Here is a 144,179-nt window from a genome sequence, read left to right on the forward strand (position 1 = left end):
CTTGTGAAGTTAACTGTTATTTTTCTTCCAAATGAAGAAATTTAAAGATATTGTGAATTCTTCTGCAAGCAGGGTAAGGGAAAAGAATAACACTAATTAAGTAACATTTGACTAAATTTTTGAAATGTTACTAAATATGAAAACTGTCAGTACTCTTTGTATTTTTTCTGTATAATGGATTTTGGGGGTGGGGGGGAGTACATATCCATAAAGTGACAATAACAAATGTTATGTCCATTTTACATTACAGGCAGCTAATTAGATTTAGTCTTTTAAAACACTAAGAAAGCATGCAGGCGATATAGCCTATTTTTTACCATTATTCAGTATTAACAATGGAGAAGAGAAGGTGGCTTCTAAAGTTGGATACTTAATGCAAATTCATTCTCTTGCATAAGCTACAGAGCAATAGAACATAACACTGTCATTAAAACTGACTCATAGCATTCAACAGAAGGTGTGTTTCAAGCTTTAAAAGTGCTAAGAGAATTACTGCAGTCTAGTAAATACCTTGCAGTGGGAAAAAATGCTGTAACTGTGATTTCTTGCAAAAATCTATTCTGCAAATTGTCTTGAAAGTATTTTGCTTCTTTAAAAATCTGAGCATGCAAGCAGAGAAATAGAGTTACTCTAAACTGCTAAGTATTTTGATCAGTTGAAAAATGGATGCAAATAGACTATAAAATGCATTTAATGTCCGTGTCTGAAATTCCAGCTCAGGATGGTGACTCTTACTTTACTCAATTATCCTTTCATTGGGGATGGGAGGGATGTCTCCTAGATGTTACAAAAATCTCTCTCTAGCAGTAGGTATTAAGCTCTGTAATTTGTGGTTTGGTGAATTGCATTTGGTTTGGTTGGTGGGGGTTTTTTTGTTTGTTTTTTGGTTTTTGGAGTTTTTTTAGCTATGAATAGGTGGAAATAGGAAATGTATATCTAACGCCACAAAAGTTCCAAGTGTTAAACTTGCATTTAAATTAGTGCAGTATGTGGTCTCAGCAGCAAAAAAAAGTGGTATAATCCAAAGAAGATTACAAGCGTTATTTCAGACTTTTTGTCTGAGTAAGTAGCATATCCCACATTCTACCTGGTTTACAAAGGAAAATGGAGATTACCCTTCCAGTGTTAGAAAGGCACAAAGAGAATGTTAGTGGAAGGAAATAATATGGTGTGGTTAGAACTGTCATCTTGCTTCTTGTCTGCTTACCCGCTGGGCAGTGGCTTCTTTGGTTGGATGTGCAGGGTTTAGGGACAGGATTGGTGTGTTGCTGCTTTGTGATTACTGCCTGTGGTGGATGATGAAGTGTCTTGATATGTGCCCATTCAGTCCTAGTTGATGACCAATATTGAGGCCTGTCATCACATGTATATGCTTTTGCTTACTGTAATCAAGAGATGGCTGTTGCATCTTTTTGATTTAAAGAGTCTTTCACCTCAGTACTCCCTTGCAGTCTCCATCACTAGGTATAACTGAACTTTGGGAAGTTCTTTTTAATCCTCTAAAATATGGAATGGCCTATATTGCTGCCAGCCCCTATTTTCTTCATGTTGCTTTTTAAATTTTTTTTTATTATTATTTTTTCACTTTCACAGGAAATAAATAATAACGATTTGCTGAGAGTAGATTTTTGTGTTTGAATCTCCCAAGTTACTACTTTTTCCCTTAATGTTACAAGACTGTTTGTACAAGAAGTAACTAGATATATTAGAAACAGGAAAGGCAGCTATGCAAATAGTGAATTTTGGGTGCTGCAAGTTGGTATTTTTTTTTTTGTAAACTAAAATAAATTTCAGTTCTCATGATGAGCTCATCACTCATATCTAGAGCATCTTCTCCTAATATTATTGTTGTCCTCTTTTCTTTCATTCCAGAACTTACCTGTATGCCAGCCTTTCAGTCTTTTGTGACTCCTTGAAGCAGCTTCCCTTCCCTTCCTCCCTCACCTACCCCTCTTGCCCTTTGCAAGGGCACTGCCTTCCCTCTTTTTTCCTTTCTCCTCCCCCCAATCTCCACACTCTACAATTAAACATAGAAAACTCAAAGGATAGAGAAACACATGAAGGATGAAAATCAGGATCATGAGCTTTTCTTTTTTAATTACTGTACCTTTGGTAGGCCTGCCAACATTGTTTACTGTTTAGATGCATCTCCCTTTCTCAAGACCTGTTTTTCAGGTCCTTTTTTGAGTCGCATATCCAGACATGATTTTACTGCCGTGGGAGTCTCCCGTGCAAGAAGCTGTCAGCACACTGGAGAGCAGCACTATGGGCACATGTGAAGCATTCTGCTTGGGAGGAAGGCCACGCACCTGCCTTTTCCTGCTTGCATTTAAATATTTTTCCTCTGATATATGAACTTCTAATCTGGATAATTCTTCACTTTAAATTATAGTGACTACCTTCCAAACACTTGTCTTTCAGTTTTTTGTTTGTTTTTTTTTTTGGTTAGCTCATGCCTTTGAGAAGAAAACTTTTCTATTTAGTTAAGAAACATTTTTTTTTTTCCCAGAAGAATAATGTTGACTAGGGCTGTGGCATACTTTAATTGGGCTTTTACTTTAACTACTCAAATTTTCAACAAAAATGCTAGTTAAGCATGGTTGGCTGTATATGAATGCTTTGAGAGAGATGGTGGTGGATGGAAGTATAGGTCAAGTACTGGCTGCATTTGTGTTAAGAAATTTGGCGCATCCATATTTTCAATTATGAGATTAATTTTCATGTTATATGAGATTTAAAATATATTTTTCCATTCCCTTTAACTATTAAATGGAAACTGCTAGGCTGAAATTGCAAGGCAAGCTATTACTTGATTTTATTTTTTAAGTTATTATGGAGGCTGGCATTGAAAGGGCATTGCTCAGTATTAAAAAACAATAATTATCACTACATCCTGTTTCCAGAGATGAATCAAGTTGCCTCCTAATGTTTTAAAAGTTTTCCTGAGTCATCTGGTGAGACTTTCATTTACATCCAGACTCATTTTACCACAGCAATCCTGTTCATGGAAAGAACAAGGGCCGTAGCATGATTTCAAACATTACATCTTTATATCTTATTTTATAATAATACCTGGAGGCCTTCAACATAGCAAAAAAGTTTCCTTATCAAAGAGCTTAACATCTGATTAAAGACAAGACTCAAGCATGCATCTATCAGTTGATATAAGCAGGAGGGGAAAAGTGAACATCGTGATTACAAGTCTTTGCAATTAGGTTTCATAGTAGATGTTCTTGAGTCCTTTAAGTTTGAGAAATGGAACAGATGAGATTATTTTAGTATTTTATTATTTTAATAAAGAATTAGAGATAACAAGTTTTAGAAATGGGAAATAATTTCTCCACTGTAGCCTAAATTCATAGTGTAGAGAGGAAGGGTATACAGGGGAAAGTATTCTGTTCATTTCAGTGGTTTTCTCAAACAGTCTCTTTATGGAAATAAGTCTCTCTTGTGCTCCAAGCCCATTTGCAGGGTTCTCATTCAGCCTTGCTGTGATCCACCTCAATCCTTGGATAGTATGTACAGGGTGGCAGCCTGTCAGCCTTCATAATTGTTACTAGCTTCTCAGCTCCTTTTCATCTATCTTGAAGGTAGTTATTCTGCTCGTTTCCTGGTAGCAGAACTGGCCCCTGCCTTGTAGCATTTTAATACAAGTGTGTTTTCTAGCCAAGAGTTTGCTTGCAGCTTCCCATTTTAGAAGCACAAAGGTGGCTCACTTGTTTCTTTCTGAAAAAGATCATCTGCTTTAGCTAATGCTCTAGTTGTTTAAAATTCACAACCACTAGATTTTATGATTTCTTTTTTAAGCTGCCAAGCCCCGAACTATCCTGATTGTAGTAGTTTTATTTCATGTTGTGTGAGATGAAAGTAGATCCTTTGATCACTGAAGAGATTTTTGAGTATAAATATTCTGAAGAAGCTAAAAATCATAACAACCTGTTTTGCCTGCCACCGCCCAGTTTCTCTATAATTTTGATAGAACTTAAATTTTGTGTTTAGGTGAAGCAAAAGGTACCTAAATGAATATGAATAATTGTTGCTCCCAGCGTGTGTTTTTCTTGTATACAGATGAACTCTTCATTAGTATCCATTCATGGATGCAGTTAGCAGTAGTGGAGATAAGCATATGATCGTGTGCGAAAGATAATATTCTGGTCTTCGTTGCTTTTGCCTGACTCTATTTTCAAGTTGATTTTTCCTGCTTTTAGATGAGATCACAAAATTAGTAGTTTTCTTTCTGTATTTTTTTTTTCTCCACTAGAGAGCTGTTTACACGTTTTGCAAATTGACTGGTCACCTTATTACATCTTCTCAATATGTTTGCAGTAATTTACATAGCAGACTGAAGTTCCCCTACCTGAAGGAGTTCTAGGTGGCTCAGTGTGAGGGCATCTGTCCTAAGATCACAGGTTAATTGCTTTCTTGCTGTACTTTAACTGCAGTGGATTTCCGCTCAACACAAAATTTATTTCACAGTTTTAGTGTTCAGTTACTCTGATAGACATAATAATTAAAAAACTCTATGAAGTGCTAAAGTAAGCACATTCAAATCTTTACAGTATTATTATCTCCAGATTCTGTGAAATTAGAGCAAATGTAACAGACTTTCACACATTGAAATAGTAGCAATATCTTCAAATTCAGATGAAACTTCATGTGGAGAGATGTTTCTGTAAATTTCAATTTCTCTGGGTTTTTTGAAGGACCTTTTTTTGAGGTTAATGGAGTTAGAGATTCTTTTTTTTCTAATTAAAGGGAAAAAAAAAGGCAAACCAAAACAAAAAAACCCGAGCCAAAACCCAACACTCTTCCCAAATGCCCCTGCTGTATGCTGTTTGCCCACCATGTGATTTAATCACTTATAATGACTTTTGTGAAAGAAGAACCAAAATTGAAAATCCTTTGAGTTGTTTCTTTGAATATGTTTCCTGCATGTGTGCATGCATCCTAATGTGAATTTATTCTTCAAATGACTTGTCTTTGGCTGTTGGGACAGTTAGTAATTGAGTGGCTTCTTTTTGTCCTTTATTGAAAAATTTGATGACATTCTTTGCAAGATTAACTTTGTAAAAGATGGCTAAGTATTATTTAAATAAAATGTCTCTTACTATTTGCCTGGAAAACACATCAAGAAGAAATAATAAATATTTTTTATAGTGTAATTAAAATATAATGGCTTGTTTGCATGTATTATATTTTCTTATTAATCTAGTATTAAATTTCAGGGGGCTTCCCCTTCATATTTTTGTTTGTTCCATATCTTTGGTGTGTCTTTTTAAAGGAAAAATTTATTTATTGGTTGTTTCTTTTTTTTTTTTCTTTTTACTTCAGATAGTGAACCAGTAATCTGAATTTAATTATATGTTTTGAAGATTACAAGGAAAAGTAGTCATTGTGGTTATTTTGACCTGCATTAGAATACTCACAGAATTTAGTTTCAGCATTCATTTGCTATTTATGAACACTTTATATTCACCTTTACTTTTCTGTTCTCTTATAAGAAAGCTCCATCCCAGCGAAAGCCAGAGCAGAGAGGAACATCTGACTTTCAGAATGTGAATGGGGAGTTATTTTTAGAACAATGAAGGCAAAACTGGGCTGGTAGGAGGGAGAAAGTTTGTCAGATTAGAAGAATTTCTGCTGTTTTTTGTTAGGAGACAGTCTCTTTAAATCCCCAGTACCCTTTGTGTGTGCACGTAGGAAAGATTCGGTGGCTGATCCAGTTAGGAATGCTTCAGAGGACTTTTTTCTGAGCGGCCGGGTCTTCTGCTGCTAGCCGGGTGGTGGGGCTCGCTGGCGCAGAGGTAGTGGGTCGCTGCCATTGTGGAGAAGAGGAACCTGACAGTGCGCTGACAGCAGGCTGCCAGAGAATAGAGGGACCTGAGAGCATGATGGAAGAACTTGAGAGGTCTTTTCTTTCCTCAAATATCCTGCTGAGCTTAAACTTTAGAGCAGTTCTTCAACTGACTAGCTTTTCACTGCTTCTAACACGTTCCCTTAAAGATATTTTCCTTGTGCAGGAACTCACTCTGCTTGGGACTTTGGCAGAATGTGCTCAATTTATATAGATATATAGATAGGGTTTATTTTTTGGGTTTTTTTTGGTGTGTGAGGTAAAGTAGGAAAATTTTTATGCTCAACCCTTTTTTCTTTTTATCTTCTAAGCATGAATCTTGTAACACAATTGTGGGAATTCAGTCACAAGTGCGTGCTGATGTGTAACTCTTTGAAAATAGTGGGATTTTGGGGTAATTATTAAAGAGGAAAAAGCTATGCCAGTAATATTATTTTATAGCCTGGGGGTTTAAAGTCTATGGCAGATTGTCAAGGATAATATGTCTCTAAATAGTAAGCAACATGATAAATGAATATAGGATATTACTGGAGACTGGTGTTCTGAGAACAGAGAAGGAAAGGTTAAAATGAAAGAACCATCTTCTAAGGAGACCACTACAAATACTGTGTCAGATAAAGAATATTAGCTTCTTCTGCAGGAAGATATTGTATTATGAAATAAGACCTTTTTTTATTAAAAAAAAAACAAAACAACCCTCTTGTTCCTCCTTGCCTAAATGTATCTCTGTAAGCAGAAGTGTGCATTTACTTCGACTACAGATGTTGGGCACTTCTATTTAATAGAAGTGACTGCAGAAGTCTCAGGCTCCTTGTACTGGATGAAGCTGCCAAGGCTTTGGATTTAACAGATTGCTATTTAGTGTTACCCTCTGAACACTGGTGGTTTTAATTCCGAGCTGCTACAGGTATAGCAAAGACCGCCCGGCATCCTTAAGGACCAGCATGAGGTGGTCACACCCACAACAGACATATTTGTTAAGGTTCTTATCAGAGAGGAGGACTAAAACGGAAGAAAAATTCTTTCCTGTCCTTCTGTTATGACTCATGGGAGCTGCTTTTGTGCTCAGTGCTTTGATAATCAGTCTGCTTATTTGTCACTATGGTCTTAGAAGCATCCTTCTAAGCACCCACTCTTTTTTGAGTTGGCCACAGCTGTTAGAGAAGCTCATGAATCCTGCATTTAAGCTTTTAGAAGTGAATTTAGTTTGTATATCCAGGATGAGCTGATTTATTTTTTATTCTGCACTTGCGTACAAAAGGAAGAACACTCACAGAACAAGGTAAACCAAACCAAATCATTACTAGTGCCCTGGTTGTCAAGCTCAGTTTTCAGATATATCTAATTGGCAGCTGAATCAACCCTTTTCCTAGTTATGTACTGGCTGTGGGATGGGAATGGGAACTTTGTTCAGATTCTTCCCCCACTCCTGCACTCCTGGCCTGCTGCCTTTGAGGCCAGTTACGTGACAGTGGCTTCCCTTGATCTATACCTCATCCAGACAAGTTTGCAGGTTTCAATATATTAACAATTATTAAAAAAAAAAAAAAAATAGTGGGGGAAACAAAACAACTCCTACAAAAACAACAGTGAAGTCAAGTTCCAATTACAATATTACCAATATCACTAAAAGCTTGCTGGAGCTGAATTTAAAATCTGTGAGCTTGTGCAAGCAACCTTCCTTGTTTGCTTTTACATAATTTGTTCAAGTTTGAGAATTTTTCTAAATTTTGTATTTATTTTCACCAGCTGTTCTTTTCTTCTTTTTTTTTTTTTTTTTTAAATGAGGAGAGGAGGATAGTTTGAAGCTTAGAGTATGAACACTGGCTTGTTTATTTGGAAGCTTTTCTTGCTTGTTTTTTTTTCTCTCTTCTTCAGCTATTTTCAACTTCTACGTTGCGGGTTTCTTCATATTATGTAATCTTGATGGCTCTTCCTCCAGAACCTGGTACTATTAGAAGGTCTGCTGTCCCTCTGTAAAATGGGAAACCAAGTGGTAGCTTTTTTTCCAAATGCAGAAGTGAGTCTGGCAAAACTTCATTAGCAATGATTGTATTTTTTCTCTGCATTCAGAATATTACTACTAGCTTTCTACTTACAGCTGTTCAGATACTGAATATGTTCTTCCTAATCTGTAATTCCTCATAATACTCAATAAATCCTGAAAAACTTATCCAGCTATTTTCTTAACCCTGTCACTTTTATGTTCTGCTCGAAGACTGAATCAGGTGCTTGTAACTTTAATTAGGATTTTTTCTGGAAAATCTCAGGAAATAGAGCTACACACATAAAGGCAAGGACAAAGAGGAGGTGCTGTAGTAGTGAGACATCATGACTAATAGAGCAGTTAATGCTTCCTTTCATGTGTGTGCCTTGCACAACAGAAGTTGCGCCAGGGCTTGGACTAAGGTGTAACCATCAAAGACAGACACTTATATGAGTTCTTTACATCTGTTTACTGACTCATTGTTTTGTTAGTGAGCAGATGAAAATGTATCCAGCCTCTAGAAATTCTTAGTTGTATCCTCTTAATAAAAATAATAAATTAATGAAAATATTAAGTTCGCCTCCTGTTTTAGGAAAGCAAGAGTATATTACCTACTGGCAAGAAGCCTGTTTAAAAGCTACTGGATGACTTTGAAGTCAATTAGAAGTTTGTAGCTGACTTCAGCAGGGTGCAAATTGCACTCTTTCTGTCTTGATGTATGAAATTAACCCTACACTTGGTTTATGATGTACTCATACAGAAATCTAACTGTATATTTCTAGAACAGAGTTTTATTTCTTCAGATTTTGAGAAGACACATGTCTACCTCACATTTTTTATAATTCTCACTAAATGTCTCTACTAAGTGTTGTGGGTTTTTTTCCCCTAGCTATTGATAATAATGAAATAATGAATAGCATTTGTATTTAGGATTAAGGCTTTGGAGTGAGTGGTTAAGTTGGATGCCTTTGTGTGGTGCTCTAGTGTTCTTAATGGTCGTGAAAGGAAAAGAAATTGCAGAAGAGCTAGGGCTTTTCCCTTTTGTTTTAATTGGAATGCAAAGGATCAGACACATAGTGCTATAATAGTCTGTGTTAACTCCCAGAACGTGTATATGGGGTTTTTTGTTGTGGGTTTGTTGTTGGTGGTGGTGTTGGTTGGTTGGTTGGGGTGTTTCTGTTGTGTTTGGTTTGATTTGGTTTGGTTTTTACATATAAGCCTTACATGCTGCTGCAGCACAACTACATTTGTATTGAAATCTCACACTGTTATAGTTCTCGATTCAGTAAGACTAATTTGTGCTGTCCATTTCATGATGTTTCATCTTGCTGAATTGGCTTTATGTTTTGTAGAAGGCCACAGTAACATGGAGACCATCTCAGAGATCTGTTGATTAAATTCATAAGTTGTTGATGTGCTGTGAATCTGGCTGCCTCAGAAAGGATTATTAGGAGAATGAGTGCTGTTTCCCTACTGGGAACCTTTGAGAGGTAAAGAATGGCCTTATTTCGTTTGCTGCAAGGGTTATCATTTTAGCCAGCAAGCAGCTTATTAAAACAGACCTGTATGGTGCTTAGTGCAAAGAAGAAAGTTGTGGTTGCTATGAATAATGTTTTCCTTACTATTTCCACTGTTCAGCTTGAATGAATCCAGCCTGTCTTCACTAAGTTACAGAATAATGTAATTATTGCTATGGATAACTTTCAAGAAATTACTCTTTTAACTAAAACTTAGAGATTTTATTTTTTCCTCTGTTTTTATTATTACAGTTACTCTGCCATTCACAAGACTGTGTGCAGTTCATGGAGTTTGATTTCCTGTTATCAGATTCCCTGCAAGAATCAGTGATTTTCAAAACAATCTTAAGGCCAGTGCCTATCAAAAAGCAGGAAAAGTCCCAGAAAATTCAGCGAGTGCTGCCACTGAGCAAGTACCTTTAGCAGTTTCTTTTCAGTCTTTCAGGCACTTTTGAAGGCAAAGATCGCAAACAAGTATATACATCTTGTCTATGGGTTATATGGGTCTAGCTAGTCTGAGTTCACTAATGTTGCAGGAGGTAACTAGTTTGAATTACTGCCCTTTTTGAGGAGATGTTGCAAAAGAGCTGGGGCAAAAAGTGTTTGGGTATGAACCCATACTACTGCTGCAGGCCATTTGTCATGTTTTCATTAGATCTCCTTTGCTTTTCAAGATTAGGTTCTCATAAAGTGCTCTCAGCTGTGTTATGCACAAAGGTGGCTCCGGGACTAGTGCAGGAGAGGTGGGTCACTCAAGGGCAGATTTCTTTTGGGAGTCCCCTTGTATGTGCATCTATATTACCTTTGCTGTCAGTCATGATGCACCTTGCAGAGAATTCAAGAAGCTAGTTTTTGTGTTTCTTTGGGCCAGCTGAAGTGTATCACTGATGGAGCATGAACATTGCTAAGTGAGTTGACAGGCTCCCACCTCTAGGGAATTACAGTGAATGTGGCTCTAGGTGACCTGCATCCAGGAGCAGCAGTGTAACAAGCAGTTCAGCTTTCCTTGGCTCTTACTTTTAATGAAGTGGAAAGGCAAAACTGCATGATCGGTGGGGTGAAGAAAATGTGTAGTGCTGAATTTCAGAAAGGAGAGTTAGCTGCTTGCAAATCTAACCTTTATTCCCAATGAAAAAAATAGGATGTGTACTGAATACACTTGCAGAACTCTTAAAAATGGAAAACCAAAAATAGTGGATCAGAAGCTGCAGGATTGTATAGCTGTAAGTAGTTTAGAAATCATGAATGAGTGATGGAGGAAACTGCATCCAAATTTATTGTCGAATTTTTGTTACATTATCTCATAAGCTTCATCACTGTTTTGTCATAGATCCAAAGAGATTGTGTAGACTGTAAGGCAGAAAACAATGTATGGTAACCAGTATTAGTGGAGAAGTAAGGAATATTATCATAATGTAATTTCTAGAAAGACTTGTTAATGCATAATGTTGAGAGCTCAAGTGTCAGATTTGGTGATGTTACTGAGTAGTGCAAATATAAAACAGAATTTGTTTTCTGACTGTTCCTTTGTTTCTTGCAAGTATTTTTGCTGTTCTGAATGTGGCTGAGCTGTTTGATGTCTTGTTTACATCACAGCGTTCAGGGTTCTTCCAGGGTCTCTGTAGCTGAGTTCCCCTGGCTCAGGGGCAGCATGGGCCAGCCAGCCGTGCCTGGCACCAGCCTCTTCCAGCAGCAAGCCAAAGCAGCTCAGTATGGGCTCTGCTCTCAGGTTGGTCAATGCAACAGAGCAGTTCCTCCTGCTTTGCCAGGAGCCCATCTTCTAGTTCTTTGCTGGAAGCAGAAAGCCTGGACAAACAGCACAGAGGGTTTTGTGAGAGATGCCAAATGAGATAGGAGGAGGAAGGAAAAGGTTTCTTATACAACTCACAAGTGAAGAAAAAATTGAGCAAGTAAAATAGTAAATTAAACCACTGAAATAATCCATCAAGGAATGGGTAACTTTTTAAAAAACAAACCCAAACAAAAATCCTAACCATCCCTTTAATTTGGTAATCACTGCTTTTATAGGTATATTTTTGCTCACTGAGGTAATTCTTATCAACATTTTTGTGTGCTTCTGTTCTGTAGTAAATAACTGCATGTAAATTAGTTATTATTGAAATAGACATCCTAAGTTTGGGATTACAAGGCCTGCTGTTCTGTCAGATGTGTTCTGCGTAAGTTCTGTCCGCTCTACATACTGTGGAACTCTCTTAATCATAAATGCAGAAGCAAATTGTCTGTTACTATCGTTGGGCAATATTGGTGTGCTGTATGTATACTACTGCTGTGTTTTACTGAAATAACACAAAGTACTAATAATGTTTTTTTCTTCTTTCCCCAGGAAGCTGCTGACTGCCTAGCAATTAAGAAAGGGTGTGTGGTTGATCAAGGTGGACATTTTTTTCCAAGAGCCTTTTCACAATTGCCTTTTGCAAAATCTTTGGACGCTCCCTATTGTGCCATGTTTTGTGGCTCTCACCGTAAGAGGAATTTGTCTTGATGAAGATTCCTAACATTGGTAATGTGATGAATAAATTTGAGATCCTTGGGGTTGTAGGTGAAGGTACGTAGTATCTTAATAAAAAATGAATTAGAATTTTATTTAGATTTGACTCAGTTCTTTTGATAGTAGTAAGTTTTCCTTTGCCAAATATTGCTTGTATGGAAATCTTAAGAAACATCAATTTATTCTCTACACCTCCTTCTAATTCCATTCTCAGATGGAAGGAGAAATTTGGAAGATGAAAGAGAAGGAAGAGAAATGGGACAGTTTGGGAGAGGGAGTGTTAGATTTTTTTTTTTTAAAGTGTACTGTACTAATTTCTCTGTAGTGATAGTGAGGAGATGCAAGTTATCAAACTTCTCTCCTAGGATATTTAAAAATAAATAAGTATTTAAAAATCCATTTACTTTCAAGCATTTTTTTATAAAATTGTTTTCAGTGCACAGAAATTTAGTGCAGAAACCGTATGTGCAAGTTCTGGATAATAATACTGGGAACAATATTATTCCTATAGCCAGGAGCTGACTGAAGACTATTTTATCTTGCTGCTTTTTTCCTTCTTTGTGGTGGTTTATCTCTCTTCTTCTTTGTTTCAGGAGCCTATGGTGTTGTACTTAAATGCAGACACAAGGTAAGCAAATTGCTTGAAGTCAGAGATAAATGTTTGTATTTCAGTGAAACAATCATTTTTTTAAGAACTGAGATGTTACGGCGTATGAGATGTGGCATCTGGGGTGGACTTTTCCTTGCAGTCAGTTATGGCTCAATCTAGTAACAGTCCTCATTTTTTGGATGTTAATTATTTGTCTGAAATACATGAAGTATTACTAACATATAAGCACTTACCTGTTGCGGGGGGTGTGGGGCATGAGGGGTTCCATGTGGAATTTCTACAGCTGTTGGACAATCAAACTGCTGTAAGAAAGCACTGACTGTCATGCTTGTTGATTTTGATTTGGAAGAGGAAGAAAGGAAAAAGAGAACACTCCGTTTCAGACAAAAACTAAGTCTGGCAGCCCGTCTTCACTATTTTAACTACTGTGTAAGTTGGATATATCTGATCTTGTTGCTCATCAATGGGGAACTGTGACATGAGCTATTTGGCTGTCTTTGGAGCTGCAGTGTAGTTATGTAACAAAATAACTTCTGTGAAGCAAAACATTTCAGAATCGTAGAATGATTTTCTTTTTTGTAGTGATTCAAGGATATAAAAAAGCTTTTGTATGGAGTTCATGCCTTTTTCTAGAAGAAGTTAACTTTGTGCAGAGGACCTACATCCCTGTGATGGCTTTTAGGATGTACACGTAGGACTTTTGCACAGGACATATAGTTATATTTGCACTGGATAACCCTATTTTGCTGATTTAAAGTTATAAAAGAGAGAAAAGAAAAGAACTTGGAAAGATCCTGTCTCAGTCTGAAGCTTTGACTGGCTAGAGGAGAGTACATTGCTCAACAGAATGACTCTGGTAAACAGGATATTTTTGGATAGTTACGGAATAATAATTCAGGGTGAACAGTCTGAGGGCACCTGGGTAGTGACAATGCAGTTTATGCTAGGGAGCTCTTCTCAAATTCCATTCCTAGTAGTACTGGCAGTGCTATATATGCTGCACAGGTGTATATATATATATATATATATATATGTGTACACTAAACTGCATTTTTAAAGCAGCGTGTCTACTTTTTAAATATAAAATAATTACAGGTCAAATCTCAGAGCATCCTCTGAGGTAATGAAGCTACTGAGAAAGAATAACATGAAAACCAAGCGATTTCAATATTCCGTCTATCTTCTCCCCACTTTTCACTTTGCTGACAGCCTTTTATTTTATGTATCTGTAATTTATTACTTAGCCTCAACAAGACTCAAGAAGTTTCTTGAATTTCCTGCATTGCTGAAGTTTAAGCTCTGCATGTCTTTACTCATATCTTCATCTGCAATAGTTCAGTATTTTAAGAGTATAGGATATTGGCAGGGTGATCTGTTGTCTGAGTTCCTGTAAGAATATCTTACACTACACCAGATGACTAGCAAGGAAAGGCTTTGCTTTAGCAGAGAGAAGTGCTTCTTCCTACAGCCTCTGAGGACACTGAATCGCTTCTGAGGATCTAAATGTTTAGGTAGTCACACCCTTTTTTTTTTTCTACATTTTCAAGATTAATCAAAACAACTGTACTGAAGTTCTAAAGCAAGGTGCTTTTTATTAAAGCTTCTAGCAAGTGCATTTACTAAGATCTAGGGTTTCCAGTATTTAGAGATCTGAAAAAAAGGTGAGGTATGTTGCCCAGGGAGGTTGTGGAGTCTCCTACCCTGGAAGCATTCAAGACCTGCCTGGATGCCTTCCTGTGTAACCTTGTCTATGTGTTCCTGCTCTGGCAGGGGGATTGGACTAGATGATCTTTGGAGGTCTCTTCCAATCCCTAACATTCTGTGATTCTGTGATACTGATTTGATTCTCACTTAAAACCAGTTGCACACAACCTCTAAGAGCAGTTGTTTTCAGGGGCTATCTGTTCTACTGAAAAATAATATGTAAAGTTTAAACTTTGACATGCATCTTTTTTCCCATCCTTCCCCTGGCTGTTTGTCATTATAATTTTTTCCTTTTGTGGCTTGGTAAAATATGTTGAGAGAGACGTGTCCCTAGCTCTTTTGCAAGGTACTGCACAGATTCAGAGCAGACAGATCCTGCTTGTTGCCCAGATATGCAAGGTTTATTAAGAAAACACTTGATAATTGCTACAAGAGTTTAGTTCATGTTTGACTGTAGGTGTAATAATGTTATTTACTAGTTTCTACTTTTCGATGGATTTATTTTTTTTTTTTCTTTACTTGGCTTATTCCTTTTAAATATGGAGGAAGAGTGGCTATAAAGGAAGAAAGTTGGAGGGACAATGTGAATTGGAACTTGAAGATACAAAAAGATGCTGTCTCTCTGCTCCAGATCCAGGCAGAAAAGATCCAGATTATTGACAGAAATTTTAAGACTGTAATATTGATAATTGACTAGAATGAGTGTGATAGAACTGAAGGTGTAGAGGAACACCCTTCTAATGGCAAGGGGAAGAAAGGAAGAAAAGTGGAGAAGATTCTAATTCTGTGGCATCAAAGATGGTATAAACTAAAGTGGTAGGTTTTAGGTGAGGCCTAAAACCAGTCACTAATTAACTCCAAATGGTAACTTCTACCAAACCATGATAGCAAAGATTATGCTCTAAGAAAAGTTACTTGTAAACAAAGGAAGAATTAAAATGTATTGCAGGATGATATGTGTAGTTGTTCTCCTTGATCAGGAACTGTTTTTTAATACAACTTTCCTACTTGTATAGGAAAACAAATTCGCTTAATTCACTTTCATGAAGTCTTAACAGAATTCCCTGGACATACAAGTATATGTGGGGTTTTTTTTATTGCTTGGCTGCTGATGGACATACTTTTTTTTTTAGTATGGATGAAGAAAGTAAGAAGTTCTTCCGCATGATCTGTCTGCATGTAGCACAGTTGAATTTTGAGTGCATTGCATAGTTATTCAGCACCACATAAGAAGTTCAGAAACAGCATAAAACCAAAAGAGTATTGCAGTATTTTTAATATGTGTGATATTTACCAGGCCATCGTTGGTCATGTTCCCTTGACATATACTGCTTTTCTTTTTTGCAAAACTATCAATTAGGTCTAAGAATTTGAATGTAGAAATATTTCTTTTCTTCTTTATAAATAGTGGCAACATTCCAGGATCAATTTCTCAGCTGTTTTAAGTCAATGTATTTCCATTGTATTGGTAAAAGGGTAAATTTTGTGTAAAATGAGGAGCTGGCCCTAATTGCAACAATTTTCCAACATATAATCTGCTAGTACTTCAATAAATTTGTAGCTTTTTGCCACAGTGCATTTCATTGACATATGTATATGGATTTAAATTGGAGAGAAAGACATAAGGAACAAATACCTTGTCATTATTATATGTGTTTTTTCTTTGCTAAAGGAACATTATCAGGAAAGCTGAAGTGGCTCCTCTAGAATGACTGTGTTTACATTATAATACAGCATGTTTTCATCACAAGTCCTTTATTGCTAATTTTGGTTTGTACGTAAAGATTAGTTTATCCGTTCTTTTTCTAATGTGAAGCTAATACAAAAAATGTTGAGATAAAGCAGATCTGTCATTCTGAAAAGCATTTTTTTTTAAGTGAGAGGACTTTTTATAAGAGAATATACTGGAGTACATAGTGTTTGAAAATACTGGAAATACCTTTTATATTTGTGAACTATAATAATAGGCTGTTTTGCCATATTTACTGGATCTCGTCTGTTTTTTGAAAAAGGAAAGCTACTTGAACAGTTAAGCAATGTCAGATCACAGCTGAGGAAAAGAATCTTGCTTAAGACTTGTCAAATATTTGCCTTTTAAATAAAACCACTATCTCCTTTACTTTGCAAAGTGGGCTTGCAGCTTCATGAAGGGTTATTATTTGCTAATAGGGATTTAGGAACAAGCATTAAGAGGACTCTGACATCAAATACAAAGCTAACAGGCTATTGTAACTTAAAATTAATAAAATTATGGGAAGCCGTAGATTTCCAAAGATGGGCACACTGAAGAAAGAAGCCTAGAGGAAAAAGTTAAGATGAAAGTCAGCATGAGAAGGGAATGGATTGATATACTGTGAGATAATAAACTGTGTATATAGGGGGCAAATATTGAAAATCGTAGCTGCAAGTAGGAGGCATTTGTACAAATGAGGTGAATACATCCTTGGATGACTGAGATAAGTAGACACTGTGTCTAGGTAGGCAAGATGGTGACACTGGAACAGGGGGTCATTCATGAGAATGACGCAGAGCTCACTGCAGGGCCAGGCTGGAGAGGTAGAAGGGTACATACAAGCAGGCAGTCAAACCATAACTGTTCTTCTAATGCTGTGTGTGTCTAGGTCAAAAGCAGTGATTCTCATTTCTGCTTTAGTTCCAATCTCAAAACCATAGTGGTTTGCTTTATCGAGCCAGGCTTTTGTCAAGGATCAGTTGAATGTTTGAGAACGATATGGATTCAAGTCTGTTAATAAAAATTTAAAAAAGACACCTTATGCTGATCATTATATAAATAACCAAGTGTGGTAGCTCATGCTTTTCCACTATTAGACCTGCTTGTGTGAGGATCTGAAAGTATGCAAAAGGGAAGATACCTATATACATATATCTATATGTGTAAATTTATGGGGTTTTTTAATCTTAGCTAGGTGTGCAGGAAGGTGTGTGGTGATGCAAGTTCTCTAAAAGCACAGCAGAAGTTGATAAAATCTCCTAGACTTATTCTTTGTCTCGCTATGTACTGTGTATTATCAGAGTCCTTGAAGCCTGAGGGCATGCAGTTTAATTATTTAGAAATGTAATGCCGCTTGTTCTTGTGTGTACAACATCTACTGCCTAATATGTTTTTTCTGGTCTCTTATTTTAGATCTATGTCTAGTTTTGGTTGTTCTTTATTGTATGAGACACTTTTAGACCTTTTTCTTAGAAATAAATACCACCGAATTTCTGTACTAAAAACAAACAAAACCACTACTTTGTAGAATCATTTGACCACTTCACTGCACTGAAGAATAATGAAGAATTACCTTTTTAGTAGGCTTAATACTTTCAGGCAATTTTCTCTTAACCTAGTATTCAATTTTGTCCTGTTTGAGCTTTCAGTAATGCTCTTGCATTGTCTTCAGGTAACTTGTGTGTGTGTCTCACAATATCTGAAAGAAGTATTTACTTACCTCTTAAAGATACAGTTTACGCAGTAGAAAATACAATAGATACGTGTATGTAACAGCATCATTAGATTTCATTTGAGTACCTCAGCCTCTTCCATGGCTTTTATTACTAGATTTCCTATGGAGTAGCAGGGTCACAGTTTCCTTGGTTTTCCTTTGAAACCAATGTCTTTCTGTTCCTCTAAGTAGCCCATCTCCACTTATGCACTCTTGGCACTACTTGTTTGTGCTTGAGCTCAATCAGGAATTCCCCATTTCCCAGTGCTGACCAACCTGAGAAACTTTTCCCAGCTTAGTGCCTCTTGGAGTGGGTTGTTCCTGTGCTTTGAGGAAGTAATCTGTGAAAAACAGCCAGCCCTTTTAGGCCCCTTTTACCCTTTAGGGCTGTTTCTAAGCAGATCCTTGAACAAGGTGGAAGCTGCTCATGTGAAGATATGGGGTTATAGTTCTACTGTCCATCTTCCTTAGCTCTTTCAGGATCTTAAATTACACTGTATCACGTTGTCTTGCATCAGGAGTTGCTGATCTGTTGTAATCCCAGTACGAAGAGCGCTCACAGTCTGCAAACTGTCATTTGAAGTGCTGTTTCCTTATAGTGTTAGCTTTAATTAAGTAAAAAATGGTACAGGCAATCACAGAATGATAATCTTACATGCCTTAATGGTAATCTTACATCCCTTTAGATGCTGGGAACCTTGAGTTGTGCAGCATCAAATGGGCCTCTGATCGGGCTGCAGGGTCCTGTGCAGACCATGTCTGTACGAAAAGGTTACCCCATTTTCATGATTTGAGCTATTACAGGATTTTCTTACAATAAAACTCTATTAATCATTTATACTGTCAAACAGAAAGTATGTTTATGGGTTGTTTTGAGGGATCATTTTGAGTCAGATTAAGTTCAGCTAGCTCACTATCTTAAAAGTGACTTTGTTAGATGTAAACAAGGGATTAAGAACAGGGCAGCCACAATGTGGTACTCCCTACAGTATTCACAGTCTCTAACAGGTACAGTGCTACTGGAAAGTCATTATCACCAGAGTATTCTAGCACAGATTATGCCAACAGTGTGTGGAGTTTTTTGTGTTGTTTTGTTTTTTAATTAGCTTATCCTGTGCTTAAAGCCATGTGTCCATATGTACAATGAGCATGAGACCTGTATTGAGCTTCTGAAGAAAACAGAGTGTGCCAGTAGTAAATATTTGCAGTGGTCAGAGTTGAGAATTGTCTTGAGCGTTATGAGAGGAAAATAGAGCCATTATGCAAGCTGTAGTGCTGAAAATAATATTAACTCTTTAATAACAATTTACTGCAACTTCAGCATTAGACAATGAATAACCTTTTGAATTCCTTACAGAATTCTGGTTTGAAATATTAGGTATATAATATTTATTTCATGGGCTTCAATACTCTGCCTCCATGGCATTGCCCTGAGTGCAGCAGAGAGATGAGCTTGATTAGTGCTAATTAACTTCAGTTATCACTTTTTCTGTATATGTGTGTATAAATGATGTATGATGAACATCTATAACTTCTTGCTATGCAGGGTAGATGCTAATGTGGTATTGAAAGTTTCTAAAGCTTTCATTTTTCATTGACACATTGTGGCATTTGCCTATGCCTGAACATGAGCCTCTTCCACAGTCCTCTCAGTTATCTATGACAGGGAGAAACAGACAATTAACCTATTATTATGTTTCAAATGTAACTGATGTCATATTTATTAAACTAAGTGGAAGATTCATATATGTACTGATATTGCTCCAAACATCAGATAGTTGTGCGGAATGGAGGGTACAAATCAAGTTGCTGAGATCTCACAGGTTGAAGACAGCTGTTGGTCTCTCTTCCCCTCCCACCCTCACGGTGGGATATAGTGTTCTCTGTGTTACAGGATTGCTGCATTTTATATCTTAAAGTCTTATTCCCAAGTTTCTTCTTACTGCAGCTTGTTGGTTTTTTGTTTGTTGTTTTTTTTTGTTTGTTTTTTAAGACTTGTTTCATAAGATATCTCTTAATAAAAACCATTAAAGCACTGATTTTGAGGAAGCCATTCAACTCTAAAATGACTTACCTACTTTGATGGAAAACAAAATAGATATCTGTGTGTGGTGTTGTCCTAGAAGTCTGAGTCCTGGGATTAACTGAAGTAAATATTTCGGGTTTTTCACACTTTTAAAGCTATATAGGATGAGAGGATTTAATAAGGTAGTCCCACATATTTTTCTGATAGCTTTTGTTGCGTTATGTTCTCTTCAGTCTTCTTGCTCAGATATACTGTATTTCAAGTATTTCCTCTTTATATATATACACATTTATCTATATATTTGCTATGTTTTTCAGTCACATGCGATTATTTCTTTCAGAGGACGTGGTCAGGTTGTACAAAGCAGGCATGAAAGTAAATGCATTAAATTTAATGGTTTTCATTTTTACATTAGTCAGCCCATCTGTAGCCGTATCAATGGAACAGTGCTGCTCTGATGTCTCAGTTGTGTTGTTTCCCTTTGAGTCTTTTGTGACAACCCAGACTGCTCCATGAAAGGTCCCTTGTATGATACCCCATTCCCTTACCTCCTTCTTTGTAGTTTTCATGTTACGAAGCCTGCTCAGATGTGGGTGGTATTCAGTATTCAAAACTGGCATTCCCTCTCTCCTTTCTCCCTAAAGGCTAATTTAGAAATGGAAGGTGTAAGGGAAAGATGAGAGTGAGCTTTCAGAGGGGAGAAACTAACTTGGTGTGGAAGGGGACACTAAGATTTTTCTTTTTTCAGGTGTATTGAATTTAAAGCAGCACAGCATGAGGGCATTACTTTCAGTCCCACATATTGGGATGACAGAAATTGGCTTGGCCATGGGAAGGTTGGGTAATTGAATTTCAGGCAGCACAAAGCTGAAATACAGAGACCTGATGCTGCAGAAGATCTTCAAAACAAGAAGGAGAGGGAGAAAAACAGGTATTTACCCTTATTACTCCAGTAATGCAGGTAACTGGAGGACACAGAGGAGCCTGAGTTAAAAATAGCAAGAGTGATTCATCTTACCTTAGGAAGGGTATGTGAAATGTATTGCTGATGGTTTTCAATTTAAATTAAGTCAAAGATAAGTGATTTGTTATAGTCACACTATCTCAGATCAGTATTTCTTTTAGTGACACAGCTTCTTCCAGTTTGTCACACTAATGGCTCTAGATTAACCAGACATCTGTAGCATTTTTTCTTTTGTTTCTTAAAGAAACTGCGTGTCTTTCTGATAGTCTTTTACATAGTATGTTACTTGAATTCCTGCTGTTGGTACTGCTTTGGCTAAGTGATAGGTTACTGCTTCTGCCACAAATAACACTTTTCTTTGGAATATTGCCAGTAAATAAGCATGCTCTGTAGTAGTTGCTGTGTACTCCCATCTGCAAATGGATTATATATCATTACACTTGTATTAATACAGGAATCATATTCAGACCTGCAGCAGTGTGTTCTGTGACTGCTGCTAATGGCTCTTAATTGCAAACAGCTTGTAGTGCTCATTCTAATGTGCTGGTAAGTGAAATCTTATTTCCAAGTGTAGATGTGATGAGCACACAAAACAAGACTACCCATACAAATTATTCTTTCTTGCAAAAAGTTGAAAATGTTATGCTGAAAATTCAAGTTTAAGAGCCTGACTACAATATTTTGTAGAAGAAGCAGCAGAAATTGAATTCAATGAAGATTTGAGACCTGATGTAGGGTGTTGTGTCATTAGGAAAGTAATGATGCAGGCTAGGGAATTTGTGGTTAATGCAAATTAATATACGGGAGAAGGAACAACATATGGCTAATTATAGGACAACATCTGTAGTGGTATGAACTTGCTTGAATATTGGATTACAGTCTAGTCTGGTCATCAAATTGCAAATTACTGTGTAGCATAATTGATGCAAAGAAAATTATATTTCTAAATTTTAGGCTTAATTGTTTTCCTGTGAGGGATTCTTATGGACTTCTTAAACAGTTGTAAGACATGTGAGCAGCTCTAAGAGCACTAGATTAATCATGGATCTCTGGATACTTGCATGTATTTAAATAAAGGCTAGTAAAACAGAGCACAGTTGAGTTTTCAAGAAGGTCATTAATGTCGATTATTGAATGTACCATGGTAAAAATGAATCAGAATCATCCAGCTGACTTTCAAAAGTATTTGTAGATGCCAAGTTGATTTAAGACATTACTACATATTCAAGTGTCTTGAATATACCAATTACATTAACTTGGGGTTTTTTAATTGATTTTGTAAATTTAAAGCCTTTTCTTAAACCATAAATCCCAGAAAAAGAACACTTGACAGTGTAGGTAAAATATTGACAACAATAGTGAAAACTTTCCCAACATTTCACTTCATATGAAAGCTATAGGCTCTTGACACACATTTTTTCCATCAGTAAAGATTACTATGTTTTTAAAATAGTAAATTGTCCTTCTGAATGTCCTGGTTAAAGTAATAGAATTTTCCATGTGTACTCAGTTCTTTGTGACTCCTAACTGGTGGACTGCCCTCCTGAAAATCTAGACAGCTTTCTGTTCTTTTTGAAGAAAAATTCTTCCAATATCTAATAACTTCTCAAATATAGCAGTATTTACTTCTCATTCAAAACCTGGATAAAAATAAATGGTGAAAAAAAGGACAATAGTTGCCATTTATAACATTATACCTGTTTGAAATGTGTACAAACATGTAAAATTTCACACAAAGAACTTAAAAATTTCACTTCTACTGTATGTGGTGTTTGATCTCGGCTAAAAGCCTAACAGTCTACCCAAGCCTGTCATCAGAATAGGGTGACCAAGAAATTTTGGGCACAATGGGAGGCCAGACTGAGAACAGAGGCCATTTTGTTCAGGCTGTGTATTGCTCAGTGTTTCTTCAACTGATAGCAATTGTTACAAGTTGGCACAGAACTGGAAGCATTTTTTATGCTGTCTATCCCTTCTACATATATTACAATTCTGAAACTCTCCAGAACACATCCTTCTGTTTAGCTGTATTTAGCTGCACCTGGACAATAAAGCTTGATGAATCCGCCACTTGCTTTTGATAAAGAATAGTGCCATTTCATGCTAGCTTCTCGTGTTCTGTAGGGTATCTGTTTAAGCTTCTGGTTTAACAGGAAACCCAAAACACCCTCTGGATTTATAATACATTTGCATCTCTATTATATTATCCCTGAATTATTTTAGCTTCGATTGCTAAATTAGACCAATCTTCTTGCAACTCCCTTTTAAATCCTAATGCAACATAATGGCTTAACTTCACCAATTATGAAAAATCACCCACTTGATTTAATTTTATTTTCATTTTTCCACACGTGTAGCAAAGTGAAGATTTGTTTCTGAACAGCACGTGTAATTCTTTGTTGGAAACAGATATCAACATTGCTCTCCATTTTATAGCTGCTTTGTGCCTTAAAAACTTTGATAAAGCATCTTTGATTTCTTCTTCCATGTGAATACTAATTTATGTAGAGTACTGCAGCATAAAAAAATCAGTATGACAAAATGCAATGTAAATCTTATAAAAGGTGAATATTTGAAGGATCTTGAACTAGAATGATTGTACCCACTGATACCCATTCTTTCCTGATTTCACTGGCTCATACCCACACTCTTAGAAATATAAAGGGGTGTGTGTGCCCACTTGGGCAGTATCTGATTTGGGCAGTATCTCCAATGTGCAGGAAGAAGGACAAGGGTAACTACCTGTCAAGTCCCCACTACAACTCTGGAGGGGTTCTTGGTGGTGATGACAAACTAGTTCTTACATCATTTGTATGTATTTTGTGTTTAGAAGTTGTCTGTCACTATGGGATGGTCCTTAGCCTCAGTCTTGGTTACTTCAACTGCCATGAGTCTGTTATCTGTTTTTCCTTGTCTGAAATTTGTATTTGAAGTGTATGTCTATAACCTGTTTCCTTGATGGGTTAACAGAAGAAAGGCTGGTATATGTTGTAAGCTGCAACCTTGTGCCACCCTGTTGTTGTCTGGATGCAGGGTCTGCTTGCAAGTCAACTGTGCTGCAACCTTCTAGGCTTGGCATAATGTTTTCCCTAATTTTACTATTGGAGCACCATCCTGGGAACAGTTTTCTCTGTTGTCAGTACAAATTATTTTTGAAACCTCATTGTGCAGTTTCTTCTCGTGCTTGTACGTGCTTATGTACATACTCTCTCAATTCCTTCCCCAATATCCTGTTTCTAGTTACCCTGGTCTGTTACATACTTCTGGAGCAGAGTATCAGTTGACCATAAAAGGCCTTGAGAGAGAAAGCTTAGTTTGGGGGCTGCTCTATCTCCTAATCTTTCAGTCCAGAGTCTTTATAATATTGAGAAGAACTCCTTCCCAAATGTGTGTTATGAAGCATACTTTTACATACAGTTCTAATAACAGAAGATCACCACAGATTCCAGTGTGCTAAAAATTAAGTGCAAAGCAGTTTTTCCTGAACTTAACCTTGACTGAAGAAGGTTACCATCATTACCAGTTTTCCTTTTGGCTGTAGAGAGACTTTTTGTAAATTGTGAGATTTTCAGGTATAACAGAGGTAGGTGACATAAGTGTAATCCTGCACTGAGGTGTGGCAAGATGAAATTCTATAGGACCAAAAAACCCCATGTTTGTCTGGTTACACCTACCTTCTTTTTTGACAGTATGTGCCTTGACCAGGAGGCAAGCTATCTTCTTGAAATCAATTAACATTTTCAACAGAGATGGAGCAATGCCATGTTTATGCACAGAAATATGTTACAGGCAATGCCATCTGCAGAGTAAAGCTGACGAGCTGCTGCTTCTACAGGATCAAATTTCCTGTGATGGTTTGCGTGAAAACTTCATCTGAGCGGTGTGTTCTTTGTTCCCCTCAGAGCACCAGCTAGCGAAGAATGGGGTTAAGAAATGTATACAAGATAGTATCTGGTCGAATTGCAGCCTGCGTTCTGAACCTGTTCTAATATTTAAGTCTTCATGCTTTCCACTGCTGTAACTGCAGTAGTGCTAAGGAATCAAAACTGTTGGGAAGCAAAAGAGAATCAATAGGAACTTCGATATTGACCTTTAGGAAGGCCTAAGAGAGGCCACATAACATTTATCCCATGGAGTCTAACAGGTGAAAAGAAAAAAAAAAAAAAAAAAAGAGGAGATGGTATTTCTATTTAGAAATTGAGGGAGATCACTCTATCACTTTCTGTTCACTGTGGTTCTCAATGAAATTGATACTGTTTAATTTATATTGCAGAAGATTAGCTTCAAGTGCTTGACCAATGTCCTTTCAATTTCACATGTGTACATGTACAGAGCCATGCACAAGTGTATACACACATTTGTTTAGTCAATGAGTTACAGCAAGTGGTCTCTTCCGGTCACATTTAGAAACTGATACTAGTCCATTCCTTCTGTTGCCCATTAGCAGATTTTTATATGTACTAGTTAGCACACTCATGCTGGTCCTTTTTATTTTTATGTATATGAGGAGAACTGGACACTTATGACTCAATCTGAAATGCAAATTAAAATTATTCTTTTTTATCAAAATACTCAGCAAAAGTGTATAAGTCTTCAACAAAAATCTGAATTAAAAAATTCACAACTGAAGTCTTGTGATTTTATTTTCTCAGCTTTCACTTGTCTCTTCGTCTGAAGATCATGTTTCAGGAACTTTCTGAAAAATTACCCTCATTGCTAAAGCATCTTGTGCTTTTTCCCTAAACATGTTTGCATGAAAGAAGGCGATCATTTACCACTTGTGAGCTATTTAGGAAAAAAAAGTCTTTGTTTACTGTAGAACTAGAGCCATCAAAAATTCCCAGAATGTTTCAATGATAGAACATGCCTTCTCTGAAAATGTCTGGCTAGGAATCAAATTATGAGGGTATAGCTTATTCTGACAAAGAATAAATCTGTGGAAAGACAAAAGTAAAGGAATAATTAGGTCCAGGGAACTTTTGGCCATGTTTGTGTTGAGTTTTTTTCCCCAGTTGATTTTTAGGTTAGGGCAGCTTAACAATTAACATTTTGCAAGTCCACCTTTTATTTTTTCAAGAGGTGGTGATAGTTGACTATTCACATTATAGTAACTGAATGAAATCTTTGTGAGGAGACTGATTCTGGGTTTTTAGTGATTGTGGGGGTTGGTTGGTTTGGTTTGTTTGTTTTTGTTGTTGTTTTTTCAATGAGGATTTTAACTGGATTTAGAGTAGTTAATGACTCACTTGTTAACGTTCTTTTATATTATTCATCACACCCAGAGTTTTGGCTATCTAATCTTACCTTGTAATGTCATTGAAAAAAACAAAACAAAAAAACCTCAAAAAACTCAACCAACCAAAAAAAACCAACCAAACAAACAAAACAACAACAAATCTAGAATTGTGTTAAAATGAAACACGGCCAGATTTAGTGTGTACAAAAGAAAAATGCTAGTCAACAAACTGCTGTTAGAGCTTTTGTTTACGCTCTGTACCAGCAGACGGCTTGCTACTATATCAGTTTACAAAGGACAGAGAGCAACTTTCCTCTGAAGAAGCTTTGTTTTCATATCTGCATCTAGTTTAGACCAAGTACCACAATGAAGGCCCAAGCTTACTTGTACAGTTTTAGCTTTTGGAATTTTGCAGATTAATCCAGTTATATTAAATGTTTTTAATCTCCTTAATCAAATCTGAAGTATCAGTACTGTTATTAAATATTAATGAGAAATGTTACTAAGTAAAAGATTTGAGATCTTTACTCCACAAAGAATCTAAAAACTGTTCCAATTGTTACTTTTTTTAAAAAATCTCAGTTTAAATGAATCTCTATGGTGCTTTGGCACTGAGAGGAATATAGGTCTAGGATATCACTATATAACATACATTCTAAATCCATATTTTTCTTATGACAGCTTCTCATGTAGATCTTTGTGCTTGTACTCCAGGATCTGAAGTGTTCTTCTGGAAGCTTAATGTAAAGAAAAGAGCTACTTCTAATGGGGCCTCCTTTGCAAGATTTTAAAGCTTTAGTTAGTGATCTCAGGGAGTACCTTCAATTATACCGGAAAAGGAAATGCAAAGCTCATAGAAGAGATATTTATAGCTTCATGAATATACTCATAAGAGAATATGCATGTTATTCTCTAATGTGCAGGATGAAGAAGAAGGATGAGCTTCAGCAATTCTGGTCTTGCTGCTAGCTATGCCAGATTGTTTTGTGGGATGTGAGAATTGACGCTGCGCAGTTACATTGGCAATGGAGACGTTCTCACTTCAGTAGCACAGTTGGGAATGCTTTATTTGTGTTGCCAGCAAGTATATTACAAACACAGTCCAATGGACTGTGATGATATTAACGTAGCAATGGAACTCAAATAATACTGATGCAGAGAATGTAATATTTCTGAAGTCGCTAGTGTTGATCAGAATTTCTGAAATGTACCTTAAAAACACTTGCATGTAAGCTTATGCATGTGTGGAAAAAATAAAACAGGCAGAAGGGTTGCAAAGTCAAGTAACTTGGGTGGACTTAATCTCACCCACTGTTTTGGTGCGTAGGTCTTACATAACTAGTCCCCCTAGTTTATATAAATTGACAGAGTCTAACATCCAAAAAGCAAGTTGTACCATCTGGAAATGGTTAAAATCAGTAACCTTCTGGCCGAATCTTCTCTCCCTTCCCTGCTTTTACTAGCTGTAGGGGAGGCCTTGACAAAGCACATTAGATATGTAACTCCTAGCTCACTGAACCTAAATGAGATGCACTGTACCTTAGGAAGTAGTTGAGGTTTTCTGTTGATTTGTTGAGTCTTTTTAATCACAGAATATATTTGCTCTCAGTCTAAATTTGGTTTTGGAGATCGCTTTTTCTATTTTAGACTTGCAGAAGGGTTTCAGTTTCTTTTGCGTGCGCCAGTCTTTCTAATTAAAGTATGCTACCTTTTCCCCTCAAATACTGCCTTGCTTATATACACTGTGAGAAACTTTTTTGCCCATAATTTTCTAGACTTCTCAAATACGAAACTCATCATATAACACCATATGGATACCCCCACAGTTGTCACACAGCTGTCAGCTTCTAGTATTTGAGATGGTGTAGCTAGTAACCTGTTGCCTTCATCCCCCATGCATACCAGAACACTGTGAAATGAGATTCATCTGTGGTTTTAGTGGGTTTGCAGCTATTTCTGAATTCTCACCATTCCTCTGCTTTCAGTAAAATTGGATTCCACTTAAATTTTAGATGTTCACAGATTCATTTGCTTATTTGTTATATTGATTTTAATACTGACTTCTCAGTCTAGGTACCTTTTCCATGTTCTCTCTTCCAATCTGTTCCTAGTCTGTATTTGTCTGCTGCCTTTTTCTAATTTCTTTAGCCTATATATTACCTGGCCATCAGCTCTTCATTCTGTGTTTTTTTTTAATCCAGTGTTTGGGACAATAAACTTGGTGAGATGAAGATACTGTTTTTCTTCCCCTTTTTCCAAGAAGTATTCATTTGTCATGTTTGGGCAAACTTTCACAGTGAACTTAAATTATGCATGATTTTTTGTGTATGTGTGGTTTAAAAGCACCTGTGTGTGTGCAAGATCTAAAACTGGGATGTATTAAATAGTCTTATCTGTAGGGGAAATTTTTGTTCGAATAGGGGTTTTTTTAATCTTCCTGGAACTTGTATGATGTTTAGACTTTTTTTTCTCCTTTTTTTGAGATAAAGATAGAATATACAGATCTAGTCGTGAGTCCTTAGTATTCCAGAAACTGCTTGAAATAAGTCCACAAACCCTCTTTCTCAATCTAGCTCCAAAACTGAAATTTCATCTGTAGAAATGCTATTTTTATGAGGACTTAGCTGCCTTTTCTTCTTTGTTTGTTAGTAGTATCTGAAGCCTTCATTGGGTGCAGTTCCTTTACTTCCTCATGTATGTTGTGCTTCTCAGGTTAACTAAATCACCATGCAGCTTGTGTAGAGGCAGCCCTCCTGTTCCTCTGACCTCTGCAACAGCCATCAGTAAAACCCAGATGTGTTTGAGGTATCGATCTTGCCTCCTCTGTTTTTTAAGTGGTTTGGACTGAATTTTAAGCCTTAATGCTCTTCTATAAAGAAGAAAAAAAAAAAAATCTCTGAAAGGAATGCTTGACAGAGCAAAATGTCTGTTTACTTAAGAGACAAGAATTTCCATCTTATTGTCCAAAAAATGTACTGTTTGTGTAATCCTAGAGAAGAAAAGCTTTTATCTGCAAACCTGAATGTGGAAACTCTGAGAAAAAATGAAGGTGTCCACTGAAACCCACATCAATATTCATACTGGAAAAAATGTTTTGAAAAGATAGCTAGATTGAAAGGGAAGTAGGAAAGAGCATTGATTTATGATTCTGTAGAGTATCCATCAGGCTGGTAGGGTAAGAGTCAGAAGTGAGGAGAACTGATCAATAAAATATCAGGAAAAATTATCCTGCCTTATTATAATGCTAAAGCAACTTAAAGATTGAGAACAAGAAAATAGTATCAACTTGCATCTATAGAGCTTTCTCTGTTTCAAGATTGCCCTAGAATTTTGCTTTGATAAGAGCATAATATCAGCAAAAATCTCTCTTGATTGAGGGGAAAAAAACAAGAGAGCAAAAAGATGTCTTTTTGTAAATGCCACTAACCCATTTGGGGAAAAAAATAGTTGTTTTCTCTCCATAATACTGTTATGTAATGGAAGAAGTAGCCAGAGAACTGAGGCTAAAAATTACAGGTGGCATTTCCTGTTCAAAATTATCATCCCTTGAACAACACAAAATTATCATTAAAGACCTGGAAGAAGCAAAAGGGATGTTTGTGAGGCTTAGTGCTACTTGAGGAGAAAGGAGAAGAGATACCATATGATAGAGAGGACGTTGAATGGCAGATTCTTAGGGTTAATGTAGACATATATGAAATGTTCTACAGCCAAGCGTATCAATGAGCTGAGACCAAATTACCAAAGGTGTTGATTTACATTTGGTAACACCTTTTACCTATAGAATTGCATGGTCAAGAGAGTGTTACACTATTTTGCATGCCCAAAATAGGGGAAAAAAAGCAGATGTCAGTTTAGATATTTTTTTTTTTTAAATTGGCAACACTGAACATAAAGCTTCTCATTGTATCTTGGGCTTTCCCTCAGATGCAGGAAAGGTTATCATTACTAATGTATACTCTCTTTCAAATTAATGTATTTAAACCAAGAATAACCTCAACCATGGCTCTTGCTTCTGTTGCAGATCAGATTTGGAATGGCTGTTTGGTATGTGAATAGGTGATTAGCACTTCTGGTGGTTTAAGACCTACTCCAGAACACCGAGGAGTTGTTTCTGCCCTTTGCGCATAAAGGGGAAAGTTAAAGTTAGGGCAAACTTCACATGTAAGTCTGCAGCATGGACGTGACAGTAGCTGCTGCTGGTGTTTGGTTTTGGTTTTGTTTGGGGGTTTTTTGTTTGTTTGTTTTGGTGGGGTTTTGTTTGCCTTGCTTTTGTTATTGTTGTTTTCTTCAGCACCAAGACAGCAAATTTTTCTTTCTAGGATAATGGTAAACTGAGCAAATTAAGCTTGGTAAATCCTATTCTAGCTTGTGCTCTAAAATGAAAATTTACTTCATATTTAAAAATGGTTGAAATAGAATTAATACTGGAGCTATATGATGGATGGATGGATACAAGCACTTCAGGAAGGGTGATCTTGAAAGACAGAGAGGGATGAAGTTTCCCTTTGTGTGGAGGAGTGTGTCAAGTATATGGAGGTCTTTTCTGAGGTGGATGACAGTGTAGTTGAGACTGTGGTTCAGAATTAGAGGTAAGTCCTGTAACTGTGGCATTGTAATGGGGACTTTGTCATAGGCCACCTGATCAGGGTGAAGAAGTGGGCAAAGCCTTTAAACAGCTGACAAAGTTTCTAAATCACAGACCGTGATTTTCATGAGGGACTTTATTTTAAGTGACTCATTGCAAAACAAATGCTTTACTGTCTGGTAGTGGTTTCATGAGCTTCTGTTGCCTTGCTGGTGATTGCCTAATGTTCTGTGATTTTTTTACTGGAATTAAGATTATTGAAAGATTTATGTTGAACACTTAAATGTTAAATAACATAATTGTGCTTATTGAAGTCAAACTGTACTACGTTGTTCAGAAGAGCCATTAGCTGTGGGATATGTTTGCCAGAATTTTGTTAATTTTTTTCAGTGTATCTGTGACAAATTAAATTGTGTGGCTGTAATTATGAATCAGTGAGGGTCAGATCACAGTTTCTTTTCTGCTTCTAGATTGTTTTTGTAAAATGTAAATATCTCTAGTAGCCTATGTGATTGATTTCACTTTTTCTAGCAGAAGTTAGGCATGCTATTATCTTTAGGCCTTATAGCCTCATACTTGGACAGATGGAAATCATGAGCCAATCACAGAACATGCCATATCATATCTTAATATGCCACTTGATTTATCAGCATAAAACCCAGATGTGATGTACTAGATATTGCTGGAGCAACTCTGCCCGAGTAAGGCAGCAACATGATGCTTCTCCATGGCATGTGGTCAGTATAGACTGTTACTTGTTACTATCTCTACTCAAGTTTGATTTTTCTAAACACTTATTCTTTTGGTTGCTTAAAAAAAATGCATAAGTGAGAAAATCTTGTAATCATGTACAATGAGGCAGTAAAATTAGAGCTGAATGATGTAAGTTTCTGAAGGACATCATCTTACCTGTTTTTCAACAATCTTTTTATGTACATGTACTTTGTGTCAAATTTTCCTCGATATGCAAAAGAAAAACAAATATTTGAAACAAAATAAGGAAAAACATTTGAAGAAATGTTTTTGTCATGTGCTATTTTGAAGAACAGCATGTAGTTTGGTAGGAAATGTTTTTCTTTCCAGAGAACGATAGTTATAGTTCTAAGATCTTGATTTATGCTGAGGAGTACCTTTCTCCTCGAGTACTCCTATCATTAACATCAAGGATTTTTCTAGTAATCAACAGAGATACAGTCCTGCACTGTTTGGAAAATCGCTGTCATGTCTCGTACATTGTATAGAGACAATAGGTGTCCTCTATCCTTTATGTAAAAACAGCAGGAGTCCTCTATCCTTTAAATGAAATAAAAATAAATTATTTTAAATCAGGGAGCTCATCTAGTTTGATACTGGTGACAGGAAGTATGAGGTATTACAGTCTTGTGAGGAAACCTGGCTGGGTGTGCAGCAAAAGAGCTGTGAGAACCTGTAAACGTACTCACCTCTCATCTGTGGCTAAGTGGACTGACAGTAAATCACATGTTTTCTCCAAAAGTAATTCTCATGCATATTTTGAGGTAAAGGAAAGGATTGAGCCCTAGCATGAAGTCATTCCCGTCTCCAGGACTGGAGATATGCTTTTCCCAGGAACAAGTATCTCCTTTCTCCTCTCTATATATTTATGCATAAAGGAAACAGACGTGGATTAAGCAGTTTTTGTCTTACTCCTGTTAGGTGGTACTAGCAGGTTTGTGCACGGAGAAGAGACATATTTTGCCCCATTTTAGACACAGATAATCATGCAGTCTGAATAATCAATATGTGTACATCCTTAACTTTTACACTGTTTTCAGTTACATTAATCTATTGTTGCATGTGTAAGTGTAGAACAGTGCTTTTCCTATAGTTTTGTAACACAGAATGCTTATAATATATGTTCCCAGTAAGCAGAGGTCTTACCAATTCTAAGAGAGATTTGACTTGTGTGTTTGCAAATTTGCCATTGCCTTCAGAATGCAAAGTGAAATATTGAGGCCAGAATTTTTTAGTAGAACAAGATAATGAGATGCTTAGTAATAAATGTAGCTGAGTGAAGCAAAACTACAGCTAAGTGAACTCAAATTTTCATACTTCATTATATAAGTTAGTAGTAAATAGTAGAGATCAGAAAGGATATTCTGTATTCCATAAAGATCACAGAATATTTAGGATTATTTCCTTGATATTCATTGAAGTCTCAAAACATTGAATCAACTAGTAACAGCCTATCTATCTAGACAATACATTAATTAGATATGAGAATTTTTCATGTTAGGAGTTGGATACTGAGCTCCTGTCTAAGGAGGGTTTTCACAATCAGACTGAACATTGTTTTCAGTACCATTTTGTTTCAGAGTACAGTCTTGAAAAAAAACCTTTTGAAATGTAAAAAAGATACTTTAGAGAATGAGAATTCTCTTTTGGAGAATGACCAATTTGCCTGTTTTTGAGGAGCAGAGAACCAGATCGACTGAAGAGCTCAGATCTCCAAAAGGAATTTTAAGTAAAGGTTTAAGTAACAAAGTCTAAATTTTATCTGTAAAGAACCTTTCAGATTCCCACAGGAGCTTGAATTTTCACTGTTGATTGCCCTCATTGCTCAAGGCCCTGCTTTTCTTGTATCCATTATTCCATCCATCTTCTCAGGGCTTAGCAACGTGGTGTCTGTTTGCTTTGCACCTAGCATGGCTGATGCTTGCTTGAAACTTCGTGTTGGGCCTGTGTCATCTGAGAGCTCCAGCATCTCTCTCCTAATCCAGCAAGCATACTCTTTACCACCCTTACTATATGCCTGCAGAACTGGTCCATATATAAAATGTATTCCGTGTTTTCCAATCCTATTCTGTATTAGTTTGTGTAAATGACAAATATGTACAATGGCTGATCAAAAGCTTTGTGTGTTAGTTTGTTGCACAGGCTACATGTGCTGCTTGTCTGCAACATCATGCAGTGTGTAGGAGATTGAGTTCTTACTGCTTTCTTCCCCCAAGGTAGGATATTCTATATATGGCTGACAAATTTAAGAATTTTTTTTAAATTTTCTTAAAACTTCTATTTCTCTATAAAGTTTGGTTGAAACTCGACATCTAGTTCAAAATTATTAGTGGTGGTGGCAAACAGAGAGATAGACAAACAGAGCATTTCAGATGGATTCTTCCTTTGGAAACTAGTTTAAAACATGGTCGATGAGGATTTACTATTTTTATGTCACCTCATATAAACTATTTAGTTGGTTTAGAGCACTCAACCAAGAAGTGGGAAATGTGCACTCAGCTTCAGTTTTTGTCCTGCCTAAGGGAGCACTCTGAAACCCTACTGTTTTGTAGGTGTTCCACATCACAGGCAAGTTTCAGACTTTTTGACAAGCAGGTGCATTGTATTTCAAAATCTATGCACAGTAATCTTCAGTGTCCTTGTTTCCATTTTAGCTTTGGCTTGACTGCTTCAAGAGTAGCTGATTCCTAGAGAATGCCATTTAGGTAGGATGAAGTCCTCCAAGAAACCTGGGCAAGAATGCCCCTTCCTAAGGAGGAACAAAATGTTACTAGTGTAACTCCTCAAACCACCTATTATCTAGTCTCATTTTTGTGTTGTTTCACTTCAGGTTATTTAAATATCTGTGGTGTTTTGTTGGGTTTGTTTTGTTTTAAGATAGGGAATATGTCATATGTAAATTCTTGGTTGCTTAGTTATGACACCATTAATTAGTTTAATGAAATAATACAAGCAATAAAGCTTTTCAAATGAACATTTCTTAAATATTATAGTATTTCGAACTGTTTGAATAACTTTTTCTTCCTTACATTTGTTGCTGAGGTCTTTATGTTGATGTTCTTCATAGAGCCACTCATACTTTAAGTATTGTGAGTAGTCGCAATCCCACAGGATATTTGATAGTGTATTTTACATAAGTCTTTGCAAGACTGTGACCCAGGATCTTTTAAAACTTAATTTCCAAATAATCACATGCACTATACACATCAGGGACAGCAGCATATGGCAGGTAAGCCACATGGACTGGATTTTGTGAATGGTGCACAATTGCTGTCTGTGTGAGGCAACAGCTTTTCATTCCTACATTTCTTTCAGTGTACTTAGCCATTACTTCAAGAAAAAAAATGCAACCTTTTGATGGTTGCCAAAACATCTACATGTGAAATAGGAATGTAATGCTAATGGATAAATTTGGCTCTTCTGCAAAGCGCTTGTATGCGCGCTGTCTAAACATTGGCATGTCACAGTCAGCAGAGGCTTTTGAAGGCAATTAGTGTTCCTTTTCTGAAAAACCTTTCAGAGGCTTAATTAGCTGGAGCACCTAACAGCAGATACCAGAAGTCAAATAAGCTAAATTTACTCACACTCTTAGCCATGTTCCTTCATAGTGTTAGTAACTATTACTGTTATTACTATAGAGTTAATAAATATCACAATACTATGACTTAGTAGTAACAATACAATTAGTAAAATAGTCTTTTCAGTTTAATTTAAACTATTCTGTTTGTAAGCTTTCTGAAAAAAATATTTAGGAACTGTATTTGATGTAAAAGCTATAGACAAGCCTTTCAGAATCAATCTGAGCCTGAAACGCTTATTATCTCCTCAGTTCTGACATCCTTTTCTTTGCTATTCTGTAAATTGTTTGAGCAAATGGTAGTGCTTGGACCTTTGTAGTATCTCAGCTGAATTTATGGAATGTATCAGCCTTCCGATTAGACCAGTGTATATGAAGGGCAGGTTTCAGTAGCAGAAAGTCAGTTTGAGTTCTCTCTGAAGTAGTAGCATGTGCTCCTTCTGCTGAACTAACCTTCTTCAATGCAACGTAGATATAGTTGCGTCACTTAAATCAATACAGAACATAATGCTTCCAAGTTTTTCTGATAGATCTATGATTGATGATCAAAGGACTTAAAAAACCCCGACCAACCAAACAAAACCCACCATACAAGTTACACACAGACACTTAAACATATATATATATATATATATATATATATATATATATATATATATATATATAAACAATTTGAAGTGAAAAATCTTTGTGTTATTCAGTACTTGGTTATGGACATATCTTCAGGTATTCCAGAAAGGCTTCACTTTTTTATTGCTGTTCTCCAGTCCAGCCTTCGTATGCTATTAATAGTGGGATATTGTTGTTTTCTTTTCTTTTTTTAAAAACTGTGGTGTTTGGAAAAGGTGTATAAGCTAGATCTAGCTCATCAAGTAACCCAGGTAGCCTGCTGCCTGCCTGCTCACACACCCGTATTCTGTGACCTTAAAGCTTCTTCCCCATTGTGTTACTAAAATTCAGGTGCTGCATCATTGTATGAACAAACCTACACTAGTCATGTCACATTCGCTACATTTTGGCCATGTGCTAAATGCATTCCTGCTCACACAACAAAAGAAATGCCTTCATTTAAGAGAAAAATGTGACCTATGATGATCAGGTTTGGTGAGACTAGAGAATACTAGAGGAATGCGAAGGCAGGCAGGTGTTAAGTTATGACTGTATAGTTAGCACTGATTAACACTTTCAAATGTAATTAGGGACTCTGGTTTAGGACAGGCTTCCCTTAAGACGACAACTTTTTTTTAAGGAGGCACAGAGAATTTACTTTACTAAAATCATATTCTTTGTGGATATTTGGACTTTAAAACTCAAACTTTTGGCAACCAAAATTGCAGGTCTCATTGTAAGCCTTAGCCACATTCTAGCACAGTATTTTCATTACATCTCACAAAGATAAGTACCCACACTCATATTTTGGACAGATAAAATCTTGACTCTCAGAATAACTAGGCAACAAGAGTCACAGGAGCAACTCCTCTGAAAATTTAATGGATATCTGGTACAGATATGAATTTTTAGCATTTAACATTGTATTTTCATACTGGGGTTATTAATTGTGATGTATCTGCTACATGTGGTTCTGTATTGCATTTGGCCTGATCACTGAGGTATTTAGCAGATTTGTAATTATTTTTTTTTTTTGCATTGTAAAATTTCTCTGCCTTTTTTTTTTTTTTTTCTTTGATGCTCAGGGGAAAAGAAAAACGAGAAGACACAACAGATCTTGCTCATTTCCCTTTCTTTGCTTTTGTTTTACAGGAGACACATGAAATTGTGGCTATTAAGAAATTCAAAGACAGTGAAGGTAACCTTTCCTGCTGCATAATCTTTCATGTCAATAACTACATTGTTAATATCTCTCCAGTTAAAATAAGAAGTCTCATATATCAAGACATGATTTAAAAATTATAATGATTTATTAGCTCTGTGAATATTCAAGGCACTTGATCCTTCATAGCTGCCTAGGGACTGCATTATACACTCCAACTAGATAACTACTGTTCTTTCTTAGCGCATCTGTCTTAATACAGCTGAGAGAGTGGTGCCATATAGGCTAGTAAGATCTACAGCTTGGAGACTGGGTGCGATCAGCAAATAGCAAAAACTCCTCTTTGGTAGTGGCTTGCACAGTCTTTGGGCTTTATCACACTTCCTCTGTGGGAGGGGATCTAAATGTTCGGAGGACTTGAAGGGGCAAATGGAGGAGACTGGGAGAAGTCACTGAGAAGTTCAGTGCTACAAAGAGGAATTGAGGAGCTCTCAAGGTTCAGTGAGAGGATTTGAGGGAGCTCAGCATGGCAGGCTTTACTGTCCACAGGAAACTTGCCCTTTGCCCCCTCACAGCAGCCTCTAGGTACTCTCTCCAGTGTCGCTGAGTTTGCGGAGAGTGGGGATGAGCTCACTCCTGTAGGGTTTAGATTGGATGGCAAAGTGGGTGGCAGAAGGCAAGACATACGGAAAGCCTTGCCAGTGCTGCACACACCTATTCCTCACCCAGCAGTAATGAAACCAAAGATCTGTACAAGACAAGACTTACTCTATGATATACACTTGTTGGGTGACAGTGAATCCCAGTATCCTGGGAAAAACTGGCATTCAACCACGAGAGCATCTGTTTACCTCATGTACATCAGAAGCTCCACTGATCCCTCCTGGGCTAGCACAAACAGAAGGAGAAGCCAAGTATGAAATAGTAAGAGGAGTCATCCCTTTCTGAGGCAGAGCAGCTACAATTTGCTGTATACCAAGGCTTTAGCTGAAGGTTTGAAGGATGTGGTTCGAAGGAGCACCAGCCACTTTATTGTAGCAAACTTTTCTTTTTGGTTATTGTGATAGGATTTCTGGTGGCCACGGAGCTGTTGTTGGTTGCAAGGACTGTAATGTTCAGTCAGGCACAGATTTTTGTCTATTGTTTTATGCAATGTGAACTCTTTGCTTTGCAGCTGATTTTGCCAGGCACTTGAAGCATATATTTGATGAATCTTTTAGGTCTGCTATTCAGAAAACAGTTTTAAATCCCCATTAAAGAACGTAGGAGATAATTGTGGTGACCATCTTGACCAGGTCATGAGAGTACTTCAGAATTGCTCAACATGGCTATTAAGTACAGATCCTAGGCAACGAATCTCAGTATTAAGCTTTGAACAAGATTATTATATTAGCCTGTCTACCAAAAAATGAAAACAAAAAAATGCAGCATTGCCATTAAGTCTGGCTTTCCAAGAGTATTTCGTAATTTCAGTGTACATGATTGATGACTGCTTTTCAGAGTTGTAGCGAGTTGTTTACAAGTTTCTGGAAATATGACAGAAGTTCTTTTGATGGATTTGATTGAGCCCATTTCACATCTGTCTCGTTAATATGGTAGTTCATTAAAAATATGAATATACCGTAATTGTTTCTATTGCCATTTCTGTTTCACTGAATTTTTGCTGTTGTTTGACATATGCATGCTAAATATGCTGCAAAGAGAGTGTCTAGTTATAGATTGAAATTAGGTAATCAGGCTGATGCAAGCCAACACCGAGCACTCAGTTTTAAAATGAAATGACTTAAATTGGTCTAAATGATATATATATATATATATTTTTTTTACTCAAAACATTTGTGATGATCGTATTTTGTTTTCCTCTTCTCTCCTGCTACACTTTGATTTTTATTTTTTTTTTCTCTCTTCTGATGATGATTATATGCATTTGCATGACCTGTGTTATTTTCTGTCCCCTGAAAACCTGTTTTTTCCTTTTGCCTGCTTGGAAAAAACAATTTCACTTCCTTGTCTCTTCTTCCTCTGACTGTCTTTGTAGTACATTACCTGCAAATGTGATATAGCTTTGAATTAATGCAGTCATATCCCATTTAATATCCCTCTGTTGTGGACAACAGGTCTAAGAGATTAAGAGCCCTGCTTCTACATGTGCATGGGCAAATGTACTGAATTAATGGATTTCATTTTACTAAATGAAAAATAAAACTTAATATAATCTGGTTTACTTGACATTTTGTGGTAGTATCCTCTAAAACCCAGTCAGTTCAGAGCCTGTTAATGATAAGCAGCGTATGTACCTTTAGTAGAACACCCCTTCTGTCTTGAACAGCTTTCAGACAACTGAATTTTTGAAACATAAGCTGAAGCGAAGTCACTCCTCAGAACAGGATTCAAGGCTTTATTGAATCAATACTTGCTCTGCTGCCCTCTGTGGCCACTACACTGGTCTGCATTGCAGAATTTCCGTCAAAAGCCTGGGAGGGAGACTTAAAGCATGTGCTTTGGTCTTAAAATTTGTCATGGTTTTTGGAGAATGAAATTGAGAATCAAACGGATTTCTTTGACATTGTTCAAACATGAACTTCACATTCCAGTGTTTCTGCAGAGGACATATTTACCTTGCTAGTACTTAATGTATTTGTGGGATGGAGGATGTGTCTGTACGCATACATGTATATACATTTTTAAACATATTCATGCTCTTCGTAGTGAAAAAGGGGTTTGTTTCTTATGACTTTTTCTGCCACTAAAAACCTAGGTGGTAGTGGTGGGAAGTCTGTAAGGGTTTCGTAATGATAGCCCAGTCCTCAGTTACCTTTCTCGCAGTGCAGAAGCATCCAGGCAGCAGAGAGTCCATACTGGAGAATAAACCTTTTTCTCTGTAGTGTCTAGAACCAGAGAGTTTAATTAGGGGTTCAAGGTAAAGATTTATAACACTTGCCACTTGGAGGTTTCATTTTGTTTTTTTAATAAGTTGTTTTTGTTTACTTTGTACTCTAGAAAATGAAGAAGTCAAAGAAACCACTTTACGAGAGCTTAAAATGCTTCGCACGTTGAAACAGGAGAATATAGTGGAACTGAAGGAAGCCTTCAGAAGAAGAGGAAAATTATACTTAGTTTTTGAATATGTGGAAAAAGTGAGTTGAATTTGTACTATACTTGTCACAGTTAAGTCATCAGCTTACTCAAAAAGTCTTTAAAATAATTTTTATTTTTAAATATCTAGCTGCTTAAGCTCTATAAAGAGGAACAGTAGAAACTTTAATACAATCTGAGTTATTGTAATTAGACATTTATTGTGAAAAATTATTACTATTGTTTTTACTTCATATGTTGGTCTTTAAAAAAAATCTTCCATATGTGAACACAAATATGTTCAAATGATGTAGACATACGTACCATTTGAAGAAAAAATTCCATCGAAACTCTGTAGTCCATTTTAATTGTAAAGCTGATTGACTGTCCTGTGTTATGTTGTGTAATGAATCTTGACATAGTCTTTCAAAACAATATCATAGGCTTTTGACCTTGGAATCTGTTTCAACTTTGTCCATTATTCCCTGTTAAAAATAGGATTTGTTTGTATATTTCTGTAACAAGGCCACTATCAATAGTAGCTTAGAGGGATTTGGCAAAGATCACTGTCATGATTTCCAATCCTGACCTCATTTGAAATGATTCCAAAGTTTCCCTAGACTGGCCTACTGCTGCCAAGCATCCTGCTCTGTTCCCAGAGAGAAACAAACTAGAACAGATTGGTCTTTCACTATTTATGCAACCTTCATGATGAAGGTAGATCTTCCCCCTGTATTTTAACCACTTTGCATTTATTCATGGAAATAATTAGATGGTATTCAGATACATACAGTAAAGATAAATGCAAGCTTAAATGTGCTACCTCTGTAGCTTTTATGAGATAGTGTTCCCTTGATAGAAATTCTCATTCTATGTCCTGCCAGTGTGATGTTGCAGTCTAGCATAGTCCTAGTCCTCTTCAGTCAGTTCTCTCTCATGTAAAGGTTCCTCTCTTTAAATGATGTGTCTCCTTTACCTCAGTTTGCAATTTATTATGTTGGATAACTTTATTGCATAATGTGAGGTGACCTATATTAGGCACAGTTTGGCAGAAATCAATTTTGGTTTCACTATCAGATCAGCTACTTCTGATGTGGTGGATCTGACTCAGATCTAACACTCAAAGCTTGACTAGTTCCTCCCATGTTCCTTGTAATTTTTTGAGACATGTGGAATGTCTCTGATCACACACCAACTTAGAACATTTAATTTTGTGTTATAATTGACTTGGCTAAGTTCTCTGTAGTACTGGGTTGGAAGAGCAGCAGAAGTAAAATAAATTTAATTGATTTCATAAGACATATACTTTAAAAATTTCTAATATTGGTAAAAACACCAAGCTGCAATATCTGACATTATTTGCATTAGAATAAAAGAATTATAAAGGTGGATATCATGTATAGTCTGTGCCTAATGTCGTTTCGATATTAACAGAAATGACAGTTAAACTTCCCTGTCCGTGAACGTTTCTCATTTTCGGATATTTCAAATAGTTTCCACAATAGTTTATTCGAAGACCAGGATGATTTCTGTATTTTTGAATGAAGGCAGAATAGAAGGAATTAAATAAAAGGTGATATAGTAGACTAATTTTTGTTTTAACTGGTGCTGAGCGCCTTGTGTCCTTTATGGAGTCTTAGCTCTGCAATACTCAAATCCAGATTACTTAACTTCACATTTAGTGTAATCTCCTTTATTCATCATCTCCTTAGTTAATGTCCTTATATAGGATTATGTCTCACTGTGTTCATGCTACTATTTTAGTTCATATTTGTAACACTAACTTCTTGACTTACTTATCCAGATCTATGGGCTTTTGTATGGACAAAAGTCTAACTAAATGTGTTTCCTTAACAGAGAATTCCTTTCCTTAGATCTAAAGTGTATTTCTAAGGAAACTTACACTCAAGCACATAAGTTCCAGTGTTTATTTACAGATTGCAAAACTTAGTGTTTTCGTATGTCTCCATTTGTTTTGACTTGTATTTGTGTTCATTAAAATATCTTACAAGAGAAACCCCAAAAAATTATTATACAGCCAAAGAAAATGTTTGTCAAAGACGAGGTAAACTTATTTTAAATGAAAAATCTACAAATGCTCAAATCCATAATGAAATGAGTTGTATAAGGCAATACAGCCAAAATACTCATTTCTATTTTAGTATTCAGTAAATAAGACTTTTCTCTCTTTAAGTGGGCTGCTGCTCTCCATTATTCATTCAGGATTCAGAGAACAATCTCCGTTGTACTTCTAATTGTGCAAAATTGGAGACATTTGCTAACATAATGGGAAACTAAATGTCCTTTTTGAAAGAGGAAATTTACTCATGTAAACAATCAGTTTGTTTTCTTCCCTAAGTATGTCTGTGAAACAGTTAATACAGCCATAGCTTCTATAGTGTAAATATGTCTAAGATCAATATAGCTGATATATAGCTATAGGATACTCCCTAGGCTACTATTTACACCCCATGAGGCATTTTTATATCTGTTGCTTCATTTGCACTAACAGGCTTGTGTTGCTTTAACTGTACCCATTAACATACAGACATGGTTTGTGATTTATCATGGACTTCATATGTCAAAGCAGCAGAACTAGCCTAATAATGAAGAAAACAGTATGTTAAAGCACAGTCAGATACTTACAAAATGCTGTACGCTACTAAACTTCTCATATGGCCACGCTGACATGGTGTTTCTGTTTAAGCAAATTTTGTAACTAAATGACTCTTTGCAAATTTTAGGATAAGTGGTTTGCCAACAATCTTTGAAAGACTTGTGATATATTTATGGTTCACCTTCAGAGATTGTTGGCTTCACAAGTGCTTTCTCTAGAGCAAAACCAGCAAGTAGTATGCTTTTGTTTAAAATACACTCCTTGAATGTTAATCTCCTGATTTTGCATACCCAGGCTCAGTGGCCTAAGTATGTTGGTTCAGAATGCTGAATGAATGTTATCTTCTAGCAGCTACAGTATAACTCCTTTAAATAATGTGTCTTTTTATCGTTTAGAATATGCTTGAATTGCTAGAGGAAATGCCAAATGGAGTTCCACCAGAAAAAGTGAAAAGTTATATCTACCAGCTAATTAAAGCAATTCATTGGTGTCATAAGAATGATATCGTTCACAGAGGTAAGTGTGTAGTTCTCTACACAGAAATAAGCCCTGGGTAGGAATTTGCTTTCTAAAGGGAAAGATGTTACAGCTTGAAGTAATTTGCATTTAACATAAATATTAGCAGTCGCTTTATATCAACAGAAAAAAAAAAAAATCTGTAAATCTGACAGGGTCTTAAGTCTGCTGTTTGACTTCAGATTGTTTTAGAACTAATCTACATGTAAAGCTTGCTGTCCAGTTTCTTTGGGTTACAATAGAAATTTTGTATCATATGCACAGCAAAGTGAAACTACAGTACAGACCTTGCCAAAGGAGGGTTTTTTTAAACATTTCATGATACTCAGTCATTTCACTTTTGAAAGGAGGTTTTTAAAAACATTTAATGGTACTCGGTCATTTAGCTTTTGAATCCGATAATACAATATTAGGAGAAAAGTAACCCAGAACTTAAAATAGTAACCCAGTTTGGTCCCCATGTTTTATCTCTTAAGGCAGTTCCTCCTAGCTCCCACAAGTTCAGCTCTGTGTATTTACTTTCTCCCCTAAGCTTCAAGCACTCAAAGTACGTACTTTGATGTGTGATTTTATCTAGTTTTATTTATTTTATCCTGATTTAATAAAATTGTATTTTGCTTTGTGGCTTTGCAAGAGTAATATTTCTAATTAATGTTTCCAAATAATGAAAATTATCATATAATATTTTGTTTATATTTGAGACTGATCAAACATAAGCAAGAGTCTGCAAATATTTTGTAAAATACGGATTGAAAAATATACTATATATGGGTACTACGATATCCATGTAGGAATAAAAAAAGCTTGAAACTAGAAAACACATTTTTTCTAAACAAGTGACAAGAGGTGATCAAGAAGATCATCGTAGCTGAAAATCTGAAAATGTTCAGCAGAACACATAAAACATTTTATTGGTTAACTGGGTAATTAAATCTCAGTTCTTTGTAGTATTTTTCAATATGCAATATTCTGCACATTGGTTTGCTGCCCAGAAGTATCTGTGGGCACCTTTTGTCTTCACATATTTTGTTGGGAAACACTTTGAAAGACTTCAAAAAGCAGCAAATTAATTCTGCGTGTTCACAAACTGAATTGCTGGAAGCTGTTTCAGCAGTTGCTCTTTTAATGCTTCGTTTATGATTACATGAATATCTCTAAATACGTTATAATGAACTAATATTTGTTGACAAAGTTCAAAATTAAAAAGAGAAGCTAACAGCATTTTTTTTTTCCTCTTTCACTCCAATACTCCAGATATCAAGCCAGAGAATCTCTTAATAAGCCACAATGATGTTTTGAAGTTGTGTGACTTCGGTAAGTTCAATAGATAGATACCTTCTTCCTGCATTTTTAAGGAAAATCTCTTGCAGTGAAGTTTTGCCTTATTCTTGTACGAGTTCTACAATATGTACTGTTTAAAGCCATTTTAGTGGTCAGAATTGATTACTTCTTCAGGTTTGTGGCTAGTACTTTAATTTGAAAGATCTTTGGGCTTCATTTGTGTACCCTGTGCAATACCTGTATTAAAATGTCAATAGAAACACGGCATTTGTCTTCCTATGTTTGACAAGGTTTTTACTAGCAGTGTTATTGGCACTCAGCTGAGGGCAGTGCAGATGATAAGCTGATTATGAGGCTAGCAAAACTGTAAGTTTATCTGGCCTGTGAATTAAAATACAAAATAATTATTGTTTAATAAAGACACAATAAACTTTATACGCCATTTGAACCACTGGCTTTCATAGACTGTTATGTGTGTTGTTATAGGTCAACTTTTGTTGTTGCCTTAATCAAGGAATCATATGTCTGTCGATGATTAATGACTGGATGGCTGTAGGATAAAGACAGAGTTGTGTGTGTAACATTAACTTTCATGTTTCCTGTTTTATCGATGCCTGTTTAATGTCAACTTTAAGAATGTCAGCTTTTCAAGAATCAGCACCCAAGCACAAGGCAAAGTTTGCCCATGTGAGTAATCCCCAGAAGACAACAGGGCAAAGCATACACTGTTCCAACAATCTGTATTTTTATTCTAAATGCTACATAAACACAGAATATTGTTCCCTCTAAAAAGCATACAGTTTGGCTTGAGAAAGAGAAACCAGTTCCATAGGGCTACTCAAGGGCACTTTTCAGGGAGAGAGGTTTGAAAGCTGTCATTTCAAGCCTCTGCAATTTTGAATGAAAAAAAGAACTGCTAAAAAAATAGATTGCGAGAGGTTTTTTTAGGAACACAAATAAGACATCTGTCATTTGCAGTGCTGTTTATTTCTTTTAATCCTAAAGGTGTTTCTGAATGCTTAAGCAAAAACAATAACAATTCTAGGAAAAGTCTTAGAAGATTTGGTCCTTACGAGTTATTTGAACTAAGGGCAATTTATTCTGCAGTGTAAGGAACTGCACAGCTCTGACAGAACAGCAGGGTACCATTGCATAGTGCCCTCTGTCCCTTTGCCTTTTCGGTATCCACAGGCCTTCTGTCTGCATCGCTGTGGCCTCTCTCCCCTGGCAGCACCAGCAGCCTTGCCCAGAGCTGGGAGGGCAGGATTTTTCCCTTACCCCCTTAGTCATCAGCTAACAAATCTTTGCATGTGAACTCATGTCAGCATCCTCTGTGCAGTAATATTACAGGCAAACCAGTAGCCAAACAAGAGGTACGATCGTGTTTTGGATGACAGATTTCTTACTAGGTGTGGATGATGTGAATTCTGCTTGCGGTGATGTTTGTGCGGTCTGTTGACTTGCTCACACTGGACACTCCAACCATATCTCTTTCTGCTGTTAGAAAAGAGGGGCAGTCACAGCGTACTCACAGTGCTCGGCACAACCTCAAGGAAGTTATGGGTATTTCTGTTGTTCTTGCTGTTCATGTGGGTTAGTTGAAATTTTGATCAAAGTTTCAGGTTTAGTTGAATTTAAAATTCCAAGCAACTCTTATAATTCAGGATCATTTTTTTTTTTAGCCTCATTGCTAATTGACATTATTGCTAATAGCTTAGGCTCTCCATGTAAAATGTCTGTCAGAATGTTATTAGCCACAGGCATTTCCTGAACATGTACATATTAGGATGTAGGAATTCACCTTTCAATATGATTTGTTGTATACTGTCTGCGTACCAAACTTCATGCATGTTTGGAACACAGATATTTGTCAGATGCAGTGCCACATTCCTCATATGATAACGAATTCAAAGACAAGGTCTATGCATCCATCACAGTGCAGATACTGAAGTCGCTGGGTTTTTCTGAAAAGCCCAATGGACAAAACAGTTTGAATAGAAAAGTTCCTAATTTTTTTAACAAGATAGTTCTTCCTAATCCTTGTGCCATGTGTTCTGTACATATCGTGCTAGATAAAAATGAAGTTTAATGTGCTTGCCTGGACACATGTTGTGTGGGTGTCATTTCTGCCAATAGGAGTGGAAAAAGGGAACAGTACAAAATGCCGATTACAGCAGATGCATCTAACTGTTGGAAATATAATAGTTAGGCTTTCTGACTGGTGTGTTTGTTGATTTAACACCAGGGCTTCAAAATTACTTGTTTTAGCAATCTCTTCATCTCTGGAAGATGCATAAGCATAGACATTGTGAAACATAGGACTGGAAAAGACCTCAAGAAATTCTCTAGTTTTTCCACCTACTCAAAGAAAGGATTAAGCATGTCTGTGTTATTCTTGACAGATGTTTGCTTAGCTTATTCTTAAAATTCTCAGTAATGGTGGTTCCCTAGTGTTCCTAGATAACTATTAAAGTACTTACTTATCATTAACGTTAGAATGCTTTACTTTATGTCTAACTTAATTTTGCCTTATTTCTTTGTAAGAAACTGACAATCTTCTCCTTTTTTTTCTTACATCTTTTTCCTTCTATGTTCTGAATTGTTTGAAGTCCTTTCTTGAAATCTCTTATTTTGCTTGTTCTCCCTTCCTGCATCATGATGCATTTGCAAACTCTATTGCTTTCATAGTTGCTCTCACCAAAATCACTTTCCATCTTCATCTTCTAATGTATTCTTTCTCACAGTTTAATCTAACCTTCTCCCTGGTCACTTTCTGTTTCTGTTGTATCAAAAAATTATTCCTGATACCTCAGTACAACTTGGGGCAAGGAACAATAAGCACATGAATGAATGGGTATTCACTGACGAGATTCATCAGATGGGTCATGTTACAACCATACAAGCATAGTAGTGTGGAAAAAGCAATTTTGGCAGCTTCTGCATAAGAACTGAGATATCAAGAAAAATGACTATTGTGTTTAAGTAGCACTTATTGATTCTGAAAATGCAATTATGCCTTATACCTCTGCAACGCTTCTGAGTTTTTATTCTTTCTTCATCACTCATGCGATAATAGAAAGACTCATAGTGATTTCACTGAAGTGAATTTTGAATCATTTTTAATATCACATCCCAGTAAGAAATCATTTTGAAAATGTTGCTTTTATACTTCAGTCCCAAAAAATTGTCTCAGTTTTAGCTCTAGTAAGAAGCCTACATAACCTGGAGTCTTGCTACTACGATCTATCTGTCCTCAGTCTTGCTTTATAATTTATTAATTATTTGAAAACAGTAAGACACTTAATACTTTTCTGAAAATAGTGCCAGCATCTGCTGTAGGGTACTTCTACATGAAGAATCCAATAACATTATTACTGTGGTGCTTGGCTGACTTATTATAAATGGAGAATGAAAACAAAAATATAAATTATTTCTACACATGGGTTTTCCAGTGCATACACTCCTCTCACAGTCAGTGGTCTTAATTGTTTTGCCCTACGACAGAAGTTAAGCTTTGGTATAATTGCAAATAAGTATTTGTTATTATTAACAAAATGGTGTGGAAAGGGAAGCTAATTTGGACTTGATTTCTGATCCTGATTCACCAAGAGCCTTGTTATTAATGCGATGCTAAAACAGGTGAGAAGCTGACACGTAGAGTGAGCCAAATGCAGAGATAAAGCAATTTTGCTGATCGTTGGTAGACTCCTGCCTTTTGTAGTTTTAGGGAGATGACCCTATTTCTTGTCAGATCAGGAAGGGAGTGTCCTTAGATTAGAATAATACATAATTTCTTGACCAGTGTAAAAAATTGAATGCAGTGAGACTGTGGTAGTTAGGATCAGTGACTGGATGGGTCTATTCCGCATGCATGTTATGTTTCTGATGTTATGAATCTTGTTCTGCAAACAGCATCTCAGGGAAATTTAGTGGCAGTAGTTCACTAGATTGCATGGCATACAGACAGGTAACTTTTATCAATCTGTTTTGCTTGCGGCAAAGCACCGTAATAGCAAAACCCCGTGGACTTCTGAGGAGAGTACGCAAGTAAAGTAGTCATTAAAGCAGACGTGCTTTCACTGTTGTATCAGTAAAAGCTTACATTTCACAGAATCACAGAATGTTAGAGATTGGAAGGGACCTCAGGGATCATCTAGTCTAATCCCCCTGCTGGAGCAGGAACACTTAGATGAGGCTACACAGGAATGTGTCAATTTCAGTAGACAAGCAATTGTTGGGGACATGATTTTGCACTAGGGGTTGTAAACAATTTGCTTCTATTAAAATAGGTGTGAGCTCTTAGTGCCAAACCCAGTGGTGATACACATACTGTATTTTAAATAGGATATAATCTTTCGCACTGTTTCTTTGACAGGCTTTGCTCGTAATCTCTCTGAAGGGAGCAATGCTAACTATACAGAATATGTGGCTACCAGATGGTACCGCTCACCTGAACTGTTGCTTGGGTAAGTACAATTTGTAGAACAGCCATGATAAATCTTGATTGATTCTTTATATTTTTTTCAAGCACCTTTTGTAAGACTTACCCATGGAGAGCTGTGCTTGATTTAAAGGGAAGATTTCAAGAGGCTTCCAGATTTTCACTAATTTTTGTTCATTTCCAGTAAGTCAGCATGAATCATTGACATATTGACCTGTTGTCAGCTGAGCAGTGTTTAACTGATTAAAATACGAAGCTGAATTGTAGCAGATGTACTTCAGATTCCTTCCCATTCCCTTCAGAAGGGGTTTCCATGGTAGTGCTGTAGCCTGGAATGTTCCATCAGCCCTGTGGCGGACATCACACAGCAATGGCAGTGCAACCTTCACCATGTTACACTCCAAGTCCTCTTCATCCTTTGGGTGAAAACTGTGATTAGGTTTTCATTCCCAGTTATCCTGTACCAGTACTACTGAAGTAGCTCAGAAGGATGGTGCTAGCTTTATGCTAGCCAGGAAGAATTTATTGAAGGAGGCTGTATGAATCATTTTAATAAAACACTGAGAAGTTAGTGTTGTGTTGCCCATGAAAGCAGTAGTTACGTGAGTAGCTTCAGCCAAATGATTTAGTTTACTTCCTTATTAATCTGTAAAATTAGTGTTTCGCTACCTCACAAGGTTAAACAGATTTTTGTGCGCTGTATGAAAAAATTAATAGGACACAAAAAGGCAGAGACAGATATAACTGGAGATCTACTATTAACATATGTGTTCTTCTGACTACCATCAAGTTTTGCACTCCACTATTCTAAACTACACGAATACTTTTGCAGAATACAATTCCTCTATGTGTACCCTGTATGTATTAAAATATACATATCCTAGAAATAAGGAAATGGTAGCCACAGGACAAATCAAAAAAGTACTAGTCATTCGCAGGGTTCTTTAGGCAAGATGTTTCATGCTGCTGAGAAACAAGTCTTTGTTGGATGCTTTGACTAACACTGAACTAGACATTTCTTGAATAGTAAAGCATAGGTAACATTGTCAATAAAGTAATCCCAGTATTCTAAGAGCTGTGCTAATCTTAATTGGTAGGCAGTTGTGTTGTTATGTGCAGAATAGTATGTTAAAGTTGTCACTAAAAACCTCAAAGCTCAGTTTTTCATATATCAGAGAAAAGAAGTTATTATATTAAGCTTCCAGCAAAGTGTATGTGTGTGTAGGTATGTATGTATAAGTATAAAAAAAGACTTGGAAAAAAAGCATCAATTGTGGCCTTTTTACTTACACAACATTTTAATCTTCATCTATAGTAGTAGTGAGGATTTAGGAGGAAAGACATGAAAAGCTTCACAGATGTAGTATTAATCCGACCTGCAGTTTTCAAAACTGTTTTGCTACCAAAGGAAATGTAACAGGAATCTCGTCTGTTTATAACTGACTAAATTTGTTTGATTAGCTTGTAGAGAAAGGGAGGTAGTATGTGTATTTAATGCATATGACTTCAGCTTTGCTGGTGTATGTTTTTAATGCCAAGCTTTTCTGGCACAAAGTCATGTCTGCTTCTTGACAATCCTGTTCTATTTCCCAGACACTCATCTTACCCATTCCCCTTTGTCTTGCATTTACCAACACTTTATAAGCATCTAATATTCAGAAGTCTTCCCAAGATTATTAAAACATATATTTTACCAAATACAGTTTTACTTTTTCCATTTTTAAAATGTGTCCCAGAGAGGTTTCTGTTCTGCGATAAAGTTCAAGACTTAAATTTCAGGAGGGGAAAGAAATTGCTCCCTAATTATTCACAGAACATCTAAAATCTACTCACTTTGGAGAGCCTCAGGTAACTGTTACTGGAATACTCTGTACCCTTTGATGATAAAATATTGCTAAAAGCCAGTAAATTTTAAGGCATAACAAATTACTAGATGAAAACATGATTTAGGGAATTTAATTTGTGCAGGAATGGACTATAGTACTTCTGATTTGTGGTCTCTCTGTCCTATAGTAGTTATTTCATTTATTCAGCCACATCACTATTGAATTGTTTGCTTGTTGTGATCCGACAAGGCTGATCCTGACAATCCAGGAGTCTTGAGCATGCCTTTTCAAACAAAAAAGTTATGGTTTAATCTGCCACTGCCTGAAGAAACAGGCATTTTCTGTTTTGTTTCTGTTTGACTACAGAGTAAATAGTGGAAACTTCTTAAACTCTGATTCAGCTTCCTTTGTTCTTATGAGCAAGGAAGGGTGATGGTCTCTGCCTCAATTGTGTTTTAGCCCATTCCTCAGCCGTAATCCTGGCTTGTTCTCCAATGCCCCAGCGTGCAACCACCTTTTCCCTGTTTCACATTTTGGTGGAGAAACCTGCCTATTCAAGGGGTTGCAAATAAAGATGTGCTTGTTTTTCTGTCATGATAAAAAGGTATGGTTTTTTAGTTGCACTCTCACAAACTCCTTTGTTTACAGAGCCTCAGTTTTCCAGTACAGGCACAGAATATCTTAAGAGCAGATCCTTGGCTTTGAAGTCAGTTCTTGTCTGTGTTGCCTTTTGCAGCTTGGAGAAAAACTTAGATCTTCCTTGGCACTCAGACCTGACCTAATGGGTGGATTGGACTAGCAGCATTATAGAAAAAAGAAACATTGAGTCTCTCAGCAAATCCACAAGTAGTCGCTAGGCGAAATTAGTAAGGGAATTAACACAAAGAGCCATTGTAGTGGTAGTACTTCAGGAGCTTGGGCATTCTGTGCTTTGCCATTTGTGATTCCCTGTCAGCAGTCTATTCCAATGGGGAAAACTTGATTTTGTGATGATTGATTGTGAAAGGACTGAGTGTCTCGTGGCAGTTTCCGAAAGGCAAACAGTTCTTGAAATGCTGGTGTCCTACTACAGCATTCCTAACTACTGTAGACTCCTGCAGCAGGCATCTCAGTGGGCTTGTAGTTTCATTCAGGCTATTGTCCAGCTAGAAACGCTTTCTCACCTTCACCTAAATAAATCATCAAAAAGGTTACAGGGTCCTGTGTCAAAGTGCCCTCCACAAAAAGTAAAGCAACTAATCATTAATAATAAATGGGGAAAATTCAGATATCTTTTTCTTTAACCTCAGAGTATTCTCCCTCTAAACATCTTTGATCATCAGCATAAGGAGGGAGTGAAGGGAACAGATTTAGGATAGGATTTGTCACCTGCAACTCCTGCTGCTGTCTTATTCCAGAAATAGGCAAGCCAGCTGTTACTTAAAAATCTCTTGAAACAGAAGGTGAGTTGTTGTATTACAGGTTTCAATAATAAGAGACTCAGTGAAATGTGTTTTCAGTCCAGTCTTTGTTCCAGTCTTTATTCTTTTTATATGCCTTTTTTTTTTTTTTTTTAGATGAGAACAATTCTCTGGTCATTTTTCTCGAAACCTGAACATCCAAAAGGGATTCTTGGAATATGTTGGATGCTTACAGAAATTTTTTACAAATTCAACAAGCAAGAACTTGAGCATACAGAAAGAGAGTTGCTTCGGCCTATAGCAGGAAAAATGAAAAGCCAACAATATGTAATATGTTAGCTGTTGCACAGTTGTGGTAGGCAGCTAAACAAGCTTGCCAAGGAACAGAACCTTAGGGTGAAAATCAGAAACTGTCCAAAAGGATTCTGTGTTTCTTCAGTGTTCATACCTTTAGAATTAATGTTGCAGTAGTCTACCACTGCTTTTCATACAAACTTCCACTCTCGGATTTCCCATCATCAGCATTGCCTTTTCTTCCATTAAATACCCTTGTATGTAGTCTCAAGAAGTGCTTGCCAGTGTAGCATTGACACCACTTAGTTTTGTTTCTGATGAATTCCCTGCACCTCTTCATTGATGACCTAGCTTCTGTTGTTAGCAGTTTAAAATATTAGGTGCCATCCTCCTTACCACACAACATTGCTTGCACACAGAGACCACCCATAAAAATGTCTTCCCAAAACCCCACCTGTGGCTTTGCTCCTAAATAGGAATTACTTATTTTATCATGCTTTCATTGCTCCTCACCTGTGTTTTTTAAGGAACAGTTTTCAAGGCCATTCTGTTTTCTCTCTTATTACAGTTTCACTATATGAATACTGGAACAGATTTGTTGCCATTTTTGTTCTTCCAGTACTCAGACCCAGTTGTGCCTATCCTCATATTAAGCACAGTGGAAAAAGAAATGTAATGCAAGAATAGAGCACAGTCATCAGCCCGTGGAGAGAAGGGGAGTTAGTGCTAGTTTAATTTGGAATGGTAAAAAAGATTATTCTTGTATGTAAGATTTTTCACAAAGGTAACCACATCCCCAGGGATACTTGAGAATTCCTCTCCTGCCTTTTCAAGCAGTGATACATCCCGCAAGCCAGGGCAGAAACAGAGGGCTTGATATTGGGGGTAATTTCTTTGATATCAAAGTTTATTTTTCTGTGTTGTAAGGAAGCGGGCCATGGGAAATATGGCCAATAAATTGAAACAGCTCAATAAGAAGACAGTGTCACTGGGTGTAAAATGTTGTATGTTCACTTTACAGAGCCCCTTATGGAAAAGCTGTGGATATGTGGTCTGTAGGCTGCATCCTGGGCGAGCTCAGTGACGGGCAGCCCCTGTTTCCTGGTGAAAGCGAGATTGACCAGCTCTTTACTATTCAGAAGGTGCTAGGCCCGCTGCCAGCCGAGCAGATGAAGCTCTTCTATAGCAACCCACGCTTCCATGGCTTGCGGGTAAGAGAAAGCTTTGTTCTTTTTTTCTTTTTCTTTTTTTTTTTTTTTTAAATTTACTTATGCAGTATTTACACTATTGTCTCTGTTGCTTTGAAGGTTCTTTTCATTTATGTTGTGCATTATCTATTGCATGTGTTTCTGTGTAAGTATAGGATATTTAGATTATAAGACATTCATAATTCAAAGTAAAATTTTGATTACACCAGTACTGAGTTTTACAAATATGTTTGATTTACTGTTAAGAGTCAATTAAAGATTTTCTTTCACTTCTTTGACTTTTTTTGGGGATGCAAGTTAGCATTTGTAACCCAGCTTAGCATTACCCTGACAGGTTTGCACTGTGAAATTTAGTGACATAGCCCTGTCGGTTTGGGGTGCAGAAAATTTATACCTGCTACCTTCAGGCTACTGTGTTGGAAAAATCTGGGCCATAGATGCTGCTGTCATGATGGAAGAGCTTTTTGTCTTTTGCCTTTTATTCCTGGGGAGCTGTTGTAAGCCACGTGAGTAAAAAAGCTCTTCCTTCTGACAAAATTGTTCCGCTGGGGTTTGCCAGTACCATGTAATGATAGAGACTCAATAGTGTGGAGAAGCTGCTCAAGTTGGGACATGAGATATGGCAAAATCCTAGAAGCAATATATAAGTAATAGCTCTGTTATCTTTAACAATACTTGGTCAGTGGTTGTGCTCATGTTTGCTTTTAATTCCATTTTGATTGTCATTTTTTATTAATTACTGTTATTTAGAAAGGGAATTTATTATCTTGATAAATGGTCTGAAATCCTTAGTGTAAAATCCTATGAAGAGCCATGTAAAGGTTTTAGGAGAACATATCTATGCTGAAGACTTAAGATTTGAGTTTTAGTCTATAAAAGAGAAAACTTAAAGAATGAGAAAGTGAAAGAGGAGGGACTAAGTTGTCTTAAAACTTGTTAAAGGTTGCCATAAATTTGGTTTAGCTGATGATGATAAGAAAAGAAATAGTTGGTTTAAGGTGTTAGGATAATTATTTTAACTGCCAGAATAGCTAATTCCTAAGAGTTTTTGTTCAAGTTTGTAGACCTTCTATTAATGGAGCATTTAAAAAAACGTTTAGACGAGCATTTCTTGCAAGGTCATATGTGTGTTTAATGCTGTTTAGAACAGTGGGCTGGATGGGATCTTTTATTTAAAAAATTATACCTCTTATGAGGAAAGCAATGCTTCAGAAGTTGTAAGCAAATAAATTACTGCCTCTTCAGCATAATTTTACAGCAGTTCTAGTTGTGCAGTGTATTCTTAGTTGGGTAAATGCTCTGTAATGTCTTAGGATGAGAATGAAGTATCTTTGTAGCTTTAAAATACAGTACTTCAAGATGACAGCATAGACCTAATGTGATTAGCACAGGGTTGAGAGCTCTGAGTGTTCTCATCCTGGTTCAATGGTTTATTCCTTGGCCTCAGACATGTTCCTGCCTTCTTAGCCCCACCTGTAAAGTCAGAATACTAATGATGACGACAGTGACATATGTCTTCTAATAGAATAGGTTTTGAATGCTGAAGTAAAGTCTGAATAATGACCTAAACTTGAAAAATATTGCAAAAAATGTTGGTTTGGAATGTGATATTCATTAGTTAATTAATGGGGAAAATGTATTCCATACTGTAAGACAACCTTAAAAGTACATTTTTTTCTGAATGTAGCATAGTGCTTAATAGTGAAAGATTTTCTGTTGCGTGGCAGATAGAAGGTATGCTCTGATCCTGCAAATTATTACTTACAAGCTGGATCTGGCACTGCGTGTTCATAAGATAACAACTAGCCCAGGATGTGAAATTGTTTATCCATGTGTTTAGGTATGGTATTGTAGCACAAGATATTTAAAAAATACAGTATGAACACTCCAGCACCACCTGCACATGTATGCAGATGCACATTTGCATACTTTCTGGTTTTTCTTCCTGCTCATTTCCTCCATGCACATATATATGCGCACACACAGTTTTCTTCACTCCTGAGGTTTAGGGAGTATTTAGTGGTCTCTTTTCAGTCCTTCTGAGAAGGAAAACATTCATAGTATGTTGAAGGCCAAAAAAAAAATAAAATAAATCTGGGATCAGAAAGTGCCAATGGGTTCATGCCTTTATGGAAAGTATGAGTGATAATGTAGGGCTGTAAATATTGTTCTACAAATAAGTTATAAATAAGCTGGATAATCTGCACAATCCCAGTGAGTAGCCATCTCATATTATTTGTTTACATGGCTCCATTTTGCCATTTGCTTCATGTAAAAAGTGGAGGAAGCATGAAAGCCTTGGTTGACCTAAGTTACCTTCTAAGATCAACACAGCAGACTTGGACTTAAACAAATTCTCAGTCATTAGTAAACCACTTCAAGAAAAAGCAAAGTTAAAAGAAAAACACAGAGACTATGTAGAAATAAACACATTCAAATTAATGCTCTTTCATTTTCCTTCAAAGCTCACATAATGTAATTTTTGAAAAGTAATGCCAGTACAAATGATGGGCAGCAATTCTTAGTGGTCTAACACTTATGCACATACAGTGCATGTGCAATGCATTTTGCTTCCAAATGCAATTTTGGAAATGGATTTTTGTGCTGTGTTGTTCTTTAAAGCATGGGTTTGAAGCTCGTATTTAATCTGAGGAAGGTGAATGTGTAAATATATGCACCTACTGTAACAATCCCTAGGTATGAGAGCTCAAAAATGCACAAACGGAAGTAAAGGAAGAAAAGTCTTTCAGACTTCCTGTTCATTGACATTTTAGACCAAACATACAATTCGTTTTTATGCGATAGCAAACCTCCACGTAAAATGTTCATTTATCTTCATGTTTGTTAATATTTTTTTGTTGCTGTTGTCCGTCTTAATTACTGACTTAAATTTTTTTGTTTTCTTGTATATTCATTGATTTTTTTTTTTTAACCATAACTCAGTAATTTTTGTTCATGTATTTCATTTATGACTTGAGCCCATTTGGACATATAGCGATGGTTTTATGTACCAGTAGACAAGAACACTGCATGCTTCTTATTGTCAGTATTCTTGCTTTGCTGTGTAAGTTTAAGGATGTGGATGGGATCAAGCCAAGCTGCAACTGAAATATTTCCATACTATTAGGCAAATTCCACAACTCTGGAAACTGCTAACAAAGTGTCTGGATCTGTTACATAGTTTTGGGTAAACCATTTAATGCCAATAGACTGGCTGATTGTTGTTTTGGTTTGGTTTGTTTTTTTCCAGCTGCTTCTCTTGCATTCAAATGCATAATTTTCTCTAACATCAGCATAAGTTGGATCCATGAGGCTTTTTCATGCCTCTGTTGGAAATCCAGCCTTAATTTCCAATTCTGAAAACACTGGCATATATGTTTAGTTTTTTAATTTGAATTTACCTCACTGAAATCAGTTTATCTAGTTGTTTGCTGTCAGTTCAACATGTGCCATGGTCTGGAAGTGGATCTCTGTTTCTTTTCAACTCATTATACTGAGTATTATGTTCTAGCAATGAAATATTGAGCAACTTTTCTTTCATTCAATAAAAAGAAAAGATTCTGTCTTCGCTCTATTTGATTCTTGCCTTGCTTACAGGGCAAGCATAAAACCCACAATTCTATGCTTTATTTTTTCTTTCTTCAAATCATCCCTGCCTGTTCTGTTCTTCTTTCCAGACAGGGCTAGTTCCAAATACTACCTTTGTGAGGTTTTGTGCAGACTCTAGTTAGAAAGACGCCCTCCAGCAATATGCACTACTTCTCATCGTGTTGCTAGTGTGGCAACAGGAGTAATCCTGAACCTTAAACTTTTGGGTTTTTGATGTTTTTCACTTAAAACATTTTGGAATTGTCTGTTAATCTTTGGTATTTAATTAGTACTATATTTGCACTCTCAAATTTGCTCAAAGCTCTTTTCAATCCTTTTTTAAAACACACATATTACTCATTATTTCAGAATCTATTTTAAACCTCCCACCTCTTGTCAATCATAAAGCCACAAACACATTTATGAATCCAAGTTGATTATTTCTCATTTGGGGGAGGTTCCTTGACTGCCCTACTAATCAAGAATACTTTCTTTGGTTGACTAGATGCATATATACGTAAACAGTTATTTGTTTCATTATAATGTTTTGTAATGTTTCATAAACCACCAGCTTTTTCAGTGCATATGATTCCCATTAATTACATGACTTTATTCACTATGTAGTTTCTATTTTTTAAAGCATTGTATTAATGTATACCTTGTTTACATTCTCAGTATATTTATGCTTTATTATTTTTACAGTTTCCAGCAGTCAATCATCCACAGTCTTTAGAGAGAAGATACTTGGGAATTTTAAGTGGTGTGTTGCTTGATCTTATGAAGGTAGGAAATGAATTTTCTCTCTGTACTATGTGGGGAAAGACGTGACAACTTATCTTTGTTTCCTAATAGAATACCTCTTAAAAGTACTTGTGACCTTCCTTTTGAGATACTTTGATATCACCATTGTTTGAAGCAAGGCTTAATATTTCCTCAGAATCAGGAAAATACCCCTTGCAGCAAATGCCCTGAGAGTCTGTTCAAATTTCACTGATTCGATAAACAGTACATAGGCCAGACAAAAGAGTCACCATCATTTGCAGCAATATGCATTCACACTGACATATATTCAGGTTACCTTAGTAATGCTGGAGTGTGAGCTCTCAACTCATGATAAATTTAGATAAATACACAGAGTATTAGGCTAACCTTAGTTGTTGTTCATTTGTTACTCGATAAACATGAGGATGTGGATAGTTGTCAAAGTCAAAGTTGATGCACATTTTTGTTGTTGTTGTTTTATTTATTTTTTTAACCTAAGCACTTAATCGGCTTGTTATCACTCACCTCTACACATGTTAAGTTGCTCTTCAGTCCTGTTTTGGAATAAGTCAGCTAGTTACCTATGGCCAAACTAAGATAAGGTCCTGAGGTAGTTTCTGTTGGGGGATGAGGAGAATCTGGCTCCTCTCAAAATGGCCAGACACTGTAAAACCTTGTGCTATGGATTTGTGCCTTATTCCTGGGTATACAACACATATTATTGTCCTTATTATGGTACTGTAAAAACATCACCTTGGTAAGCTGCAGTACAACCCTTCCATTATTTCATCCACAGTAAGCTGGGGAAAAAAAAAGTCTTAGAGTCAAAAATTTGGTTTAGAATCACAGGGGTATTCTCTAAGAACTAAAGGTGCTGTGGGACAAATACAAAGCACGCATATGGCTAATGAACTCTAAATTAATTGTGTGGTCCCAAGCCCATCTGCGCCAGTTGTCTTGGAAACCAGGGGTCATCTGCTTTGGCGTATGCTTGGGTGTTTACTTGCTTTTAACAGTACTGATGTAGCCAGCAGAAATCCACTAAATTTGCTCTGCTCTTTTTAGCCAGTTCAAATCACTTTCATTTCATCTCCCTGCCTTATGAAGAGAGTCAGCATAGCTTTTACCTTGGTTTCATGAAGTCTGCAAAGTAGGTACCTTGGTGAAATCTAATTGCTTGGTTTTGGTATTATACATTCTCTTCTGTTTTCTAATTCACATAAACTTTTTTCTGGCATCATAGTTAGCTGTAGCTCAAGCTGTAGTAGCATATGTTGCAGAGCAGCAATTTCAAGATAATTTTTCAGACCATTGTTAGATGTGCTGGGGCAGGGTTTATTTTAAGTTTATCCTAATTTTTATGTTATATCTCAATGTCTTTTGGGTTCTTTTGTTGTGATTTAAAAGTTGCAAAGTTGTGAAATGAAGCACTTGAATTTTAGGCAAATACAGACTTCCAGGTAATGCCATCCCAATGTAAATAATTCTTGTCAACTTATCTGTCTATATTTCTCCCTACGAGGTGAGAAAGGTCAGGGATTCTGTATAGGGCATATTTTGGTTTTGACCTACATTACTTAATTCAGGAGTTGGAACATTGTTAAAGAATGAGCAAAAGACTACAAGAAGAGAACAGAAAAGACTTGTGGTCAAGTTACATGCTACAAATGCTGCACATACTTTGCTGCATGCCTGTCTCTTTTCTAGATGCTGGATGGTCTGGCACTTGCCTGCGCTTGGTGTGTTCCTCATTATCTGAATTCTCAGGGACCTCAGGTCTGATTACTAGATTACTGACTAACCCACACTTATGTCAGCTAAAGTAATGTGTTCTTCATATATCTCTATTTCAAGAGAATTTCTGGACTAGATTAATGACAAGGCATCTGTTTGGCCCCATTGCTGCTTAGCTCCTCCCCTTCACAAACCATGCTGTTTTGCAAGCATGCATTTGGGAGTTGGGAGCTGCCTTTGCATGTGATGACTTGGGCTAGAAAGACAATGAGTATTTCAGTCTTTTTCATATCATCTGTCATTCCTTCAGGAGCAGACATGCATTTTTTTTCTGAGCTTCCATTTACTACTAGAATGCTTTAAAGATCCTTTCTTTTTACCTTTGATATTCTTCACTTGCCTTAGCTCCAGCTGGACTTTGGCCTTCTGAAGTGGCCTATACTTGGTGCTAACGCAATGCTTTTGTAGTCCTCCTTTGTATCCTGTCCTTGACTCTAGTTTTAATATGCTCTTCTTTTGCATTTTTGTTCAATACGAAACTCCCTGTTTAGCCAACCTGACCTTAGTCAAAATGTTGTGACCTTCTGTACAATAAGATGCTTTGTTCCTGAACTCTTAAGAAATTTTCTTGATTTCCTTCAATTTTCAAGTGTCTTTCCTGTACACCTTTCCTCTGATGACAGTTTTACAGGAGATTCTGCCCAGTAATTCTTTACAGAAGCTGAAGTTTGCTCTCCAGAAGTCCTGGGTCCTATCCCTGATGCTCATCTTCTCATCCTTCCTTTGGATCCTTACTGTAATCATCTTATGGTCACTACAGCTTGGACTGTGTTCTCTGATCAGATTTGTCACCGTTGTTTTACTGTTAGTGCACAGCAGGTCAAGTAGAGTGAAGTCCTACCCTTTGCTGATTGGCTTCTCCAGCAGCTGCACCAGGAAATTGCTACCAACATAGTCTAGAAATCTCTCGGATCATCTACACAGGCTGGATGTCTGGATGGTTGAAGTCTGCCAAGAGGGTGGAGACCTGTGACCAGGAGACTTCTGCTTGTTGTTGTATAGAGTTGTCCTCTTCATCTTCTGGGAGCATTTTTATGTCTACTTTTTAGCAAACACCCACCATAACATCACAGTGATACTTTCCCTTCTAATCCTGACCTAGAGACTGTCCATGGATGTACCTTCTGTTTCATGCTGGCATTTGATACCATCCAGGAACTCAGTTCTATGAAGTGTCACTCTTTTCCCTCCCTACCCTCTTCCTTCTGAAGCCAGCTGTAGCCATCAGTGACAATGCCTCAGCCATGAGCCATGTCCCACTACTGCTCTGTGATTCCAGGCAGGTTCACAGCCTTGTGATTCCCTGTGGACTTCTGAGTTCTCCTTGTTTGTGGTCCAGGCTCTGCACCTTAGTGTCCAGGCACTTGAGGGAAGTGTCTGAACATCCTCTGTGGAATGTGGAAATCATGTCTGGCTGTCTGGCCTTCTTGTGTGTGTCTGGGCCATTTGAGCCACTGTAGTGATGAGCACCAGAAAAAAGGGGGAAAGAAAAAGATTGTCACTTGAGAAAGGAAGATGCCGCATACTGTATGACCAAATGACGTAGGAATGTAGTTTGCCACTTGCTTTGTTTCCTGAGTGTTTTCCATTTTGAAGTGTGGGGACCCTGTGAAGGGAAAACCTGTTTGTAGTCAAGTGCCTGAATACTATGTTAATGCATATACAGATATGCATTGTATGTGTATATACACATGCATATATATACACAGAGTTGTTCTCTATTCGACCTATATGACCCTTTTAAAAAAAGCTATTATTTTTACTTAATAGCCATACAAACTTTTATCCTTGCTGACAATCATGCATGTTCAAATATTCCAAGGTAAGTTTTGTATTACCCTGTTTCTGCAAGAAACCTTTCAAACTGATCAAAATACCCAACCTGCTGGTGTTCAATTGCATGATTAAATATTTTTTTACATGTCAGAAAGTGTCTTTGTTTAGAATCACAGAAAATCTTAACAATTTTAAGGCAAATGTTATTCTGAGTGCATTGTAAACAGTTTAGATGATTCTTTAAAACATGGGTGGACTTGAACCCTAGAAGTAAAACCCAGAACTCTTCTATTTCTATTTTTTTTTAAATGCTAACTTTAAAATACTATTTTTGTTTATATAAGAATGTTCTCATATGCTTGTTCTGTGTATTTGTGAAGCCTGTTTCATTGTAGCATTTTATTACTGGCAAATATAATATCTTTTTGTTCTAAACAACATTGTTGTAAGGTATATCCTGAAAAATATTTAGAAAATATGTATCTTTTAAACGTGTATAGGTATATACATAGATTATATTTTTAAAATTTTAGATATTTTTGTATTTTAAGCATATTTTAAGCACACGTATATACTATATGTGTGTATATATACCACATATATGTTTCATAATAAGCAAGGCTGAGGCCTTTCACATCTTAAGTGGAATATAGGTTTTGTAAGTGTTTATTTTGTATTGTATGTAGTTTAATACAACATTAAATTATTCTAGCAGTTACATCTCATCACAGAAACTCTGGAGATTAAAAAGCTATCCCAATGATATTCTTTATTTTGTTACATTTTTTGCGGATGCAAATAGAGATACTAACATTTGAACTTTGGGATTTCTTTTCCGAAGAATTTACTGAAGCTAGACCCAGCAGACAGATATTTGACCGAACAGTGTTTGAACCATCCTTCATTTCAAACCCAAAGACTCTTGGATCGCTGTGGAAGCTCACCTTCACGGTCAGCTAAGAGAAAACCTTACCATGGAGACAGCAACACGTTATCTAACAGGTAAACGTAATTGTATCACCATCATCACTGACATTTGCACTGCCAATGAGTGAGTTGCTGTCATGCTTACGTACAATGTCATCTACAAGAAAAGTAGTAATTTGACAGTTTGAGCACATTGAGACATGGATACTGTTCCATGTTGCCTCACCAAATAAAGGCAGTAGACACAGTTTTACTGTATTTCAGCTATTCAAGCTGAAATTTTTGCTAACTTTCTACATCAGGCTGAATACTTCTTGGGGGGAAAAAAAAAGGTAATATTCAAGCCCGTTCTGCATATGGCAAAGGAAAAATAAGTTGGCTTACCCATCTTAAACAAATGTTTAGCCTTTTTCTTGAACAGCAGTAGAAATTCTGTGGCTTGGAGAATGCCTGAGATTCTAAAGAAATGCTCTTTTCTTTGGAATGCTACTGTATATGTGCAAATCTATCCAAGGTTTTGCTATTTGAATGTTTAAAATTCACATGAGTTAGTAGCAGCTAAATGTCCTGAAAATTGCGTGGATTGGTCATGCTCCAAATTTGGGATGAACAGAATTTTGTGTGTAGTTGCAGTTATGAGTCAAGTCTAGCCTACTTGAACTTTAAGCAGGATGGTTTTGCTCAGTGACTCTCTTCTTGGACCCACACAGCTTGAGAGAAGCTACTTGATTTTAGTACAACAAACCAGGTTTGCTGGTGGATAAAATACTTAAGCACAAAAAGCCTCATGGCATTCCTCCGACAAAAGCTTTCCTAAGGTCACCCTCTGAAGTAGGCAGAATGATAGTGGCTTTTAATCCAAGCCATGTTTTTCTTTAGCTCTTCCTGTGAGATTAAGAAAATTACTCTCCATTTTAGGATTTGGGATGGTGACATTTACAAGATATGCTTTTTCGGAGACAGACACCAGAAAGTTTTAGCTGCCCTTATAGGTATTTAGGCTAGAAGTTTTACAGTTATGGATGTGGCATCAGAAAGGAAAACCTAGGTCCATGGCAAACTTCTTGTCTAATACAAAGGTTTGCCCAACTGCTTGATTTCAAATTATTGGGTTCTTTATAACTCCAAATTTTTAAAAAATATACTTCCTTTGAACTAAAAATTCTTTTCAACTGACATTAAAAGTGCTATATTTCTAGAAACTGTAGTAGAGTACATAATTAGATTACTAACAGTGGATAATAAAGTCTTAAGTATAAAAATGGCTAGCATTATCCAATTGTAATTGTCAACATGACCAACAAATGTACAAACTCATCTGTACAGTGAGCTCTCACTTTCACCCTCAGTAATATATAGAACCATAGAATAGTTTGGATTGGAAGGGTCTGTCAAAGATTGTCTAGTCCAACCCCCTGAGATGGACATCTTCAACTAGACCAGGTTGCTCAGAGCCCCGTCCAGCCTGGCCTGGAATGTCTCCAGGGATGGGGCATCTACCACCTCTCTGGGCAACCTGGGCCAGTGTTTCACCACCCTCATTGTAAACAATTTCTTCCTCGTGTCTATGTTGAATCTCCTTTCTTTTAGTTTAAAACCATTACCCTTGTCCTGTTGTAACAGGCCCTGCTAAAATGGCTGTCCCCATCTTTCTAGTAGGCCTCTTCAGAGCAGTAAAGGCATTATCATAGGTTTGGTACAGAAATAATTTGACTGTTGATAGCGAGCTTAAGTTTATCATGGCTAACAAGTACAGCTGCAGCACTGTTCAGTCATGGCTAGTTTGCAATACCAGCGTAAGTCCAGAAAGCAGAACTGCTTTTTATGCCAGAAAATCTCAGATAATAAATTCTGCTCAAATACGTTGCAGAACCAACTCATATCTCAGTCCCTTAGTCCCAAAACCAGGAGAGTTGGAAAGGAGAGTGGAAGTTAAGGACATCACCAAGTAGCTCTGCACCAAGTCAGTGTGGTTGCAGAGCATTTTGAGTCCATCTTTGATGTTAGAGGGCTTGTTCTGCTGTGCTGAGCTCAGGCTCACTCCATCTGGATGTCTTTGCCAGCATAATATCCACTTTTCCCCCTCCTCTCTTCTCCAAATCAGACATACATTAGATAGCCTGGAGCATTAATTATATCAGCTTTTTCATAGTGCTGATGTACTTTATTGTTCTACTTTCACTTTCATATGCCAGGTGTATTTAAGACTTTTTCAATGGATATACACCTGATTTTCATAATGTAGTGCTTATGTTATTGATGTGCACTTTTATTACTCACGCACATGCATGAATGTGTAAATATACGTTGGAATCTCTATGACTGGATTTTATATCTTCATTTTATTTGTCAGGAAAATCCATTAACCAAAGCTGAGTTTGTCCATCAGGATGTAATCAGAAAGAAACAGCAGTGTACTAACACTAGAAAATCTATTATTTTAGTGGAGCTGCTGATGCCTAGTTGGCAGTATTTGATCTTACTGGAGTTAAATTTTGTGGTTTTAAATGGTAACTCTCTTCTGAAATGAGTGTACTTTTGTTGAAGTTATTAATACATGAATATGTAATCTGGTATATTAATGCTTCTTTATGCATTTTAATGTAGAAATCAAGCCAGCAAAAGCTCTGCTTTGCAGTCACACCACAGATCAAACAGCAAGGATATACAGACACTAGGGGTTGGCGGACCAAGAGAAGAGGGTCTTCCAGCAAATGAAAGCTTTTTAAATGGAAACCTTCCTGGAGCTGCCCATAGTCCAATGCATACAAAAAAATCAAGCAACACACCTGGATCTGGCAACAAGGATCTAGCCAATAATAACATGCCACATCTTCTCAGCCCAAAGGAAACAAAGGCCAAAACAGAATTTGATTTCAATGTAGACCCAAAAAGTTCGGATGGTCCAGGCACAAAGTTCCTGAAGTCTAACACCAGATCTCAGCAGAACCGGCACTCATTTATGGAAACTTCTCAGAGCAAAACTGGGACACTGCAACCCGGTGACAAGCACAGTCGCCACAGCTACATTGATACTATCCCACAGTCTTCTAAGAGTCCTTCGTATCGGACAAAGTCAAAGAGCCATGGGGTTCTGACAGACTCAAAATCCGTGGGCAACCTGTCTGAGGTCAGGGCCCAAGCTGCAGAACCAAACAGCAGCAGGTATTTCCCATCCAGCTGTATGGACTTGAACTCTCCTACCAGCCCAACTGCTCCCCGACACGGTGATAACAGAACTTTGCTCAGTCCATCCGGGAGGAATAACCGCAGCGAGGGCACCCTGGATACCCGAAGACCATCAGCAAGACACTCCAAAACAATGGAGGAGTTGAAACTGCCAGATCACATGGATGGAAGCCATTCCCACTCTCTGTCTGCTCCACATGAATCTTTTTCCTATGGTCTAGGTTATACCAGTCCTTTTTCTTCACAGCAGCGCCCTCATAGACACTCGATGTATGTGAGCCGGGACAGAGTGAGGTCAAAGGGCTCAGAGGGTGGCTTGAGCGTAGGGCAAGGGATGGCAGCCAGAGCAAACAGCCTGCAACTGTTATCTCCACAGGTGCAGCATAAGTCACTCACAAGATCTGTTGGCTCGTCACGAGAAGACTGTACGGAAGATACTAATAGGGTTAGTTCAAAATATTGTCTGTTACGGAATGATGCCTTCCTCTGTTTCATGTGAGGACTGTGTCCTGCTTGCTTTCTTCTTTTTATTTCTTTAAGGAATTAATTGTTTGCCCTGTTAGAAGGCAAGGGATGTTGGGGTTCTTTTTCAGGAGGGCTAAATATTTCAAGTGCAAAATGGGAGGCTGTTTAGAAGATTTTTGTTTTAAATGGTGTAGAAATACCATTCTCTTAAAGTACTGATATGCGAGAACAGAAAGATTTGTCTCTGAAGTTAAAATTTCGTTAGTAGTTCCTAGTCTTTGGTTACGTTGTGTGATTACATTTTTATCATATTGTTTTGCTTAGTTAACCTTCTCATTTGTGTTTTTTTGTTACCATATGTCTTTCTGTTATGAATGCTAATGTTAATTTTTGAAGTCAGCTTTTCACTTGCTTATAGCAGGACATTATTGCTGAAATGCCGTCATTTACTAGAGTAATATCGAGACATGCAATATTTCTCTTGAGTAGCATGATAAATGACTGGGGTAGTCTAGAGATTTTGTGTTGAAGAAGCCACTGGTAAATTTACTCCTTACAGTGATTTCTGTCACTAGATACCATGTTGTATTTTACTGAGAACATTATTTAATAAGTAGAGGAAGGGCTGGTTCTGGTGTTGATTTACATTCCTTACACAACACTTCTGAAGTCATTTTTCTCTCATTTCAGTCAAGTTAAATGTTAATTATTCTTCAAGATGTTACTGTAGAAGGGCAATAACATCAACATTTGAGGTTTTGATAATAAAAACTCATGCTATCTTGTTTTCTTCAGAGCATTAGGATCTTTTTCTGCATTATATAGCAGATGTTAATTTGATAAGTTATATTAATTTTATTTCGTACTGTGTAGAGGCAGATTGCTTTTATTAGGTCATTCTTTATCTTTTGACAAATGGTTGACAACATTTTATTTTAATTAGAAATATTGGTGTGTATCTTAACGCTTATGGTTTTGTTCATTTTGCTTTGTTTTGGAATGCCTAGTAATTTGTAAAGAACTTGCCTTTATCTCTTCTGGTCAGTGTTTTTAAACCTATGCCTTCAGGTAGTGTTTTAAAATCTGTATTTCAACCATCAGAAGTCTGAAAAGAAAAATACCCTTCTGAAATGGATGGCAAGTTTGTAAATTCACAAAGCTGTTTTTGTTTCTAGTACTTTCAACAACAAATCAGAATTAAATTCTCAGTCGTATGCCTTGTAGAGGCATTTCACAATGAAATCATTCTTTGGCTTCTTCCTATCCTTTTTTCTTTTCTTTTGCTACATTCTGCATTAGAAGTCAGAAAACTTAACTTCCCTCAGGATTACTGAGCTAAAAGAATCAGGAATAACCTAAGTGTTCTCAAAGATTCTCTCTTGTTTTCGTATCACTTTTTTCCATTCAGTTCTACTGGTTCTCTCTCTGTGCTCCTATTTTGTGAAGTTTCCTCACTTCCATGTTTGTCTTTTCTCATTGATTTCCTCTTTAGCTCTACCGAGTCTTTTTAAAGAAAAACATTCTTTGTTTGCTAGGCTTTAAATCTTGCTTGAAAAAAAGAGAAAAAAGAAAAAAGGACTTGCATTCACTGTTAGTTTTGTGGCTTTTCCAGTCTCCATACAACACTTCTGTTTCAAGGGTTCCTTTTTATTTTAAATTGAACATACACAAAAGGGGGCAAGCAGAAGAAAATCAAGTACAAGCTGCTATTACTGTCTCATTTTTGTAACTTAACTGCTAAGCAGAGGTATCTTACACAACTAGTAACTTAATCAAATGCTTCAGCCTCCTGCAAATTTTTAGAAGAATCAAGCTGTGATTTAAAGCCTTGTTTTAGCTCCATTTTTTGTCTTGGCACAGTTTCAAGGGTTGTTTTATCTGTGACAGTGAGGCCAGATCTTTATTACTAAAAGGCAAAATAGATTTTGCAAATCACTGGTATAGTGAACTGGAATCCCAATTTTTAATTCTCATTGGGGTTTTTTGTGGTTTTGTTTTTTTAACTTTTGTTGTCCTTGGACATTCTAGATTTAAATTCATATAGGGGTTTCAGTACAGTTTCCTGTGGGATCTTGTAGACACCATTGAATTTTATCTGGTTGGTCCATGCTGTGTGAAAAATTGCAGCATCTAGTTCATTTAAGAGTGGCATTAAGTCATATTTGATGGCACATTACATCCACATGGATGTTTCTAAGAGTGTACTTAAGCTTTTATTTGAAGTACTGTACCTTCCAGGAAGTACTGTATTCAGGAAAACAGAGTTAATTAGAGGTAATTATATTGTTTTTTGCTATCCTGTCTGACTTCATTATTTGGCTTATAGATTTCTTAGTTCAGGGACTACCTCTTATTTTGCACACAGTAGATTTCGTGACTGTTGGTACCTCTAGTGCTACTGTATAACAGCTGATAAGAGATAGTGCTTTGGTGTTGCAATTGTCACAAATTATATGCATTTCCTGTTTGCTTTTTAAAATTTACCAGTAGCAGAGTGACCATATTTCATCAGAAATTAATTCAACAAGGCATCCAGTAAAAGATTCTCCAAAGATATTACAACTGCATTTCATTCACAGCAAAAATTTGAGTCTGAATCATGGTCAAGTCTTTAAAATTACAACTAAGAGGCAAAATTTTGTTAATGCCGTTATGGAAAAAGCAAGCAGACAGCAAAACCAAATAATTATTGATTACATAGTCTGTGATTTAATATTGGCAGTTATTAATAACATGAAAGGAAAATGGTTTGGGGTTTCTTGCTCATCTATGGTGGTTAAAAACTGTGAATCAGTTTATAGTCTTTCATTTTAAATAGTTGATTTTACTTTTGTTTAGGGTGGAGCATATCATGATCCACACACAGAAGATGGAGCATCTTCTAAGGAAAATAGAATTCTGTATAATGACCCTGTTCCGAGAAGAGTTGGCAGCTTTTACAGAGGTAATTTTATGGTGGATCTTTCAAAATTAAGCAAGAATTTTAACAAGGAATATAAATTAAGTAGTGGACATTGATACAGAGAACTAACATGAACAACTAAAAAAATGTATTGGAAAAAGAATAGTTACCCCACTTTCAGAGACTGGGTTGACCTGCTATGTTGTATGCAGTAACTGTAGTAGTATCATATTATCTATTTCAAAATGATAACTCACTTTGACTGAAAAGTATTTCCAGTGCAGTAACTTTTAAAGCAGAAGATAATTACCAGGGGGAGTTGAACAAAGTAAATAATTATTACCAAAGTAAATAGTGAATTAATATTTTAATTCGTATTTTAAATTCTTATTAACATTATATCCAAACACCTTTGTACTTCTAACACACTGACATACTTACTGATCTATTTCAGATACTGTGGTGCATGAAACTGTAATGCAAGTTTTTCATTGCTCCAAACCTATATTCATTTATTTTGTTCAGAATTACTAAAGATCAGGGTTTCCTACAAGCAGAAGCACACTTACATCATCGCAGTTCAGAATAAATAACAACACAGAACTGTGTATGTGCATATGGATGGATGGATGGATGTTTGTGTGTGTGTGTCTATGTGTATACACACAGACAGATATTGTTCTATTACAGTACACAAAAGATGGTGATTTCTAGCAGGTGCCTCATGGCTAAACCTGGGTTTAGCCTCTCGAAAAAGACAAAGGTGATAAGAAGCTAATTACAGTCGTGCAAGCATTAGGAGGTTTGTGGGGCTCCCCTGAACCTTAAGAAGTCCCAATCAGCTAAAAGTAGATTATGAGTCACCTAATAACCTTAAGTGGAGTCACAAATCTCTCTCTAATCCTCTTCAGGTTGATCAGCTGGTTGATGACCTGATTTAGACATGTTAAAATCTGCCAATCCTTCTAAGTGTCCCATTGTAATATTAAAACCTGTGAGCAATATCCAAGCTTGTACTGTTTTGAGCAGTGCTTTAGAATGTAAGATTTTGTAGCACGTGCAACAGAGAATCCCTAAGAATCCTCAGTCCTGTGGTGCTTTTACTGATCCTTAAACACTCCTAAAATTGGACATGGATTATCTTTCTTCTTTATACATAGTGAAACAGAAGGTCCAGGGAAGAATGACTTTCCATAAGTCACGTGCTAAGTAAACTGTAGGTCTGGGTTTGCATTCAATTCCTTATCATAAACTAGAGGTTTCTTCCTCTTTAATTATAACTTCGAAACAACTATATTTTAGTTCACAGACTTCATTATTGCACTGGAAAAATTATGCTATATTTAAATAATACATCAATAATGGTATAGGCAAACAATTGAAAGAAAAAGTTACTGTGAAAAAAAGTAAACTCATATTTAAGCAATTCTTAAATACTGACTTAATACAGAGGTTGTTAGCATGTACATTTCTACTACAGCTTGAACAAAAAAATTAGGTCTAGTTTTGATAAATAGTATAGTGTGATGCTGTAGTAAAGCTGCAACTACTGTATCATCAATTCTTAATCCAGTGCAGGTATTTCTAGTGATATTCATGATTCTAATAAATTTATGTTCTAGATCTGTATAACCTATGTTCAAAACCACAGTACGTCTGTTTGAAAAATAAGTAATACCTGATTTTGATCCTTTCATTTTTAGCAAATAATCTCTTAATTATATTAAAATCTAAAGTAATTTCTTTCAGGATGAGTACTGTTTCTTTTGAGGTCTAAGTGAAGGCAAAGCGTAAACTGTAGTGGTTTGTGTCTTTAATAATTGTATTCTAACCTTTTATTCTATTTCTTGGTTTTAAATATTGATGGCACTTGTGACTCCCTACAGATAGAAATGTTCTCAAATCTAGTAACAGCTTACCCAAGTTCTGATCATATTCGCTTTTTACAACCAATGTTACCTTGCAAGTATCATAAAACAGCTTTTTTTTTTCGGTCATATATAAAGTACAAGTGTGTCTTCACTGTCTTGTTTCTGTGAAAGAGGTAGAGAGGAAGCAGACAACTGAAAGATGTGATTTTCGGCAGAACTCAGTGTATATTGTTTGCTGTTTCTCTGTTCAGTTCCATCTCCGCGTCCAGACAGTACGTACATAGAAAACAATGTGTCAAACAGAGCCTCTGTGTTACCAGCAGACAGCAGCACGGTGGCAAACCACTCAAAGAGACAAACCACCTTTGACACCTGGTGAGTTGTTATTTACACAGATATGTAGAGAATGGCAGGGAAAAAAAAAGGATTTTTAACAGGAGGGGAAAAAAATACAGCTAAGTTTTTTTTCCAAATTTGCAATTGTCTATACATGCTTCATTGCTTTCTCTGACTATACTTGTCATAGCTTTGCATGTTTGCTGTCCCTTTTTGAGCAACAAGAAATATTTCGTTACACTATCACATTGAATGCATTAAAGATTATATACTTTTGTCCAGTCTTTCCTGATTTTTTTTTTTCCACTCTTAATCTTCAGTTAAAGATAATACAAAGTGCTTGTGTGCATATAGTATGGATAGCAAGGCCGTAGCTTTTTTTGTGGATTCCAGAAGCATGAATTGTCAGACAAACGGAAAAAAAAAATCAAAATGCATGTTTCCATATATAAAATAGGACTGTATTAATGAAGAATATAATATTTGCTCTACAATGGGGACTGCTGCTCTTTTTGCTTACGCACCACAGAAGGAAATGAGTACATTCTATGGGAAAACGGACTAAGCAACATCTTAGTGTTGTATATTGATTTTAAAAGATTAAAAGCATCACATGGCTCCATTATATAACATAGAACAATTAAGTATAATTACGCTAATAGAATGACAGCGTACGTGTAGCTTTGCAGGACTTAAAGGGAACTATCTTAATTTTGTTGCTCTGAGAGCTGTTCAGCTCTAAAATACTCTTAATCTTCTATTTTGCTCAGTCACAGTAAAGCACAAAATAAAAATAAGCAAATGGAGCTCCAGAGGATTGGTGGGAGGAATGGACTGTTTGCATTTGCATGGTTCAACTATGCTTCATCTCACTATCTGAAACACTGCTCTCTGAAAGTGCGATAAAATCATGCTCTCTAAAGAACTCTTTCAGTGGTTTGTTGACTTAATGTGTTTTCACATGAACAACCTGTGAATTATCTGCTTAAATAAGAAAGGGGGGTGAGGGGTGGGGAAGGGAAGCAGCTGGTATTTCAGCTTGTGTTCAGGTTATGTACCCATGTCAGTAATAGAAGATGTTCACTCCAGAACCCTTGTCACCTGCCCTGACTGACTAGAGTCTGCTTCCTGTCCTCCAGTAGCTCAACCTACATCCATTTTCTTGAAGTTAGCTGAGGAATCCAGTCATTTATGTAAAAAAGGTGGTACTTATGTTGTGACTTATGTGGCTAAATAAGGTATTTATTCCTACTGTTGAACCCTTTTACAAATTTTGTTGTCCTTCATATCTGAATCTTTTTATCTTGCCTATAACACAAGCCAATGGGAATCTTGTTTTGCTCTCTATATATAATTCAGCAATATATTACCTCTTGTTACGTGGTCACTGCAAAGAAACGTGTAATGTCATTTTAAGTCTGAACTGAAATAATAGCATATGTAATTAGAGCTGGTTGGGAATTTTTTTACTAAAGTATTTTTTTCCAATGCCAAATTATCAAAACCAAAACTTTTCAAAGGGACACCAACTGTTTATTGGGAAGATACTTCAGCTCCAGGATGGAATTGCCAGTCAAAACCACAGATACACTCAAAATAACAAATATTCTGAGGTCAGCATTATTTTTTTGAATGTGAGGAACTTGAGTGCAGGGCCTTTGTTCTTCATTATTTAAACCAGAGACTTGAACCACGATCTTAGATCTAACAAGTGAGCGCCCTGAAATAGAAGTTAGAGGTTTTTCTGGAGCACATTCTCTGTTTCCCTCAATATATTCTTTTGAAGCTGTTGAAATAGTGAAAAGACCACAGAGATGCTGAATATGGCCCAGTGAATAAAGCCCTTCGTTAACTTTGAGACAGTTAGATTTAAGTTCTTGCTCCAATTAATGTACTCAGATATTTTCACAAAGTGGAACAACTCCTTTGAGAGAAGAACCCACAGAAGAACATGTATTTCTTCTTGCGGAACAGGAGGAACGGCAGTGCCCACAACACCAAGTTACTGCTGTTTTGGCATGTGTTGCTCTTTGCTTTTCCTACTCCCTATTTTCCTGAAATGTTTCCTGCCCAGCTCTACATGTTAACTCTGTGCAAGTTGTCCTGGCAATGGTCTAATGTTGTTTCAAAATTGTTCTGTGCCATAAATGCAGCTTAATCAGATTCCTGAGTGATGTAGAGTCTATGTTCCTCTACTTAATTTTCTGTATAGAAGTTGTGTAAACGCCTATGAAAATGTCGGAAGCTCTAATGGAATGTGATTCTGCTTACATCAATTTTATGATGAAGTAAATATTTGATGTTTGACTGACATACGTAAATGGTGCATGACAATTCGTCTCAAATTATGAGTGACATGTATTCCACCTCGACTTGCCACAACTGTAAAATATTGCTGCTTTCATACTATTGCTTTGTGTTGCTTTTCTTCTGTCAAAGATTTTGTGAATGGTTGCTAGACTGAATTGTCACAGATGTTCCCTTGTCTTTGTGTGCATTTCTTCACTCTGTCCCTGCTGTCCTGCCTCTTTAAAAATAAAGATGTTATAAACTCGACTTTTGTCATCAGGTTTTACTCTTCAACTACTAGATCATTTCTGAACTTCAGGCAACTTGATTTGAAAAAAGGGCAATTTTTTCCTCTTCTAGAAAATATTTTCTTTGCCAGGGTTTATTTTCCTGTAAATGACCTTGAACTTTTTCGATTTTTTTTCCTTTTTGATACCAGAGTGGATGTTTTATTTTCTTTCACTTGTATGAGCTTTGTCTTGAGCTGGCCAAAATCAATAGGTATAGGCAAGATGCTTAACCTTGTTCTGCCAGTCTGCCAAAATTTTGGCTTGAGTTACCTTTGTTATTGTTATAGTTCTAAATATCTCTTTGGAATAAATTCCAACATGCAGTACTTTATCTCACATGATATTGGAAGTGTGTGCATCCATTGCTTGCAAGATACCTGGGGGTTTCTGGAAAGCTTTGTTGTTTAGACCTGTAATGTCCATTTAAATGTATTCTTTTTATGACAAACAGCTTGTCATATATTCTACAGCATCCATCATACCTTCCTGCAAAAACAATAAAAAGAGGAAACCTATATATATAATATTTATTATTATTTGTATATCTGTATAATAGTAATAAACACACACAAACTTTCGTTCAAGAACAAAAAAAAGAACATCCTACTGTTAGGAGTGTCAAAGGCTTACAATTATCTACCTACCATTAATTTTCAAAACTCCAAAATAGTACAGTATTTTGTAAACATGACATGACTGGCTATAATATCACTGTATCAGTGTAAGAAGGTAGTCATACTGTTCCTGAAACTTTAAGGTTACCAAGATTGGAGCAAAGCTAGTTTCGGGCTTGTACAGCTGTGTCTGCAGTACAGCTGTTGCTGCCTTGTAAATACCGTCCAGTTCATTTACAGCATTCTTGAATTTGGAAAAATACTAGGAAATTACAAACTTATAACTTGAAAGCTTAAAAGTCACCTGTATGTGTTACACTGGTTGAGGCTTTAGGCATCTGCTCTGCACAGCTTGAAGATGTTCACTTTCCTGACAGTGTAGCTTTCCCTCTGACATTTCCTGCACTACACTCTTGCATACATATTGTCATCCAATATATTTGCTTTATTCATCTATTTGGCAACATCTGAACCTCCCTACCAGTCTTCTAGTAACTAGTGCCTCTTCCCTGACCCTTCCCCAATCATCAGTGCTTTTGTTTTGTACTAAACATGAGATGATGCAGTCTCTATTTGCAAGGAAGCTTTCCAGAATTTGTAGTCATCAGTATTCTGTCCAAAAAATAAGCCTACTGAAGTATATGCTTCAGAAGTTTACAAAACCAACCTCTTCCAAATTTTTATGGTTACTAATGTTGAATGATACCAGGGGAGGGAGGGGTAGAGAATGTAAAATATATGTGTGTATATATATGCATATGTATGTATGGTGATCTAGTGGCTTTAATGGCTTCTAGGTGATATTCTTTGTATAATAATGTAGATCTGGAGTTTATTCCAGATAAAAATCCTCTTTTTCCACATTTTAAGAAGAAAAAAAAAAAAAGTAGCTCCAAGCAAAGTTCAGATTTGATCTTTGATTTTTAAGCTTTCAATGTCAGGCTATTAGACCAAGAAATCTTAGTACGGGCTTCAGCTTGTGGGATTGAGATTCTTACCTTAAGTAAACCATCTATTTGAGGTGCTTCACTAGTTTCTGACATTTTCTTTATGTTGTTTGTGGTAACTCTCTAACTGCCAAGGGTTTTATTTGAAGCAAAACCAAAAGCTAACTTGGAGAATTAACGTTTGTTCATTTAGCTTCCGAAGAAAACTTCAGAGATTTCAGTAACTTCTTCATTACACAAAACCCTTATTGTTTAATTGTGAGTGATTTCATAAAGGGAGTAGTACACTGGCAGTTAAAGGGGATTTCCAAGCCAAGCTGCCTGCTGAGATGAGGGTTGCTGAAGAATGACTCAAACAAGCATGAGGAATTGCCCCCCCCCAGAATGCTGTCTGCAGTACGAATCTATGGCAGCGTGAGAGCAGCATGCTTCATAGTTATTCTTTTTAGTTAATATTAAAGCACATCAGTCTGCTTGCCCCACGCATGTTTGCTGCTACACCTCATTGTACCTGCATGAAGCTGGACACCTTTCCTGCCATGGGGCAGTAAATGTTACTGATAATCACGGAATTTCTTTTTATACCTATGCTTTTTCCAAATGTCTCAGATCAGAAGAACCAATGTGATCTACGTTATATGTCCTAGGCATGTGAAGGGCACACAAACATAAAATAACAAAGCGCAGCACGTTTTGCTGTGGTTTCTGCTGGAGGATGAGCTCTCTGGGTGGGGACTCTCCTCTAGGGCTGGGTTTACTTGCTAGTGGAAGAGACACCGTGTAAAACATTCTGGCGTAACTGTTTTCAAGAGCTGATGCTTTGTGCAAAACACCAAGATACTTGGAGTTTTATTGTAAGAGTTTAGTGTTGAATTACTATACCATACAGATTTTTTTCTGATAATCCTAATTTTTCCTGTACCGCCCACTGACTGAAAATCATCTTTTGGGATGCCTAAAATATCCCAGTGTCTCATCTCATCGATCAAAATGTTCTGCTCTATTTTTACTCAGTGCAAAATCCTGGTGTTGAAGCTTCCTGCTATAATGCTATATATGTTCACTCTCTTCACGTAATGAGCATGTGTTCTGAAGCAGTTACTTTTCAAGGTCAATGCTTTTTCAGACAACTGTACTGCGACATGAGTCATAGGAGTTAATGACATAAACCAGTCAGTATAAAACCACTGGCTTTGGGGCAAGCAGTTTGAAAATGAGCAGACTTCTCAGTCCCTTATTTTTCTTCTCCAGTCACTATAGCCATAAAGAGGAATTGATGGTGCAGAATTTCACTTCTCTGCTTGTCTGCTTTAAGGAGCGGGTTTCTCATCCAGGTTCACTGGGCCAAAGAAAACAATTACACTTGAGTGAATCTTTGTCTAGAAGTGTGGCAAAAATTGTCCCAAGCTTTATTCTGAAGATTAAGTTTACCTTTAAAAACACAGCATCTCCATTTTGAAATAGACCTTGAAACAGAAAAGCCAGAGCAAAACATCGAAAAATTTTAAAGTATGATGTAGAGTAATTATATGGGGACTTCTTGTGATATGATGGTGGTTTCTCAGCAGCCAATCTAGTCACGGGGTTGATGATTTGTACTGGGGCTGTGGCTTGGGGTAAATTTGCAGATGTGGATGCACAGGAGCTCCTTTGGGGAAAGGCTCTGAAGGATTCTCAGCATCATTCACATGACTTGCATAGTACAAGCAGGATACTTGGGGTACATGCTTTCCTCCAGCTTTTCTAGCAAATTAAGTAAAAATAATTTAGTAAATAATTTGGTAGGTTTTTCTCTGTGTTAAGTCAGTCTTGTGAGTTCACCAAATCTGTAAGGCTGTCAGTAGTCTTTTCTCTCAGGCTTTCTCCTTGGTCCTAATAAAAGACTGCCTTACTGCTGTTACACAGCGGAACCAAATACAGGGACCTGACAGAAACAGGAATCCTTAGCAATCCAATAAATTTAAAATGTGCGTTATAAATCTGATAATTATGTTCAACTAAAGATTTTTCCTGTAGCATTGTAATTTTCACGTTAAATCTATGTTGTTGTGACCTGAATGTGTTTCCTTTATTTAGACGTAAGTTCCAAAAATCTAAACTAGGAAAATTTCCACCATCCTCTCTGCCTAGAAATCTTTGGTCTAGGCTCGTTCTCTTACTCAACAATTGCACTTTATTACAGTGTTTAAACACTGTATGTATTTTTATTTAGAACCAGGTAGCACTTCGAGCTTGAGGTGGTTTTGTGTGGAAACTGAGGAATTGATGAAACCACCTATCAGAGTGAAGGTACTCTAATCAATAAGGAGGATGACTCCAGTGATTCTGATCCCAATTATGTGTTTTGGGGATTTTTGCTTGGGAAAAAAAAAATAGCTTGGCATGTAGTAGCAGCTGAATCACCAGCTGATAGCATAGCATTTAATGCTAGAATTAGAAGCCAAAGATAACTATAGCAGAGAGTTCCGTGTTGCTACATTACAGTTGCTCCAAGGAAAGCTGCTCCTGTTTGTCATCCAGAGCCCTTAGAACTGTGGCTTTCCTCCAAGTTTTCCATAAAGAGAGTAGAATAACTTCATTTTTGTTTTCATACAATTTAAAAGTGAAAAGGGACTATTAAGTCATCCAGTATGATTTTCTGTTATGGTAGTTGCCATTGAATATCATCTATTCTCTGGGGCCCAGGCTCAGTAACTTATCTGATGAATGTGTGTCTCCCAGAAGAGTATGAGGTCCTGATTTGAAATGTCAAAGATGGGAAATCCACTTCCTCACTAAGGTGTTTGTTCTGATGATTAATGATTCTCATGGTTAAAATCGGTGCCTTATTTCTAATATAACTTCTCTGGCGTCATCATCCACCTACTTGTTCTTGTTATGGCTTTGCCCTTTACTTTAAAAATCCTTCTAGTACTCTGTAATTTCTTCCTGGATAAGTACTTGTGCGCCACAATCAAGGAAACTATATGTTGAAGCTGGTGAGGCTGTGTTTTTTAAGATACTAAAGAGGCTGAAATCTCTTGACTTTTTAATGTAAGCAATTCTTTCTATCTCTGAAATTATTTCTGTGACACTTTCCTGCACCATTTCCAATTTCCAAACGATTTTAAAGGGCACTAGAACTGCATTCAATCATATCTCACCAATGTCTTATGTAAACCATCGTTTTACTCCGTAGCAGTACTTTGCATATATAGTTTAATGTGTATACTTGAAGTAACATGCCATTTATCAGCAGTAGCTAATTCAACTGTGTGGACAAGTTAAAAGGTGGAAATTCAGTCTTCAGGCAAGTCACCTGTTCCACTTTCGGGTCGTCTTTTGCCAGCCCTGTCTCACCCACACAGAACAAACTAAGTGAAGTTTTAAAGTGGAACTAGACAACAGTAGATTCCCAGCTTCCCTGGTGATAAATTTGGAACCATGTCAGCAAAGGTCAGGAAGTTCAATTGAAATCGGTTCTCCCTGCTGAACTTCCCAACTCTTGGTTCTCCAGCAAGCATTGGATAAACTAGACCTGTGGTTTTATATCTCATCACCATTTGTATGTTCTCTCAGATCTGATTTTCATTTTCCTTGAAGACCTTGTGTGAGATATTTTTATTTTAATATTCTGGCTAAAATAAAATGAAAATGCATGCTTTCCTTTTCCCTAAATAACTATTCACTGATTTGAGCTAAACATTTTCCCCTAACACTGTGTTCCTCCTGTCCCATTTAGTAAGACTATTTATCCAGTATTTGCATAGTAACCCTTGAACCAATGAATGCTAAAACATTAAGGATCTTTTTGCTTTAATCAATAATTTGCATTCTTTGGCATAAGATCTCATTATTACACAGAAATTACATAATATCAAAATAAAATCTCTCTTACAATACCTTATTTCATGTTTAGGAAAAGTCCTGAAAATCTTAACAGTCACTCAGAACAGCTCAAGGAGAAAGAAAAGCAAGGTTTTTTCAGGGCAATAAAAAAGAAAAAGAAGAAATCTCAAACCGTAAGTATGCAAACCCTAAATATGTTTATCAGCTTTGAGTTATGCCATTTTAACATGCTAGATTAGTACCATTCCTGTGTATTATTTGTGGTCGTGCCCCCAGGTATCTATTTGTTCTTTTATTTTATCTCTTCACTATATGAAAATTAAATTATTTCCCTCTTTAAGGTTTATTTATCTGCTTTTTCAGTATTTCTTCACCTACTAGTCTTGTGCATTTTTGTTTTCATTCAGACCCTTTGAGAGCCAGTTTTGATGCAGGTTTTAAGCTGATGTTGTGGCAAATTCTTTTGCAGGGTATGGTAATATCACTCCAAGAATAGCAAATGCATTCTTGTGTGTCCTCAGAGCCTGAATAATCTCAGACACCCATTAGGAGGAGACCAAACTGTTATAAATGAGAATTCTGTCCAGTCTTTTTCCTGGCAGTGTCTTGAAAACAGCCTCCCTCTTCTTGCTGCACCGTGCAGTGGGAATGAGGAGGATGTGTCTTCATCACTCTTAACATGTTTTACTGGGGGAATGGATTGTGGCTTTTGTTGTTTGGTAAAAGCCTTCAGTGTCTTTTATACATTTTTTTACATTTTCATCTAGTTTTTGGGAGGGAGAAAGAACTTTCTTTTGTCAGAGAGCAGTGCTATATTAACATTTCACAAAGTTTTATAATGAAAATCTCCCTAAGAACGGAAGTAATGAAACATCATCTCATTCTCAAATGACAGTTCCAGAAACAGTAAAATACTCTTTTACATAAAGTTGTGATGTCTCTGTAAGTGGAACTGCAGTTACAGTTTTGAAGATTCTCCAAATGGTTTAAATCATGCTCACTCCAGGAGAAGGGGGAGTAACTAAATCAAAATATCTATTGTCATAGAGTGAGGTGGCATGACTGGTTGTTGGTAGAGGTCTGATCTGTTGAAAATTATCAGACTTACTGTTTGTTTGTTTCTTTGAACTGTGTGGAACATGTGCATATGTGTGTTCAGTAGCACTCAAAAATGCACCTCACCTTCCTGCCGGGCAGGTTTTAGAGGAGTGGCATCTACCTCTCCTTCTGAACTTGTTCATCCTGATATCACAATATGTGTACCCAGTTCAAATATGACCATTAGCATCACACAACTGAACAAAATACCTGGATTGTAATTCTGGGCTTATTTGATGTCAAAACATCCATGAAAAAATAGCACATGTAGGGCTAGTGGTTCCAAGTATTAAATTTGCACTGTTCTGCTCTACTGTGATTCCAGCTATTCAGGCATGGTGGCAAGGAACACTTCAAAAGACCAGCTGATAGATGGTATATCGACTACTTCCAGATTAAACTGTGCAAAGGAAATATAGATTGGATTGTGTTGCATCTCAAAATCTGGCACATTCCAAAACATCTAAATCACAAGTACCTTGATCTATAGCTACCAAAGACATCACTGATGACAAGACAAGACAGGTTTATACATTATCCAGGACAGTATCTAGGGATAGGCTGTACCCACCAATGTGTGTACAAGTGTGTGGTTCAGGCACTGTTCTTTGTTCTTTTTTGTCTGTTAGTTGAGGACATCTACCTAATGAACATTATGATGTTTATTAGGATCTTCCAGCACAAAAAATAATTATTACCTTCAGTTCAGCACTGAGTTTGACTTCAGTAGTAAAAGCTGTTAACAGCACTGTAAGATTAGCTCTTCAACTACATGAATAATGTTTACTATGGATTCATATTAAAAATCTAACATATAGCTTGCGACTACCGAAGTTTTTTTCTGAGGCTTAAAATTATTTTGGAGTCCCAGAAGTATGTAATTCCACTTACTTACTCTGACACAGACTTTCTGCAGCAAATAACAAATTAGACCAGAGAACGGTCACAGTCCTGAGAAGCATGTCATAAAATGTTTGTTAAGAGAGTGATAATAGCACATCTGCTAGCTACTGTTTACTTCTGCTGTCCTCTGGCAAGTCTCATTTTGCTGGTGATCATCATAAGAGTAATAAAACCCATCTGAAATCACGTTGAAGACGTCTTAATAATGGCATTCTCAAAATCTCTAATAGCCCAGAACTGATCCCAATTCCTGACACTTCCTCTGGCTGGGTTGTTCCCATTCATCATTCTCCCTGGAGTTCTCCAGGTGCAGTTCCCCATGGGATGACAATTGTTACTGCCTGCTATGAGAATCCTTTGCAATATTGCTTTTGTGGAGCTGTTCTTACCCATTCTCCTTTTCATCTGTCTTATCTGGAGTCTTTTAGTCAGGTAGCAAAAGAGTCACAGTTTTTTCTGCCATCTGCCACCAAACAATGTGATATTGCTGAGGGTTGTGCACAGTGTCAGTAGGCAGCTATCTTCAGAGGAGGCCGAGTTTTGCAGATTTGGGCACATATTGCAAGCTGTGGGTCTGAAGAAACTGTATGCTCTGGAAAAACAATTGCGGGTCAGCATTTCTCCTACTGATGCTTTGCGTCCTTTTTGACTTACTGAACTTCAAACGGGAAATTCTTCAACCTGTGAAGTTCCTAAAGAAGTTATGCTAATTAGTGACTGTGGTTCGTTAATCTAGAAGCTGAGAAAGCTGTTTGAAAACCAAGCATTTGGTAGTACAACCATCTTTCTCTGTAGTCATGTAACCATTAAATTGTATTATAAAGCTTTCTTTTGATAGGCAGAATAATACTAGGTACGGTGTATATGTCCTATGCTTGTTAGTACCTGAGGAGGTGACAAGTAGTCCCATTCATAATTTTAAGACTTGATAGTTCTGTTTGTTTATGCAACCATTGGTATGCTCATTGGTTGTGTTACAGAAATTAAAATAAAACAGCCAATGCCTTTGCAATACATGAAGTAACTGAAGGTGTATTTTTGTCAGAACTGAAATAATTCATCCCGGAGCCGTAGCTCTTTTGACAAGTTACAAATAAGATACTTTTATTTCTTCTAAAGCTAACTATCAACTGCTCATTCTAAAACCAATTGCTAATCTTGCTAGTGTATCTTTGTTTTTTATTTATATAAAAACAAGAAATGTCATACCACTTCAGGTCATTATCATAAGTAACAAATGATTGCCAGTATTACAGCATTTGATCCAAAGCTCAGTAAAGTCAACAAGACCTACCAGTTGTTTCCAAAAGGCTTTGAGACACACTCTGCATTCCTAATGAACATGCCTTTAAGAACTGGTATACTGATTTATTTTTACATGCTTTTAATGCATTGAGGTCTTTGAATTTGTTCCATATGCATTTTTCATTCAATCACTATTGTATTTTCCCAAAGCAAATTATAGGATTGATACCATATATTGTCAGAATTTTAAAAAAGAATATACATATACATATATATATATGGTAAGGACAGATCTCTTGAATTGAAATACTATGCATTTAGTTTTTGTATCTTATATTGCAGACAGAATCAACCAACGGGGAGAATCCAAGAATCAAGAAATCCCTCTTTCCTCTTTTTAATTCAAAGAATAATTTAAAGCATAGTTCTTCTTTGAAAAAGCTTCCTGTAGTCCCTCTACCCATGGTATTAATTTTTAAGTACAGTAGCACTGTAAAATGCTCCAGTAAACTTGTTTTACTGACTACAGCAGCATGTGTTTTATTTTCATGGGATCACTTTCTCTTCATGCCAGTTAAGTATCTTGGGCCAGTTCGATAAATTTAGGTAAAATTGGCAGTTCTGTTGAAATAGATTGTGCCTACATTTTTTTTAGTATTTGATACGCGGAAAATGTAACGTACAAGTTCCAGAGAGAATGAGCCCTGGGATTAAGACTGAAGGAGGAAAACAGTTGTGAAATCATGTATGTTTAAAATTTACACTGTCTCATTCCATTTCAATCAGGAAAATAAATAACCTGGTTTGTTTTATAGCTGTATTGGTAATGCATTTTTTTATGCAACTGATCCTTTATATATATATATTTAATTAATCAAATATTAACAACAGATCATCTGAAAAGTAAATTTTAGCTCATGCCTCTGTTGTATTTTTGTTTGTCCTAATTGTTCATTATAAAACACAGCTTGCATTAAAAATAGGTTAAATTTTGTTAGATTTTCAGCTTGTTAGGGGGAGAAGATTGGAGAGTTTCTTATTTTTTGCTTTAGTGTGGGATATTTGTGGAGAAGGAGAAAGACAGGGAAAGGAAAAACTCTTGGGTTTGTGATTGCAAAATCAGCCAGACATCAGTTGAGAGAAACTTTGGTCTGTTTCACTCAGGAACAAATTTATAGAACTGATCCATGGTCTTAACTGCAGTATGGAACGCTTTTTAAATGAAGAAGAGGCTCAACATTTTTTTTTGTTTAATTTTTATTTTGTATTAAAGCCTTGTTTAACTGCCCTCTCTTACAGCAAATAACACTAACAGCATGTGAATGCTTTAAGGGCTAAGGGTATATTTAGCAAATCTGCATGATATCCACAGCCACTTGCTCTTACTATGGGGAAAGATATTGAAAGGTCATTGCAATTCTGCTGCAGTAATGGGCTTCACTTGCGTTTTGTAATTAACTGGGGGAAATGATTTACAGCTATCCTTAAGAATATATAAGGAAACAAGTATTTAATATTTTGTTGCAGATGCCTAGCAGTGATGGTCAGGATCTCTTGGCATTACAGAAAGCCATTCATTCTTCTAATCACCAGAGCAGCAGGCAGAAGGATTGGCATCCTGAGAAGATGACAGAAATCCAGCCTCATGTAAGTGGCATTATCAGTTCCCTGTGTTTTAACATCACTGAGGTATCTTGACAGCTTTTTCTCTGGTGAATAGAAAAATGGCATCTGACGTTATTTCCCAGCCTCCTCATTCCCTGCGCATTGAATGTAAAAAAATCATGTGCCTGTAGTCCTGTGTAATTCTTTGAAAATCTAGATATGAATGACAAGGAAAAGAGACAAAATGTCCCTGTGTTGGTCTTGGAGCCTTTCAAAATATTGGTTATGTTTTAGAGGCAAGCGATGCTTCGGTGCATGTCTGTGGTAGCTTTGCAGCACTGTAGGAAAGCCTTGAAGTTGGCTCTGCCAGGACTGGTGCACGCTGAGGGCTCACTGCTGCTGGGCACAGTTTGGTACTTGCTGGGATCACCAGAGCATCACGACCACGTCATGGTGCAGCTGTACCTCAGCTGGCACAGGCTGCAGTTTAAGCAGTCTGCATTATTGGAGCATAGCACTGGACTAATGCAAGCTTATTTTCTCCAGTTCTAAAATGAGCTTGGGGGCAGGGTTTGGGAGGGAGCTTCAGTGCAATGCTCTGTTGCCATTACAACACTGAAAACTGAAGAAAAGTGTTTGTTGCAGCTGCAGTGTTTGAAGAAGCAAGTTGCTCTGTGAGCTGTGGAATTTAATGAGGTTGTTTTCATACCACTCTGTGTACTCAGAGACTTCCCCAGGCTCTTGCTAGCCATTTCAATAACCCCATGTCTCCATTTTCCTTCAGCCAGCTCACCAGTTAAAGCAGTTGTGAGGGACTAGAGCAGCGGATCACCCAGCTGCTGGCAAACAAAATATCTAACTGCTGAGTTCTGCCAGCCCTTATTTCCGTGCAGATGATTGCACAAGACTCTCTAACCCCTAACTGATGTTTAGAACGTTTTTAGGAGCTTTGTGTTTCTGATGTCTGTGCCTCATGAAATGTGGATGAGGTTCCAAAGTGAACAGAAGGATTAGTGACAGATGGGCAGCTAATGCAATTGTCTATGCCTCCGTTTTCATAGGTAGCAAGGTTAAAATAATTGATGGAAACAATTTTTTTTTCTGGTGTGGAAAAGGTTCCATCTTTTCAGGTAGCTAATAGATTGAGTCATAATGAGAAGACATTTTCTCAGCTGTGTAGTCATAGCTTGGAAGGAAATATTCCAAATTAATACAAATTGAAAGCTAAGAAGTCCTCTGACGTACAAGAAACTCAGTTTAGGATATGACAGTTGTGTTATGGGAAGTCTGATACGGTGGTGAGCAGAAGGTCAAGTGCTTTTCCCCGTGTCTTTCAGAACCAGCCATTAAAATCTCTCCGAAAGCTCTTACACCTCTCCTCTTCAAATCACCCTGTCCCTGCTGAGCCTCGCTTCCAGCCCTTACCCAGTCAGCCAGCCAAAGCTTCTTTTTCTGAAGTGCGAATTCACCCCATGAGTCAAAGCTCCGGCAGCGGCAGCAGCAACGTGCGACAAGAGCCTCAGCCGAAAAGCCGGCCGACGCTGCAGCTCCCGAGCCAGCTGGAACCCACCTGGCACGTCTCCCCAGTGAACCGGAGCGCCAGCGATGGGCCTCCCTACTCTGACCAGCTGCCGGCCAAGAGCGGACAGAACGGGCACACGTATAACCGAACCAACCGGTCGCGAATGCCAAACCTGAACGATCTGAAAGAGACGGCCTTGTAGTTGCACTCCGGGAGATAGGCCAGTCGAGGTGGAGATCAGCGTAGGGGAGCAGTGGTGGTTCTGGTGATGGTAAGACTTGCATTTTCAGCTTTATAAAGGTGTGCAATATGTACATGTGGAGCTATGCTGTTTGGCACCACAGTGAGAGTCAGGGATTATACAGGAAAACAAGTTGAATTATGAATTACCGGTCGTCAGAAATGTCGCTGAATGCCAGGCAGAGTGTGCCGGTCAGGGAGAAAAATGCATTGCTGTTTTCTCTCGCATTACATTCCAGCTGCGTGCACATCTCTGTCTGAAAGCTGGGAGACTTCTGGTATGTATTGGCACTTATAAGGGTGAAAACATTCATGTCTAGACCTATGCCCTTACTACATTTTTTGCTGCCTAGTTAAAACAGTGGGGTTTATGTGATAAAAGTGTATCCCGGTTAAGGGTTTAAAGTTAAATTGTATGTCTTAAATTTGTTTTTTAAACTTCCATATTTGATAGGATTTGTAATATTTATTTATGATGACCTAATATCGTACTGTTATAATCATATCTTTTATGTTATAATGTAAAGTTATTTTGAGCTGTTTGAAACATTGTGAAGCAGTGCAACAGCTACAGTAGTTTCTATAAAAACCTAACAGTAACATTTATATATTGCATCAGGAGTATTTTATTCTATATATAAATATATATATAAATGGAAAATAACTGTCTGTTTTTTAAATATACTCATTTAAAAGAAAAGTATTGTTATGACACTATCTGCCATATTTTTATACATTTGTGATATAAAGTGCAGTATTATACTTCTAATAAAAGGAAGTTGAATGTGGATATAAACGTGACTGTAACAGTATGAATCTTGCTCAGCTATGACAGCCCAGTATTATAGGCATTATTGGTAACAAACAAAAGACAACATTCAGTTCTAAGCTTTATTATGGGCTATTTTGTTGGAAGTATTGGCTACATGTAAGAGACTGCAGAACTGTACAGTAATCTAAACGTGGTGTGTTCTCCCCTGTGTCCTTAGCTTTCCTAGTAATATTAATGGGATTTCAGCATCTGCATCAAGAGCACAGAGCCCCAGTACCAATTTTTTGTTTCCTCTAAAAAGATAAAGTGTCCCATGACTACAAGCTAAAGCAGGTGCTCTTCCACTTAATAGCAGGGGTGAAAACCAAAGAAACATAGCATGAATTGCAAGTGAAATGCCAAACTTTTGACACGCATAGCATGGCACTTCAGATCATGGTATAAGCTTTTATGCATATGTATATTTTACATCTTGTTTAGCAATCTATTAACTAATAAGATAAACACTGTATTTAAATTTAAACTATTCTTGCACTTTTTATTATATTTCAGGATGTATTTGAAGCTACAAATCTGATATTTGGATATTGAGGGAGAAGGTTGCCATGCAGCTGGGTTTCTCCTTAGGTCTTACTATCCGAATATTCCCATACACAGTTCCGTTACCAGTCTCAGCAAAATACTAGATTTTGGGCTCCAGTCTCCTGTACAACATTGTTAAAACTGCCCTTACGTTGGTGAATGTCGAGTGTAGCAAATACCCAACCTGATTCCTCTGTTGCTACTGGCAAACTAAATTGAAGGTGAGCCAGTAGGAGTCAAAAGAGTTGTCAGTCTAAACTTTGTGCAATAAGAGGAGAGTCGGGCCTGTAGTGTCAGAACAATACAATCTTTCCTTTTTAAACACATTAGTTCAACTCCCTCGTTACTCTGCAGCATAGTTTGTTTTCTAGCTGCTGTCCTCATAAGACCCTTGTACTTGCAAATACGTTGTCTTTTCCAAAAAGAGATTAACCTGAATGTAAATTCGATGATTTAGCCATAGATGTAGTTAACAGAAGCAGCCAGGCAGTAAGAGCTGAACTTCCTACTTGGATAACAATGCAAACTGGACATGCTGTTCGGTACCTCTCGAGTCATACCAAAGTTCTAACAATGGCAAATTTGGCACCACTACTCTAAAAATCTTTGTCAGGAAGTACATTATGGAAGGATGTTGCATCAGGTTTGTCCAGGACTAAAAGTTGGTCTAGTCAGTTTGAAAAATTACAAAAAAATGATTCTTTCTTTGTCAGTTGCCTGCAAGAAATATGCATGTGAATTTCTATAGATATATATGATGTATGGTATCTAGATATATATGATATATACCGTGTTGATATATCATATATATAGCATATATAAATACAGTAGACATGAAAGGGTATCCAGTTTTTGATAAGTTCAGTGGGCATCCAGGAAGGACATTGTGATATTTACTAGTCATCACTCTCAGAGTTTAGCAGCATACTTTAATCAATCTCTTTTGGATTCACCAGTCGATCGCCACTAGGTTAGTCCTGGTCTCTGCTTTGAAATGGGCTGATGCCACTGAAGCCCCTCACAAAAGCTGTGTCAGAGAGTGGGGCTCTAAGCAGTGCAATTTGAATGAGGGAGTGTTCAGACCACTCTCCTGTACTTTGTGGATATGTATCCTTTTGCTTCTGCAAGACTTTTAGCTTGCTGGTAAGAGCTTCACGCTGGGGATGATGATGCTGGGCTGTATGTGGCTGTTCTGGTTTCTAGCAAGGAAAAATGTTTCCAAAGGATTTTTTTTCTCAGTACCCGTTAAATCAGGGTAATCTCTGACTGTACATATAGCTGTTTAAAGTAGTTAGCAAAGCTTCAAGGGTGACCCAAAGAATGTTCAAGTATTTGGTGGCCCATATTTACAGAAAGTTGTTTCTACTTCATACTGCATTTTCTTCTCACATTCAACAAACTGTAGTAGATTTCAGTTGCATACTAGATTGTGTTGAACGTATGTAGTATATTCTTCCTTCTGTTGGAAAGAACTTCCAGCAGTTCAGCCAGCTGGTGCTGGGATAAAGTGTTTTATTTTTAACCTGGTCTAACTTCCCAATATTTAGGATATTGCTAATGTAATTTTGCCAAGGCTTCCAAAGGAGTCTTCTTATAGTGACTGAGATTTGCTGGTTTCATAAAGGGGAAGAGAATTAACAGAGCAGACAATTTTGTAAGTGTGAGCTTTCCTCTTCACTGGTCTGTGAGTCTTGTGCTACATGTTCTATAGATTTACTTAGGATAAAGTATCGTAGTTCAACTGCATTTTATTATTTGGCAAACGCTCTTGCCTTGTGGCATCATTAATGATGTGAATAGAAAAGGAACTAGGTTTCAGAAATGAATTATAGTCATTTTGCAGAACTCAAACTGCCTAAACTTGTCTGTGTGTTTTTACTATAGCTCGAGCTCTTATTAACTGACAAAGCAGCACCTTAAGCTCATCTTAAATGAAATTGCGTGTGTTTAAGCTGTCTCTTTAAACTGCCATGTAAATGTATTAACCTAAAGCAACATTTTTTTTCAACAGACCTGACCACAGATGAGTCCCTTAGAGTTATTAATTCAGTGCTTTTTGCTCCGTTTATCGCAGTCCAAGCCCTGTTGCTCCTCCGAGAGGTTGCCAGCGTGGAGCACCGGGCTGAGCTCTTGGCAGAGAGTCAGCCATCCCAGATTTGGTTCCTTCTTCCTGAAACATGCCCCATCCCACAGGGCTTGGAACTGACACCAGGCTTCGATTTCTGGTACCAAATCAGACCCACCTAAATGTGTGGGTCCTGATGCCACTCTGTTTACAGATACTCACTCTTTTAGATCAGTGTTAAAGCAGGCTTCAAACTTCCAAATATACGAGACACCCTCAGGTTGTACTTAGGCTTGTCGCCTTTCTCTCTGCTACACCTACGTGTTTCTAGGAGCAAAGCTGGAGCGATTCTTCAAGAAGCAGTGTCCTGTGATAGGCTTTTAGCCATTCCTTGTCTTTGCAGTTAGGGCTCTTTAACAGATGAATCTTACTAGTATAAAAAAATACACACAACTTCTTTCTTCTTCAAAAGCTGCTGTTGCTATTAGCTGAGTAGGCTCCTGCGATCACCCAGAAAAAGCTGTGACTTCTTGACAATTCAGTGCTGTGGACCTCCCTTATAAGAAAGGGAACACGGGTTGTATAGCCCTGCAAGGACTGATTTGCTAAGGCAAAACCCAGCTGTTTTTGAGGGGAGTCATGCTCTAGAAGTGTTCGGGGTTTTTGTCTGTGTTTCAGCTTTTTGTTGTCTTAGAACGATTTGGTAGCGAGACATGCTTCAAAAATACCTGCATGCAATTAATTCTGTATGTGTCGAACACTGTCAGAGTAGAGCTGGGAGAATATTTGAATCCCAGTTACACATGACTTTGAAAAGGATAGCCATATATAATGTACTGCAAATTGTGGGGTGGCAATGAATGTTTATTTTTTCCATTCCAGCTAGCATACATAACACATCTGTTAATGGGCTTGTATCATAATCCATGCATCTGGGCTGTTGTTCATGGAAATAGATCCCCGTTTGAAATAAGATAGGAGTGTCATGGAAGATGACTGGAAAGGTGATGTGCCCTATATAACCATTTTTAAATGACCTTCAAATCAGCACACTATTAAAGAACAGGTGCCTTTCCCTACACAGCTCTCTCTAATGGTGTCATGGTATTAACCGTTCATTAACTGGGTTTGTAGTGAATGAGGAGAAAAGCCATTTAACTTCTGGCCTTTGTTAAAAAGGGAGCAATTTCAGTAAACTCTTTTAATATAACACAGCTTGGAAGTTCTAGATGTTGGCCCCTTTTTCAAAGGGTCGAACAGCAGCAGCGCATCAATGCTCAGGCTCATCAGGCAAGTGAAGGCTTGCGCACATCACTTGGTTCAGATGTTCTACTGAAGATTTTCCCTCTGCAATCATGAAGTAAATGTCATGAAAATTAAGCCAATCAAATTTTATAGGAGATCCTCTTTCAATTTGAAGGGAAAAGCTGTGGTAGGTCATCCTTTCTCTCAGCAGATTGTTGTAACAGCTACTGCATGAGACAGCACAGCTACATCTGATGGATTAGGTCTGAATGTTACTTGCTCCAAGTTCTGCTTGGATGCTTATTTGGTACTTTGTCTACAGCCAATTGTTTGGTGCAGAAGTTGGCTTTTGACAAACTGAGTGGAAGATGCATGAGAAGTGTGAGAGGACCAGCTCCGCTGCGTTTGGGTTCTTTCATTGCCCTGAATCAGATTGCTTCTCAGGCTCTTCTAGAATGTAACTCAAAATATGCAGCTGGGCAAAAGTGACTCTTAAGACGTGGCCCAAGGGTCTGAACATGGAATTTGTGACTTAGAGTGACTCTAGACATCTCTTGTCTTCTCTGCAAGTCAATCTACCTCCTCTCTCTTGCAGAATGTGGCCAAGCTTTGGTTTGTTTGTTCTCAGTTTATTATTGCCTCCAAATTTTGAAGAGACATAAAAGAACATTCTTTCTCTAGGTACTGTTAGCAACCAAGTAATAAAATCTTGATGGGCCTTCATCTGATATACTTCTGAAACCTCCAAGCCATCCGAGCTCCCTCTCCAGAATCCCAGTGCCATCCTTTGCACTGCTTTGCAGTCTTCCCTTGCCCTTCCCCTTGTGGTTCTCAAATATTGCAGTTGCCTTGTTCTTTGTTGTTTCTCTAGTGCAGATTATCAGGGAGTTAGAGGCCTTATCTACTACTCCACCCTGTTTGCTGTTTTATTCAAACAGCTATCCTTAGACTTGCTCAGGATTTTCTTCATTTTAGTTTTCCATTTCATCTGGGTGAGATACTTTACCTCATTGTGCCCCCACCAAAACACGCTGCCTACCAGGCGCTTGGTTCCACCAAGTCTCTGTTTTTGCAGGGCATTGTTTCTCTGGATCCATTCTGAGAAATGCGAGGTGGCATCTTAATTGTGCAGGTGTAAGATGCGTTGTGAAGTAACTGCTGTCCTAGAGCTTTCCGTGAGCAGCGTTAAGGCATGTTCACAGCACAAGATGGAAGCGGCTGTTCAAGGTTCCTATAGGATATGAGTCTCTTGGTGTAAACTCTTGACATGTAAATTCCATGGCAGAGCTTTTAACTGCTTAGTAACAAAGCAAAAATTTAAGAGTAGGGAACTCTCAACTTTCTCTTTCTTATTATTTTTTTTTTTGCTAGTGCACATCTTAAGACTCGTACTACTGAAGGATATGTCTATCAAAAGGAGTAACATCTTTATATATTTGGCTTATATGGAACAAAAAGCGAAAATCTTCCATGAAACCATCATTTCCTTGGAAATTCTATGCAGGCATTTTAAAATCTGGTGAATCTGCTAAGGACTTCCAGAACTGCTTAGATCTCCACTGTGAAATACTGAATTCTGAATTTGTGTCATTTGGAAGAAGGAAGGAGAAGGACGTTTAGAAAAATGTGATCTTTTTTCACAATCTGCCAATACAGACTATTCCAAAAATAACAGGCTAGAGAGGTAGTATTCAAAACTTCTAAATTTATGGATAAGATTCCCCAATGTTTTTTAGCAGCTACTAGAAATCTAAAGCGCACAAACTTTTAAATCTACCATGCTTTCTGTCGTGGAAGGGATGTGATGTGGTGTTAGCCTTTTTAATCCTGGAATACAAATTTTAAAATGTGTTGAATATTTAAGGATGACTTCATGCAAGTTAATAAACCATTTGTAAAGTGTTTGTATACAACCCTTTGTATCATGTTGTTGGTACACCTTACCAAATTTTTTTTTTTTTTGGGCATGTATTCCATTCTTAACTTCTGTACAATTTCTATTGTTGCTGTAAATATTCTAAAAGAGAAAAAAAAAAAAATCCTGTGGTAACCTTAATTATCAGCATGGAAATGGTTAATTTTTACTGAGCACAATGTATTTTTGAATGGGCCTTCCAAAATATGTCTTTAATAAAAATGCAGATTTTGCACTAGAACACTGGCATTGCTCAATGGCTCATCTTATTGCTGACACTTGTGCAGAGCGCCGCCCCCGTAGGTTGCTGTGGCTTGGGGGAGCAGAACGGGCCGGGACCACACGAGGACTCGTCTGCCTGACAGGTCACCACCAGGCCCTGGTGAACTCCCCACCTGAGAAGCCGTATCTGTCCACCAGACTGACATTTCCACAGCCGCACAGAGCACAGCTCTGAAGCACCTTGTTGCCCAGCATTTTCGGAGTCTCATTGCAGACATTGCGGGGGGTTTCGTGCCTTTCAGGGCAAGAATCTCTTATATTCCCTCTTTCCAACAGGATCAACCCACCAATACCCACAGCAGGCATTACCCAGAAATTGAAAAGCTCTGAAAGTCTGCAGCTCTTAAATTATCTTTGCTGCAGTAGAAGATCCACCATATAGGGAGTATGTTGGCTTTTCGTCATTCCCATACATAAGGTGAGACTCTTTCAGGCAAACATTCAGGTGTCAGCAATACAGTTTTTGGTGGGTACCTCTTTAATGTGTCCTGGCCATGACGTTTTCTGTTATTGTGTGCAGCTTTAAAAAAGTTTACGTATTTCTCTGCTCGTTTCTCATTTTTCAGAGTAGTTGGAAATAAACTGAGGACTATTGACCCCTTTACCTTAGTCTCCCTTCTTTCCCACTGCACTCCAGCAGCAGACTTGCTGGAAGCCAGGACTTGCAGTCCCTTCAGATCCTTCTGAAACAGCCGCCTGGTCCCTGGGATGTGCCACAGCTGCTGCCTGGTGCCTTCTCTGAGCTGCCCCTGCCACCTACCAAACAGGGACACTGCTGGCCTGAGCTAGTGGCTTCAACTCCCACCAGTGCAAGTGATCCACCAGCATCTCACGAGTCCCAGACACAAATCAGAATCAGTGTGGTTGGAAGAAACCCTCAAGATCATCAAGTCCAACCTTTAACCTGACACTGGCACTAGACCACGTCCTTAAGAACCTCGTCTAACCACTTTCTAAACCCCTCCAGGGATGGTGACTCCACCACTTCCCTGGGCAGCCTGTTCCAGCGCCTGACAACCCTTTCTGGGAAGAATTTTTTCCTAATATCCAGTCTAAACCTCCCCACGTGCAACCTGAGGCCATTTCCTCTTGTCCTGTCACTTGCTACTTGGGAGAAGAGACCAACCCTCTCCATGCTACAACCTCCTTTCAGGTAGTTGCAGAGAGTGATCAGGTCTCCCCTCAGCCTCCTTTTCTCCAGGCTGGACAGCCCCAGTTCCCTCAGCTGCTCCTCATCAGACTTGTGCTCCAAATGTGCTTGAAACACCCATCTCCTTGAGGTGCCTTGCTCTCTGGGGACTCGGCTTTACTCCTACAACCTCTCTTTGCTCTAATTTTTACAAGGATCTCCTTGTAGTGACCCCAGGAGCTTGGTGCCCTTTCCTGCACTCCCTGTGGGGGCTCCAAAAAACGCAGTGGCTGCCTCCTTGAAAAGGTCAGGCACCTCACCAGGCTAGTCCTGCTGTCATCAGCACTGGTCCCTCGTGGGACAGAGAGCAGAGTGACTGTGGGCGTTTTTCTCTCAGACCGCAATCAAGGGAAAATTCCTGCATGTACCCATTAAGAGAAAGGGACTATTGACTTACAAATGCTGTGGCTGTTCTGGAGGCCTGAGGCAGTCTCTTATCACATCGTTTAGATTAGGCAAGTTTGACTTCTCAGTATAGTTGCCTTCTCCTTGTAAACATCCCAGACTAAAAATTCATGTCAGGAAGCTGAAGGTGGCTCTTGGTCCTGCCTCCTATTTCAAACCTGTTACATTTTATGTGGTTGCAAAGCCATGCTTTGGAGTCCCTACTGCTGCAGGTAAGTACCTGCAGGATTTTCACTCGAAGATAAATGTTTTCAGCACTGCTTTGCATTGTCTCCTGCAGCCTCAGTTGCTGGCTCTGTTGTGGCTAATTGTGATTGCAGGCATCTGTGCCAGTAAATCAAAACAACAGTGATATGCTAGGAAACTTAGACTTTATGAGGAACACTTTTGTATTTTTGTAATTGTATTTTGCCTAGTTCTGTCCCACTTTCATAATGCCTTCAGTAGCACTGTTACTACAACATGCTGCGTTTATGCAGGGGTGGAAGTCAAGTGCAATTCTAAAAGCATTTTAGGAGCAATTAATTAAGTCTCCCAGCACACTTCTTTTTAGATAAGAAGCAGAGGTTAAGTGAATTTCCAAAGGTCAATTAGCAAGCAAGCTGCATAGCCAGGATCAGAACAAAAACTCCAGCTTTGGCAGGAACCATTTTGACATTGCAGATGAAAGCTAGAAGTAGGTCCCTTCCCCCGTGCAAGCTGGAGAGGTGAAAATCAGGCAAAGGACAGGACAAGGCAAGAAGCAAACGAACTGTGAAATGCACTGTATGCCAGTTAGTTCTACCTTATTTATCACTGTACATTTCAATCCGAAAAAGGGTCTAGTGACTTCTTTGAAGCTGGGAGGCTGGAAGAATGATAGCACAGGTCCTTTCTACTTGGACAGTCTTTTCTCCTTCCAAGGTTTTATTATATCCTATATGCGGGATCAGTCATGTGAAGACATGTAATTTAGTGTGGTGCCGTGGTGTATAATGGTGTGGTCCACGCATTCAGGCTGTGGATTTAGCTTGTGAGCCCTTCCAAATTACACAGGAACTCTTGGCCCTTGCCACAGGCTGCATTTCCAAAACCAGGCAAGTTGCAAAACCCCAGACTCTGCATGAGAGCTCTTCAGAGGCCAGTCACAGCCAATGCTTTGGGTGGTTGCAGTCAAGCTTCTGCTTTGGGGTGCTATAGACACTCATCAGCTGGTGCCCAGTCCATCCTCTCACCTCTTCAGCCCCACCCCACCACTCCTCAGTCATTCAACAAAACATCAGCACCAAGGCTCCTTCCCCTCCAGTCACCATCTGCCAGGACATCAGCAGAGCTGCCTGTGCTGCTTTTAGGGAAGGGAGAGCAGTGTGTTAATGTGATGGCAGCTGTGTCCAGGGCCTGGAAATGCTTCAGCTTTCAGTGTTGGTGTTACTAATGCAAGAGCTACGATGGCTGGTGGAGAGCCCTTGTCTCCATGCTGTTGTACGTGCAGTACCCCCTCAGAGGCTCTTACCCTGTGCTGCATGCAGGACTTGCTTCAAGCTCAGTGGAGCTTCTCAGTAGAGCTTGCCTGGACTGATTATCATTAGAGAAACACACAGATTCACTGCTTGCTTATTGAGAAAACGTGTTCCTAGACGAGTGTGCAGATAGGCAAAACTCATCTAGGAGTATGAGGGAAAGCAAGGAAGTGAGGATGACACAATAACAATCATCTCAGCAAATGGGGCTTGGTCTTTTCTACATCTCTGTAAACTTCCTACTGTTTATATAGTGGACCAGAAGCTTTCAGGCTTGCCAGAACAGCATATTTTCCTGACAATTATTATTTGTCTCTATATACAGGGAAAAACAAGGCAGAAACATCTGTTCTCATGAATGAATAAAATGTGATGAATTGCACAGACATCCAAAGGCTTTTCAGATGGTTTTGGTCACATGTCATTTGGTTTTAGCCACATCTTGTTTCCTGCCCCGCTCAACAATTGCAGGGATAAGAAGAGGGCATGAGAGGCAGAAACGGCGCCCTGGTGCCATTGGCTTCACGCCTCTCCTCTCTCCACTGAGACACTTCAGATGCCGATGCTGCAACTTTTGGGGATTTATGCATGGACTGCTAAAAAATAGGAAAAAGGTCTCCAGTGCCTGCCAGGTTTCTGCTGCAGACATGTGGGAAGCCTGACAGTGGCTGCTGTCCCGGAGCCCGCCCTGGCCCTGCCACATGGGAGCTGTGGAGGCCATGAATCCTACCTGGGGTGTACTGGGTGCCAGCTCCCAGACAGAGACAGGGACATAAGCCACAGCTCCTGGACCATTGCCCTAGGGAGATGGGTGACCATCAGAGCTGCTACATGCCCCAGGCACTCAGCACTGGGGATTGGGCCATGGAGATCAAAGTAGTTAATGAGAGTGAGTCCTTGTTCCTGTGACCAACCACCCTGGGCTCCCCGAGATGTGTCAGTGCAAAACCAGAGAGGATACAGAGGGGGTTTGGCCACCCAGTGCAAAAGGCACTGACCCCTGTCCCAAAAACTGCCACGGCAGTTCAGGCTGGAGGGAACCTGATACAGAGGACATGACATGACTTGACAGTGTGAGATGCAGGTGGGTGCCCTCGTACTGGGGACTGGCCAGATCTGGCCCCAGCTTGGCAGAGGATGGCAGAGAGTGGCAGGAGGAGCATGAGGAAAAGAAGGGTGAGATGTCTGCCCTGATGTGAGAGCCCTCCCTGGCCCTGGTGGGGCAACAGAGGCTGTCTGGTCTCAGGGCCAAATAATCAAGTGCAGACCTGCCCTCCCCAAGACAGTCCAAGCCCTGCCTTTGGACCCCACCTGCATTTACTTTGGCTTCCACAGCACACCATGATGGCGATATCCCCAGATTAACTCTCAGGGAGGGCCAGAAGCACCATATCTCACAGGATCAAAGCCACAGCCACGTACCCTCCTGTCTTCCCCAATGCATGCCTCATAAACACCCGTCAGCTTTGCGGTCAGGTTTGGCTTTGTCACCAGGCATGGTGTGAAGCAACATTTTATTCCAGACAGCCCTTCCCTTTGCGGGCCAGGCGTTTGCACCACAGGATAGTGCCACAACAGGTGCCAGTGGCAAGGTGGGGTGGCTGCACAGCCAGACACCTACGCACCCAGCCCAGGAGCCAGCATGGGGCTCAGCCGCACTTGCCCAGGCACTCGAGCAGCTCCATGCGGATGGCGATGCGAACGTGCCAGCCCAGCGGGATGAGGCGGATGTAACGGGCCACGATGGGCGGCCGCAGCAGGTTCTGCACCGAAGACGAGCGGTCCGAGTTGCCGTAGAAAACCTGTGGAGAGAGGTGTGGGCAGACGGTTAGGGGGCTGGAAATCCTGCCCTGTGAGTTTTGGGTGCCTGCGCAGAGCTGGGGAGGAGGAGGGTCCCTCCTCCCTACCCCCAAAGTAAAAGACTTCAAAATTATCAAGACACAGAAAATGTTTGTCACTGTGACTGAGTTCTCTGAGTATGTAACTTTCCCCACCATTGCTTTTCCACTTCTTGTGGTTAGGCTAGGCTTAATCTCACCCTGTTCTACCTCATTCACCCTCCCACAGCACGGCACCAAGCACACCAAGTCAGTGTGGCTGTTTGCAGTTTATGAGCTGAGTTCCCAGACACACCGATATAGACAAAAATGTATTTCAGAGATCTTCCCCACCACTTGGCCACGCTGCCACATCTCCTGCTGCCACAACCTGTTTTTTGGGGAAAACTCAGCATCCTCCCAGGGCTGCAGGAACCAGTTGCTTTAGCAAAGCCACCAGAGCCTCCCCTGCTGGGATATGTGCCTTCCATGCAGATGGACGCTGAGGATGCCTGGGAGGCAGCAGCTGTGGGATCCCCCAGCCCACCTGGGAACCACAGGCACCACTGTAAGGTCTCCCCAGTGCATTTTTTCACTTTAGACCAACCACTAGGAAGTATGGCGTGCAAATGTTTCAGTGTGCTGTGACTTAACCAGTTGTGGATTTTTGTCCTAGGGGATTTTCTGCATCATCATTGTGCCATAGCCCTGGAGTTACAACAACAGACAGAGCCCCCATTTTGCATTGTCCAGGAGTGGGTGGGGCTGTACTATCTAAACAGAGAGATTTTTACCATGGAGGTGCCACTTCCCCTGTGATGCTGACTAATGCCTCCATCCTGACCAGCTCAGTCTGGACTCCAGCATTGTCACTACAAAATGTAAAAAATGTATTTCAGCCTTCTGTGGCTGGTCAGCATGGCATTTGTTCTCACTGCAGGAGGGGAGGAATGCCCAGTGCTGCTCCTGGATGTGGGGTGAGCACTGGTTCCCACCCACCCTGCTGCTCACACAGGACTCCTCTCTTAACACACCTCCCCACTGAGATCCAATGCTTTAGTGTCACCAAACGTGCCCATCCCCAACGCCCTCCCCAAGTGGCTGAAGCGCAAAGTCCACTGACCCGGTTGTTCCCGGTCTGGTCCTTGTAGTAAACCCAGTTGAGGTTTTCATCGGTGCGGTACTGCACGCTGTACTTGGTCATCCACTCATCGGCGTCGCAGCGGCCTTGCGTGAGGATCCCTGAGATCACCTTCACCTCCTTCAGGTCGATCTGCAGCCACTGCCCATTGTCCTGGTACTTGGAGAGCCAGGCACACCTGGGGGACAGCACCAGCCATGCTATGTCCTCCACTGCTGCCCTCCTGGGTGGCCTCTCCTGCCCCCATGCTGCCACAGGACCCCTGTTCCCCACACCCACACACCCATGGGACCTCTTGGAGAGGCATTTTTGGACTCACCCGAAGCCTTGGCCGTTGAGGCGGGCCTTGTTGGCCGTCCAGGAGGAGTACCAGCCTGTGTACTGCTCAGGGTTGGAGCAGCTTATCTGGTCAGGGGTGACGGCACCGGACTCGAAACCCAGGGGATTGTGGTAGGGGCACTCTGCAGAACAAGGGAAAAACCATGTTGCCTTAAAGCCACAAGGGGCTTTGTGTCCTGGTTGTGTTTGCACACCTCTTGCCGACACCCTCTGTGGATTCGCTGCTCCCTGTCCTCCCTGGCCAGGATGCTGGGGAGGTTCTTAAACCCAGAACACAGCCCCTGCAGTGTTTGCTGCCCGGAGGCCGTGGGGTCTTCATTTTTATCTCTTCTCTTGTATGAATTTCTGACTCTTCTCCCTCCCTCAAATCTTCCTAAACCTGTGCTGCCTGCAGCATTTTAAGGGGAAGGTTTTATTCAGACGTTTCAGTCTGAATTTCTTCTTGTAAGCACACATAAGCAGATCCAGTCTGGATCCATCAACCTGGATCCAGCCTCCAGGCTGTCAGCCTCTGCCTGGTCCTTGAGACATGTCTGGTATGACTTCTCTTGCTGGGTCTTATCTCCTTTTGCTCCTCCATTCACTGTCGTGATTCACAGCCGTGCTTGCGTGACAAAATTGCTGAGCCTGCTCTGATCATCCCCCCACAAGCAACCTCAGTTCTTCTGCATTTTCTGCTATAACAATTATCTTTGCATCTGGAGATGGTCTTGTGGGAAATCCACAGATACTCCAGTTCTAGCAAGGTGTAACACTTGGCACTGCTCTCCCTGTGAGATTTTGCTTTTGATTCTTCAGGTTACCAAACCTGACCTCACAGCTGTCTTCTGCAATAGCGAGAGGTTCAGCAAGACTCCCGCTGGCTGCCAAAACTGCTGAGGGCAGAAATACTCATTCATCTTTAAAACTTTCCATGGTGGGTCACCATACAGTGCTCTGGAAGGTGAGCCTTTGGTGACACCACCACGCAGAGCTCCTGCATGCTTGCTGGACCTACTTTGTTGTTGTTGTTGTTGTTATGATCATTTTTAATGCAAGCAGGTTTTCATTACGTATCCAGATACACATAAAGAAGGTATGACAAGTGTCACATGGGAATTGCCTGGGCAAACATCTATATCATGGGCAGCATCTTCTGATGTTGCAGCCTGTGGAGCAGCTGAGGTGCCCCCAAGAGCAACTCTGTCACACTTTCCAGTTCAGTGTAGTTCATTTCATGGGTTTCATCAATAAAGGAGAAACGGAGCTCTGAGCAGCTTCACATGTGGGTAAGATGTTTCCTTGCACCAGCCATGCCTGACTGACCAGTGTGATGCCTCATGTTAAAAATGATTGACATACTGGGAGCATCAGTGGGCACCCAGGGCCCAGCAACGCACCAGCACTGTGGTGGTGTGATCGATGTCTCATTAGTGAAGTCCACTAGGTTGATATCATATGCATCAATATCTCATTAACATATCTTGCTCAGTCAGTACCTCATGACCGTGTTTTTCCCCACAAAAAGCCAGAGCTGCCACCCCACCTTTCTCCAGGCATGGAAACATCATGCTTTAGCAGCACATTAGAACTCCTGCTCCCCTTGTGCAAGAGGGAAGCCAGGCCAAGGTGGCCCCGCATGTTTACTACTCAGCAGGCTTATCTCGAACACCACGTAACTTTACTTTTAGCAACACTAATCCACAGACCACACAACCGTAATGCAATTAGAAGGTCACCTTCTGGCATGCCTGGGTGCACCATGTGTGGGGAACCTCGAAATAGATTCCTAGTGCCTGCATGGCCAAACCAGCTGTGCCATTTAACACTGTTACTGCTGACCTGGAGAGCACTTGTGCAGCAGCTGCTCCGCTCCAGCCATGCCAGAGACAGCTCTGCAACAACACCTCAGCACGGCTGCTCTGGAAACTGTCCCCAGGCAGTGGGGACACCGGCCACATGGCCATGGCTGGGCTGGGCAAGGAGAATGCAATGCCCCACTCCCTGGGGACAGAGACAGTTGGGAGATAAAGTGACAACACTCATTATTCAGGAGAATAGTCTTCATCAGTCAAGGAAGATGCCTTCATTACTCAGCTACGTAATGCTAAGAAATGACAGCACCCCTCACACCTAGCTCAACAAGAAACCTAGAGCTGCTCCTCTCACGCACATCCCACAGTCATGGACGGATCAACCAAACCTGCCACATCTCCTTTCCTTCCCTTCCCTTTCAAGGGGCAATAGTTTAAATGGAAAAAGGGTAGGTTTAGATTGGACATAAGAATTTTTTTACGATGAGGATGGTGAGCCACTGGGGTAGGTTTCCCAGAGAAGCTGTAGATGGCCCATCATTGGAAGCCTTCAAGGTCACATTGGAGAGGCATTTGAGCAACCTGATCTAGTGAAAGATGTCCCTGCCCATGGCAGGGGGGCTGGACTAGATGATCTTCAAAGGTTCCTTCCAACCCAAACCATGCTGCGATCCTGTGATTTTTTGATGCAAGTGACAGCAACCTAGTACCAGGCTGTAGCAAGGCTTTGTATGGAGAATTGTACACTGTTAAGGTTAAACAGCAAGAAAACTGGGGCTGTTCGGCCTGGAGAAAAGGAGGCTGAGGGAAGACCTTGTCGCTTTCTGCAACTACCTGAAAGGAGGTTGTAGCATGGAGGGGGTTGGTCTCTTCTCTCAGGTAACAAGTGATGGGACAAGAGGAAATGGCATCAAGTTGTGCCAGGATATTGGATATACGGAAAAAATTCTTCATGGAAAGGGTTGTCAGCCACTGGAACAGGCTGCCCAGAGAAGTGGTGGAGTCACCATCCCTGGAGGGGTTTAAAAGGCATTTAGATGAGGTTCTTAGGGACATGGTTTACTGCTAGAGTTAGGTTATGGTTGGACTCGGTGACCCTGAGGGTCTCTTCCAACCAAAATGATTCTATAATTCTATGAAATCACACAGTAGGACCAGGCTGGCATGCCAAGTGTAGGTGCTGGTAGGGAGTCACTGTGAGAAGAAGGACTTCTCAAGGGGTTGGTCAGGGATCTCTGCCGGGCCGGCTGCAATCCAGTGTTGCCATAAGGCTCTATGATGCATGTGAGTGTGCTGACGCTGCTACTTGCACATGTGGGAAGCAGGAGGATCCTACGTGGCGACCTGGAGTGTGCAGTAATCTCCATTTGTTCAAAATATCCTTTGCTGCATCTCTATGCAAAGGGATACAGTTACAGGTGGGCGATGTGCAGGTGCAGGGGGACACCTTCTGAATGGAGAGGGACTCAGACAAGGATGCAAGGACTGCAGGGAGCTGCCCATCACAGATGAGCTTCATGATGATGCTGTGACAAAAAAAAAGAGTTGTGGCAGCCAGCCCTTTGAAAGGGAGCAGTGAGCTCAGGCAGGGCCATGCCAGCTCAGACTGTGTTTGGGGTCGTGCACATGGGTTTCTTTCACAAGAGACTGGAGGAAACCCTCACAACGAATGATATAAAGTGTTATTTCTGATCTTCTATAAGTGCTGCTTCTGCACCACAGGGGTGGTCTCCAGCAAATGCCTTCTTCATCTGCATACCTGCCTCAGCAGGCAGCCCTGTGGAGATACCTGCTGCAGAAACTGGAAGGAGAGAGCCTGAGAAGCCATGACCCTTTACTGAGGATGTGTGGGGCCACTCTGCCCTGGGAGCAAGACACCATCCATGCACAGCAGATGCATCCTCTCCTTGTGGTTTCTCTGGCCAGGGAAGACACCTGTGGGCAACACTCAACCTGGGCAAGCCCCAAGTGGATACGGCCTCCACAGGAGCAGGGTGTGTGGAGGGCCAGCTCAGGGTAAGCTGATGGCCCTGCAAGGCTGACTGGAAAGCCTCTGCACTTGTCAGTTGCCTCACGCCATGGGAGGGAAACCTGCAGGTCCAACATGAGCATAGGATAGAAACACCTGGGTTTTTTCCTCTCTCATTTCTGTTTGTGTATGCATGCAAGCTCTGCCAATGGCGTCATATTTTCTTGTTAAAATACATTTTTATTTGCTTTCTAGCCTGTCCTAATTTCCACTCAGAGCTTTTCCATGATAATTCATTTAACCTCCTCGTCCTTCAGGGCAGCCATGACAAACACTGAACATTGGGGTGACCGTTTCCCCCGTGTATCTCCTCTGGGGAAACCGGAGGCAGCAAAACACACCTCAAGTTGTTGCACAGCCTCTTGCAGGAGCTGGGAGGAGGTGGTTGCTAGTGGGCATGAGGCAGGTATCACTTTAAACTTCCACTCCTAGAGGAGGTGGCCACCTCTGAACATCTATGTGACAGAGGCCTGAAGAAGAGTGTTGCTCCTGTAGGACACATGAGCTAAACCTGAAGATCAACTGGGCACCAACAAAGCCTTGCTGGAGTAACATGGCAGGGAAAATGTGGCAGTTGCAGAGAATAACAAGGGAAGATCTTGATAAGAAAACCTATAAAACACGATCTGCAAGGAACAACTGAAGGAGGTGGGCAAGGGCAGCCCAGAGAAAACTCAAAGGAAACACTATTGTGGTATTTTACTGTTTAAAAATGTGTTTCAAAGAAAGAATAAACTTTTCCTCGATCCCTGGGGAGAGGAGATGATGTTACAGTCTGAACTGCAGGAAAGGAGAATCAGCCTAGGTGGCACGAAAGGTTTTCTACAGCGAATCCTACACATGGCGGTAGATGCCCCACGCCATTTCTGGGGGCTGTAAGAACAGGGCAAGCAAATCTCCTGCTAGTGCCAGCCACCCTGGGCCACCCCAGGTGACCTCCCAAGGCCCAAGCATGGCCCCTGCTGCTGCTGCCCCTCTGCCCAATGGGGGAGGGTCACCCTGCGCCTCCCACCAGTACAGCTCCCCCGGCCCCATCAGCACCTGGGTTTGGAACAAGCGCCACCATGATGTGCTACCTCTGCAATGCAGGACGCAATGGGGGAAGCTGCTGAAGATCACCAGGCAAACATGGTTAAACACACACTGGTCCATTACCTGGCATGCACTCTAAGCTGTTCGTCCTACTGGACCACACCGAGTTAGGACCTCCTTGGCAATCGCATTTGCAAGCCTTGCTGTGCCACAGCTCCAATCTCTCATCCTAGAGGGAAAGGGAAAAAACAATAATAAATCAATAGTGACAAGAGACAAAATGTGAGTCCTGAAGCTTAGACAGACACTCATGCCCACCTGGGCTGCTGCAACTTCTCTGAGCCCCTTTCTTCATGCCAGCCCTGCATGAAACATGGGATGACTCCCCCCCACCCTTAAATTCAGGGATCAGAGCAACTGTCTGTGCTCAGAGGCCTGGATGCCATCCCTCCTTCTGCCCTGAGGCACCAGAGACGGGCAGTGCCAGACCCCCAGCATTTACCCGGCAGCCAAACCAGCCGGACAGACTTACCTCTCCTGGGGAGAGGGCCAGTGCAGCTGGGGCAGCGGGCATGGAGAAAAGAAGAGAGAGATCAGAAACACAGATGCTGCAACCAAATGTCAGGAAATGCAATGAACATTTACTCCTGAGCTGGGGAAAAATAAATTGAGGAAAACCTGACAAATCTACAGCATTTTCCCAAGCTGATCACAGGGGAAAGCAAGAAGATGGGGGCAGGCACAGGGCACTGTGTGTGCCCATGTTGTGCTACTCCCCTACTGTGTTTTCTGTGGCTTTGGCATCTCCTCTTTCTGATCAGATATGCCTGAAACATCCTGAGGAGAAACCCTTGCTGGCCCCTTCAGCCTCCACTGTACAGCTAATTTCACCACTGTCCCTTTTTGCCACCTTCCCATCCAACAGTTTCCCTTTCCCACTTTGCCCTTAAAAACCGTGAGCTGCTGATCCCCAAGGGTGAAATCCCAGCCTGACACCACCACAAATCCCTGGTGCCTTCAAAGGAAATGGGACACCCTGAGAGGTCCCTGGCCTGAAATAACTCCATCTGGACAGCACAGAGGAAAACAAAATGTAAATAGTTCTTCCCAATCCATCTTTCAAAGGAGACTCCCCATTTTTTTCTCTCTTAGAGAAAATCAGCTGTTGTGGCTGTAGAGGAAAAGCTGCTATTTTTGTAACATCTGACCTGTTTTATCTCCTACCCATCAGTGGGCAATGGCTTTTTTATGAGCCCTTTGCTGAAAGGGCTCTCCGGCTTCCCAGTAAAGTCCAAAGCAGACTACGTTAACAGCATTTGGACTGGCAGACAAGTGCCCAGGCAACTATGAAAATAAAACATTTTTTAAAAGAGCTGATAACTCTTCAACACAATTCAAATGTCAAACATCATGTCTGCAATACTGGTAGTGAATCTGCAAGCCACTAAGGATCAAGCTATTGAGCAGGTAAAAGCTTGCATACAGCAGAAACCCGCCATCTCCAAATACAGATTTTCTGAATAGGAAAAGAGGATCTTTTCACCAAATGAATTAGACTCTGAATTATTCACTGAAAGCTAGTTATGATTTATTCATTCATACACTGTCAGTTTGCTGAGCCTAGGAAGCTCCAGCTAAGGCTGGGAATTTACATCTTGCATTACTATAGCAAGTTGCATCTCAAAAGACTCACAAACACTGTGCAATTATAATCAGCTGAAATATAAGCTATATAACAAAGCTCTCTTTATTACCAAAATGCAACTGCTCCTTGTGTGTGACACTGAGCCTGAATGTATCAAGAGTCTGAAAGAAAGACCCCAGCAAAGAACAAAATGATAATTTTTTAAAAAATCCTTTCTTTAATGCAGAGATCATCTCCTTTGCTTCAACATCCCTGGGCAGCATTTCTGATCAGGAACTTGCCACATTAACCCAAGGCATCAGCCCTGGCAGAAGTAAATGTCCATCTACAACATAAAGATGTGACTTCTAGTCAGGCTGAAGAAGGAGGTAGGAAGGTACCCAGACCTCATCGAGCTCACCAGAAAAACATGGGTTCAAATCTCCGGACCTCGTCTGGTTCCACCTTTCCCAGCACAGATATTATCCAGCCCCCTAACTCCATGGTGCAACAAGAAAACCAAGGTGGAAGTACAAGCCAAGGCCATGCCACACATTGCCACCTCTGTGCTGTGACACAAGTGGCACAGCAGGTCAACATAAGCCAGCGTGAGGGTGGTTTAAATTAACGCTGCTTGTCGTCAGATCAAGACGATACAAACCAGGACTTTATCACCTATCAAAACTGGACCACCTTTGCAACAGAAGCAATGCAGTGCCTCTCCCACCTGCTTGGTTGTCTCTTGGATGCTGACACTGGAGCAGCACTGGCACCGGTGGCATGGGAGCCAGGCTGGCAGGTGCCTCTCCAGACCTTCCAGCCCATGCCACAGTGGTCTTTCCCAGCAGGACGGGTGCCCTGATCCAGCAGCAAGAGGGGCAAGGCACAGCTTTGTTACCCTGGGATTTGGGAGCCTGGCTCCCCAGCTAGCAGACTCCTGCTGTGCATCCCCACTGCTGATCGTGGGGCAGCAGCCTCTGCTCCTACATTCTGCAGGGATTCAAGTTTCATGCAGACATGTGCATTTCCTACGTGTTTCTTAACTTCTTTTTCATCATCTTTAGCAGACTGATTTTTGTGAGTTGTTTCCAGTTTGCCTTACAGTGGTTAAATGCACTTTGGCCTGGCAATAACCAGGTGTGTGAGTGGAGCCATGCAGAGCTGAAAGCAAAGATGCCTGCACCTCTCTACCTAAATACTTGCCTTGGATCTCCTGCAGCACCCAAGGTACCTTTACAGCTACAGAGAAAACCTGGTAAACAATCTAGCAAATGAATGTGCTTCGTACAGGGATAAAATATTCAAGTATATGTGCACCAGGTACATTGGCCCAGCATGAGGAAGACTGTATTGTGGTAAAACCTACTCTTGTGCACCATGTGCCTGTGGTGGGGAAAGGGGATGTGAATTACCAGGGTGATGTAGGGGTATTGCTTTGGGTCACACTGAGCCCTTTTAGCAGGCCTTCTGAGTCCCTGCCCAGGTATTTGAGAGCCAAGATCAAAATTTGGCACCTCATTGACAGATGCGGCTGGAAACCCAATGGCTGTGAGCAAAACAACAGAAAAAAAAAAAATAGTTTTCACAGAATCTAAGAATTATTTGGGTTAGAAGAGACCTTAAAGATCATCTACTTTTAAGTTCATGGGCCGGGTCATATTCCACTAGACCAGGTTGCTCAAGGACCCATCCAACCTGGCCTTTTCAGGTAGATGGGTGTATGGTAGCACCTACTCAACCCCCATGAATAAACCCTCCTGCCCTGGCCACGCCAGCCTTCTCCTGGGCTACAAGAGCAGCTTTTAGGGTTTTTAAGCTTGTCACCCAGGGGACACTACTGCAAACCAAGCAAGGGTGTGACATGCAAGCACAAACCCCCTTTTTTCAATGGAATGTGTTATTGGTTGGCATGAGACACACCATGGTGCAAAAGCAGTGCCAGGGCAGGGATGCTGGTGTGCCACCTCTCTGGCTGTCCCTGCTGGGCTCGTGGTCTCCACATGTCACAGCATGAGTCAGTGGTTTAAACATCTCAAGTAGGAGGTCAGTTTTGCCTTTTTGAGCTAAAAGAGGTTAACTGCTCAGAGCTTACTCCCACGAGCAGCTTGGCCATCCAGCACAGCCTGTGGCACAGGGGAGCAGCAGGTTTGGCATGGGGTAAGCATAGCAGCTGCAGATGGACCAAATGTCTCACCTGGGCGGTGTGGCCTGATAACCCCTGGTGTTAGGAGAGAAAAGGAGAGAAAAATATGTCCTTGCCTGCAGTTGGCCGGAAAAAGTAGTAATTGATATATTGGTGTGTTTACAGCTGCGATGGCCCCTGTCCTACAAAGGAAATGAAGAGGAAAGCTGGCTGCCAATAGTCTAAAAATGTGATGGGCAGCATGCTTTTATAGTGAGCATGTTTGCCTTCAAGGAAGGTTACAAAGATAATTGGTAATTGTAGGTCAGACAGAACGAATTGCTGCAATTCGTGGGAGAGTCACAAGCCCTGCACTGCTGCCCAGGGGCTGTTGTGTTAAAAGCACAGGACTGAAAAAAAACCCCCAACCATTAAAAAGGAAAGAGCCCTATTTACAGTCCCTGTAGTGCCCCAGGACATCCAGCAAACCATCAGTTCAGTGAAATAAATTACTATCTGTTAGTGTTTGTGAGAGGCAGGGAGATAGAGCGTGCGCCTTTCCTGTCCCTCCATCCCTCCCTACAGAGTGACGTGTCCAGTGCAGTGCCGTGCAAAAATGCCGCCCTGTAGCACAGGATTTGGAGATCGGGGCTGAGCAAGCACCAGGGGATAATTTTGTGCTGAAGCTCCCATCCTGGTGCAGCTGGGCTGAAGCACAGACCTCAGGGTGGTCCCGCTTGGTACCCACCACTGGGCAGGATGGAGAGGAGAGGAACCCCAGGGACTGTCCAAGGGTTGGCAGAGAAGGAAAAAAGCTGGCAGGGGCAGTCCTGGGATGTGGAGAACATGGGCTTCCTGAGGTAGAGGTGGGATAAAGCAGCAGCCGCAACTTTGGGCTACCTGGGGAAAGGAAGGGGCAAGTGGCAGCAAGGCTCGGTTGCTGGCATTTTAATGACAGGAACAGATAACTGTATGTCTCAGAAAGTTTCTGGTCATTAATAACATCGTTAAACAAGAGAAAGAAGGGAGAAAGATAAGTGTGGACAGAAGTACCACTGCTAAAGGCTGAGCACGTTTTGATAAGGTCAGCTCTGAGAAATCATATTGAATATCCTGACCACAGAGCCCCAACAGCAAGCTATCTTTTTTTTTTTTTAGCATGGCTAGAATTACTGACAGATGTACAAGCATGAGAAAGCACATTATAAAATAAAACAGAGAAATATAACACAGAACAAATGTCAGTCACTCAATTTACTTAAATAAGTTCACATAAACCTGGCCATTGCAGGCAAAGTATGTGGAAAATGTTAATAACTTTCTTTACTATTGACTTTAGCATTTAGGTTGCCTAGAAGCTTCAGCTGGAAAATAGCTAATTTTGCCTCTAATCTCTGTAAGCAGTATCTCAGTTTAACACAGCTCAGAGAGATGAGCAAAACTATATTCTCTCCACTTTTCCCAGTGCTTCCCTTCTGCACCGGTGGGCCATGGGGCAGGGGAAAGGAAAACAGCTGGAAAAACAGAAAAACATGACTCAAACGCCAGAAAAGATGTCACAGAAATGAAAGGGGTGATTGGAACAAATGACGCTGGTTTTATCACTTTTTCCAAAAAGTACACTGTTGTAAGTCCATGTTTTCCTTGAGTGGTGCATTAGAGAGCATCAGGAGGCAGAGCTAGGTGAGGAGGCATGAAAGCAACACAGAAGGCTGAGACATTGAAAAAAGCATTGCGGTACCTCTGAGCCCATCGGGTGCCGGTTTGTGGGTTGCTATGTTATTAACCCAGGCTATTTTTACATCCCAGCCCTGGAAATCGTGCCAGGCGAGTGAGGTGACTCACATCAGGCTGCACCAACCTCGGCAGCAAGGTGCATTGGGGGAAGCTGTGTGTTCCAGACCAGCATCTCACATAGCATTTTCCCCATCTCTCCTTGCCCCTGTGTCAGTGGCAACAGCCCCAGGGAATAGGTTGCCCAGAGAGGTGGTGGATGCCCCATCCCTGGAGACATTCCAGGCCAGGCTGGACAGGGCTCTGAGCAACCTGACCTAGTTGAAGATGTCCCTGCTCATTGCAGAGGGTTGGACCAGATGAGCTTTGAGGGTCCCTTCCAACCCAAACTATTCTATGATTCTATGACCCGTGCTGCAGCCACGGCCTGTCCCCAGGTCCCCTCAGCCAGCTTAGCCCCCTCACCCTGTCACTTCATGGTTGCTTTTGTTGTTTTTCCCTCAGGGCTTTTTCCGTGGCCACACTAAGCAGGCTCTGCAGGGACAGAGCCTGTTGTGCAGTGCAAACAGTGCCTTTATTTCTAAAAAGCACAGGGTTTAACTGGTCCTTGGGAGCTACGCTGGCAGGCAGAGACCCCCAGGGCATACATCCACCAAAAGATTTTAGGAGCCAGGCTGGCCTAGTGAATGCAGGGTGTTCATCCAAAGCCTTTCACCACCTGAAGCCACCCTGGGCCAAATGCTCAGCCTGTTGCCCCTGCAGATGATGTTATGGCTGTGGCACACATCAGCCTGCTAGGACTCATCTCTGCTGATGAATGACAGGCCGGGTCAGAGCCAGAGATAGAAGGCAGGAGGACCAGCACCAGCATCGGCCTGCAGAGGGGAGAAGGGCTCATGCTTCACGTTAAGCTCCTCTCTTACGCTTTAACACGGCTGCTGTTTCCCTCATTCGTTTTGTGGGGACTTATCACAGCTTTATTATTTTCATTTCCATTTAATTTTCTTTAATGCTTTTTATTTAGTTTCCGTTTTTATTCATTTGTATTGTGTCTCATTTAATACTTACCGCTATTTATCTGAAAGTGATAAAAACCTTTTTAAAATAACTTTAAATAATGGCAATTATACTTATTTAACTCATGCTCATTTCTCTTTTATACCTGCTGTCTCCATAATGTTTCCACAAATTTTTTTTATGTTGTGAAAATATTTGAAAAAAATCAACCTTTTCCCCTTTTCTTCTCAAGAGACATGTAATTAATTTTTTTTTCCAAAGTGCTCCTTTGAAAATTTTTGGCAGCTTCTGATCTTATTGACATGTTTGTTCCTTCCTGCTCAGAGCCATGCAGAACATTGCCTGCATAGTAATTTCAACAGATGTATCGACTGTGCCAAAGGGCGACACTAAAGATGTTATTTACTGTGATCTGAAGGCGGGTTTGGGCCTTTGATTTTGGTGGTGGGGGAGGGGGTTGTTTTTGTTTTGTTTGGCTGTTTTTTGTTTGTGGTTTTTGTTGGGGTTTTTTTTGTTGTTTATTTGTTCTTGGTGTTTTTTTTTTTTTTTCAAAGCTGCAAAAACAGAGGGGGGAAAAAAGAAATCCATTCTTTTAAACTGCTGAGCTGTGCTTATTCCTCGACGTGTAGCGAGCACGGATGGAGCGAGGTGGCGCAGGCACATCACATTCAATGTGCTAAAAGCATATTCACGTCAATCCGGGGCTCGGGGTGCTCCCCCTCACCATATGGAGGGGCCCAACAGCTGCTGCGGCTCTGGTGGCAGGAGCCTGCCTGTGGCACCATATGCTGCTGCTGCTGTCACCGAGGTGTCCCCAGCACACAGGAGCTCAGCCGAGGCGCAGGGGCTGCGGGTGCTGCTCTAAGCCACTTTTGCTGATGGAGAATATAAGGTGTAAGGAGCTTATCGTGGCATCACGTGGCTTGGAGGACTGACCTGGCGGCACCTTCTCCATGGTGGGAGAGGCAGGAGTGCGAGGGGCACCTGGGCAAAGAGTCGCTGCTCACTCTTTATCCAGTAGAGGACACTTGGATCATGAAGCAGAGAAACCCAGTAAAGTAAGAAAACTGTATATTAAGAAAAGAAATACCAAAGGAGGAATGCCTGGAAAGTGATCCTGCAAGTAAATTTTCACTGCAGGCTCTCCAAAAATATCCTGATGTGTGGGTGTCTATTAAAAGCAAGCTGTGTCTGGGATCCAGAGCAAGGTATGAACTCAGCCCAAGGACTAATTGCAGTTACGCCACACATTGGGAAAAAACACTGGAGTCTGGGTAAAAACAGCCTCCTGAGAAGCTCAGGCACCCATAACCTTCCCATGTGAAACAAAGGAGAGTGAACAAATAATGTATTAAGAGAATGCACCAATATTTGCTGGAAGATTAAAATCAAGACTTATTAATTAGACAGACTGGGGTAGAGCCAAACTAAGAGGATAAAATGAAGGCATGGCTAGTTGAGGAACACTTTTCTATCCATCAAATTTGGTAGACCAAAACATTCAATGGAAACAGAGAAGGACAGAAAAAGATAGACAAAGCAAAACACTGGCAATTCAACATCCGCAGGGAAAAAGCTGGACTGTCTGATAAATCTGGCCCGTACTCTGACAGATCATACTCTGTTCACACATTAATATTGGTAGATACCACCCAGCACTTTGAAGAGCAAACTCAGCCATGTTCAAGATAATAACAGCTTTGCCATTGGCTTTGATTAAGCCAGAAGTTCAAACACAATCCAGAAAATTGTCTCCTCATTCCACAGCTGGGTTAATTAAAATGGAAGAAGAATGTGACCCTGAATTTTTTGGCATCTTCTAGCTCCTGCTTAGCTGCTAACATTGCTACTTTTCTGAACAGTAAATCTGAGAAAGCCACAAAACTGAGAAATACTTTTCCTATTTTCTTGACTTATGATTGCTTTTTGTTCTTAAAGTGCCTTTGGAAGTTTTTTTCCAGGCCAAAATACCTGAAAGAGCCTTTTAAAAAAAGGCAGATCTCCATCAGCAATGTCTTGCTGCCAGATAAAATGATTCAGTTTTGATTAATCAAGAGTTTTGATTAATGAAGGACCAGTCTTTCGTGTTATACTGTACCTCATTTTTCAAATCAGCATTATTATTTACTCACTGGCTCAGCTGCACTACAATTTTCTTTGCAAACTCATATTTTGACAAATTATATGGCAATTTTTTTACACTGCAATTATTTTGTGAAACGGAGTTTTACTACTGAATATTCATAGAGCTGTAAGAACACTGCTCACTCATGTACATAAATTACACATCTCCTCCACAATTTTGCCTTTCCCCAAACTATTATGCTTCCATGAAAACACAGAGAAAAGCTTGCTCTGTACCCCACAGCCCCTGGCAGAAGAAAGAAGCACAGATGAAAGAAGAAATACAAAGAGGGACATCTGAAAGCGCCTCCCAGGAGGCAAAGTTCATACCTTTGTACCAGAAAAGAAGAGACAGCAGGACACTTCCCATCTTGAACTGCATCTTTTCCTTCCTCTTTTGGGAATAGCTCCTTAGCGTGCTGCTTGGCTCGCTGGCAAGGCATGAGATTAACTTAAGCATTGCCTAAGCACCTTACTCTCCTCCATTCTCATGATTTTACAGGCACCATCAAGCCAACCACACAATTATTACTGTCAAGATCCATTGTAGAGGATGTGTCATGTATAACAGTTTTTAAAAAGTACTGAGGTACTGACACTGAGTGTGACTCTGATTGTGTGTGCAGACATATGTCCAAATAAACAAGGACATACCAACCTAGAAACCATGTATACCCCCCACAGAAATGCAGATGTCTAATGCTAATAAAACACATGCAGCAAATATTGTATGTAGCATGTATTCATTATCTTCCCCCCCAGCTGTTTACTTCCACGCAATCAATGCTTTTCCTAATAATGATTGTGTGTAGAAATCTGCCCCGGCCTTACTGCTCTTTCAGTCACAGGATTGTAAGGGGCTGAAAACTGCAATTAGTAGATGAAACAGAAATAGCACATTTCAGTTGTTTACTTGTTGAGCTGTAAAAATCTCAAACTAAAAAAGTAAACCTCCTTTTGCTAACAGTTCTACCTGTAGTATCCTCTCAACCAGTTTACATCAAAGAGGGTTATACATTTCATTTTAAAATGACTGAAAGAGTCAAGACAGTAACAGACTGCTAGTGACTCCAGTGATCTTGCGCCTGTTTCTTCAAAATCTAACGATGTGCAATTAGCAGTGAATTTTTAATGGAGGTTTTTGAAAGAAACTGCTTCAGAAGCAGCTTTCTTTGTTTCAAAAGATCTCAGATTGTATGCACAGGGAATAGATTAAAGTGCTGCACAGATCACGTGGGCTGTTGTTGAATTAAGCTAGACCTGTCTCTAGCCTTCTGGTCTACATCCATTCAAAAAATACTGCACAAACATGGATGCTGACTTTTCAGAAACAGTCTCTTAGGTGAGATTTATCTCCCCTGCCTTTGGATACCCACAAAAATTTGAAATGCTTCATAAATGGGATGTCAGGTACAGCATCCCCCTACGGTCACACCTCCAGCGCCTATGCATCCTGGTCTCACCAGGGCATGCATGCAACATGGATGGGATGAGTCTCCTGCCACTGGGGCTCGCTGCTTTGCTCAGCCTCGAGCAGTATAACCTCCTCCACCCAACACTTTTTCCATTTTAACCCACTCTCAGGGAAAGGGCAGGCTATCACAGGCAGACCCCTGCGTGGGCACGGCCGTCCTGCTTCATGGACCTGGGTCAGCTCACCCCCTCTCCCACTCTGCCGTCTGGTCTAAAATGGGCTGGCACAGAGATAGAGATTTCTAGAGCTACTGAAGACACTCAGACATCTATTCCCTCTCTGCACTGATGAGCACTTGGTATCCAAATCCCCCAGGCTTTAAAATCCCAGCTTAAAAACCCCTAAATACCTTCATCCACCTGTCTCTTGGAAAACCAAACCAGGGCTTCAGCCTCTTGCCTTATGGTCTCATAAGCACAGGTCACCAGGAAGCAGAGCTGCCAATCCAGAGAGATATCACCTACCATATTTTAAAAAGCAAAACCAAATTTTCCCCCATCACCTCAAGTGGTTTAAAATCAGGTTGATTTATGGTCAGCTCCACCCTTCAAATAGGTCTTGATTTTGTGTAAGAAATGCAATAGCTCAGGGATCATGTTCAGAAATAGCACAGCTATTATCAAAGAACATTTCCTCCAAAGGGAACCCTCAAGACTGGTGGCTCCCCACTACAAAATTCAGGAAAAAAAGTGCAGTCTTTGTTCAAAAATGTATCTGTAGCACTCAAAAAACCAAATTGGTTCAAAAGAAGAGTAGAGGAGCCTTAAAATTAAAGTCTCTGTATAAATACTATGCAGTTCAGACCCTCTGTGTCTGATGGTGTTCATGGTTCTTCAGTTTAATAACTTTAAACAGCAAAACCATGCTGCCACGGCAGACAACATTGCCAAATGAATCACATAGTTAATTTCTAGCAAGCATACAAATAGAGGTACAGAAGACAGAAAACATTTTAAAGTCTATAAACAACACAGCACCAGAAAGAGCTACATTTGTCCTTTATGAAAAAATAAAATTTTAAAAGGATAGAAATTAGCCTGACATTGATTATGGAATGAAACTGTGGCTGGTACAAAGGGTCCAAAGTAGGATGGTTTGGTGACATCCACACTCCTATGTAAAGCAGGGGCAGAACTGCCTGGGCAGGTTCACTCTCTTGGCCACACATCTTCCCCAGGTCCAGCTCATGTCCCATCGACCCTAAGACATTTTTGTATGTTTTTACAGCTGTCTGATATTTTGGTGCGTTTTCTTCCCCCAGATTGTGGTAAATAACGCAAAGGCCACCCTGCACCATTGGGGTGCTTTTAGTCCATGAAGCTGAGACTACAGTTTGCATTTCAAGGGGCACAACGTGAGGGCACAGGGGTAAATAAGGGCGCAAAACCCCTGGGATGGCAGTGGCGTGAACGAAGCCAAGTGGAGGCTCTTTGACACCCTGCCTGGGGGTGCTCCCTGGCACGTGTCCTTCCCCAGCTGGGTTAGCTGGCCTGAACCACAATTTTACCAGGAGTTTCCTAAGAATTAAACAGCATGGATGACTAGAGCCCAGTGCTCCAGTCCATACCTTGGCCTTGCTTTGTTAATACTTATAGCTCAGCACAGTTTGAGGAGCCCCATGCCAGCATCTTATGCAGACTTAATGCTTTCTGCCCGTAGATATCTCCTTATGAGGAATGAGTTTAATCCTGAGCATGGCAGAGCTGTGCATTCATGAGCTCTCAAAACACATACGTGGTCACAGAGCTCTGCCTGGCACTTGACGGACTGGCCCTGTGTGCGTGTGCCCTCAGAGGGGAAGCAGGAGGCAAAAGCACTCATGCAAGAGAGAAGTGCAATTCCACGTAGCAATTTCATGGTTCTCCCAAAGTCAGAGTGCCAGACAGCGAAATCAGAGCGGCACGCATGCGTCTGGGACCTGAACACAGACAACACACAATGTCTCAGCACAAATGTGCGACTGGCACGCTTTGGTTTTAGCACAGTTTGGGAACAAAATACACATTTATACATGTACGTGTGAACCACAGGCGTCTCTCAGAAGCAACATACTGATGTGACAAGAGAGCAAGACTGCCAGCGCTTTCCAAGCTTGAGTCAAACCATCAGGAGCTGGATCCCCTTGAAATGGATGGTCTACACAGGCTGAACATCTGGGCCTTGAAATAGTATATTCTTTCTATAAATCTGAAGTGTGATCTTAAGTTCTTTTCTGAAAAGGAGCCTTTTTCCTAAATGGTTCGCTGAGAGGGGATCTTATCAATGCTTATAAATATTTCCAGGGTGGGTGTCAAGAGGGTGGGACCAGAATCCTTTCAGTGGTGCCCAATGACAGGATGAGGGGCAATGGGCACAGACTGAAGCACAGGAGGTTCCATCTGAATATGAGGAAAAACTTCTTTACTTTGTGGGTGCCAGAGCACTGGAACAGGCTGCCCAGAGAGGCTGTGGGGTCTCATTCTCTGGAGACATTCAAAATCCACTTGAACACATTAATGTGTGACCTGCTCCAGGTGAACCTGCTTTAGCAGGTGGGTTGGACTAGATGATCTCCAGAGGTCCCTTCCTACTGCAGCCATCCTATGATTTCTGTGATTCTGTGAAAACATGATGCAGATAGTTACCTGGTGCTGGCTACCAGGATCAGGCCCACTCTCTGTAACTCATGCACCTGAGGGAGCTGTGGCTGTCCTTGGCAGGGTAAGCACCACGGGATCACCATCCCTATTAGGTACGTACCCTACATTAGAAGTCTACCTACGGCAAATTTGGCTTTGAGCCTGTACCCTGGAAGCAGCCCATCTATGGAAGACAGTTTACCCAAGAGGCAGGATATATTGTTTTGGCTTCACCTCTTGTGGGCTGAGCACAGGCTGCTAACCAAGCAGAAGTCTGTACTTCCAGGCTGCAGGATACACAGGCCCTTAGTGCCGTTACAGTACTTAATGTTACAACCTTATCCTGCTGGGTCTTACTATATGATATATGGGTGCTTTCTACCCAAAAGAACTTTTGCAACCTGGCTCAGGTATCCCCGCATTGCACTGCAATCTCAGCTTGCCCATACCGTAGAGTATTTCTTTAGTAAGAGCAAGCACTGGCAAAGTTTAATAGTTTTCTTAGGATGATGATTAAGGAAAATTTACTAAAAAGACCCTGATTAAGATAAATTAAGCTAATTTTTCTCTTTCTCTTTAAGATAGGTAAATCACACCCTCCCACTACAATCTTGCAAAGAGAGTCAAGAGCAAACTCCAGCTCAGCAGTTCCAAGGGACCTTCCTCCTCCTCCTCCAGAGCCGTCTTGGGTCTTGGCCCCAGCACTGATTAGGGCTCCCACGCACAGACAGATGCCGTGCCAGCATCCATGCCCAGGGGCTACCTTCTAAAGGCTTGCACGTGCAAAATGAGACAACACGTTATTATTCAAAAGTTAAACTGCTCTGAGAAAAGCTGAGATGGTGCTTGCTTTCTCGATTAATAAAAATAATTATAGACACAGTACAGGGGAAAACAAGGACAGAGTTAATTGTGCTTGTCAGCTGAGTGCTGTGAAAACCACTGGCCTTTCCCCAGCACTCAAACACGTTTTCCAAACACAGAGGTGAAAGCAACAGTGCTCTGGTCTGCCATGATGACACGTCTCCTTGGGGGTGCAACAGGCTGGAGCCTTCGCCACTGCCACATGGGTGATCACAAGCCCCTGTCCCCACTTGGGAGGAGGCACGGGCCGCTTCTCCCCACTGCCACCATGGCTGCCCCTGGTCTCTCAGCACCAGGAGCATGTGGGCTACTGGCCACCACAAAATGGCCCTCAGGGAACACAGCGTGGTGTGTGCCCAGATTAAAACCTTGTAAGTCGTGCCCTGCAGAGTCGTGCCAGGCAGGCGGGTGGAGAGGGCACCAGCTGCTTCAGTGCCTTAGGGTGCAGGCTTGAGCCAGCTCTCGCTGTCTCTCTCTGCATTTTGCTTGGCGTTCTTGTGGGAAACAGAGCTTTTTAGGGAGAAAACAAAAAGGCAAGCGCTGCAGAAACATTGTCTAAATCATGGCCATACTCTGAAAAATGTGGCCTTGCACAGCGCTGTCGAAAGGATCCTGCTGGGCCAAGATTTCCTGCCTGAGGGGCCTTTCTGTTCCCTTCTCCACGCGTCGCTCCTCCTCCGCCCCAAGCTGGGCCTGTGCTTTACGTGCTGATGAGATTGTCCGTCTTGATGGAAAAAAAAAAGAAAAAGAAAAAAAAAATAAGCCAACCAGAGACTCATCTATTTGAAGATAATGGGAGGGGGGGGGGAAAAAAAGACATGGGGACGTGGTTCCACTGGGGCTCGAACCCAGGACCTTCTGCGTGTAAAGCAGACGTGATAACCACTACACTATGGAACCGCCACGCACACTCCCTCTCGCGGCTCCATCCCTATTGAGAAGATGTGGGTCTGGATCGCTGTGTACTGCGCCCGCTACACCCGTCCCGCTGTAGCCCCGCCGTGTAACACGTACAGCCCCCGTGTGCCTGTGCGGTGGGGTAGGGGCGGCGGGTGTGGCGGCGCGGAGCGGCCTGAGGTGCTCGGAGCGGCAGAGCCGGCACAGTGGGCGGGGCTGTGGCCGGCTCCGGGTGCGCTGCCGCGCCGCCAGCAGGGGGCGCCCCGCGCTCGCCCTCACCGCCTCACTTCCCGCCCCCCCCGCCCCGTCCCTGCCTCTGACCGCCGCGTTTGGCACTGCGCAGTGCGGTGTGCGGGGGTTGAGCGTGGTACTGCTTTACAAGTGGATTTTTTTGAGGAAAAAAAAAAAAATAAAAATTTTAGTTACATGTGGATGTAGCACGAGAAGGCCTAGGTGTTCGTAGGTGTGTCTTTGTTAAAGGGAAGCTGATTGAGCTGCTCACCGTAGCTCTTTGTAAGGGTACAACTATCATGGAATCATAGAATTGTTTATGTTGGAAACGACCTTTAAGATCATCAGGCCCAACCATTAAACTAACACTGCCAAGTCCACTACTAAACCATGTCCCTAAGGACCTCATTTATGCGTCTTTTAAACACCTCCAAGGATGGTGACTCCACCACTTCCCTGGGCAGCCTGTTCCAGTGCCTGACAACCCTTCCCATAAAGAAGTTTTTCCTAATATCCAATCTAAACCTCCCCTCATGCAACTTGAGGCCATTTTCTCTCATTCTATCCTTTGCTGCTCAGGAGAAGAGACCAACCCCCTCCATGCTACAACCTCCTTTCAGGTAGTTGTAGAGAGTGATCAGGTCTCCCCTCAGCCTCCTTTTCTCCAGGCTGAACAGCCCCAGTTCCCTCAGCTGCTCCTCATCAGACTTGTGCTCCAGACCCCCTACCAGCTTCGTTGCCCTTCTCTGAACTCTCTCCAGCACCTCAATGTGTTTCCTGTAGTGAGGGGCCCAAAACTGAACACAGGATTCAAGGTGCGGCCTCACCAGTGCCGAGTACAGGGGGGTGATCAGTTCTCTAGTCCTTCTGGCCACACTCTTCCTGATACAAGCCAGGATGCTGTTGGCCTTCTTGGCAGCTGTTTGTGTGCAGTTCTGTGCCCATGTGCATTAGGTATTCATTCGTTCAGGGACATTTTTGTCTTCTGTTACACCACACAATAATCACCCAATCTGTTATGTTTTACTTGGAGTTTTGCACTATTTGCATTACCTCAGTCCTCACCTTACTAAATCCTCATATCCCAAAGGGAGTGGTTTGTAGAAGTACAAATTAAGGCACTTGCATGTTGTTTACAGGACTGTGGTTAAAATTTTGAACATAAACTATTGTTTGGAATATAAAACGTAAGTTTGTTAGTTTTTGGAAGTATGTCGTGCCTGTAAACAAAAGAGTGTGTTGTTTGTAACTAAATATCAGAATTGCCCTGACTCTTGAAATTAATGTTTCGCTGAAGCATCAGATGATTCGCTGTTGTCTTTTTGTCATTAGAAGCAATTTCATAGGTATAAGATAGAAACAGAGGTGAAAAAAAATATTTCCATTGACTTTGCTGTCTCCCTCCCATATATGTGATGGCTGCAGTTAAGAGTTGGCAGTTCCTAGTCTTTAAAACATAATTTAAAAAAAAATCCTCTATATATTAATCATTAGTGTGTTTATGGTTCACTAGACCACCAAAATGCAGATTAACCTGTCATTAGGCAATTCTTGTGCCCATTTCCTCATGTTGCTTTACTAAGATTTGGCAAAACACGAGTGCTGTAGATAGCTATCATCTCTATAGGCTCTAAGTGGGGGCTGAAGCTAACTTGTGAGGGAGGCAGTTGTGCAAATTAGGTCATTAGTCACTGCTTCCCAGAATAATCTCCACTCAGCTGATAATCTGTGAAGTATTCCTTTTTTTAAAAAAATTGTTCTCATTTTCCAGAAGGTATCCTGATGCTTTCATAGTGTTCTGGTCTAGTTTCTTGGCCTTCAGGAGTTTGGAGGGCTTTCTTTTACGTTTCTGATTTTGTGTTCTTTTTACCAGGGTTGCTAGTTTGGATGTATTTTATTCATCATCTCAGCCAGAACTGTCGGGGTGGGGGGAGATTTCTTTTCCTGTTCACCCAAATTAACATACTCCTGATGTCTGAGAATAGATTTCTGTCATCTCATTGACTGAGGCAGTTTAAAGTTGTTTTGGACATTTATTTCTCTCTTCATTTCTTCTATTATCTTTATTCTTTCCGCTTGTGACTGAACATCCAGGTCTCTCAGGCAGGGATTTGTCCCCTGGCTAGTACTTTAAAATACTTTGATGGGTCACATAAAAATCCCTCTTTGAGCTTGGTAGGGTAAGAGGAAGGGAACCATGGGCAGGGCTCAGAAGGAGCACATTCACTTGGCTGTGATTATGTTCAGTTTTTCTGAAAAATATCAGTTACATCACTTTGTTGTGGGTGCTTCCGAGAAACAGGCCTGAAGCAGAATTTGAATTATGTATGTGGAATGCCTGCATGGAGGCTTGCTCAGGAGGTTAATGTTTCCAAAGTGTTTGGAAAATGGAATACGTGCTATTACGTCAAGAAGGGCTGCTTGTAAAAGGGTGTCCCGATTTCTGCACTATCAACATAACCGGGTTTTCCCTTGTCATGCTAAACTGCTCAACAACATATTGCCAGAATTTTTTAGCCTACTTTCTATTGCAGCTATTGATGCTTGACAGCATTATAAGTGTGCGTGTGATACATGACTGCTGAACAAAAAAGCGGTAGTATGTGCAGCCTTGTTGGTGGGACTGATATGTTCTCTTTGCTGTAGGTAGAAAGGAGAATGATCTTGTTTGATACAGGCGAGGTCCTTGGACTTGAATCGGAAAGGTTAATTTGGAAAGCACATTTGTGTTTCCTCAAGTTGCATGTTATTTTGATCCCCATAAGTAACTGGAGAGGTGGCTCAGTCCAGCAAGACTGACTCTTTATCAGATTGCTTTGTCACGTCAGACCAATGAGATAGAGGATAAAAACAGCTTCCATGAATAACAAAAGAAAACATGCAGTGGAGGTTTATGTCCTACAGAAGCTAACAGCTAAGGGTTTGATCCTTCTCCCATTGATCTTGGACAGAATGCTTTTGATGGATTTGTCAGCTGTTGGAACAAACCTTGTAGCCTCTCATTATGCAGAGATCTTGGTAATTGTCAGTTTAGATGAATTTACCAGGTACAGTGAATGTTTTATAAATAATGTGTATTCCCAGAGTGCAGCGGAAAGAGGTTATGATGTATTTTTTCTTGCATGCATTTTGGCAGAACAGCATGATCATATATAAATTATTAGCTACTGTAAGTCTGATCAGGGAAAGTGCATCCTGCCAGAAAAACAAACATCAAAACTCATCTGGGTCATGCAGAATTATCATGCCTGGTGTGTATTCCATTTGCTGTCTCATCTCACAGGAGAGGAAGAGCTTTGAAAGTGGAAGCTTGTGTCTGGAACTCAGAACCTCAAAGGACTAGCTTGGTCAATCAAACCAGTGCATTCACACAGCCCCTTCTGCTTTGCTGGTTTGGCACTTTTGCACATTAATAAATATATCCGTTCTGTCACAGTAAGGGCAATTGTCTGTCTATCCCAAAAGACTATTTGATCACTCTGTCCTTCACAGTGGTTGGTGATGTCTTTAGAACTGTAACCGGACTGATTGCAAAAAAACTCCTGAGAATACCACATTACAGTATTATTACTTCTGGGGCAGGGGCAAGAGGGTAAAGATCTTGCTTTGTTTGTTTTCAGAAATCTTTTACTTCCTATCCAGTTCTGGTGGAACTCTGTCACATGGAGAGGCTGCAGAGCAAGGGGCACGGTGATCCCCACCTTGTGCCCATCCATGTGGAGCTTCTCCCACCACAGCATGCTTTATAACCTGTGGTCCTCTTTGGATCCACAGCCCTCCATGCTGACCCCACACAAGTGGCTTCTGCTCCATCACTTTGAACAGCAGCAAGCAGCCCCTCCTCAGCTTTTGGAGAGGGGTGGAAGGACAGGCTTGGGGTAATGGTGGTGAGAGAGTTGGGGTTGTTCAGCCTGGAGAAGAGAAGGCTCCAGGGAGACCTTATTGCAGCCTTTCAGTACTTAAAGGGGCCCATAAGAAAGATGGGGACAGACTTTTTAGCAGGGCCTGTTGCAACAGGAGAAGGGGTAATGGTTTTAAACTAAAAGAGGAGAGATTCAGGCTAGACACAAGGAAGAAATTTTTTACAATGAGAGTGGTGAAACATGGGCCCAGGTTGCCCAGAGAGGTGGTAGATGCCCCATCCCTGGAGACATTCCAGGCCAGGCTGGATGGGGCTCTGAGCAACCTTATCTAGTTGAAGATGTCCCTGCTCATCGCAGAGGGGTTGGACTAGATGATTTTTGAAGAATTGGGTCTTCCAACCCAAATTATTCTATGGTTCTATGATTCTATAGGATGAGTGATGCTGAGGACTAGGCTCAAGGCTATACTCGTGATACTACAATACCATACTTCTACTTATACCAGATATTTTTGAGTAGTTTAGTGTTGCCTTTGAGCTCAAAATCGCAGTCTCTTTTTGCTATCAACACACTGCCCCATGCCAGAAGCAGCAGATTCCTCAGGGGCTGCTGTGCCAGCAACAGTCAGTAACAAATCTCCTTGGGCACCACGGCTCTGCCCTTCCCTGCACACCCGTGCCATGAGTGTGGTCAGCATGACAAGGAGAGAGGTCAGAGGTGCGGGTGCTGCTGCCAGGGGTTAGAGTTTGATTTCAAAGCATGCAGTGCCACGGCTTCCTGACTACACTGGGGAGCAATGCTGCAGCCTCCTCGGCTTGTCCAACCCCTTTCCAGCAGTCGAACGAGGAGCAGACGAGCCAAAACATGAACCGAGTCCACTGAATTCCAGTCACGCATTTATGCATAGAAGATGTGCATGCACATGAAGAAATGAGATGTACAGACATTAGTGCAGTGCCTCTGAGAGCAAGATGTGAGTGCTTCATGCTTCTCCTGCTATCTGGGTCTGACTGTTTTGGAGAACACCTGTGTAATTACCATGCAGATACAATGGCTCAGCAGTTCTGCCTTCAGCAGTATTGTTGTTGTTGGTTTTTTTTCCTTCAGGCTTTCATAACCACGTCAGTCACATCAGATAACCAAATACCTGGACTTTTTTTTTTTTTTTTCTTTTCTTTTTCCAGCGCTCTAGATCTGCTAAAATGCAAATCATTGCCTTGACACAGCAAAAAGGCCGTTCCTCTTGCAAGAGATCATGTGACTTGGGACACGAAGCAGATCCCTTCAGCCCATCAGTTTCTCTGCCTGAGATTCAGGAGGTACGGTGACAAAACGGCCCTTCAGCAGCACGCGTACAGAGCAGCTGGAGGGCTGCAGCCATGAGCTTTCACTTCAGGCTGGACGATGAAAATGACGTTTTCCCCTGACTGTTTCTGAAGAGCAGTGCTCAAGAGATTTCCTCTCGGGAAGCTGTATAAATAGGTGGAGAGCAAGTGTGTTGCAGCTCCTGAGCTCCAAAGAGAATTGGAGCACCTGTTCTGCAGAGCTGCACCCCTCATTGTGCAGTTGTGCTTCCAAAAAGGAGCTGTTTGCTCTTAAAAAAAAAATCTTCTAGAGTTACTCTTTTGGAAAAACACTCGCTATTGCTGAAGCATAAAGAAAACACAGGTAATTTTTTGGGGGGTGGGATCTATGTATGTGTATATATTAGCTCACTTTTAAAGAGCAAATTGACTTCATCCTAAGTCTGTGGAGTGAATGGCAGATGTATGTGGAACTATTTATTATTTTACCCTGAGAAAAAAATCAATGTGCTTCAAGCTATAAAGTTTGACTGGGACTGGACCAGTTATCTAGAACTTCTGAGTATAGAAGAGATCAAAGAGCTTTGAGACTACTGTATTTCATGTACTTTTTGTTTTATGAAAGAGTATTTTGTGATTATAGCTTAAAACTTAATCTGGTGCTTAACTTAAATGTTATTAAAATCAATATGAATTTCAGCTGGAGCATGATTTTAATTTTTAAACTGGCTCAGATTTCAGCATATATTTATTCTGGAGCTTTGCTTTTTCACCGCTTTCCCCCTTCAAGTAAGGAGAATTAAATGGGATGCTCATTAACTGCAGGACAGTGTGTGATTCAGATTTTCCTTTAGCTACACTGTTGTTGACTTTCATGCTCTGGTTGGGTCCAGTTTACTAGAACTGACTTTGCTTCAGGATTTGTAGTTTTCTCATTGCTTCCTAGTGGAATTTCTCCCTAGAGGCATTTAACATTTCTGGAAAGTGGTATGATGGCTTTGCTTATACTTCAAGGTGATCTGCATTCCATTTGTGCACTTTCATTTGCTACTCCCCCTCTGTTTTGAAAACCTTCTCCCCAAAGTCTTGCTGCACAAAAAAATGAGGCTGCTTACTTTGTTTATTTTCTGCACAAAAAAACCCTGTAAATGTTTTTTTGTAAATGTATCCTTTATTGATTTTAAGTATTATAACATGAACTAGCTTTATTATGTAATTTTTCTACAGATTCTCTTTGGGTTTGCATGCAGTTCCCGAACTCAATAGTTGCTTGAACAATCTCTGCATGTTCACACCTTGGGAGTGCTTACTTTTACTTTTTTATCATGCATTTTTGGGCTCAGGAATATGAGTCCACCTTCATGAGCTGATCTGTCTTCATCCTATTTGCTTTCAGGCTTTGCTGGCTTTGCAGTATCTTACTACATCCATTCTCCATTGATTCCTGGCCCAAACACTGCGGTCTATCAACATGGCCATTGCCAGAAATTATCCCATCAGTTCTATACTGAGCTTAGCTTTGCTTCTCTGAGCAGGCTGAAGAAAATATCTGTAAACACAAAGGCTTTCTCATTTCTTTCTTTGATGCGTATAATCACTGAAAGTCACTTAATAGAAATGTCAGTTTGTCCCATGGATGTAATATAACAGAGACCTAAACATATACTGCTTTACCTGTGTTTGATGTTCTTATATCGGCCCCTTGGCAGACAAGATTCAGCACCGATGTAAAAATTACAGTTCTTGTGCAACAGCCAAGTTCTCTTTCACTGTGTTAGTTGACTGTCGCTGCTTCATCCCACTTTATGCAGGGTGTGTCTTTTAGCTAATGAAACCTTTAACTCATCTCTAGATTCCCATCCTTGACAATCCCAACTCTGGCAACAAGAAAGTTTTGAAGAGTTCATCCCTCAGCCGGTACTAACCTGAATGTTGTGATTTAATGTCTGAGTTCTCTACGGTATTTGTTCTTTCCTGCTTCATTCCCTCAGCAACCTACAGAAGAAAATCCATCATAAACCTAGGGTATAGCATCTGTTTCTCAGTCCTCTGCAGTTCTCATTTCCAAAGGAAAACAACTCTTAAGAAAGTCTGTTGAGTCACAGAAAACTAAAAAATAGATAGCAAGAAGACGTCAAAGGAAAGCCCCTGTCACTGGAAGTATCCACCCATCCATCCAGCTGATCTTTATGGAGAAAACAGTCCTTATCACCTTTCCAACCACAAGTACCTTCTCAGACATGTTATGTTCACAAACATGATTGAGAAAGGAGCAAGTAGGGCAAAGAGGCACGTTGCTGGAGGTAACCATTGAAACAACTTATAGGGGACGTATCTTAATTGTGGAAAACCCATCTCAACAAAAATAAAGGGAGGACCCATTTATTCTTTATTAAAAGTAAGAAACAAAGGAAATGAAGCAAGAACAAGTTAAAGCTTAGTGGCTCTTATTCTTCTGGCTTCCATATCCTCAGGCTTGACCTAGCTTACACTTGTCTGCCAGTAGCACAGCTCATCTAATTTTAAAAGATAGGGTGTGCTTGAAAGGATGGCTCTCTACCCAAATGACAGATTTCATTAAGTCAGCTATAAATCTTCACAAGATTTCCACTGTTCTTGAGGCAGCCTCGTCTTTATGTCACTGACAAAATGAAGGCATGATTGATTTTGGGCAGCACCTATTACATCCACATCAAATGGTGCTGATTCATTATCTCTGTAAATCAGGCTCTCGACAGCTCAGGTTCTAAACCCCAAATTTCTGAGCACTTGCTGCAGTGTAACCTTCAGTGACGCCTATCCAGAAAAAGAGCAGCATGTGCCAGTCCAGCCTAGCTTGGTGCATGTCTATTGGCATGGTTGGAATGACATTTTATTTCGCTTCAGTGGATGGGTTGTGTATTCAGTGCCTCTGCATCGCAAAATTGCCTATTTGCCAAGCTGAGAGAAATGTAGCAATTTCTTGGAGTTATATCTAAAAACGGGACAGATCACCGGCCTGTAGAAATTGAATTACTGCCTGCTTTTTAGTGAACTGACAGGTTCTCTCCTAAGGGTAAATTGGTGGAAGAGTATCCAGGATGCTAACACAGTATTATGTCCTGAATTCTCATCCAGCTATTTTGTATCTCTGAAGCTCTTTTCAATACCTTGGTAAAAGCCCAGCCTTCCATTTCACCAGCCAACATTTGTGGGAATTTTGTAATTGCACATGATTCTTCACCAGAAGAATCACTGCTACACTGCGTAGTAAATAGCTCACAGAAATGAATATTTTAAATATGTGTTTTTCAACCTTCTTCCCATTTAAGACCTTCCTGGCCTTTGCCTGTTATTTTTCTATGCCTTTGCTCAGGAAGATAGGGTTCGGCACAGAGCAGGAGCTGGCTTGAACTGACATATCTGGGGGGCGGAAGGGAAGGGATTTCTTAATTTGGAGCAGCTCAGTTAGGAGCAATAAAGAGCCCTGGCCTGCAGGAGGAACCAGCTATTTCCACAGTGGCTTGTTGCCTTTGTTCATGATTCTTTAGTATGGCCAGAAGGGCAGAAAGTGAATTTGCTGGGCCTGGGTGGAGACCCTGCCTGCTGGAGTATTCAACAGGTGTGGCTGCTCTGGTGTCTGGACGTGCAGATTGGTGGTTGGGGTGGCTCTGTAGCCACCTGAGAAGCCAACAGGAAACTTTTTCATCAGGAAATAGGGCAGTAGTTTGAATGTTCACCATGTCCACTTCAGGATGCAGACATTTGGGACTGAAGGGGATTATTATCACCCTGGACTAGCTCTTTGATGGCCAGATTTGGCCTTTTTAAGAGTTTTAATGATAGGGTATGTTTGTGCAGCTTTTCCTCCAAACTTTTGAGTGTATGTTTCAGGTTTCATTTACTGTGAGTACCCTAACATTTCTCTTCCTATGTCTCTATCTTTTAAAAATTTCTTTGCTCAGTAAGGTGCATAGACTTCTAGTCTATGAGGTGGAGGTGGAGGGAAAAGTGGGCACGACAGGGAGAAAAGCTGAAGTTGTTGAAAGTAGGGTGCAATAGCGATTCGGATCCCAGTTTCTTGGGTCAGCCCCATTGTTTGCTATGGTTTCAGTGGAGTCCTGAGGTGTGTGAGGGTTCTGTTTGGGGCTCCCGTTGCCTGGTTGCTGGGCACATGCTGACCTGCCCTTTAATGAACATGGTCTCGCTGCAGTAAGACTTAGATTGTAAATGCTATTTTGCTCTTGCTTCTGGTCGGATGGCAGTTCAAATCACAGCTGGCGGGTTTGAGGCAAACTAATGAAGACCTGAGATTCTCCTAAGAGGGCAAGTGAGGAGACAGTATTCAGGAGAACAACAATTTTTTTGGGGAGAAGACGAATTTGAGCTATTAGCAATATCAGTGCTGTATTTGATGCTGTCAAAGCCATTGATGGGCTCAAAATTAATGTAACAGCACTTGTTTGAATTTCCTGATAGCTCCTTCAGAGGCAAGAAAAACAGTCTATTGTGGGGGAAAAACCCTAAAATCCTTCTTTCCTGAAATACTGACTCAGAAGGTGGCAGGCCCAGCTCAAGTGTGGGATACCCTTTTGTTGTGGGACCTTGCAAATAGTCCCACAACTATAAACAGTTGTGTGATACTAATATAATACAATATAACGTAACATAATGTAATGTAACATAACTTCATATATAATAATAAATATATAAAACCTGTAAATAGTCCCACAACAATATGTGTATTCCAACTCTCGAAACTGAAAATTCACTAGTTATGCATTTTTGTTTTCCTTTCTCTTATCCTCCTGTTATTTTTACTTCTGCTAGTAAAGCTAAAGAATAGTACTTGAACATTCATTTTATGCTGCTGAATCTATTTGCTTTAAAATTCAAGTTGAAAATGAATATCAATGAAACAAAACAGCAAATGCAATAATTTGGGTATGTCAGACATGTTAAAGAGAAACACGTATCCCTGGAGAAACGGAGAGGGGAGTCAGCGTGATCATATAAGTAATCTTTAGTTAAAATAAAATTTAGTCTCTCTAAGAGCATCAATGACTTTCTTGTTACTTAGAAATTAACCTGTTCTGTTTCTCAGGGGAATTGTATTCATTTGAACTTGTCGATTAGGAAGTGTATTGCATTAGTGAATGATACCAGTTAGTGAAGAGCTGAGCAGGTGCCAGAAGAAAAATGCAGAAGTCTGCACTGCAAAATGTACTTTGTTCATTTATTTAATTAAACCAAATCTTTTATTTATAATGTTTCAGTAGAATGCAACAGCAAATTGGATGTTCTATTTAAACAAAATCTGATAATGAAACAATTTTCTGTGGTGCTGCCTCTCCTTATAAATTTGGTGGTGGTGACACTGAGGGATATATGGGATGGTAGGGCACCTTTTCAAATCAATAGAGTGTTAGGAGGGCTGAGGTTTGCGGGTTTTTAGCAGTAGTATCTGGTGTAATTTGAAGTCCTTAGAATTCTACAGTTCCGATATTTCAAATCACAAAAATGAAGAGTAATAGGCCTCTGTAGTCCTTTGTCCCTAGTAGCGAGGCTTTAAATAGCTAATGCTTCAGATTAAGAAACCCCTGGTGCACATTAACTTTCAGCTAACATGTAAGGGAGAAACTGTATTAATTACTGAGTTAATCTGTCTCAAATGCAAGCTGATAGTGATCAGATGTGAAAAAGAAGCAGTATGGTTCATCAGGTCCAGTTTGTGTAGGATATGCTGTACAGTAATTTGTTATGAGCTCTAAGTACTTTAGATTCTGTGTTGTCAAGCACTTTGTTTTTTTCCTCTCCCTCCCTCCATCCCAATCATCTCCCTGTTAGGAGTGGTAGCAAGAGCCCAGGAGCCCAGAGCATTATAGTACTCATCACTGAAGGGAGAACACAGGAAATGTGTGCAACGCTAACAGCTGAGAGAAACATGCTTCGTATCAGCAGCAATTAAAACTGATGGGCAGCATCACTGGAACCATGGGGTGCCGAAGCTCTGTAGCTGACAGAAGGTCAGAGAAAGGTGAGTACTGCTTTTGTCTTCAGGGTCGGTGGTGGTTATCACTGTAACACCAAAAGAGGATTGCAAGGTAACATTTCCCCCCAGTCCTATTGTCTGCATACTTGTTCAGAGAAAATTATTTTCTAGTTATATTAATTTTAGAAGTGCATAGCTTTTAGATTCTTGGTGAGGTCAGAAGGAAAATGTAGACCACCTGTAACATCTACAGATTGGGCTGGAAAAGATTCGCAGCATCTCAACTACATTTCAGATGTGTCTGTGCTCACTCTGTCACTGGCAAAATGTATGGAGTAAAGTACTGAGGGGGACTTTTATGGCCTTTCACAATACAAAATACCTGGGCAAAGTGCCCCGATTTCCCTGCTGTTGAGTGGCTCCGATTATGAAACAAGTATAATAAAGCAGAGCTATTACAATGACTCTCTGATGCAATTTTCTGACATATCAAGTGCCTGGCCTGAAATTCTCCCTGACCATCAGCGAGGCTGTCAGTTGAAAGTCTCCACAGGACCTGGTTAAATGTTCCTTTAAAAACTAATGCATTATCTGCCTGCTTTTAATCATACCACACCCTGGTATGAACACACCAGGCTTTGCACAGGCAGGTAGGTTCCAGGATTGGCTCAGGCCATTGCTTAGACCTTTTGTGTTCTCTTTCAAGGTTTGTCATTAAAACATGATTTACAGGTCTGCCAAGAGCCACGTTCCATGGCACAGCGCATAGTTTTAGGAGATTATCATGCTGAACAGCCACGGTTGAAAAGGAATACTCTTTTTGGCTACCAAGCCAGGACACAAGTCATGGGAGACTGCTGATTAAGAAGCAGGAGCACTTAGTCATGGCCACAGGGACCTGAGCTGACTGCTGTGAGGGTCGCCCTCATCTCTGTGTAGACTCCTTAGCAGTCACAGCAGCATCAGTGCTGTGTCACAGCCATGGCAGTAGAATGGAAACATATGGAGTCTGAGACCTGCCTGTAACTGGGAAGCGGTCCTTCCTCTTTGGGTTTGCATACTATATATATATGTGCCTCGGAAGGTCTTGGATACTAGTTAGGTGGGAATATTTCTGAAGGTGCAAAGGATTTGAGCTGTATTCTTTCACAGTCTACAACCATCAATACACATTGGTCTGGAGCTAGGCTTTGCTACCCCAAAGCTGGCTTATGATTTTGTGTGCTTGTTTGAAAATGTTTTGTCCTCTCCAGCTGCTGGATGGTATCCTTTCTGCACTTCAGCAGTAGTCAAATGATGCTGAACCATGATTCGATCTGCAGCCTGAGGCTATACATCCATCTAATGCAATAATAATGTGAATTCAACAAGTACTTGCTGGTGTAGAGACCTTCTGCAATTGATAACAATTTATTTTACAGATGCAGTTTAGCCTCATGTAAAAATCATGTTCTGACTCAGTCCTGAGAATATCAGTGCTGTAATAATTGCAATTAAAAAAAAAAAAAAAAAAGGAAATATTCTGTTAGATTTGCACATTAAACAGAGTGGTCTATGTATATCTGCCTCATGTGATACCAGTGGAACTGTGCCATGTTAAGTGCTCAGGACCATTAAGCAACCCAGGGGGTCTTTAATCAGAAGTTTAATGGTTCTGATGCTAGAAATCAGTTTCTGTGCTGGTGGCTGTGCTTTGCCCCTTAGATACTCTTCTAAACAGAAAAGCTGATGACAGCCTTGCTGCAATACGTCAGATTTCCAGTTCTGTGGTGGTGGCAAATTCCAGAAAGGACAGAAAATAAGAGAGGTATCAGAGTTTATGCAGGGTATGAAAGATGTCATTAGTAATATAGGGGTTATATTTCCTTCAGGCAGGAAGATTTTTCTGGGACAGATGCAATAGCTGTAGGATCGGAGTCTTTACTGATTTTGGCCTTGTCTGGACTAGATAAATTTACCACTTTACCTCTGCTGTATACTTATTAACGGTAAATAAACAAACAATGTGCTGTTTGGCATTTGTAAGCATTTTTATTAAAAAAGCTTCCATAATGTTATACATTTATAAATAGACTCACTTTTCCATGGAGGTTTTTCTTTACCTGCATACTGTCAGTTTAAGAAAAAACTAATTCTTACTCAGGGGTGCCACTCATTTTAATCTCAAAATCCCCAGTATTTGTGATCAGCTAAAATAATTTACTAGTGTGAACTGTTGTCCCTATAGTAGAGAGTTTTTCTTTGCTGTTTGGCAGGGGAAAAAAGCATTAGTACAGGCTGTTGGTCATTATTTCTTGTTTTGTTTTTCAATATCAACTGCTCATTTTGGCAACTAGTACAAATATAAGGATATTCATATTAAGACATTAGTGTTGGTTTTAGTTTCCTCTTTTTTTTTTTTTTTTTCTTTTTAATCAATTTGTAGTACTGTGCAGTGGTGATTGTGTCAAACTCTGGAATTCAGGAGAACACCTCAGTTTTGTTTCTGTTTTTGTTTTTGTTTTGTTTCTCCTGCTTGTCTGTTCATCCTCTCAGAAGTGAGCTCTGGTTCTTGGGAGCATTAGCAGATAAGATCAGTGTATTCCTTTTGTCCTTGTACCTTTGATAGAGTTGCCCTGCAGCTGCTTTGACTTGTCCTCCCAAGATCAGATGCATAAGGATTTCTTCTGTGTCCTATGCTGAGCTATTCAGGGTTGAGTTCCTTAGGAAACTCCTTTAAGTGAGGTGTTAGCTGCAGGGCTGGAGGCAAAGGCTTGACATTACTGGCCCTGTCCATTTATTTACTGGTATCTGGTTGAGAGTACAGGGAAAAAGAGGTAAGGAGCCAGTTAAGAAATAATTATGTTCAACTTTAAGTCAGTAAATATGACATCTCTTGAGAGCAGCCTCCTACCATACTCTATTTTTTTGTTGCCAGGCAAGAATGTGGTGCTGGCGATGTGGTTGCATTGGGACAGGTGTAAGATCCAATACTCCTGTGCTCTGTCTTCCTTTCACTGTTAGGCAGTGATGCATGTAATGCTTCTTGACTGTCCCTGTTAGTGCTCTGTAGGGCGAAGCATGTTAGCACAGAGTCCTCTTCTGACCAAAATTTGAGCAAATGACTAGATTTTAATTTGCCATTATTTCAGCTGCTTGACTTTCAAGGCAGTAGCTGCATTTTGTTCCAATTTTGTATAGAAAATGGTGTCCTACTCTGGATGATAAATCAGTACTTACATATGCCCTAAGTATCTGAAACGTGCATTTATATAGTTAACAAGTGACTGAGAAATGTTTTACTCAGAGTCAGTTCATCTTTTTGAATAAGCACCCTTAAAGCACTAGAGAGTCCCAACTCTGTGAAACAGCACACGTTACTGCTGAGCTCATCTGTTCTCCTCTCCAAAGCCCGTGATTATCTCAGGCTTAGCATAGCCCCTCCAGCCTCCTGCTTTCACTCCTCCCTCCAGATCTATCCAAGCTGCAGTGATCACCTATCATGCAGAGGGCACACCGGCCCACCCTTCCTCTTGTCCTACTGCTGGCAGTGCTGCTGCCACTCACATTTCATGCCCAGGTTCCTCAGAGCTGCTGCCCTTTATGTACCAAGTGTAGCTGGAAGAGTTGTCAGCATGATGGGGAGGGATCAAGTGGGCTTCAGCTCCCAGAACTCCTGTCCTCCAGCACAGCTCTCGCTAGTGGCCACTGTTCATGCAGCACTAAGTGCTTGGCACAGGTGTAAGGAGCTCTTCCCATGGGACAACGCCCAGCCCAGGACCATTTTGTGCCACCAGACGTCGTTCTGCCTTATAAACTTTCATCTGAGCAGCTATGGGAATGGGATTTGTTTGTGGTGTGACTGGGGCCTGTAGGCAGCACTCTAGGCTGCAGTCTTGGTGATTGTCCTACAGGGAAGTTTCCAGCAGTTTTCCAGAATGGGACAATAGTGGGCACAACTTCTTAAAAGTGCTGAGTGGGATGCATATTCAGCACACAGTTCAAAATGGTCTTCTGACATGTCCCACTGAATTCTTGGCGTGAGGTTTCCTTTGTTCACCAAGCTAGCCAAAGACATACCTGTGTGTCTTTTGGTGTGTCTATTTAAGCAATGTATTCTGCCCTTCAATACCATTTGTTAACATTTTATCCTAAGGTTTGAATTTTGCTGGCTTGCCAATATAGCTGTATAGGCAAAATCAGTTTGTTAAAAGAGGCTGTTGCAAACTCTGTAATTACACGATGCTCATGTTACAGCTTGCAAAGTCTGAAATTTTTTACTGCAGCTTGGTAAAGAAGTACATTTTATTGACAGGCCAAACTGCTCTTCTTCCTTCCGTCATCTTCCCAGAACCCACATAGTGCCTATTAGTTGAACATGGCTGATTCCTTACATGGGTACTGTCTTCAGGACAATGAAATGAGGAAGGTTTCTAACAGTATAGGCATGAGCAATTCAGCTGGTTTGGGATCTGTCCCTAAAGGCAGAAACAGTAAATGCATCATGTATTCATTATTACAAAACACTTTTGTAGCCTCACTTTTACAGAGTTTCATTTTAATGTTGACTGTGTGCAATGAACAGAATTTGCCATCTGTCTGCAAAATTCTGCAAAGGTAGCATGTGTTTTCACTGTAGATTACACTGCACCCATGTGTACTCCATTGCTTTCTGTTTTGACAGTCATTAGAGCTGCTATCCTCATCCAGAACTGGTACCGCCTTACAATGGCCCGGCTGGAGATGAGGCGCCGCTATTCTCTGAGTATCTTTCAGTCAATAGAATATGCTGATGAGCAAGATCAGCTGCAGGTTTGTAATCTTCAATTATTCCTGTACAAGCCGTTATGTTATCCCCAGAGGACTGAAGTTGCACAAACAAAATGGTTATGTGGTTATTTCTCCCTACGAAGCTGTGTCCTGTAAAATAAAACCACTTCCCTGCCTCACACATGAACTAATTAAGTTGTGTGCATACATATATATATATATGTGTGTGTTTATATATATATATATGTAACTATGTAAACAGCAGGACACTGTTCTGCCCATACAACCATATGTAGGTTAGAGGTTCCCACAGAAGAGCTCTGTTACCCAGAGATTGCAGGTCATCTGACCATGGGTGATCTTAACCGTGCTCTGTGAGGTAAGGTATGTGCAACGGAGATATCAGTGTCTCAGCGTGTCAGCTCAGTCTTTCTTTAGGGTCAATAGAGCGAATTAGGAACTTGTAGGGCTTTGTGTTCATCCTAGCATCCGTATCTGAAGTCAGTTCAGTGCATTGTAGCAGTGTCTTTCTATTGACTGCAGATGAAGTCCAGGCAAATAGTCTGGATGATGGACAGGATGAATTACACCCAGAAATGTCAGCAGCATTGATACAGCCCTGGAACTTCATATAGTGTCAATCTGCTAACTCATAGCAAAGAAGGAAAGGAGTAAGCCATTTCTGTAGCAGGACACAAGGTGTATCATTATTGCAGGCCAATGCTATGGAAACATACACTAGTGTCTTAGATCCCCCTAAATGGGAAGTTGCTAGAAACTAAGTAAGGAAAGAGAATGTTAATGCTTGTTGGATCCCCTAAACTGATCAGTGTGTGTTCTTTTCTTTTCCATATTCAGCTATCTGACTTTTTTACATTCATGCTGGAACGCTGTACTCCTCCTGATTCAGGTAAGGAAAAAATCAAAGTAATATGGAGATTCTGAACCTGATGTGAGAAAAGTTAATTTTCAATGTGACGTTCACAGCCTCTGGCACATGCTGGGGCTGCAGTTTCATTTCCCAAATATTTTAATAAGAATTTTATCCCGTAAGTGTTGACTCTGCTCAGTATTCACTCAGTGAGACATGATGAAAGACATGTTGTCCTTATGAAAATACCCAGAGGTGCTCAAGTGCTTTCTTGTATGTTACTGCCCTTAAGCCGTTCTCATGGTAGTCTTACTGACTTCAACTTTCACAGTTTTCTATGCATGTTTTCTTAAACTATGAGATGTGATTATCCAGACAGACTGTTTCTAGTTGGTTTAGGACAAGTGTAATCAAAGAAGTTGGTAGGTTTCACTGCAAAGCATGTATCAGTATGTGAATGGTTAAAAATGAAAGACATTTAAACTGCTGGATATAAATCTTTACAATCGCCTTGATTAAAACTTGGTTATTCAAAGAACAACCTTTAACTTTTGAAGTATTTTGGGATCCTTGGACAAAACCTACTTTTGAGGTCAAGCTCAACAGAAGGACAGATTGAAAGTGATTCCTAAGTCCAGAAAACAAACATGGCTTCCCTGAACAAATTGAGAGTAGATCTAATCCCAGCAGAGTTAAAAAGGAGGCTGTCCCCTTCTTATTGAATTAGAAGAGAATGTCCTTTCTCTTTCATCTGATTGAGCTACAGGTTATTCCAATTAAAATTTGCACAAGGCACTTCAATGGCAGGCTAAAACTGCCATAAAAACTGTAAGTGGTTCAGTGTTCTAATCACAACCATTAGAAATTGCAATTTTTTCTCTTAAATACTTTAGAGTACCTAATGATCTCTCTGTTGTGCAGAAAAAGAAATTATGTTTGAGCCTTGCTCCAAAGTCAAAGCAGATGATACAATAGTCCTTCCTTTGATTTTTTTTTCCCCATTACCACTGTATTCTGAAACCAAAACAGAACAACAAAACCCACACCAAAACATACCACCATAATTTAACTTCCTGGGAAGGAAATGACAAACTCAAAGAAAATAACACACTGCTCACTTTATCTACTTCTACATGCTGATAGCGCTCCTCAGTTCAGCTTTTCCACCTGAATGGGAAAGAAAATAGTAGTGCTAGGTCTGAGGTTTGGAAAAATAGTGTTAATCTCCATTTTCATTACAAGCTTAAAAGGGAATTTTACAGCTGCTCATTGTAGATATGGCATATCCACCTTTATTGACTGTGTCTATTGACAGCAGGAACAAAGGCGAGCTGCCTCAGGTGACTTGCCAGGGCTCGAGATGTGGCTGGTACAGAGCACACTGCGACATGCATGAGCTGTTTGTTTGTGGGCAGGTGGAGACCCAGGTCCTGCCTGTGCACAGGGAGGGACGGAGGGTGCTGTGGGCTGCCCCTCGTCACCACTGCATGGGTGACCTGCTTCTTGGTCTCGCAGACTTTGGGAGTGTGGACGTGGTTAAGGCTGAAACACATGATGAAGTTTATGGTTTATGGTAAAGCTTCTCTTTGTCTTCCTTGCTTAAAACTTTCATTTGTTAGGACAAGCTGTTAAGACTTGATAACTGCTCTGAAGGCTTTATTTCTGTCTTGGTTTGTTATTTACTCTTTACTAACACCCCATGTTACAGATACCAGAACCCAAAATGAAGCAGAAAGATTCCGTAAGGGACATATTTAATAGAGAGTTGTCTGAGGCTGCCTATGCAAAGGAGATGACTCAGGACTTTTTGAGAAACTGCCTATCAAATTCGTGTTGTGTGGTTTGTGGCTATGTTTGTCCAATTACTGGCTGTGCGCATTCTTTACTTCAAGCTCTCGATTGCTTGCCCCTTCAAGTGACCTTTGCAGCACCCATGCTAGCCCCAGTGAACTGAGCAAAATCAGTGCTGAATAGTGATTCTTAAGGAACTGCTTCCACTTCTGCTGAATCACAGTCTTAAGATGTGAGCCACAGTGAGAGTAAACACAGCAACCAGAGGGGCTTCGTATTGGCTTTGCTATTCCAAAGCTTTTTTTAAACCCCACCATTCTCTGGCCATTTTTTTTTTTTCTTTTTTTCTTTTTTTTAACAGTGTGTGCTCACTTAAATTGGAGTGATAGCATATGTTTCAAAAGCCCTCTCCAAGAAGACTCTATATAATATTCTTGCCAGAGAATGGGTTGCCTGTTCTTCTCAATATGTGATAAGAAATCTACCTGAAGATTGTGTGATCTGTATTTTTCCTTGCGTTATAAAACACTCAGTCTTCACTATTCATCTTGGCACTTCCCTCTCTTTAATCTGCTTTTTCAGAATATGTTTTTCAAAGAAAGCAAGCAGCCACCATGTCATTAACACAGTAGTGGTTTTGATGCCATTGTTTATCTGTTGTGCCCTGAAGCTTTTTTCATACTCTCAACCTGCTTAAAATTTCAGTGCAGTTTAAGTTATGATTGGGATACTATGTAGCTCTGTGTCTTGTTCTTGTTCTGCTTCTGACTAAAGGCTGTTTTCCAAGTATTTGTGGGAAGTAAGAGTTAAAACCTTCTCCATCTTACTCTTTTCTCCCTCCCTCCTTCACTCTCTCCTTTTCTCCTTCCTTCCCTCCCTCCCCTAAAAAATCTGCATACCTACTTAGCCTTTCGATGGAAAGATCTCTGGTCAGACAAAGCTGGAAACTGCTTTTCCAGCAAAAGGTGACCCATTTACTCACTTTTTGGTGGCTGCACTGAGGGTGAGAAGGCTACAAACGTCCTGGGCAAAGTGGTGGGACTGCAAGTCCAAGGCACCCCTGGCGGTGCCTTTCAAGGTCACTAGAACAGGAGCCGCGGCTCCTGGAGCCTTCCTTCAAAAGGGAACAAAGAAAAAGGTGCTGTTTTCTGCAGTTTCACTCCCCATGATGCCTCCCTTACAGCATTAACAACTTTCCAAGGCTTCTTGCACAGAGTGATTCTTGCAGCAGGGAGCTACTTGGAGCTTACAGTGCCAGGAACAGAATGAAGGAATACATTTTGGGGGCGTTATAGAAATTTCCATCTTCTTAGTGGATTCTAGCTCCATCTGGCTTTGACCTGGTGGCTGGGGATCAGTATCTAGCAGAGGTAAGAGCACTCCTCAGGAGTCAGGGGTGCTCTCAGGTACCTGAGTGGTTAGTCTGTAGGTGCACAGATGGTGGCAGAACACAGGCTTATTTCAAGCTGCAGAAGTAGCCGGTTCCCTGTTACCCCAATAGGGAGCACATCCTTGGCAGTGGTGTCTCTGACTTGCCTTGAACAACTCCCATGGTGAGGTGATCTTGTCAGGAGAACCATGTCCCTGGGCTTTCTGTGGCCAAACTGACTCCACGTAGCCCTGGACTTCTGTGTGTAATATGGAATGTGGGTATTGTCCTGTAGGGCAGTTGTATGAGGTCTAGTGAAGGCTCAACTCACTGAGCTTGGGCTGGACCTTTGACACATGTCAGAGTACAGAGCAGGTCATACCCTGTACTCACTGGAGAGGTGCAGATACTGACAGAGGGTGTTTTGTTCTTTCTTAAGATGGGTGCCTGAACTAGACACAGTAAGAGTTTTTGTCTCTGTCTTTCAATATGGACTGAAAGAGCCTTGACAGCTTCATTGAGAAGATGACTAAAATGAGAAGGGTGCCAAATATGTCAGGATTAGTCCTACAGGGGGCTCGTGGTGAGCTGGGGTACGTGTTGGCCAGAGCACTAATTCCCCAGGCTGCATTAGGGCATCCATTACTGACTGCTCTGAGACAAGATGGTCATCCTGCTCAGGAAGGAGCCTTAAAATCCAGCTGAAAGACTACCTGAGGAGATATAAGTGCACTCTAGGGCTAATGACCATCATTGGCTTTTGATGACTCATCCAGAAATGGAAAATGGGGTGTACTTTGCAGAGAGATGCTCTCCAGAGAAGGAGTTTTGGTTTCCCAGCCTGGGCAACTGCCAAAAAGGAGCAAGGCTGTGAAGAAAGCAGGTTCATATTCAGAGGTAAAGGGATGTGTAGACTGTTGTGTGCAAGAAGGAAGGGCCGTAGGAGGAGGAGGCATGGACAGGTCTCTCCCTGCCTTGAAATGCTGAGAAGATTGCTGACTCTGAAGGAGTGTCAGATGAGGAGAGCCTCTGGACAGAACAGGCAACAATGAGCAATTTGGGTGGTCTGAGGAACCCACTCCAGGGTCTGCAGCCACCCACTGCCTGAGAGTTCGGGCACAGTGGGAGATGTCATGCAGAGACCTGCTGCTGGAGCTGGGACAAGACTCAGTGCAGATGTAGCTGGCTGATCGGTATATGCAAACCAGCAGTTTCAGTCCATGGGTGATGTTCTGGCACCTGGCCAGATTAAATGTGGTGGGAATCTGCAAATCAGGCTGTACTTGGTGGAAACTGTGAACCCTGAGCACCTTGCTGTTACTTGATGCCTTAATCAATTTACATGGCTGTGCACTGAATGTGCTAATCAGCTCACAGCAGAAGAGATGATAAAAAAAGGAGGTTTTGTAATGCAGAGCTGATAAAAAGTGTTTTTTTACCTATTTATATATTTAATATGGGTTTCATCCAGTCACAAGACCAGCTGGCCTTTATAAATCTCATAATTTATGAAGCCACATGCCGTATTTGGTTGCTCTGAGTTTTGAGTCACAGCCACAGGTATTCCTCTAGCAATAAATAATACATTTTTATTTCCAGTTGCATCTAATCAAGGTTGCAGAAAACTTACCCGTAGCCCAACAAAAAGTGTTTACAACAATCATCTCACAAGAGCAACTCTGCAGCAGCAGCTGCCAGAACACTATCCTCTTCTTTTTTAGTCTAATAAATGATAAAGACAATCTGCAAGAGAACACTGAAATCTACAGTTCACTCAGTTACATTTCAAGGGTGTGCCAAAAAAATATTGGATTGAAGCAATTAGCAATGTTTCTGCTTTTCCCACATTCCAGGAAAATTAGAAGCTATTCTCTACTTTTATGGCTATATTTTTGTCTACTTTATTTCATCCAATGGTTTTATGGCAGCCAACCAAGAGCTGGCATTGTCTCCTAGCTATATCAGCAAGGAGTGCTTTGCAATCCGCTGCGAATAAATAGGATTTTGTTGAGGACTTTTTAACTAATCATTGACCTGCTGGCATTTAGCCTGAAAAATTTACATAGAAAATAAGAGTAATGGAAATGAATCTCTAAAACCTGTATTAAAAGTGTAACATTGAACTTTAAACGGGTGATGGTTACTAAATGATCAGCCATGACTTTTGAATCTCCTTGCTTTGTGGAGAAGAAAGTCTGTAACAGGTCATGTTTCTCATTACATCTGATAGCAGATTGCTCCATAACTTCAGTGCAAAATGTTTTGCATCCTAATCACAGCTACTGGCTGTTAGGACAGAGGTTTTGACTGTTTTGTTTTGTTTTGTTTTTTTCATTTGGTTGGGTTTTGCTTGGTTTTAGTATTGTAAAACAATGTGGGGAAACCTGGAGCTCTTCCACTGTACAGGTCAGGACTTCGCCCCTGCAATAGTGCAGCAAGTAAAGCATCAGTTCCATACAGCTGGTTCTGGTCATGCTGTTACAGCCCTATGGGGGGGCTGGTGGTGTTTCTACATTGTTTTTTTTCTTCCCTCTTGTTCCAGTTTCGCACACTTTCAGCAGCCCTGGTGTTTCTCAGGTGGTGGATGAAGGCTTCAACATTCAAGAATTTGAAAACAAGATTTGTGTTCCAGACTCCTATTATGGACCACGACTCTCATTCCCCCTTACTGTTGAACATGCCAATGCTCTTCTTCATGCTTTCAGGAACGAACAGGTACATTGCAACTAGTTTGTTTCTTTTTTTTTACTTATTTTGCATCTCTGTCAAGTTGTAGCTCCACAATCAGCTGAATCCAATGTAAGGCTAAACCGATGTCCAAGGAGATATTTTTCCCCTCCTTTCCATCCCATTACCCTTTCCTGCTGGCTCCATGTTATCACATAGGTACGTGGTGGAGCTGTCTTGGGCTGGAAGCTAAGGCAACAAAATCAAAAGCAGTGAGTTCTCAGCCAGAATAGTTCCCAGATTTTATCACTACTTGGCTACATGACCACCAGAGACACTGGGGAGGGGGCAAGGTCTAGTGGGGACCTCCTCCTCTAGCACTGAGATTACAGTGATCATGAGATGGGAACCCTTAGCAGCTGCAAGGCAGGGGTTGTCATTGAGGCTGCAGGACTGGGGAAGGTATCCTAAGCTAACCTAGAAACTAGTTTCCATCTTTTTCTGGGTTCTGTGGTCCTTTTTTTTTTTTTTCATTTTCCCACCCCATCCCTGTAGAGGAATTGAGGTGCAAGGGTTGTTCACCTTGTTCCATTGTGCAAGACTCCACCACCATGGAAGAGTGAATATAAAGCATTGCTAAGGTAGTGGAAGGGGGTGACAGCACAAATCTCAGGTGGTGGCTGCCTGGGCACTGAGAAGGCTGTTCCTGATTCTCTGTGTTCCTGAGCAACAATATACTGCATATAAAGGATAAGGGTCTATCTTGCTTTTCAGTTTACTAAATAATGGTGGGTTTGCTTGTTTTTTTTCTGTAATTTCCTGTGGAGGCAAAATGTAGCAAAATGTAAAGTGTATGATAAATGAGCCCAGCCAGACTTCACCTTACTGTCAGCTTTCTTTTACTATGGTTTGCATTTTATTAAGGAAACTTTTATATGTAATTGGCCTTTTTTGCTTTAAAAACTTGAATCTTGAAAAGCCAGTCTGTAGCTCATCTCCTCTACCAAACTTCCTCAGAGCTGTGTTTGAATTAAGTGCCTTAAAAATCTCTGACTGACAAAATTACCACAAAAAGCATTAGCAGAGAAGACTAAAAGCTTCCATGTTGTGTTCTTGTAACATCTTTAGAGCAAACAGGAAAATAATTTTTAACAAGGCAACCTTTTCTGGAGTTTCACCTCTCATTATTTTTGCAATTTGCTGAAATATCATTTATGGCCTTTGGGGGTTTTTTGGTGGTGTGTTTTGTTTTGTTTTTACTGGCAGCTAGAACTATATCTTTTTTTTTCCCAGTTTCTTTGAACAGATGACCTTATGCAATCATTCTGAGTGCTTTATTACTCAGTCTCTTATCCTTTCTGTAGATACGAAGAGTATAAACAGTACACTAGGAAAGAAATAGCAAAATATGTAAAGCAAGTTCATTAAAGGCTCTATATCCATTCACCAGGATGCAAATACAAAGCTATGAACATTCCTAATTCCCAGCACTAAACCATATAGCCTGTAGTCATGTCTGGAGCTCTGTAGTATAAATAATCTTGGGAATACATGTCTGGTACTAATAAAGCAGACAGACATACTGCTAATTCTAATAAGTGGGGTTTTTTTCCTCACAGCTGCTTCATGCCCGCTATGTACTGCAGCTGCTATGTGAAACTAAGAAGGTTCTCAAAGAGATGCCAAATATCACCCATCTTTCAACTTCCTACTCCAAGGAGATAACTGTGTGTGGTAAGATACAGAGAAGATAACTGCTTTGGGCTATGGACTGATATTCTAAGGGGTTAGAGAATGATGCAGACATTTCCAAATGTTGCCATTACAAGAAAGTTCTCAATGCTTTTTTTTCTTCTTCCCTCCCCCACATCATGCATAAATTAGAACAAACAAAAAAATAAGGTATCTGAGTCATGCTAAGTGTATATTAAGAAAGCCCCTCACCTCCTCTTTTCTTATTTAACATTTCTGAATGAGTCAGTATTAATTCAGCTAATACTGCAGTGTAGCTTAAATGTTCCTGCACTTCCATTTCTAAAATGCCACCAAGTATTTTGATCACCAGCTGCAAGTCTCTCCACTTTCTCCTCTTACTAAGAAAAAGACTTTACCATCATAATTTACTCAGTAACAGTGACAAACAAGACCTTTCATTGACAGCATGACTAACTAGAATAAATTGAAATTGTAATAAACCCTCATTTCTAAAGGGACCCACAATAATGGATCAGTCATTATACTACCAATAAATTAGTCTCACAGAATGATGTGATGTGCTACAAGGTGTAAAAAACTAGGAGCTCATTGCCTGTCTACTTTGTTATGCTTTCGTAAATTATGGATAAATGGATGCAGTGTGCTGATTTGCCACAGAACACGGTAGCTGCAAAACAGCACAGTAAGGGTGACGTTAACTCTTGACAGCTAGCAGTGTGTGCTGTGTGTCATAGTAAAGTGGTATAAGGAAGGCTACTATGACACATGCAAAACAAATGACATTTTATAACATGTGGTTATGCACCCACTTGGATTGTCAGGAAAGGATTTGTTTAAATGAGGTTTTGTATAACCAATAATTTGTTAACCAACCAACAAAACCTCTCTCGGAACCAAGGAAACACAGATTCATACTTTTTCACTACACAGCATGTTCTTATTAAACAAAACATCCCCTTCCTGCCATTGAAGCTAATAGCTTTTGTAACCAGAAAGATCGTCTGTGGAAGATTAAAGACCAATTTTTAGATGTAACTGGTCCAAAATCTTGATTTCTTTAACATAAAGTATCCCTCTCCCCATTTGATTTTAATTTCAAATTAATAATGCAGATTAAATACACACCTGAAATACTGCATCCACATGTGATGAAAAACTACCATTGCTTGAAGGACTCCTTAGAAGGACTTTGGCTGGCTCATAATTAATAAAAAGTGGCACAGAAAACATGTAGACAGGATAAAAATGTCACATCTTTCCTTTCCTACTCATTGGTGCTGAAAGCATATTATCACAAGGTAGGTTTTGAAATCATTGTATGGCTTCGTGGTGGTGAGTCACAGATGTGAGAAGGTTGGTTCTGTGAGCGTGAAATTCAGTCACATGCAGAGAGGAGCTATGCTGCAGCAATCCTTTGTGTTGGGGTGAAATCCCCCTGCCTGTTCCAAAATAAACCTTGGAGAAAGGGCCAAATCCTGTGGCATTAGCAGTGAGGCATACAAGCACGGACAGTGCTTGGCACTCTCCATCAAATCCTGCCCGTGCTCATCAAAACCTGGCCCTGAATCAGACAGATGTTCAGTTGTGCTGTGAATAGTGGGCTACACAGTAATGTCTTTTAGTGGCATTTTCTGTTTTTCAGGTTCATAGTATGTTTCTTCATCTTACTCCCATTTC

General features: G+C 40.0%; 3 protein-coding genes across 3 annotated transcripts in view; 2 read left to right on the plus strand and 1 right to left on the minus strand.

Annotated features, from left to right (window-relative positions):
* Positions 1 to 11,860: 11,860 nt before the first annotated feature.
* CDKL5 (cyclin dependent kinase like 5) lies at positions 11,861 to 85,353 on the plus strand (the record flags this gene model as incomplete). The annotated part of the gene is given in 19 exon segments (XM_080352982.1): positions 11,861 to 11,924; positions 12,461 to 12,495; positions 36,533 to 36,578; positions 39,543 to 39,679; positions 42,630 to 42,750; positions 44,005 to 44,064; positions 48,407 to 48,497; positions 53,014 to 53,203; positions 57,491 to 57,571; positions 61,962 to 62,122; positions 64,655 to 65,681; positions 68,192 to 68,243; positions 68,246 to 68,292; positions 68,540 to 68,645; positions 70,726 to 70,849; positions 78,849 to 78,951; positions 82,367 to 82,489; positions 83,552 to 83,671; positions 84,967 to 85,353. Coding segments are annotated over 19 exon segments (3,075 nt in total).
* An 11,641-nt stretch (positions 85,354 to 96,994) lies between these two features.
* On the minus strand, positions 96,995 to 112,499 carry RS1 (retinoschisin 1; the record flags this gene model as incomplete). The annotated part of the gene is made up of 6 exons (XM_080351023.1): positions 96,995 to 97,147; positions 98,286 to 98,481; positions 98,623 to 98,764; positions 103,620 to 103,725; positions 104,029 to 104,054; positions 112,448 to 112,499. The coding sequence occupies 6 exons, from the start codon at positions 112,497 to 112,499 to the stop codon at positions 96,995 to 96,997; spliced, it is 675 nt and encodes a 224-aa protein (XP_080207149.1).
* Positions 112,500 to 129,320: 16,821 nt separating this feature from the next.
* The window catches only part of PPEF1 (protein phosphatase with EF-hand domain 1), a gene marked incomplete at both ends in the record, with an annotated part of 29,505 nt that continues 14,646 nt past the window's right edge, over positions 129,321 to 144,179 (plus strand). Inside the window, 5 exons of the mRNA XM_080363430.1 lie at positions 129,321 to 129,384; positions 134,003 to 134,130; positions 134,947 to 134,998; positions 140,662 to 140,834; positions 142,406 to 142,520. Of these exons, the coding sequence (XP_080219556.1) occupies positions 129,321 to 129,384; positions 134,003 to 134,130; positions 134,947 to 134,998; positions 140,662 to 140,834; positions 142,406 to 142,520 (532 nt within the window). The remainder of the gene's footprint in view (positions 129,385 to 134,002; positions 134,131 to 134,946; positions 134,999 to 140,661; positions 140,835 to 142,405; positions 142,521 to 144,179) is intronic.

This window comes from Nesoenas mayeri (genome assembly GCF_963082525.1).
Source record: "Nesoenas mayeri genome assembly, chromosome: 1".
Classification (NCBI taxonomy): domain Eukaryota; kingdom Metazoa; phylum Chordata; class Aves; order Columbiformes; family Columbidae; genus Nesoenas; species Nesoenas mayeri.